Below are 117,469 nucleotides of genomic sequence, written 5' to 3'. Positions count from 1 at the left end.
GTACTATGGTATGTGTTCTGGTCACTATAAATATACCAGCAAGAGTGGTCATCAGATATCTCCTTTACCCCCACCTTTATCTTGGAAGCAGTTAATAGCCCAGCTATCTGCAACACACACGCTTGTGTTCGTGTGTGTGTGTCAGAGAGCGGATGGAGTGAGAGAACAGGCTGTGGACAGACTCAGTTTGATTAATTGTCAGTTTTTAGCTTTGGAAACTGACTCATTTCATTTCACTTCAGGTTTATTTATGTAGCGCCAAATCACAACAAAAGTAATCCCTAGGCATTTTTCACATAGACTAACAGAGACTCACTGAGGCTAATTGGTAGGGATGCATAATAATATCAGCACTCATCAGTAGAAAATGACCAATTACCTGACTGTGCCTCCCACCACATACTGTTTGACCCTGACAGAGGAGCTCCTGTGGTCGGCTGTGATCGGCTGACAGGATACTCCACTCTTTTTTTATTACATGCATTATTTCCACCTTCTGTTCCAGAGTGTAAAGCAGAGATTAAATTCTACATAATTAACTCGAAGAAAACTCTCCTGCTCGACACTTGGAAGGTTCATTAAAGTTTTAAAGCTGAGCTCTTGAACTCTTCCTAAGCTCTTTCTTAATGTTCTGTATGTCTTGATCATTCAGTACAATCTATGACTGCATGCATCATTGTCTCCTCAGCCAGGTGGAGAAAATAAATAAGTGCATACTGGCATCAGCATTGGCAGTCAGCCAAAAATATTATCATATTCTATCAGATATGGTGCATCCCTACTGCCTGCTGTTAGTTTCACTCTTACACTTAGACTGTGGATGGAATTATTTAGACTATGATCACACATATGATGACAGTGTCTTATTCATCTCACCATCCTGCTGTCACAGTGACACATCGCCTGTCTGAAATCCTTCTAATGTAAGAATCCATGTGAAAACATGATTACAAAAAAAACATCTTTCTCTATGAGAAATGGATCTGGAGGGAGTTTTAGAGCTCATATACACTGCTGATGTTTACCTAAACTAACCTGCAGCTCTTCATACTGTTGCTGCTGCTGTTTCCTGTTTAAAACTGATCTCGTCTGCCAACATAAAAGGCATATATATATACACACACTTTTATCACTTTCCTGATTCATGTTTTATGTTTTTTTTATTTTTTTATGTTAGCCTATTTTACTACTTGGACTATTAATCCCTGTTTATGTTTTACTTCATTACTTTTGCTCTTAACATTTACTGTTTTACCAGCTTTATTCTATAGTGACTTTATTTTATTATTTTCTTTTAAATATTTGTATTCAACTTTTATTACCATTTTATTTTATATGGGGATGATTCTTTTTTCTTTTTTTTGGGACATTTTTAACCTCATTGTGGATTCTTGAGAGTTCTGATAGCTTTTCATGAATTCCTCTTTTTAGTGATTTCTTTTCTGTTTGTTTGTTTGTTTTGACTATATAAAGCACTTTGTGTTACATTATGATGTAACACAATATATATTATTATGATCTATGAAAAGTGCTAAACAAATAAAAATTTGATTGATTGATGTTTTAGTCTATATATACTCTTCTAAATGCCAGAAGAGAGGAAAAAAACAAAAAAGGCAAAACTCAACATCATGATGTTATCAAATAGTTTGTTTTGTCTGAGTGAGACTTACTCATTCACTTTATGACAGAGAAAGGCAGGAAGTCCTCATGATTTACAGCAGGAACAACACACTGTTTGTGGTGAATAATCAATCACTTCTTTTATCTGAATAATTCACAACTTGGACTGATGCGTGTTGTGGCAGCTCAGTGTGTGAGTGTGAGTGTGAGTGAGTGAGTATGTAGTATCAGTTTATTGGGCGTGGTCATGAAGCCCTCTGTGTTACAGTGTGATGATGTCATATAAAGGGAATGTTCACTGTTTCGGTTTGTCTACTTCTCACGGATGACATCACATTGTGAAAAGCTTCAGATATATATTTTTAGGTAAGCTGAGATTGGCACTTTTTCCATTAGTACCAACTCTGTCATGATAGCTTGTCAGGAAGGGTGGTGAAAGAAGACCATGAAGAAGTTCTATGGGTCCCACACATCTCCTATTTATAGACATGCTACTCTAATTATGCTGTATTTGAATATTTCTGCATACTGGGTTAGGGATTTTTAAAACTGTTGTTCAGAGGATGTATGGATAACATGTATACTGACAGGAAGAGGATTTCTGAGCAATTTCCAGAGCCAAAAATATTCACAATCCAGTTGCAGAAAAATGCAACTCTTCCAGAAATCTTCAAATATCAAATGTTTCTGATATTAAATCACAGCATGGAGGTTTCTGTGATGTTTCTGAGGCTCTTGGTGTCTTAATGTCATATTTTGTTGTTTGACCATTTTTCTATATTTTTAAGTACTCAAAATAGTTACATTTAGCACCACTTGTGTTAAAATGGTATCAACACAACAACTTATGAGACATAATTGAGCAAATGTATAGCTTACCCACAGTGCTAAGCTGCATGCAAATGAATCTGTAGTCTCACAGCTTTCAGATTATGTATAGCACTTCTACATGGCACTTACTGTTCACCTGCTATCTCCTCCTGAAGTTTCTAGAAGCTCATCAGTCTTGGTGCTGTGTGTTGCAGAGCTCTACAAACATGCCTGAGGTTCGGGAACTTTCTGAAGCTTTGCCGGAGATGCCCATGGACCCCATCACTGGAGTGGGAGTTGTAGCCTCCAGAAACAGGGCACCCACCGGATATGATGTAGTAAGTCCCTGAACATCACGCTAAATACTATTGTTTATAGGGCTGTCAAACAATTAATTTTTTTAATCGAGATTAATCGCGGCATTTCCATAGTTAATTGCGTTTTGAATTGCATGTTTAAAATCCTGTTATTTTCCATTTGAAGGCAGTTTTAAGCCCATAATGTAAAGCATTTCTTACCAGAGTGTCTTAACTGGGAATCAATCACGGCTCTACTGCGACGCCCACACTCCAAAATGGTTCTTTGGTGGAGCTGAGGCTGGCTTGGCTGCACCTGGGTGTTTAGCGTGGAGGTGCTAACTCAAACTCCACGTACTCCGGTGGTAGTTAAACTCCGTTTGACACAGGTTGCATTTTACTTTTGACTTGTCAACTGAACCGTCTGGAAGTGTTTTAAAGTTAAACAAGCCGTTCAAAAGTCCAGTAGCTCTCTTACTTTCCATCACCGCTGTAGGTTTGCTGCAGGAGGCCACTTCAAAGCATAGCGCTACAGCTAGAGGAGCCGTCTACGGGGGAGTAGAAGGGACAAAAAGGCTTGCAAAATTAAAATGCGATTAAAGAAATTAACGCGTTATGGATTGCATTAATCTAATCGCGATTAACGCGTTTACGCTGACAGCCCTAATTGTTTATTTATATACCCTCAAAAGTTTGTGTCAGAACGTTTTACAATTTCTACAGAACATTTGAACTTGCTGGTTAATCTTTAATATCTAATTCTAATCTACACAGAGTCCTGCACTGTGTAGTTGACTCATTTTAATATAGGAATCTTGTAATTCCAGGAGATGGGAATGATTAAGCTGTGTCTGTTTCAGGAGGAGTATGATTGTGATTGTATTTTCACACCATAAACAAATTCAATCCAAAAGAAAATAGGGCTGGGTATTGTCAATGATTTCCTGAATCGATTCAATCCCGATTCGATTCGATTCGATTCGATTCAATAATGATTCACTTTTATGTTCCCAGAGTTTCTGTTTTGTAAGTCAAGACAATAGACAATAGCCAATATTTTTAGCACGCAATCATGTGTGGACACCAAATTCTTGAAGAGTAAAGTTAAATCATGAGTCTGATCCAACACTGGGATCTAGCATGATAGCATCTATGTGTATTTACCCTTAAGACCAGTGGCATTTTAAATCATGTCACTTTGAATTATGTTGTCATCATGTAACCAATGATTTTCAAAAAATGCACATAAAGATTATGGATAAGCATGTCAGTTCAGTTCAAAAAAATCGATTCACAGAATTTTGAATCGATATTGAATTTTTAAATAGAAAATCGATATTAATTGATGGATCGATTTTTTTGGACACACCCCTAAAAGAAAACGTGAATACAAATTAGATGGCCCACCTCTAATCAGCAGTAGAAGATCAGCTGATCAACACACACTGCAGCATTTAACAAGTTGAACCAACTGTGAGGTGAAGTAATAACTCAGTATTCAGTGTGTATCACCTCTAACACTGTGCCTGCTCAGCAGCTTGTACAGTGAAGTGTGACAGTGCAGCAGAGAGGCTGCTCTATACTGCTGGAGACCCACTCCTCACTCTGTAAGAGGCTTTCAGATCAATCAACTCATTCATTAATGTAGTTAACTTTTAAATGAGAAGGCCTGCAGAACAGTAATCTTGTCTTTCTGTTATGGTTCTTATTGAGTTTCAGTGGAATGAGGAGCAGTGAATGGTTTGGCACACAGTAAACTGGTGCAGGAGACTGAAAACAGAGCCTCTTTCTATTCATTTAATCAAAAATCAGTTTTCAATCAATTCTGAATGGTCACCCAAGTATCATGATTGTATAGAGAAGACCAGTGTTGTTGAATCATTGCAGCGAATTGTTACCAACCTGCATCAGGTGTATATATTTGCTGTTTTCCTCCTGCAAACAAATGACTGGAATCATTCACACATCAATTCATAATTATATCATTTTAAACAAATAAACATATGTTTTTGTTATATTTGATTTTATGAAGTTAGGAAACCAAAGTCAAGCCTTACACATCAAAGAATGACCTCAGTCTCTTTCACATAGTGAGCCATACAGTTTATTAATGAATTGTTATCATATCAGTACTCAGTGTTGGCTAAAGTAGTGGTACTGTGATTGGAACAGTATGATGGTGCATCTTCTTCATGAACCTCCAGGTGTCTACTACAACAGACGGTCTAGATGCTGACCTGTGGAAAGACGGCCTTTTCAAATCCAAGGTGACCCGCTACCTGTGCTTCACAAGGGTCTTCTCTAAGGAAAATGTAAGTGAACTCTGAGTTGGTTTAAAATACCTTCTCTATCTGCTCTCTTATCTTTCTCCTCATAATCTCTGCTCTCATTGTGTTCCCTCACAGAGCCATTTAGGTAATGTTCTAGTGGACATGAAGCTGATCGATATAAAGGACACTCTGCCTGTGGGCTTTATCCCAATCCAGGAGACTGTTGACACCCGTAAGTTGTCAAATTTACTATCTTTAAATTATGGTTCGTAAACATCTATATGGGTCAGTAAGATGAACAATTCATAAATCAGTTAAACTAGTTTTAAAAGCAGCATCAGGTTTGTTAAAATGTACATTTAGTATTTTTGTTGCTTTTATATCATTTGAAATGACATTTGCACCATTTTTTACCAAAAGTAAAACTGAATGCTCCTTAAAATGTCAAATGGTGTAACCACAAAATAATGATAAATATTCAATATCTTATCCATCTCAATATTTAGAACAATAGTATTCCATTAGCTTTATTTAATATAAAAGTTATAATGTAAGATCATGCCAAACTAGTTGATATGGTGTTTTATTGATTTTTTACTGTTTTTAAGCAAGTTGAATGATTTGGTACAAAGTATTTATGGTTACACCACTGAGATATTTTTGCCATAATCCTCTAATATATTCTCTCTCAATGGATTAAAAGCAGAAATTTGATATTCCTACGTTTATTTTCTATTTGACTAAACCACATGGACACATAAACATGTCATTGACTCGTATGATTAATGCACAGTGTCTGTGTGTGTCTGTGTGTGTCATACAGAGGAGCAGGCCTTCAGGAAGAGGCGACTCTGCATCAAGTTTATTCCACGGGACTCCACAGAAGCAGCCATCTGTGACATCCGCATCCTGGGGCGCTCCAAGCAGGCCCCCCCCCAGTACACCTTCATAGGGTAAGCAGCTTGGGGATCACAGTTGTAGATTATAAATAATAAATCGGACAAAGTATTAATGAGAAGATACATTTTTGGATGTCCAGCTCTTTCTGCTCATTAATGCCTCTGACTGTTTATCTGTGTTTTTTTTTTACAGAGAGCTTAATAACATGGGAATCTGGTATCGGATGGGGACTGTTCCTCGTGCCCAGGACTCCACCCACACACCCACCACCAACAACACCCACAATGTCAACTCCACATCCAGCTCAGCCGCAGTGCCAGCAGCTCCTATGCCCAAGTACGTCCACTCGTGCACATCTAACTATCTCACATACTGTACATCCTGTATTATACTGACAGGGCTGACACTGGAAAGAGGATGTTCACTGTCCTTGACTACCCTTTCCTCAAGGAAGCTGCTCTATCTTTAGATCACAGTCAAGTAGGAAAAAGTGACGCATCAGCTGGAACACAGAGAAAGCGCATACATTATGTATTATGTTCTGTGTAACTTTGATTTCCTTGTTTCTATGGTGATTCACTAAATTGGTGAATTGGATCAGGTGGAGGACTATGTGAGAGAGGAGGAAAGTCATTACAGTGAGCTTTATCTCTTCTAGTGGAAAATATTGAGGTTGTAATTAAAATGTAGATTTTTAATTTTTTAATTTTACACAGCCCTATAAAGAGGAGAAAAACAGGTTGGCTCAGTCTGTGCTGTGTTCACACCTGTTTCTAAGACATGTTGGAGTCCTGTTGGTGCAGGTTTCATGTGAATCCATGTTAAAGTTCATTTGGTGACGATTGCACAATACAATAATATAATGTATTTTTTCATGAGAGCAAATGCCTGAACAAAGACAGATCCTTTAAAGCCTAAAGACAAATTATAAAGAGACACCACCTTACAGATTCCAGCTGTTTCCTGTCCTCTCTGCTCCTCCTCTAGCTGTAGAACTTTGTTTATGTCACAATAACATAGTAAGGAATAATCTTATCCAGGTTCCCAGTGAACATCAGTGTTTTGTCTCCATCACTTACCAGACTTTGTGTGTGTGTGTGTCTGTGTCTGTGTGTCTGTGTCTGTGTCCGTGTCTGTGTCTCAGGCATATTTCCATGACCCTCCCAGCCAGTTTCAGAGGGAAGAACACCACCAGGCCAGACTACGAGCACCAGAACTCCAACCTGTATGCTATCTCAGGTTAGTAACAGCTTCAACATCGTCTCCCCAGAGTCACATAAAATGTGTTTACAAGTGTGTGTAAACCTGTAGTGTAAAATGCTCCAGTGTCTCCTGTGGGCTCAAGAAGATGAAATAAGGAACAGGAAGTGTGAAGTCAGCGGCTTTTCAGTCATGTGGTGTGTGGGTGTGTGGGTGTGTGTGTGTGTGTGTGTGTGTGTGTATGTGTGTGTGTTCATCCTGAAACCTTTGTTAGAGGATGTTGGGTTTGATAAGCAGCTTATTCTGTTTGGTGTGTTCTGTGATGCATAATATAGTCTTTTTTTGGGGGGAGGGATCTTTTTTGCCTTTTTATGGGCAGTTAGTGGCAGAGAGTGGAACCACGGGCATTGTGGGTATATGGCTAAGCTATGAGGGTGCACCAAAATAGTTTTATAATCCACTTAGTCTGATGTGTGGAACAATAATTCTAGAGTCCCAAGTTCCACCTGGAATGTTTTGGCAGCACACCACTGGTTGTCCTGGTTACCTTGGTTACCCATACCTATTTTGCGTCACTGCTGTCAGAATGACAAATGAGAGACCTGAGCTGGATGATCCTCCCTTGACACTGACTGAGTGCAACATTATTATTAAAATGTGCACCATTATCCCTATATTATCCCTATATTTAAATATAACTGCCCCCCTCCCCTCCTTGAGAGCCTCACCTTTGAGTGAAGCCGTTCATAACACAACACATTTGATTTGTGGTGGGAAACATCTGAACAACCAGTTCTGAGTAATCGGCATTAAACCGTGACTCCAAAACTGAAGCACATATTAAACTGAGCTTCCACACTGTGTCAGAGCAGTGTGGTTATCTGTAAATCATGAATGAAGTATACTGTGGCCGTGTTGTAGTCATGGTTAATCACCACACACTAACTAACATAAAGTAATAACCACTATGACCTCGTCCCTGTGTTCACACCATAAAAGTAGATCATTATTGTTTTTATGTTGTGATTGAATGTTTTTGGGGTTTGCAATAGTTGGATTTATTTTAATGTGAACTGTCCTTTTCAGCGATGGATGGCGTTCCCTTCATGATCTCTGAGAAGTTCGCCTGCGCCTCATCTGATGTAAGTGTCCTCAGCTCAGTCTGACTTGAATCCTCCTGTAGCTCTCTGTTTTAACTCCTCTCTTCAAGCTCTGCATCTATCTTTAATATCATGTGTATGGCTGCAGTGATTAGTGGATTAATCAATTAGTTATCAGCTATTAAAATAACTATTCTGATAATCAAGACATTATTTGGTATCATTTTTTTAACAAAAATTGTCTGATTCCAGCTTCTCAAATGTGAATATTTTCTGGTTTATTTAGTCCTCTGTGACAATAAAACTGGATTGTTGACAAAACAAGACATTTGATGAAAATAGTGATCTAAATGTTATGGATCACACAACGAATCAATGAATCAAACAAGTAATTGACAGGTTCATTGATAATGAAAGTAACGAATAGTTGCAGCAGTAATGTTGATTCAAAGGGATTGGCAGATGGTGTGTACATGTTCAGCATGTGATAGTTTGAAAAGAAATGATTGTGTATATAATCACTGTAATGCTCTGTATGTTCAGCTGCAGCAGGTCGACCTCATGGGAATCACAATCAAGTCCCTGGCTGAGATAGAGAAAGAGGTGAGTGATTCAGAAGTGTGTTTTAAAGTGTTTACTTAGTTACTTTCCTTACTTTATTTACTTACTTTCTTTACTCTCTTTGTTTACTTTCCTTCCTTACTGTCTTTACTTACTGACTTACTTTGTTTTCTTACTTACTTTACTGTGTACTTACTTTCTTTACTTACTTACTTTCTATACTTACTTTCTTTACTTACATATTTACTTTCTTTACTTTGTTTACTAACTTACTTACTTACTTACTTTACTTACTTACTTACTTACTTTACTTACTTACTTACTTTACTTACTTTACTTACTTACTTACTTTACTTACTTACGTACTTTCCTAACTTACTTACTTTCTTAAGATAAAAACCATATATAATGTCTAAAAGGATAGTAAAGTTCTGTTATAAAACACATGAGCAAATAACGTGCAAGTTCAAAATCCAGAGTACTGGTTAAAAGTGCAAGTTAAGTAGCTCAGACTACCTCATTCCAAGCCTGAGTCATTTATTCCATGGAGAGCCACTGTGACCAAAATTGTGAAGAAGGGTGAGCTGAAAGTGAAGCTAACCTGGAAAGACAAACTAGCTCTGATCACAGACTACAGGACTGCTCTCACACACAGAAGCTACAGCACAACTTTCTTTTTCGAAATAAACCAGTCAGCAGTGTTTCCCCTAGAAATTTTTGTAGCAGCGGTGCTGTGTGTCGGTAGCCTAGCAACACTAGGGGGGTCTGGGGGTATGCTCCCCTGGAAGAAAAATTAGAAAAATAATAGGGCTGCAACTAACGATTATTTTGATAATCAATTAATCAGTCCATTATTTTTACGATTAATCGATGAATCTGATAAAAAAAAAAATATATATATATATATATATATATATTTTAAATTTCCACCTAATCATTCAAAAAAAATATATATTTCAAATTGACAATGCAAAAAAGTGCTCAAACAACATGTTGCTTCATGGACGTCCCCGAGTTGTTAAATTGTTGTTGTTGAATGTACATAGAGGAAACACTGAGTCAGTTACCACTTAATGAGTCTGTTCAAAGCTAAATGAACTGAAACTGACATCCACGAATAAGACTGAGGCTGTCCTTGCTGTTTAATCCCAGGAACATTACACACTTGTATAAAGTATAAGGAATTTCTATAATTACAGATTATTTAAGAGATTGTTTATTTTATATTTTAATTTATTTTATTTTATTATCACTTCCCCATTACAAGGCTACTGTTGTGTAAATTTTGAATATCCCCTATGGGGTCATTTGGGTTTATGTAGTCAGTACACACCAGTGAAGAAGATATCTTGTCAGTATGGAAAGCTCTTAGGAAAGAAGAAGTAATGAGTAATACTCTAGCACAGACTAATGAGCCAATCATCAGTAGGAAGAAGCACACAAACCACAGCGTTGCAGTGTTCACCAGCCAGCTGCAGTTATGTAATAGTGGAAGTGCATGAACACACACAAGAGAAGCTTACAACACACTTAAAGATGATCATGAATGGAGACCAGAATAGATGACTAAAGACTCTTTATGTCAGTTCTTCCACTGAGTGAGATCAACAGAACACAGAACACACTGAATGGTTTCATATAATTCATGTTCATCCATGCACTTCTTTTGTTTTTTTAACTAATTTGACTTTAGTATTGATGTGGATGAAAGAACCAAGTTGTACGACACATTAAGTATCTTCTTCTAAAGTTGCTGTTTACAGTCAACAAATAGAAATGTTCCTGTTACTGCACACTATGTCCACCAGAGGGCAGTGTGGTGCTGTTTGATATGTAGCTTACAGATGATGGGATGAATGTTAGATTCAGTAGTGCTTGATTATTTCTGACAGTGTAATAATGTGTGTCTCTCCTCTGTTCAGTATGATTATAGTTTCCGCACAGAGCACAGTGCAGCCGCCCGCCTCCCTCCCAGCCCCACACGAACATCTCTGAGCTCTGAGGCCTGAAGGACTGCAACCCCAACCATACAACACTCCCCCCCATACAACACCCCCCCTCCCCTACGGACACCAGCAGGACAAACCAGTACACAACTACTGAGGACCTGCCCACAAAAAAAGCCATCTCTCCCATTCTCAACTCCAAACTCCACTCTCCACATCGACCTGAACTGAGAAGAAAAAACAAACCCTCTCAACCTCTGGGAGCCGTCGTGGTCTTTCTGTGTTTGTCGTGCTGTTAAAAATGTAAAGGAGGAAGCCTTTATGTTTAACTAAAAGCCTTCAGAGACACAAGTTGAATACAGAGGGATCACATGAGTCTGTTGGAAACCACTACGTGCATCACTCAGCTGGTATTTACAGTGAGAATGACTCATCTATTGTTGGATGAACTTTCTCGCTGAAGGAAATGGAGACATCTATTTCCTTGTTAAAAGAATAATTAAATGTGGTTCCTCTGTGATGCAAATAAGCATGTCCCACATGAAGGACATGTTTGAAACATTAGTGATGGAGAGCAGCTCTCTGAAATGAACTGTTAGTGTGTCTCATGCTGGAAAAAACGATCAGCTTTTTTTTTTCTGGAAACACAAAAGGAAACAATAGGATTTTATTTTGAAGCTTGTCGATGGGGAATGATTGCCCTCTAGGTGTTACTGTAATATAGTGGCGTGACTGTAAGCGCACTTTGTGTTTTTTTGGGAATTTGTTAACCACTCCTTCACTGTCTCTGTATATGAGCCACAACCACTGTTACTGTGTAAACTCACACATATTATGTCTGCCAATAACTCTAATTATGTTTTATATTTTAACAGGGCCGGGTATCAGTTTCCATACTAGAGCCAGTACAACACTTTAATTGTTTGTTGTTTTTTTGGTACAGATACAAGACGATTATTTCACTACTAATATTGTAAAGTGTTTTTATTTAAAGAGCATATTAACACACTTTAACATGTTCAAAAAAATGTCAGCGTGTCGGCTGTTTTCAGTTATTTTAATCAACATAACATCTGCACTGGCAGCATGTGACGGATTCATATGTGAATGTTAGAAATGGGAATAATGATGTAGAACAGGTCAGTAGCTCACACCTCTGTGACAGAAGTAGACAGAGGTGTTGCAACTATTGTTCCTGATCTCTCTTTATATTACAACTCCAGTCAGATGGAAGAGTTTCATATTCCATGTGCACATAGATACTGTGTGTGATATCTGGAAGCATCCTGAACTCTCTCACTCTCTTTTAATAGGTGCAGCACAGACATCCACATTTTCTCTGGAATAAGGCTCAGTCAGTTACAGTCAGTTATAGTTAACTGGCTTCTTTGGTTCCAGTCTATTTAAACACCACATTTTCCTTTTTAGTATTAATTTAGTCAGTGTTCTCTCTAGAGCCCCACTGATATATCAGTCAACTGATATTACAGATATCACTGATATATCTGTATCAGTGTTTAGACTGTCTGATATATGCCGGTTTAGATATAAAGGCAGCATTTTATGTACATTTAATCATTTTTCCTGATTCAAGATTTTTCTTATACTAAAATAACATGCCTCCAATATATACCTTTGTCACAGGTGTTTGGTAACCAGGAGAAAAAAGGGTGTTTATGGACATATTCTGTGTATATAAGATTATCAACCCATATATCAATATTGGAATTTTTATTCCCTAATAATGGTATTGGCTCAAAAATCCAGTATTGGTCAGATCCTAATATTAACACTAGAGCCTGACTGATACTGGATTTTTGAGGATGGGGCCTATAAAATGTTTCCTATATAACCTAAAAAAAATCGGCGCATATTGGACAACATATTCAGCGATACCAATATATCTGTGATAGGTCAATATCAGTTGACTCATACATATCAGTCGGGTTCCAATTAACACAATCTAATGTATAAGAAGATCAGTTAAAATGATCACAAATTTGATTAAAATGAAACGTTCTAATGGAAGAATAAGTGAAGAAGAAGATGAATCTGAGCAGCTATTTGACAGACGTCTTTTATTTTGAAAAGGTGAAGTGGTACGATACCCAGCCCTGCTCTCTCTGCTCTCTTTACTTTAACAGCACTATCTTTACAGTTGTCAGTATTTAGTTACTTTAACACACACCCGAACAAAACCAGTGTTGTCCAGTAAGAGTGCTCTTTTTATGTTTTGAGTTGATGACGTGAAAAAAAGCTTTGTGCCTCCACATGCAGATGTTTCCTCTAGAAATGGCAGGTTTGATTCAGCTCCTTCCTGCGTCTGTTGACTCTTCGTGTGAGCTTTTATTTTTACTTTTTTTTTTTTTTTTTACCTGTGTCATGTGAAGCTCACCACTAAGTCTGAACCACTACAGTCACTTCTAGTCCATAGTCCATAGTTGCTGTTACTTAGCATCAAAAGCACTGCAGAAAAATAGTGACCCCTAATGTTTTTCTCTAATGAGCTAAAATCAACCAATTACGTTTCGACTTTCAAGACCCTCCTTATAAAAAACATACATTTCCAACTCTGCACTGTCCTAATTCACTCCAACATGTCTAATGATAGGCAGTCAGTGTGTTTAATGAGACTGTTCTGTTGCATATATGCAGTATTCTCCCCCCAAAAAAAGGATGTTTGTGAACAAGGTTTTATTCATTTCCACTTGCAAGTGTGTCATTATATTATCAAGTCATTAATGCATGGATTAACTTGGACGTTATATTTTTTTTGTTTGTCTAATTTATTAGTCGTTTCAGTTTTGTGACCATGTCCTCAATGCTATTTGTTTTTTCCTTCAGAAATGTGACACACAGTTGTCATTTTGCACTGTTGACATGTTCGCTTCGGGGTAAAAGATGAGCAGATTGTGTGTGTGTGTGTGTGTGTGTGCGTGAGAGAGAGAGAGAATGGAGCTCAGTGTGTCTGCCTGCTCTTTGACAACTAAACGTATCTTTTTATTTTATTCTTTTCAGCAGAGGTGTTTACTTGGAAGTAGTTTTGCTGAAACACTAACCAATAAGATGTGTGCATTAACGGCGAGTAACAACCCTGCTTTGATATGTCTGTTAGTTTGCATGCTGACGTCAGCTGTCACAGGTTTCAGTATGACACTTATTTTTGTAGGTTATTGATCCAAAGTCACATTTTTTTGTCCCATCAATAGATTTGATTCACTGAGAAATGAACAAAACATCTGTTGCATTTGTATTATAAACGAAGTTTTATTAAACTATGATGAACTAAATGATCTGAAGTGATTTTATTCTGGTGAGAAAGAAAAAATAAATTTTATTTTGGTAAAACAATTATTGATCACAGTGTAACTCAACCTGTCACAATAATTATTGACTTATCGTACAATAACATAATTATCAGCATCATCATGTCTATATATGGACTTATCATATGATACATGGACATTTAACCTCAGTATTGCCACACTTCACATTAGCAGCTAAGAGGCTATTCATGTCACATTATTATACTATTATACTATCATTATATCAGTGGTATAAAATGATAACAATGACAATAATATCGTTTATCGCGATTATTTCTGAGACAATATATCGTCCAACTAAAGTAGTTATTGGGACAGATCTACTGTATGTATAACAACATTGTCTATTATAATCTCAGCCTCCAACAAGGTTTCAGTCTCTCTGTGTCCTATTAAAGCTTCAAAGCTCAGATCACAGTGATCCTCAGAGAGCAGCAGCCAACAAACAGTCTCTTACTGTGGTTTGAAACGGCAGAGAAAACAAACTGTTACTGCTTTGTTTCTCCCGCTCTGTTTCATCTCTCTGTGCTTTTTTTATTTTTATTCTAATTCCTCATGGTTTACTCACAAACACGAGTCAATTAGCTCTCCAGCAAACATGTGGCTTCTCCTGTCAACTGCCACCAAGCCGGCAGCTTTATAGAGCTGACAGACGTGGAGCTGCGTCACTGAGCCGCCACACAGGCAGAGGTGGAAACAGTACAGCTGTTAAGGTTATGTACTTTATCAGTAATTCACAGCACATGGGAAAGAGCTCTGTCTTGGTTCAATATTGAGAAAGTCAACAGTAATATGATGTGTTGACTTCTTTTAATATATTGCCAAAAGCGCTAGACATAAATAATGTAATAGTGGCATAAGTCATATTTTGACCGTTGAACATGTGTAGTTAAATTAACCCAAGAGTTTAGAGATTTTAAAGAGTCATTATGTTCCTTTTTAAAGAATATTTTTCTTTTTGGTAGGATCCAAATCTACTAACAAGTATTGCATGTGTATCAAAGCTGATATATCTGTTGTTGTCCAAAAACGATTTAAAACATGTCAATGAGTCATACTGCTATTACCACTAATCAATCATCCAATCAAACCTCTTATATATACTGTAGAACCTTTCATACAGGTTCATGTACTTCATAGTACTTTACAGTTAGTTGATTGACAAGCTGATAATGACACAGAACAAGTGGCAACATAAAGAAAAGGATTAAAAAACAAATGAAATGATGATATGGATGGAGAGAGAAAGTAATCTTTTCCATAACATAAATATAATTTACTATATTTAGGTTAGGTTAGGTTTTCTTTATTTGTCTCGGGCAGTGCTACATACATACGGCGGCTAACTCAGCTAACTGGCTAACTGTAGTAGTAGTAGCAGTGTGTGCTGAATATATTTATACCTCTACAGCAGCAGGGGCGGGTTTATGCTAATCACCACTAAATCCTGAACACAGAAATCTTGAAACAGTTTGTGAAGCCTAGCTCCACAATTCAAATCTAAATGGTTGAAATGCTTTTTACACCTTTTTTAGAAATACATTTATGATCTATTTAATGTGTTTAGAAGAACATGTTTGAATTCACAATTCTTTAATGAAGTATTTCATGTATTGTACGAGGTTCAGGAAGCAGCCAGTGTCTCTCTTTTACAAGCAGATATCAAAATACCAAACAAATATTCATATTCATTCATTTCAGTGTAAAATGTTAGGTAAGTATTGAGTAAAATCCCACATGCTTTGTTGCTGGTGGTTCTTGGGAGCTGAGAAGAGGGGAGTCTCCTTCTTCCATGTTGCACCTGTTCTGTCCTTGCAGGGGGGCGCATCAGGACACATTAGTGGTCAGATGATGTGTCACCATGTGTTCTGTGTGATCAGATCATAATGTGCCATTAATGTATGTGAAATACACACACTTTATGTGCAATACAATAACTGCATAATGATTCATTACCTGCACCTGTTCTGTTGTGTAGTGTTATATCTATTCTTATTTGATCTTTTATCTGTAATGCACTGTTAGTAGCAGCACTCACAATTTTGTTGTATAGGTGATGACAATAGACACTATCTTATCTTATCTTATTTAACCCTTGTCATTGGAGCACCTGAGACACACGTTAATGACAGGGCCTTAGTCTGGTGTGTGTCTCTGAAAGTGACTTAAGTCAAACCACACACACACACACACACACATACACACATTCAAATGTAACCCCTCAGTCCTCCTCACAGTTGTACCAGCGCCTCCAACAGCACTTGTATGAGTACTAAAGAGACAAATTGTCATTATGTGTAATTAACATGTCAGTGATTACTGTAAGATGAATGTCTGTGCTGGGCTCAGCTGATGATTAATGTTTGTTCATAGATCCACAGGCAGACTGGCCTGAGGGCAACACACACACACACACACACACACACACACACACACACAGGAATGATGAAAGCTGCTGCAGAGGAGCTGGCAGACTTTTAGGAGTCATGTTTTCACTGAAGCAATATTTATTTAGATGCTGATTCTTTGTTTCATAATGCAGAAATGCTGGATTGATCTTCTCTGCAGCTAATCCATTTTAGTGAATATCACCTTGGTTTCATTATTTGTTAGAGTTAAGCCAATAAAAAAAATGTAAATTTTCTGGCAGCAGATTTCAGTTAAATTGAATTAGATGTTTTAACTTCATTTCTTAAACCTGCAGTGCAGAACTTTTGGTCAACTTTCTTTTCATTTGGTCCAATAACATTTGGGAAGTCTAGAAAAGACCTGGTAAGAGGTTTTTATCTTGTTTAAATTACAATATAATTAGCCTTACTTGGCTTACATGGTGATGGTTTGATATATTGAGTACATTTAATCTTGTATTCCTTTCTTTCAGACTTGGACACAGTGTGTTTCCTTCCCCTCCATTTATTATATTCATTGAAATTATCCTTTAAAATGAACTTTCATGTCTTTCTTCCCCTGCATCCTGACTGATGCCCATGATGAAACACTGAGTTAATACTTAAAACATAACATTCATTTCATCTAACATGAGATGTTGTTGCTTTAAAAACAGAATGCAGGAAAGCAGAGCGTAAGTGGAGAAAAACTAAACTTCAAATTCACCTTGACCTCTACAAACAAAGTCTTTGTAATTTTAAATATGAGTTACTCAAAGCTAGACAGCAACACTTTTCTGAAATTATTAATAAGAACATACACTCAACAACACTCATACTCTGTTTGCTACGGTTGATAAGCTTACAACCCCCCCTAAACAGATAGCTCCAGAACTCCTTTCCACAGAAAAATGCAATGAATTTGCTTTTTCAGTGAAAAAATCCAGTCCATAAGGTTAAATATCAACACAAATCAACAAAACAATAAAATGACACAATCCCTCAGACCTCCCAGGAATAACTCAACTGCAATGTCAGAATTTAAAACAGTTGACCAAAAAACCATAGAGGAAACAGTGCAGCATCTAAAACCATCAACATGCTGTCTTGACACAATGCCATCAGATTTCTTTAAAACTATTGTGAACTCTGTCCAAACAGATATGCGACAAGTAATAAATAGCTCACTTAAATCAGGTGTGTTTCCTAAACTCCTAAAAGTAGCTGCCATTAAGCCACTCTTAAAAAAGAGAACGCTGGATGCTTCCATGTTAACCAACTACAGACCTATCTCAAATCTTCCTTTTATAGCCAAGATCGTTGAGAAAGTGGTTTTTAATCAACTCAGCAATTTCTTGAACTCCAGTGGCCTTTTTGACAAATTTCAATCAGGCTTCCGACCTAACCACAGTACAGAAACAGCTCTTATTAGAGTGTTAAATGACATAAGGTTGAACACTGACTCAGGCAAGGTGTCAGTTCTGGTCCTGTTGGATCTCAGTGCTGCATTTGACACTGTGGATCACAGTATACTGTTGAACAGGTTGGAAACTTGGGCAGGACTCAGCGGAACAGTCCTAGACTGGTTCAGGTCCTACTTGGAAGAGCGGAGTTATTTTGTGACCATTGGAAGTTATGAATCTGATCGAGTGGCTATGACATGTGGAGTTCCTCAGGGGTCAGTTCTTGGACCCCTTCTGTTTAGTCTATATATGCTGCCCTTGGGTCAAATTCTGCAGAACTCTAATGTAGACTATCACAGTTATGCAGATGACACACAGATATACCTAGCACTGTCCCCAGATGACTACAGTCCAATACAGTCCTTGTGTCACTGTTTAGAGCAAGTCACTGATTGGATGAACCAACATTTCCTTCAATTAAATCAGGACAAAACTGAGGTCATTGTTTTTGGCAATAAAGAGAAGAGGATTGCTGTCAGTAAACATCTCGAGTCACTCTCTCTAAAAACTAGAGACCAAGTACGAAACCTTGGCGTGCTGATAGACTCAGATTTGACTTTCAGCAGTCATATCAAATCAATCACCAAAACAGCCTTCTATCAGCTTAAGAACATATCCAGAGTGAAGGGTTTTATGTCTCAAACAGACCAGGAGAAGTTGATTCATGCTTTCATCTCAAGTAGACTCGACTACTGTAACGGTCTTCTGACTGGACTCCCACAAAAAAGCATTAAACAGCTGCAGCTCGAGTTTTAACCAGAACAGATCAGAGCACATTACTCCAGTTCTAAAGTCTTTACACTGGCTCCCAGTCAGCTCTAAAGTCTTTACACTGGCTCCCAGTCAGCTCTAAAGTCTTTACACTGGCTCCCAGTCAGTTCTAAAGGCTTTACACTGGCTCCCAGTCAGTTCTAAAGGCTTTACACTGGCTCCCAGTCAGCTCTAAAGTCTTTACACTGGCTCCCAGTCAGTTCTAAAGGCTTTACACTGGCTCCCAGTCAGCTATAGAATAGATTTTAAAGTTCTGCTACTGGTCTACAAATCACTGAATGGTTTAGGTCCAGAATACATAAATGACATGTTAGTAGAATATAAACCCAGTAGAGCTCTGAGATCTACTGACTCAGGTCAGATAGTTGAGCCCAGAGTTCAGACTAAACATGGTGAAGCAGCTTTTAGCTGTTATGCTGCACACAACTGGAACAAACTACCAGCAGAACTGAAATCAGCCCCAACAGTGAACACTTTTAAATCCAGGTTAAAAACATTTCTCTTCTCCTGTGCTTATGATTGAGCTCTTTTAAAGCACTTTACATTTTAATCTTTCATTTGCACTCTATGTCCTTTTAATGATTTTAAAGCTAATTTATTATTTTATGCTGCAATCATTTTATTTATGTCTTTCTATTTTTCTGTACTTTGTTTTTATTATGGGGGGGTGGGGTGTGGGGTTAATTGTATGTTTTAAGTTTCTCAAATTACATGTTTTTCTGTTTTATGTAAAGCACATTGAATTGCCATTGTGTATGAAATGCGCTATATAAATAAAACTGCCTTGCCTTGCCTTGCCTTACAAAAGTCATCTCAAGGCATTTTACTCACAGAGCAGGTCTAGACTATAAACCAACATTCAGTCAAGCTTTATTTAAACTCCAGAATGCACAGATTTGTTTAACTCATTTATAGTGTCATCAAGTAATTACAATCATTCAAAAATCAATCAATCACAGTAATCAGAATATTAATAAAATAATTTAGAAAAGGACAAATAAACAAAAGAAGTTAACAGAACTTTCTCACTTTGTAATGAAATGATTAAGATTGAAACCAGGAAAAAAACAACTCGATTGATCTTTGGCACCAGATCAATCTCAGTGCTGCAGTACTTCTCACAGCAGCAAGGTTTGTAGTCCAGCTGTGGGTTCTCTGTGTGGAATTGGCATTAACTCAATACTAAATGACCTGTAGGTGTGAAATGTTGTGTGTATGTATTTGGGCCCTCTGCTGGTGATATACAGTACTGCTGACCTGTCCAGCATGTACAGCTGTAACTAAAGGATGAGCAGGTAGATGGAATGTATGCATGAACATCTTTAAAGCAGTTAAAATTGATGCTTGAAGGGAAAGTATAAGATGAGCTACTGTGGCTTGATTTTCCACTGCTCAGACACATCACACAAAACATTTATTGAAGAAAAAAACAAGTGTTTACAGGCTGTCAGCTGCTGATGACTTCCTCAGAAACACTTTTACAGCTCGCTTTGACAAAAGCTGCTTGTTAAAATCATAGAAATGATGGAAGTCAGTGTGTGTGGGCCACATTTCATCAAAAGCTTTGACACTCTTTTATCCTCTTGTATACATGTGTGATGTTACATTTACAGGCAGAGAGCAGCATCTGATAGTAAACTTCAAACCTCTTTTCTTTTTCCTCTGTTTTTAAGTGACAGCTGTTGGTAAATTAGAATGAGGTTAACAGGTTTCCACACAAGAATGACACAGTGGGTCATATTTATACATTATCATACTATTCACAAGAAGAAGATGATTTAGGTTTCTGATTGTGATTTGTGAGCTGTTCAAATGTGGTTATCATTTTTGTGAACAGTGCTTTATTAAAATGAATCTAATGTTTTTGAGAAATGTACTTTAACTATGTTGAATATAGTTAGAGTGGATCAGTCTCATAAGATACTATAAAATGAGCATGCACTTCACACACATATAGAGATATAATAAACTGAAGAAAGGAGCAGCATTAAAGGACACATTCAATTTTTCAGGTGTGTTTGTAAAAGAACACTGGTTATCTTCTTGTAATGATTCCTCCTGTTCATACTGACCATTAGAAGATCTCTTCATAATATACTAACAATGGAAGTGATGGAGGACTAAATCCACAGTCCTCCTTCTGTGTAACAATGGATTTAAAAGTTGATGTGAAGCTAATATGAAGCTTCAGTTGCTCTTTTTGTTACTATACTTCCACCACAGCTCAACAGGAAACACTAAGAGGGAATTTGATGGTAAAAAGACTGTAAATGTGTCAGATATCACTTGATATGACTAACTCACACTGATGAAGCTCAATAGAAGCTGTAATACTTTTTAATTCCAGCTGTTTTTATAGTAGAATCATTTATGTAACTGGATGTCTGCTCATTTATACCAAAGCAACAACTAACCATATAACTGGCTCTGTGAGGCCCTCATACATTTAGACCCACAGTTCTGTATTCTCTGTGAACTTCTGGTTTTGACCACAGGGCGTCAGGATTGACCACTGTATGAGGCTGACTTGCAACAGCCTTCAGACTCAGCTTTTTAAAAAGGAAACAAGTGATTTGACTGTATGGCTGCAAATACATAGAGACAGAGCTGAAAAACAAAAACAATCAGTGCTGTAATATGCAACCAAACTGAAACACTATAACGAAATGCCTTTAGTATGTCCAACGATTATTTTAACACCCTAAAAAACCAGAGAGGAAAAACCATAGAGAGCATATGCTGGAAGCCTTTACATTGTATATGGTAAGATGCAATACATGAATCCAAGGACTGACATCACTGTACAGGCTGTATGTATTTTTTCACAGCTGATAGGGCCACTATATGTTATTACAGTCATGTGATCATTTCTCATTCAGGCTTTTTTTTCACAGTTAGTATTTTATTTGAATGCAACCTAGCTATTCTGTGATTTTAAACATGCATATTACAAACACTGTTGACCTTTCAGCTGTTCTGTTTTCACTGTCATGTGTGTTCTCTGTGACATGACAAGGAGACACTGTCATCCAATACAAAGTCAATGGAGAGCTATGGATTGTTTTCCTTTCTGGAGTGAATGGGATTTAATGGTGCTATGCCTCTAAACTAACACAGCTGAGTATTTTACAAAAGCATGTAATAAATATGCTGATCCACTAGAAGTGAACATGTCAGTGTTTGGCGTCATGTGAAAGCATGCATGTATGATTTATACAGAGCTGGTTAAAGCACTGCCACTCATCCTAATTTTCCCCAGTGGTCATTCATGGCATTGCAGTGAAATCCCCTTGCGGCCCAGAAAGCATTTCCCCCATAGACTTCTGACAGAACATCTCAAATAATTATGACTCTTTCTATTCATTTATGATCCATGGAGGTTTTATATTTATAAAACGTTCCACAAGCAATTATAAAAATCCATGATGTCATCACAATGTGAAGTCTATGGGCAGAGCAGGAAGTGGCAGGTGGGGCCAGTGGGGGAAACACTACAGCACATAACATGGAAGTAAACCCAGCAATTCCTATTGGACAGAATGACGATCATTTTTGGCCAAAAGTGGGGAAGGGTTAAAAAAAATGTTTTTTAAAAGAAAACAATTTAACTCTGATTGTTGTAATGTTTACTGTTGCCATGACAGTGCCTAACCACATCACCCACACTCAAGTAATCATTTCTAACCCAAACCATGATCTTCAGACTTTAACCTCAGCGCTGTCACATCATAAAACATCATTATTATTATTTTTTTATTATTTTATTTTTAATGAATGATGTGCTGCTGGTTACAGCTGATAGAGGCACCAGATCAGAAACATTCATGTCTATGTACACAAACACATAGATTTATTTTAATGATTATTTTACGAAATGATGTCGCCCCCTGCTGGTAGGATACTGCACCTTTACACATTTTTTCACGCCCAGTCTAGGCAAAACAGTGACACAATATCCTCCAATGGCTCATCAGGTATAGCTACAACTGCATTATTCTGCTGTTTGATTGGTTCATTGATAAGAATCAATTAGAGGGCTGACTGATTTATTATCAGATTCTCTCTTTTCTATAAATACAAATAGCATTACTGACTTTCAGTTAAATATGTTGATTAGCATTATATTATAATATACATCATGTCCACTTGATTATTCTCTACAAGTTATTAATAAATAATGGCGTGATAATGGCAGACATTTAGAACATGACATCACATCTAGAAAACAATCATCTACATGTTCAGTTTATTGAAAAATAGGTGAAAGAAAATGTATTAAAATAAAAAGTACAGGTTTTAAACGTATGAGCACAGGCCTTTATTTCGAAACTCTAAAAATGAATTTTATTCAAGAATATTATCCAACGCCTCTGAAAACTTCAGTGTAATTGTACGTGGCTGCTTTTTGTTTTTAAGAGAATATTTAATGAATTAACGTATAAAAATGGACATGTATGTTTGCAGTTCTTGACATAAATGCAGATTAAGAATCGTGTTGGAACATCAGGAGGCTTTAATCCAATCAGAGCATTAATATACCTCACAACAGTATTTGTATGGCATTGACTGGAGGACACGCTTGTGCTATAATGCGCCACTTTTGATTTGTCCTCGTCTCCGTTAATTGAAGCTGACCGTCGCGCATCATTCAATATTTAATTTCCCGTTAATAAAAGCTCCTCGCGCTCCTCGTATATCACAATGATTTCTATCTGCCATGTGACTGTGAATGCAGCTGGAACAAAAGAGCCGACAGCTGATGAATATTGCTTTTTATTGCGCGCCTCACAGCTGATATGAGGCCTGCAGCACGAGACATGATCAATCTGTGACGGTTTATTTGAATCGTTCCCGTTTCATATGCGCCCTGTAGAATAATGTGATGTTATATGACGATTAGTGGAGATGTGATTATGGGTAATATTTAATATCAGAATGTGTGTGCCGAATACAGAGAGAAAAAAACACTTTGAATCTAACAGTTATTATGCAGATTTTAAATCAGGATCCACGTGCACTGATTTAATTTTGGGGTCCAGTGAAACTCATTTTATATTGTTCAAAGCCACAGATTCTTCTTCTAAATTCCACACATCAATAGGCCTACAATGAAAAACAAAAACCAAAAGGGTTATTGTGAGAAAATGACTCACAAAACAAAAAAATGAAAATATTTCCATATGAAATCATGTTGATGCTTTTAATTTGTTAATTTTCTCTCTAGGAAAGATGTAGAATATAACCACATCATTTAACACATTACACACAATCTGACACAAAAAAGATCTTTAAAATATTTATATTACTTACATTTTTCATAATTAAAAATGTTGTAGGTTATTATCTGTCAATTTGAAATTTTCCGACCATACGTTTACAATTTTAAAAATCCCTTTCTAGTGATTTTTATTTTTCCACTGTTATATTTTCTTTCTCTCTCTCTCTCTCTCTCTCTCTCTCTTTATATATATATATATATATATATATATATATATATATATATATATATATTAACTTGATTTTTCCTTTTCTTTTCATACGTTCACTCCTTCAGGCCTCTAAAAATCCTTCCACTGAAACAATCTAAAACAGAAGAATCATGTTTTATGAGCTGCTGACTGAAGGTATCATGATGAGACACTGATTCATTCCAAAAATGTCCCAAACAGTAAACAGTTAGTCCTGAGAGCTGAACATAAACTGAACATAAAGAATGATACTGGGTGTAAACATGCATATTAAACCTCCACCATATGAAGCTGTGCAGTGTGGAGCAGCTCTGTGGAGGCGGATCCATCCAGACTGCGGGCAGCATGCAGGGGGAGGGTTCCTGTCTGCTCCCCTCTTTCACACACACACACACACACACACACACACTCGGACTCGCGATGGCACATCAAGTTGAGGACAGCTGGAGCAGTTTCTGTCCACACCTCTGGATTAACACGAGCAGCTGATTCTCTCTTCTCTTCTTTCACTTGTTCACATTGTAACTTTGCGGATCTTACCAACTCTTCCTGCTCCGTCTTCTTTTTTCTTTTTTTTTGCACCGTTCTCTCTCTCTCTCTCTCTCTCTCTCTCTCTCTCCCTCTCTCTCCCTCTCTCTCTCTGTGTGGGGGATTCAGAGGTGAGAAAAAGCCCACAGCAGCAAATCACGCGCTTTATGGAAGTTGCAACAGGTCTGCTGCGCGCGGAGAGGCGCGTGTCCGCCGGGGATCACTCCGCGGCCTGTTTAAAGATGCTGAACGATGGTGCGCGTGAAGCCAGCTGTGTGCAGAGAATGATCGGTGAGTGTACTCTTCTTTAGTTTTAATGCTGCCACAGCTGGAATGTTGTCATCATCACAACTGGACGCTTTTGTCACGTTTTCAGGATGTTAACTTGATTTTTCTGCCTCTGTTTTCCTTCTGTTCATCTGTTCATTTCTTATTTTAATGGCGGAGAGAAATTCAGCAGTCAGTTGAGAATATTCCATTTTTTTAATTATTTAATCTATTCATTTAATATAATCTTACATCATTCCTGGTCTATTATTTTACTATATATATTTTTCTAATGTTAAATTTAAATTGATAAACTGCTGTTATGTTGAGTTCTGCAACTTCATCAATCAGAACACTTATTAAATGAAAACAACAGTCTGTTTTATGTTTAATAGTTTCACGCTGATTCCTCTTTATTTTACTATTTGCTTTTGATTTTTAAAATTCTTTTTAATATCGGTCTAAATAGTAATTCTTATGTAGACTATAAACAGGGATATTAATTATAGGCATAATATTATTATTTCAACTCAATTCTTTTTACATACATTTTTATACATCCAACTGCATCACATCACACATGTCTGTGGAAAGACTAACACAGACTTCCACCCAAGTTTTCTAAGGTGTACAGTATCTCACAAAAGTGAGTACACCCCTCACTTTTTTGCAAATATTTTATTATATCTTTTCATGGGACAACACTATAGAAATGAAACTTTGATATAAATGTACATCTTGTATAGCTTATAGATTTACTGTTGAATTGTATCAAAGTTTCATTTCTATAGTGTTGTCCCATGAAAAGATATAATAAAATATTTGCAAAAATGTGAGGGGTGTACTCACTTTTGTGAGATACTGTAAATTAATATTTAGTCCTATATGAAAATATATAACTTACTGTGTGATGTTACCATGGTGATTGTTGTTCTATTAATTAATTGAGAGGCTATATTATGAGTGCAAATATGTAATAATGTTACATTTTCTATTTATTCCAATGAAGAGCAGAAATAATGAGGAGGACAGAAAGCGGGCAGTGCAGTCAGCTCATATGATTATTAGTGTGTAGACCTTTTCTTCTGATGACACGTTCAAGAGACTAAAGAGAAACAAAACAACACGAGGGACCAATGAGACCCTCACTGAAGGCTTGATGGAATATTATACTTTATATTAAATACGACAGATTATTCATGTTTTCATCCAAAACAAGTTCCAACAAGAGTTCCACTTGTGGTTTTATTTATTCAGGTTTGGACACAGCTACATAATGTAACGTGTTGTCACTGTATTTACAAGTTAGTATAGAATCTTTTATTCTCACATATCATTCACTGAACTAACCATTACAGACTGAACACAGCTATGACAAGAAGGAAGAGAGGAAATATTTTCCATGTAGCTTATTTGGATGAACTGAGCCTTTAATATGCACACTCATCATAATCCTGATCATTAAACTCACACATATCATTATTGCAGGTAAATATTGACTGTGATGTTATTAGACCTACCTGAGGGACAGAAGCAGTGCGTTTCATATTGTTTCTCTTGCTCTCCGTCAGGTGGTGACTGTCTCCAGCAGGCCGTGTGTAAGGGCTGCACGCGGATCATCTCAGACCGCTTCCTGATGCGGGTCAACGACGCGTCCTGGCACGAGGAGTGTCTGCAGTGTGCCGCGTGCCAGCAGCCGCTCACCGCCACCTGCTTCTGCAGAGACTCCAAACTGTACTGTAGGACTGACTACCAGCAGTAAGTCCTTCACTTCTCCTACACACACACACACACACACACACACACGCACACGCGGGCAGAGTGCTTCTTGCAGCGGCCTGCATGTCTGCATGAACGGCCTCTGGAAAAAAAGAAAGAAGAGAAAACAAAACATTTTTAAAGCATTTTTCGTGTAATTCAATCAACTGACCAAAACAATTTAGTTTCATATTGAAACATTTTTTTAGAGCGATTTGAAAAAAACCAAAAAAAACCGTATTGTGTCAAGAAAATGATAAAGAAATATTGTGTAGTAATTGTTCTGGCCCAGTGCTCATCAAAGACAGATATATATTTACATATGACTCCAGACTAATAGTTTCTATTTCATAATTATTTGACAATTTCCATAACTTTAGTAGTTTTAATTTATTAATTTGTAGTAATATAAGACAAGTCAGTCAAAGAATGCTCACATTTTAAATATTGCCTTTTTTATTTATACAAAATCGAAATGTGAATTTGACCCTTTTAATGATTCAATAATGATATATTTGTCATCTTTTTAATGTAGAGTTAAATAAAGGCTTAGTATTCATGATATGGCATATTAATAAAACATAAATATATACCGTAGTGCATTGATATTAATTATATGTTTGAGGAGATTAAAAATGTGTTTTTATAAATAATTTGTCAAACATGAAAATTGTGCAATACTGAAATCTAATCCTGAATACAGGGATTGATTGATTGATTGATTGATGATGGTCAGGTGACTTTTAACCATATAAACACTCAATGGCATCAGTGTGTTGGTTGAGTTATAGTACAAGTGAGAGAGGGGGGTTAAATCATTTTACATTAGGTTTTCATGCATTATGGTATTTAATTCAAACTATAAATGTCATTAAAATGAGCCTGTCAATAACACTATCTATCTATCTATCTATCTATCTATCTATCTATCTATCTATCTATCTGTCTATCTATCTGTCTATCCATCTGTATCTATCCATCTATCTATCTGTCTATCCATCTATCTATCCATCTATCTATCTATCTATCTATCTATCTGTCTATCTATCTGTCTATCCATCTATCTATCCATCTATCTATCCGTCTATCCATCTATCTATCCATCTATCTATCCATCTATCTATCCATCTATCTATCTATCTATCTATCTATCTATCTATCTATCTACAGTGGTATGCCCGGTGACAGGCTAGATATAAGTACACTGTTATATATAAGTACACTGTTGCCCGTATAGTTGGAATAATTTAGTTTATTCCTCTTTTTATGTTCTATTTATACACATCAGTAATCACATTTGACCAGGTATAATGAGATTGATCAATACAATCTTGAGAATATATACACTTTATCTATCAATAATAAATCACATTGTCACAATCATATCATGAGAAGAAGTACAAAATATTTCATTCCAACTTTATTGGCAACAGTGTATTTATATAAGTGAAGCCTAAATATCTCCTTTGTGGGAGTGGCCATGTTGTTAGTGTGATGTCATTACGAGCCAGTGTTGATGATGGACTGTGGGACACGCCCCTCAACCTTTCCACTGCCTGAAGCAGCTTTGAGAGGCTGTCGCTATTGTCAATTATGACATCATATCCTCTTTTTATATTGTTAAATGAAAACAAACTTACCAGAAAAATGAGCACTTGAGAAATCATCAGTGAGACTATTTAATAAGACAGAAACCATGTTTAAAAAAGATGTGTTTGATTTTTTAGTTTAACTTATGTCCCATCCGCTAACATGGAGGGGGTGGGACTTGTGACCTGTATTGCAGCCAGCCACCAGGGGGCAGGTGGTTCACTTTTGGGGAGCTGTCGTGACCAGGGCTGGATTTAGGAGTTGAATAGATCCGGGGCTAAGCTCATATCACCCACAGAAAGGACACTATTGAATAGTAGTAGTGATTTATTTTGGTCCTTATCAACAATTTTCCAAAAAACAGTGCACATAGAAAAAAGTAAATAACAATAATGAATTATATCAAAAGGGGAATAAAACATTAAATTGATATTATATTTGATATTAATCTTCACATTCAGAATGAAGTAACCAGTTTTAATAATAAAAAATAAAGATGATGTGGGTCTTTTGAGAAAACATTGGAGGCTGAACACCCAAAAGCCCCCCCCCCCCCCCCCCCCACACACACACACACACACCCCACCCCCCCAGCTCCGCCCCTGCTCATGACATCCATCTTTATATGCACTACAGTTAATGGGTGTGCAGTATTCTGATATGTGAATGGTGTTTATACAATATGATGGAATTAGATCACCATTATCAAGCAGGCCGTCTGACTGTCAGTCTCATCTCTCTGCTGGGTTTCTCTGTGAGTCTGTCTTAAAGAGCCTTTGTCCAGTTTCACTGCTTTAAACAGTGAAGCGTCCCATCAGTAACACTGCTGCTCTGCTTTAAAGCCCGTGTAAGTATAGAGTATATAGTATAAAGTAAGAATAAATATGTGTTGAGTTTGAGATACCACAGAAAAGTGTGTTGTTAACCACCCTGCCAAATTTGAATGATTAAAAAAATCGCCAAATATATGAAATTAGGCTTCAAAATTGTGTAAAACTGTGGGAGTGCCCGCCAAGTCTGCTGAACCCCCCCCCGCCCCCCCCCCACCTAGTGTCACCTGTCAATCAAAGTCACCACCTCTACCCGAAACATGGATGCTACGTCTGAGAGCTTTCTGCTGCTAACTCAGCTGCTAGCTTGGCAGCCAGCTAACTGGCTAACTGTAGACTGTAGTAGTAGTAGTGTGCGCTAAATGTATTTATACCTCTACAGCAGCAGGAGCAGGTTTATGCTAATCAAATCTTGAAACACAGTTTGTGAAGTCTAGCTCCACAATTCAAATCTAAATGGTTGAAATGCTTTTTACACCTTTTTTAGAAATACATTTATGACCTATTTAATGTGTTTAGAAGAAAAGGTCTGAATTCACTTTACACTGTCTTTAAACAGTGAAGCATCCCATCAGTAACACTGCTGCACTTTCACTCACCCACAACAAGCAACATGTATAGCTTCTATAACATGACACTGCTGAGACAAGACAGCTTACATTTTCAGAGGAAACAGTGAATTTTAAAACCTTTTCAGAGTGAGGATCCATGGTTGAAGTTGCAGCAGTTTTTAAAAAAAATCTGAAAATTTTAAATATTTTTTCCCCACTTCATACAGTATATAACAATTAAATAAAAGCTCTAACAGGATTCAGATTACAACCTGGAAAATTCATATTTGTCTTTTTTTTCTTCTTTTTTGGGGGGTTCCATTGATAGTCCCCATAAAGCATAAAAGCAAGAAATGCACATTAAATAAAATACAATTGAACGTATCAAATAATGAGAACCACTATAATAAAAAGCACAGAGCATTTGCAGTGAGTACAGGCAGGTGTGATATGAGGAGGCCATACTCACCAGCGTCTCGTCTCATCTGGTTTTTAGTCTCGCTCGGGGAACGACTAACAAAGACCTACCAGAGGAGCAAATCCCGTACGGCTCTTAAAGGTGATCATTAAAATATTTAAAAATACTTTAAAGCATAAAAGCAACCTGTAATGTCAGTCTGACCCAGCTGGAGTTTGGTTTAGACTCTGATATAAATAAAAGGAGTTTTTATCATCTGAATGGGAAATGACAGTTTTAAAGTGCTTTATTGTTAAAAAAGATAAACGTGGAGAAGGAGAGAGTTCACTAAGGGCAATAATGTAAAATATGAATTTACATAGAAATCTGCTTTAATTCCAGGAAGACATGAGCTTTACATATATGGCAAACAATACAAATGAATCATGAGATTAGTTTGCCAGTCTTCTGCTAGGCGTGACTCACTTATTGGTTGCAGAAATGCTTTATTAGGAGTTTCAAACAAGGAGGGAGTGTGTATTCCTGAAAGACAAAGCTGTGTTTCAAATGAATGCTCCAGTTGTTAATAGTGGAACTAGCCCGTTAAAAGAGGCAGTGAACGGTCAGAGGAGGATCATTAATGAAATGTGTCTGATGGTGTCTGACTGCTCTCTTATTAAATGTAGATGAGTGTAGATAGAAGTCATGCTCATTATGAAGGAGAAACCATTCAAACTGCTAAAATGCTTTTATTTTCCATTTTTGGACTTCTGTTCACCTCATCCTCAAAATGCCCTAAATCTAATCTTCCAAATGTATTTTTCACTCAGTTGTTAATTTAAAATGTAAAAGACTCCAAAGTTTGATTCAAAAATATTTAGTTTATATTTATTTTTATTGATTGTTGATGTTGTGAGTGTGTAGCTATGAGTGCTGCATTACAGCTATAGCAAACTCATTCACTGTTATCTAGACAACCTCTATAGCACACATGAACAGAGGCTGTAAAATCAGCTACAATATATATGCATTATGGGTAATATTGTGCAAAATATGAGGAAGACTTTTTAAGGTGCTGTTTTGATGGATTGCATTAGATTGCACAGGTGTTATAATAAAGTGTGTGCATGAGTTAATATAAAAGGTATTAGTATGATTAGAAATTAGTACATAATGAATAAATATAACAAACATTCACATATCATTGTTTCTTATCTTGTTAAGTAAACCACTTTATAAATGAAATACAATCAGTAATGCAGTTGTTTGCTCTGCTGATGTGTATGGGTTAGGGTTATGGTTCTCTGTGTCAGTGTGTGTGTGTGTGTGTGTGTGTGTGTGTGTGTGTGTGTGTGTGTGTTTTCTTCAGTTTTCATATACATTTCCATTCTTCACAAACAGACTCAGTGCATTTGTAATTTAAGATTAATGTGAAGATGTGTGTACAACTTTTACCCCCCCCCCCCCCCCCCCCCCCCCCCCCCCCAACGCACACACACACATCACACCCCTCACTTCCCCTGCTGAGTCTCTTGACCCTCCTGGTTCCACACCACAGGCCTCCACTCAAACACAAACAGCCACAGGAAATTCATTAATAAACACCATTAGTAGAAGTCGGTGGCTAAAGGAAGCTTAACTACCGTGCTGGCAGATGAGAATAAAACGCTTTTCATAAACACTCATTTGTTTCCATTTTGGAGGGAAGTGACAAACAGTGTCGTCCTGCTGATAGCGGCAGCGGATCGGATGATGCTACGCGTGACAAACGATGTGGTTTGTAGTTGAGTTGGGAGGACTTGTTGAAGCCTCAGCCTGCTTCTAACTCGTTTGAAATGGTTACAACTGTGATTCATTATGTGTTACAGCAGCTTCACAGGAAGACTGATAGAGGAGATGACAGATACATCACTTCAAATGTCTTTATTTCTCTTTACAGCTGCATTTCAGTGAGCTAGAAAGCATTCATACTTGTACATATATACTGCTTACAAATGCTAAACAGGGTTATTGTGTATATATGTGTGCTGCAGTGTGTAGCGTTCTGGACTCTTTACTGTACTGGCCATCGTCTTATTAAATGTTGTTTTTAATCAAGTGCAGCTCAGGAGCAGCTTCACAGATACTGATGGGAGGATTTCTATCAGGCCTCTGTGTTTTATACAGCAGCTTAAACCTTTCCTCTGCTCTTCTTTAGTTATTCAGGGAGAAAAATATGTATTTATTAGCAATAAAAGAGAGTGAGTCAGGAGTTAAATCAAAGCTCAGCAGGTCATATCTACCACTCTGTAACTTGTAGGTTTATAAGGATGTTTTTACAACCTGGAATCAACCAAATATGTATTAAAAATATTTTTACAAGGACAAATGCAGTTATATATGGTGAGTAAAATTTATTATAAGGTTGCTTTTCAAATCTTATTTATTTTAAATATCCCCAAGTCCCCATTAAAACGGTCTTTTCAGTGCTTCAGTGTTTCATGTAGATCTAACCTCTTGTTATTGGACCGGTTTACTTACTTGTATTTGGCTGAATAGTCTTAATTGTCATCAGTTGTGTGCTTTTTGCTAGTAGACTCGTGCTGATGTCTGTAGGGAGTGAATATGTAAAACTCATCTGAGGAGAGCTGTTCCTCAGATGAGTTTTACATATTCACTCCCTATCATGCTTGTTATTGTCAATTCCATGAAAAAGACCAAAAGCAACAATGTGTTAATGCATCTCTAAATGCTTTCTGACTCTACTCTCTACATATATATTACATCACCATATTCCATAACGGATAAATGGGTTGAACAACTTCAAACTTGACTTAGACTAAGCCAGCTCATTAAAATGTTTCTTGAATCACAGCCAGATATTAATGAAAGGGTTCTCCTTCAATCGGTGTGCCATTAAGGATAGTAACATTCAGTTCAGTAGAGATATTTGTCAGTTTACTAGAAAACACTACAGCATTTTGTTTTATTATCTGAGATCAATTCAAATTTGCTGTACAGCACAGAAATCAAGTGCAAAGATGTGAGATAGGTTACCAAATAGATGTCATCCTGCTAAACTATTTTTTCAATTGGAAAATTATTTTTTATAAATAATGGAAATCCTTAATAAGAGATGCCATGGAGAGAGAGATGGCTCTAGCTGTTACTCTGGTGTATTGGAGTAAAAGGTGCTGCTCTGCCTGTTTGTGAGTGCATCACAGACGTGCCTGACATAAACAGACTGTTTTATCACGTGTGTGTGTGTGTGTGTGTGCTGGGTTTGAATTTGAGGCAGAAATATCCAAACGTTGACCCACGTGCAACTCTACTATCTCATCAAACAGACAGCTGATCTCTGTCCATACAGCTTGTGTTTACTGCATCACTATCATTGTACATGTTGTTCTACAGTATGTGATGTGCAGAAACAGTCACACTAAGCTTCTTCTATGTGTTTTGGGTAAAAAGAAATGATTAGAAACATAGGTCATCATGTCAGACAGTTCAGTGTGTTGACTGGCTGCAGGGTTTCTTCACTGTACACTGAACTATTTTCAACTTTTTTTTTTTGGTGGCACTTGGCCTGCAGGTTTCCATAGAGATTACATTACAACTCGCTGGGGGCCGCTTTTCTCCGCTCTTCGTTGTGTTTGCAGCTAAGTTCTGCTTTATTACAAACATCCTCATTTTAAAACAGCTGACCTGAGTAGACCTGTGCACAACACACATTGTAAATGTGTCACCATTAGATCCTGTCTGATCTGCTGTTAATGAAGTTGCCACTGCTCTGCTGTGTGTGTGTGTGTGTGTGTGTGTGTGTGTGTGTGTGTGTGTGTGTGTGTGTGTGTGTGTGTGTGTGTGTTGCTGTGTGATGCTACAGCCAGATGTGACACACAGCCAGCTGTTTGTTGTCCTCAGCTGGTTGTGTGTCACATCACTACTGATGTTTTTGATATTTCTGTGAAATCCGGGAAACATTCATTAACACCTATGTGAGTCCCATTCATATTTTTTATTATAGTAAAAGAAGCAAAATACATGAAAGTTGGTTTGTGATTTTGTGTGTGTGTGTGTGTGTGTGTGTGTGTGTGTGTGTGTGTGTGTGTGTGTGTGTGTGTGTGTATGTGTGTGTGTGTGCGCGTGTGTGTGTGTGTGTGTGTGTGTGTGTGCGCGTGTGTGTGTGCGTGTGTGTGCGTGTGTGTGTGTGTGCGCGTGTGTGTGTGCGTGTGTGTGCACTCATCCCTACTAATTAAAGATGTGCAATTTTGAGGCTTTTGTGTTCTCTACAGTTTTCATTATGGACCAATCTGTGTGCTGCAGTGTGGGGAAAATCCTGAAACACTGAAAACTTCTCCACTTACAGACTCAAAACAAGGCAAATTGCACTTGGCTGCAGAACTTTACGAGCGCGTTTGTTACCGGCATATCATTAGTGCAAAACGGAGCAGATTGCAGGTGTAAATGCTGCACAGTTGCTGTTAGTGGGTGCACCAGTGGTTCTCAACCTTTTTAAGTGATGTACCCCTGTGAAATATTTTCTCAGCCAAGTACCCCTAACCAACACAAAGCATATTTGGTTGAAAAAAAGAAATAAAAACTGTGTCATTACTGTCTGATTTTGTAACTGTGTAAAATATTGCATTCTCTTGAACTATTTGGAAATAAAAAGATATCAGAATAACTAAAGGGGGAAAAAAATTAACTTAAAATAATTATCAACCTCTTTTAGGATTATGATAAAGATATGTTTTTCAACTGAATTCATGAACTCAATTATTGATAAATGAACATTTCATTTTAAAGGACTTTTTGAATTGATGCTATTTTTTAATTATATATATCTTTAAAAATCTTATGTACCCCCTGGAGTGCCTTCAAGTACCCCCAGGGGTACTAGTACCCCCATTTGAGAACCACTGCACTAGTGGGTCCATTCTTTATGGATCTGGCCCTTAGTTGTGGGTAGGGCTTTATAAAGCTGTTGTGGCAAACACATTAGCAAAAAGTAGCTTATTTACACATCCAGCAGTCACATTCCCTCCACCCAATGAATGTATGTTCAGTATTCATTCTCTTTTTAGCCCTGATTTGGTCTCCACCAATGATCTCTAACTACAGAAGAGAATCTCAGGAATCTGGATACTGAGATTCATTGAAAGACTGAATAGATTTCTGTATGCACACATTTCACACATCTTGCTCCCTGGTTGAAAGTATTGTCTTTAGAAGCATTAGTGTTGTAGTACAGAGTAATGATTGTGCTCCTTGGCCCTCTGTGTACACTATTCATTTTTCATTTTTAAACAAAGAGGTATGTGAGATGTGTCATTGTAAAAATGAGCAGGTTTGTTTTATTAGAAACCAGAGGACTTGGTGTGTTGAGCATTAATCACAGCAGAGACCCCTGCAGGTGAGGATCTTGGAGTAATCCTGGACCTTAAGCACAGCAGGCTGTCCAGGACTCTAAATATGCTCCATCCCCCTGGGAACAAGGGGGCAAAGAAAAGAGGAGGGGAGGGGGGTGTACAAAGTCAACCCCAAAGAAACAACACAGGAACCAGTGGGAGCTCCTTAAAGCGCTGTTCTGTTTGGATACCACAGCTGATCAACGGCCCAGCTCGCCACTAGAAAAACAAGCCTTCGTGAAAACTTTGCAGATTGGGTTTCATCGCCTCTCCAGACTCTTGCCCTGGCAGCCGCAGGTTGTCCTCCTCCCACAGTCTCCAACATCATCTAACTGCAGTGATTTATGCTACTGGTCCTCTGACCCCATCTTGACTTCAAAAAGAGGCAACATGAAACAGTGGGAGGACGTGGAGTACAGGGAGCTGTGGAGGAGTTTTCAGCTCAGTAGTCAGAATACAGCTACTGTCTAAGTCTGCTTACTGACATTCATACTGGATATACATATATAGATATATATACAGATACACCATATATCTGATTGATCCATACATAAAACTTTATTTAACTTGATGCCATTCATAAATATTAACAGGCAATTTTAAAGTCTGTGTAAAGTAAGAATAAATGTTTTTTTCTGAGTTTGACATACCACAGAAAAGTGTGTTGTTAACCACCCTGCCAAATTTGAATGATTAAAAAAATCACCAAATATATGAAATTAGGCTTCAAAGTTGTGTAAAACTCAGCCTCTTTCTCTGCTACCAAACGCTGTGGGAGTGCACGCCGAGTTCACTGAAACCCCCCCCTACCAAGTGTCACCTGTCAATCAAAGACACCACCTCTACCCGAAACATGGACGCTATGTCTGAGAGCTTTCTGCTGCTAACTCAGCTGCTAGCTCGGCTACTAGCTTGGCGGCTAACTGAGCTTACTGGCTAACTGTAGACTGTAGTAGTAGTAGTCTGCGCTGAATGTATTTATACCATTACAGCAGCAGGGTTTATGCTAATCATCGCCGCATTATGTAACGTGGCAGTGATTTTCAGACCCGCCCACTAAATCCTGAACACAGAAATCTTGAAACACAGTTTGTGAAGCCTAGCTCCACAATTCAAATCTAAATGGTTGAAATGCTTTTTACACCTTTTTTTAGAAATACATTTATGACCTATTTAATGTTTTTAGAAGAAAATGTTTGAATTCACTTTACACTGTCTTTAACTGTACAGAACAAAAAGAAATCACATTGAGATTGGGCTTCATTCCACACATGTGTAAGGTTCATGCTGCACAGGGTCAGAATGACACCATAGGTTCATAGATCACATAGAAAATCTTAACTAAAGAATAATAGGAGACCATCTCCTCATAAATCTAGGCACTTTAGCTGTAACTGGGCAGTCATATGTTCCATCAGGTACATGTGTCTGATTGTGCTTTTGCAGAGGGGGTTAGGCTACATCAACAATATATGCATTAGATAGAGCTGATCAGTGCTAAAACAAGGTTCAGGTGCTTTGTCCAATAAGAACAGTAGTGGGTCCAAGAGGATGTCACTTCTTAAGATTCTTTTCCAAAATGTTTGGATTTTGGGGCAATCCCAGAAGATATGAGTATGATCCCCGACTATACCACAGTTTCTCCAACATTTAAGACTTTACTTTTTAATGAGGTAAAAATAACACATGTGGAACATTTGTAATGTTTATTCTGCAAATACAATGGAAACTGAAGAAAAGTTTTAACCAGCAGAATGTCTGATATTCAACTTGAAACTACACCTTCTTATTTTACATTGTGTCAAATCTGCATCATAAAGTTCTGCTGCTTTAATGACTAGCAGCTCCAGTTGGATCTGTACGGTGATTTACAAAGACAAATGGATCTCAATAGACAGTCAAGGTACATCTGTGAAAAGTGAAACAAGCTGATCGTAGTGTGTTTATGTGATGTTCTCATCTTACTGTAGTCAAACTGAAAGATGAGAACATCACTTTTGGCTGCTGAAAGACAGATGTGTGTGAGTGTGTGTGTGTGCATGCACTCACAATATATTTTCTTAAATTTAATCAATACTAAATAACTGAAGGAAATGTGTGTTGCTGGTATTACACAACATACAAAAGTCCATGAAATGTTGTCTCATATATGAACCATTACATTAAGACTTACAAAAAAAGGAAACAACCAACTGAAATAAATAAATTTGAAAAACCAAACATGAAGTTGAAAATAATTGATATGAATGTGGCCCCATAATAAAAACCAAAACACATAAAATGGGCAGTTTCTTAGCTTTCAAGGCTGAAGATACATATGATAACACTTTACCTTTACATACAGTCAGCTTCCTGTTGTTTCACTACACGAGGTCAGGTGTTGGGAGCCATTTAGGAAGTGATATGTGTTTCTTCCCACTGACCTCAGAACAGCTTGGCATTCCTCTACCACACTGAGACACCCTCTAAAAAGTTGAGAGACCTACAAATCATGAAGGGGCCGCAGGCAGTCTTTGATGCATGCTCGTCAGTCTGAGACAATGATAATGAAGCTGCGTTCGGTCATTCAATACGCGCTATTAATCATGAGTTCATACACACATCAGAGCTGTTTGAACACTGCTGAGGAAGAGGAGGAGACACTGGAAGAAGGTGCTGCTGCTCAATATCTACTGTAGTGTGTGTGTGTGTCTGTGTGTTTGTAAGACATGAGTAGAAGGCTTCATCTGAACATTTAAACATTTATTTGTTCACTTTTCTTGATATAAGTCACACTCATTTTCCTCCATTAGTATAATTTACATAGGACATAGGGCAATCAACCTGTCAATCAGGAGGTAGCCACGCCCTAATTCATACCCTGCTTTATCGTCAAATATAAAATCAGGGAGGCCAAAATATCACAAATGAACATCATACTGCATTGAAGAAGGCTTTAAACTAGCGATTGAGACCATAAACGCATTTTGAAAACGTTTACTGAGGTTAGAAATCAAGTGAAAAGTTGGTGAATTCTCCTTTGACTTGTATAGAGACGGAAGTCCTTTTGACACCAAAACGGTCGCCCCCTGGGGGCCTTTTGATAGAATGCAGTTCTAAGTACTTTCGCGTTGGCCTCATTGCAGAGGACCAGAACTCCCTGCCTGGTTGGACTAAATACATGGACATATTGATGAAAGTATTTCGGTTAGAAGGAAATGGATTTCATATTTCACAAGAATGGATACTTGCTGCAGCTGCTGCAGGCTGTAATATTCTCTGACAGTCACATGACCATCTCTCCACGATAGCACCACGGGTACACTTTGCTTTAGAAAGATGCTTTTCATGTCACAGTACAGCTGCTCTGATGGATTCATGTTGTCTAACAGTTCCAGAAATGTATCTGCTGGTTTGTGACAGCAGGATCTGAAGTGCTTTTTACTCTTTGGGAGTGTATTTTGTGAATGACACTCTCAAACAGAGCAGATCAGGTTGTCTATGTATATGATCATTTTAGGGGATTACAGGATTACACTAATGATGAAAATATGTGATGATTGCATGAGGTCCAATGTGTGAGTGCAGACATGAAGCATTGCTTTAGTTATGGTACTGTGTGATGGTACTGCCATCACACTCAGTCACACTGAGCCTTCTGCTCTTCTTGTTTTTTATTAGCAGCCTTAATGATAGCACCTCTTGATTGTACACTCTCATATCTCAGTGATATGTGTCTGTTGGGTTCTACAGTGTAGAGCACTGCTGCCTGGATCTACCAGGGAGCACATTTAGCAGCACAGCCTGTACTGCCAGATACACGTGGTTAGACGATTAAACTTCTAATGTTCATCCTCTCATGCAAGTGTTTCTGACAGAAATGTCTTACTGTAGGAAACAGGTTGGAAGCCCAACATCACCTGCTGTAAAAGGAATCAGTAACCTGACTGTGAGTCACCTATAATGACTCATGCCTCTAGAACTTCTTTTAACCTTTCAAATTTGACTCGTTTTCACATTTAACAGCTGTAAAAACACCTCAAATGTCTTTTATTCTGAAATTTGATTACTTTTCCTAAAGTGACCAAAAATGCACAAAAATGAAAATATTAAGTATTATACTAATAATATTATACTATAAGTAGCTGTAGATCGACTATTGATGCTTTCTAAACACATCTGTGGTTCAACATTTGGTATAAACACTTTTTCTGAGGGGATTATTAGAGCAGGTCAAGAGAATATGAAGAGAATATGAACAGTATATGAGGATTAAGGCTACACACATTTAAAGTCAGTAAACTCCACTAATAATATCAAGCCCAATCTATGATAATTATTGTTATCATTATGCAATACTCCCACTGTTCTTATATTCATGCCAACATGATAGCTGACTGTCATAAACACTTCTATGATGTAAGCTTAGAGCAGAGGTAGGCAAATAGTGGCCCGTGGGCCAAATTCGGCCCTGCAGCAAAAATATTTGGCCCTCTGATGAAAATTCAGATTTTCATAGTTTACATCAAAATTTTCAAATCATTTTTCACAAATCAACAAATAACAAAATAAACACAAGGCTCATGTTAATCCCAGTTATATATAGTTGTTACATCCAACCCTGTGACACAATGAGTTTTTTGATAAATAATCATCAGTAATGTGGATATAATGACTAAGTGGATAAAGGCAGATAATATAAACATTAAGTTAAGATCAGAAAATGACATTTTTACTATAATGCAGCCTTTAAAAGCAGGAAAAGACACGTATTCTATATCACCATATTACCATAGTCAAAATCTAAGAAGACTAAAAAATATCACAATATTGATATAATATCAATGCCTAGTCCGACTGTTGAACCTTTTTGAAAATGGTATCAAAGCATTGGTCCAATGAGAGCTAATGATCTATAATCAGACAGAGGTACTTGTACTCTCCTCTGATCCCAGATGGCATCACTTCTAAAATCTAAGACAAGTTATTTGGTCTCAGAAGTGTTCAGGTTCAGATGTGAAGCCTCACACCAGTCAACAAAATAATTTAAAGCCATGTTCAACTTCATCCTGTTCCAAAAGGAAGAGAAGTCTGTTATCATGACTACATATGCTGTAGAAACAATAACAGAATGCTTTTACATTTCTTCACTAATAAGACTAATTGATGTGACATGACACAGAAGGGGAAATTTCAACCGCAGCAACAATCTGGTATCATGTAGCAGTGTTTTGGGATTGTGTGTACCTCTGCGTTGGTGTTGGTTAGGTCTGAGTAGAAGTCAGTCACCAATAAACATTGTCTGGTCTGTGGCTTTTACCTTTTTTTTATGGCTCATAGTTTTATCTGTGAATACCGCTTTCCAGGCCAGCACCACCTCTGCACGTCATCAATGTCTGAGCACTGGAGGACTGCGGCTCTAAAAGTGTCCCTGACATGAAGGCGTTTATGCAGCAGAATTATGACGGGCCCCGGGGATCAAAGACTGAGCCACAGCAGTAGAGCCAAACCACCGAGCAACTGGGGGTGGGGGTGGGGGGGTTGGTGGAGGCGCAGGGCACAGGGTTGAAGGAGCAGAACTATTGTGTTGCGTAGACCACAACCATCAAATTTCTAGTGAATGGGAGGGGCAGGACAAGCATGTCAGGAGAGTTTGTTAAATTAATTATTTTTATGATCGCTGACGAGCCAGAGAGAAAATAAGAACCAGACCCTCCCTGTCCCTCACAACAACATGAGACACACACACACACACACACACACACACACACACACACACACTCAGACGTCATAGTGTGGACACTGTTTTTATATGTCCCACACTCTACCACCGATTGGTTTGTTTTAGAGTCACATGCCCACCTCAGCTGATCGTCTGGTTTTGTGCATACAGTCCAGTACAGTTTTCTCCTACATTGTGACAAACTGGCACATTTCACACATTGAACTGCTTTATTACAACTTGAGTCTTATTTCTATAGGTCTGGTCATCATTGATGTCAGTTATGATAGCTGAGAGCATGGTGAAAGTCAGGTTGATCGCCCCGAAATGTTAATAATCCTTCATTATATGACAAAATCCATTGTATGAAACCTAATACAGTAAGTATGGAAGGTCAAAGCTGAGGTCTTTAAGATATGAGAGTACTGTGATTGATGTAGCCCCCACTGACACCTCACACTGCTGTGACACTGTAATGTTATTTGTTGCTTTTTGTGTGATGTTCAGGCATAGATGTGTCACTATGTCAGGTGTTTGGGGGGAAAACAGTGTGTCTGCTGTTTCTTATTATATTATTGGCTCAGTGCAATAAGGGGGGGGGGGGGGGGTCTGGTTAGTGGGGGCATCTCAGAGGAGGTGCAGTGTGATATACTGCCCCCACTGTTCATGAAGTGAATTGCATATTATGTATGCATAGCACTGATTTCTAAGAACACACACACTCACACACACACACACACACACACCTAAAGAATGTGAGTGTCCCTTTAACCCTTCCATACTGTTCATATTTTAAACCCTTGCAGTATGTTCCCCTCATAAAAAGTGTCTATACCAAATGTTGAACCACAGATGTGTTTCGAAAGCATCAATAGTCGATCTGACTAATCAATAAATGTGATTAAACCTTGATTCATGTTCACACCAAAAACAGCTCCTATCACACATTATCATGTCCTATTTGACCTAAGACATGAAAATATAACATAGCAATAATGATGGAAATGTATTTTATAACTTTATGGAAGTGTGGGGTTTATTGTATAACCATTAGAGCCATCAGTCTTCACTGCTACATCATAAAAAGAAATCCTTATTAAAACTATGAACTATTCATTTCACTAAAACACATGTCAATAGATACAGAGATCATTTGACCCAGAACAGCCTCAATGGACAAACATTTGTAGCATCTATACAAAAGTATAATATTTAAAATATTTTCATTTATGTACAAAGTTCAGAATAAAAGACATTTGTGGTGTTTTTATAGACTGTCAAACGTCAACACGGGTCAAATTTGACCTAAACAGTATGTAAGGGTTAAAACAATTAGAGCACTGGTCATTTATTCTAAGGACTTAAAGTCTATGTAACGTAAGAATAAATATGTGTTCTGAGTTTGACATACCACAGAAAAGTGTGTTGTTAACCACCCTGCCAAATTGGAATGATTAAAAAAAGTTCCCGTCGAGTTCGCTGAAACCCCGCCCCCTACCAAGTGTCAGCTATCAATCAAAGTCACCACCTCTACCAGAAACATGGACAGTACGTCTGGGAGCTTTCTGCTGCTAACTCAGCTGCTAGCTCGTCGGGTAACTCGGCTGCTAACTCGGTGGCTAGCTCATCAGCTAGCTCGGCAGCTAACTCAGCTAACTGGCTAGCTGTAGACTGTAGTAGTAGTAGTAGTGTGCACTGAATGTATTTATACCTCTACAGCAGCAGGGGCGGGTTTATGCTAATCATGGGATTTTCAGACCCGCCCACTAAATCCTGAACACAGAAATCTTGAAACACAGTTTGTGAAGCCTAGCTCCACAATTCAAATCTAAATGGTTGAAATGCTTTTTAAACATTTTTTAGAAATACATTTATGACCTATTTAATGTGTTTAGAAGAAAATGTTTGAATTCACTTTACACTGTCTTTAAAGGATCACAAGACACAATCCCATAAACAAGCATTGTATCTGAACATCACAGTCTTATCTGGTCAGTTCTGCTTGAAGTTTCTTCCTGTTAAAAGGGAACTTTTGCCTTGAGATGAGACTTTTGTTGTGATTTTTTTTGCCTCTGCTCTGTGAGTTCAGAAACATGGAAGCCAGAAGTCATTTGAAAGAAGACATGATTTTAGTGGTGCAGAAGCTCTCAGGGAGGATGACAGGGTGGAGGGTTGGGTGTAGAAAGTCTGCTTGTATCTCATTCCTACAGTCAAAGTTGTGTTCCTTTAACCATGACCATGATACTTCTCTAACCATAGCCTGGATAACGGATGGTTTTATAAATGGACACACAGTTAGAATGAAAAGGAATCAACATACACATACATGGACATTACATTTTTACATCAGTACTATCATAAGCTTGTCACATAAGCAGGAAGTTGGCTGGTTATAGGGTTATAAAAGCTGGATGTGATTGGATGGAAGTATTCATCTGGCAGCTAAAGCTCAGCTGTAGAATGAGACAGTGATGCTGGCTGAATGAAAGCAAACATCCTAGTTTTTATTTGGATTGAAAAACGTGTTGAAAAGAAAACAAGAATATGAAGATAAAAGTGCTCATAGTATTTCTGTAACAACGTAAGGCTTTGACTTTAACGTTCTTTCTTTATTTTCTTTGCGTTCTTGCTTTCATCTTTTGTTTTCTTCCTGGTTGTTTCTCTCTGCATGAGCTCAGAGAATAGCAGCTCTGAGCTCTGACAAAGATACATGTTTTCCAGTCTTTGGTTGGCTATGTTTCTTTCTCTCTCTCTCTCTTTCTCTGTCACCCCCCTCCCTCTGCTTTCTCCCGTTTAATCGTTTTATCGGTGCTGGAGGCCTCTCCTGGGAATCTGGCTGGCATTTAGCAGGCTGAGACGACACAAGACCCCAAGGGCTCATCCAAAAACCTGCCTGCTCCAAGCTGTCCACATTATTAGCTTCTTGCTCTCAGAGGAGACCTCAGTCATTCACACACAAATACAAACACACACTGTGGTTTTTTTTATTCTCTGTTGTTTCCTTTCCTGTTCTGTGCTCCTTTATATCACCTTTTCTTCTCTCTTTCTCCTATATGTTATATATATATGTGTGTGTGTGATTCTCCCTGGAGAAGGAGGAATGGATAGGAAGTGTGTGTTGTCAGTGTCTATCCACCAGAACTGTAACAGTAATTACTTCATTGATATTCCTTGCCTAATTACATTGCTATGGATCATTTGCATGAATCTTTTCCCCTTTTTTTAATCATGAGGGCAAACAGATGTCTGTAATCTCTACTGCAGCATACACTACGCTCTCTCTGTAGCCAGAACACACAACGTCTGTGACACCACTGTGACAAATCATAGTGGTTTTTAACCTGCTATGAGGGACGGCATCACTGGCCAATCAAGCCTGGATGGTTTTCAAAGACAGATTATCAGTCATGTTAAATGTTTCACTTGAAGTTATGCCCTTATTTTGACAGTCAGTGCCGTGGCCAGTTCTACTGAGAGGAAGAAAAGCATAGATCATACTCTCTGTCTCTTAAACTCACTTTAGTAACACAACCGTTTGGTCTTCACACTGTAATCATATAGAATGGTGTATTTGTGTGTGCAAGAATTTTTGGTTTTCTTTACAAGTTGAGAATTTTTGAGTCAAGTCAGTTTATTTGTAGACACATTAAAAAAATCTAATAATATTGAAAAAGTGCTTTACAGAGAGATTCAATTACAGGAAGACATGAATGATCAAATATAAACACAGACAAGAAAGATATTTAGTACTCAGTGTTTGAGAGTAACTAGTTCCATGTAACAGTGTTAAGTAGTAATTACAAAATGAATGTGATCTGTCACAGTTACTGAGAGATGTAATGTAATCACATGTAATAAGTTACATTACTTTGAAGTAACCTTCCCAACCGTGTATATAAGTAAATTAGTAAAAGCATAGAACATTGTGATAAAATCATGAACACAAACAACACTGTACACACAACAAACATGTTCATTATATTACTGTTTGTTTTCTCTTTCCATTTTCTAGTAACTGACTGCTATTATTAGACTGTAGCACTTTCCATATTTATATATATATACATATATATATATATATATATATATATATATATATATATATATACATATACATATTTTTATATATATAGTATTTGTTATATTTTTGTATGTATTTTTAAGACGTGTAAAAAAAAAGGGGGGGGGGGGGTCAAATCTAATTTATAACCAAAAGATTTCAAATAATGTAAGGGATTGACATCAAAATCAATCAAATCTATAACATAAACCACACAATGGTAATGGTAAGGTAATGTCAATAAGTTAAAACAAAACAACACTTTATAGAATATGTGAAGGTCTATAAGTAAATTAAGCAGACTTGATTAATCACTTTGAAATCTCATGACTCATGATACAATACATAACCAATAAGAATGAGAAGCATGGTTGCCATCACTGCTGCTGTAATCAGGACCTAAATATAGGTGCTGTTTCCCTTTGATATCTTCTCATACATACTTTTCTGCTTGTTTTAGGTAATATTAACAGGGTTATCTCCGTCACGCTGCTCTGCATCAGACAATTGCCAGGAATGTTTAGATATGTGTTATTATTGTTGAATAAAGCTCATGTGTAAATGATTGCAGTAGCAGGTCATAAAGCTGGAGCAGCTACACATGAAAGAGCGTCACACGGCTTGAACAGCAGTGATTCATGTCTGCCAACACCAACTTATTCCACTGCTGTGTCAATAAGAGGCCCTTTGCCCTGAGGTGACTCAGTGGTTACCATGGGAGTCACACCGGCTCTCTCTGGAGGCCTTATTGTTACACACACATACACACTTCAGCACAATGTGATGTAATACACAGCCTGCTGGCTTGGTGTTTGACACTTGTATTGTCTCAGTAGTCACTGGTCATGATGTACATACGTTAGCCTGACTGTGTGCTAAATTAATACAGCTGATCAGTACAATGATGCCATGTAACACAAATGATCTGTCAGTCAAAAATACTAAAGATTTTTAAAGACCGTGTAAAGTGAATTCAGACTTTTTCTTCTAAACACATTAAATAGGTCATAAATGTATTTCTAAAAAAGGTGTAAAAAGCATTTCAACCATTTAGATTTGAATTGTGGAGCTAGGCTTCACAAACTGTGTTTCAAGATTTCTGTGTTCAGGATTTAGTGGGCGGGTCTGAAAAAAGCATAAACCCACTCCTGCTGCTGTAGATGTATAAATACATTCAGCATACAATACAACTACTACAGTCTACAGTTAGCCAGTTAGCCGCCGAGTTAGCCGCAGGAAGCTCTCAGACGTAGCGTCCATGTTTCTGGTAGAAGTGGTGACTTTTATTGACAGGTGACACTTGGTAGGGGGCGTGGTTTCAGCAGACTTGGCGGGCACTCCCACAGCGTTTGGTAGCAGAGAAAGAGGCTGAATTTTACACAACTTTGAAGCCTAATTTCATATATTTGGCAATTTTTTTAATCATTCAAATTTGGCAGGGTGGTTAACAACACACCTTTCTGTGGTATGTCAAACTCAGAACACATATTTATTCTTACTTTACACAGACTTTAAAGTGTGAGTGACTGGCAAGCCAGTGGGCTATCCTATGCTATGCATGTTATCTATCTTAACCCTTTATAGAACACTCATTGAAATACTGTGAAATTCAAAATGTCAACTCTATTTTCATATTACAAAACAAGTTCAATGAAGTGACCATATATGGTTCCTCACTGGTCTAGGGTGAATCATTTAACAAAAAGTAAAAAAAAAAAAAAATGGTTGTATGTACAACCTCACAGAGAGGCATGGAGAGCCTCGTTTGGATGTTTACAGAGATTGCCAAATATAGTTATTCACCTATAATAAAAAATTACACTGTATTTTATGGTTATTTAATACTGTACTGTGAAACCTATTGATAGTGGAAGTAGTAGTAATACTTTATGGCTTAAGAGGAAACTTGTTTCTTCAAGTAAAACAGGGAGTGGACAGCAGCAATACAAAGCTATAATAGTATATAAAATACAATAAAAAAAAAGTGATCTGATGATCTCATTGCCCTCCACCTAAAATCAGCAGAGAGAATTTGTACAAGTAAAATGTTGCACATGAGAGTGAGACATAAGCTGTTCATCTTTATCATGCCTCTCTGAGTTGACAACATTTAGTTGTGTGCTGAGTGTGTCTCAGCTGACAGTCAATGGTGGGCGATGTGCAGCAGTCAAACAGGAAGGTGTGTCTTTGTTTGCAGAGTATATTTGATAAAAGATTGGTATTATCCCTTTAAAGCTGCACTTGGCAACTTTGTTTTGGTGGCAGCAAATGGCAGGAAGAGAGTTACTGTCAGGTGACATCTTGTGCACAGCATGCTCATGTTTACCCAGCCAGCTGTGACAGGATGGCTCATTCCAAAGGATAATAGAAGTGGGGGGGGGGGGGGTCTCATTTTTATTTTATTATGGTGCTTCCATTGGTTAAAATAATAATAATAATAATGATAATACACTTGACACATTTAACTACACACTTGTATGTTAGTGAAAAACATATCAAACACATTCTTCCCAGTGACTAAATGGTAAAATATTAATATTTAAATTAAATAAATAATTTAAAGTCATTATTTTTCTATGAACAAAAAAGTCCAATATTCCAGATTCTATTTTGTGATTATGAATTGTTTCATCCAGTCTTTATTTCTTCTTTCAGGACTTTCACACTCATTCCACTCATAGCTCTTGTTTTCTGAGACTTCCTCATTTCCATCCTTCACTGTCTCAGTTTAGTATTTTATACAGAGGGTCCAAAATATGGGATGTATGACCCTCACATTTTGTGAACTTGTCCCCACAGCAGTTTATAAGAGCCTTGAAATCACTTCTATTTACTAACCAGTACTGTCCTACTTAATGAGTCCAATACATATATTTCATGTTCATATAATAGATACATTTTACTGTTTTTGTTTAACTTTATTTTATTATAAAGCTATGTTCTCAGTCTGGCAGTGATGATGTAATGTATACTTGCATTCATTCTTTAACAGATGAAACTATCCTTGGAGGGTTTTTCAGCAGTTCTCCCTCATATTCCTCTCTACTTATTATTACTGTGTATTTTACATTTTTCTATATGTGTAAATAAACAAACAAACATATATCAGTCATGGTACTCTTAGAGACTGTTTGTGATGACACGAGTCTCCACTTTGAAACCCTCCACCTGTCTGCTCACAGCTGTGGTGCTGCATAGCTGACATATCTGACTGGATTAACAGTGAGTGTACGAGCAGATTTACCAGACAGCCCTAACCCTAACCCTGCAGGCCAAGTTTGACTTCATTACAGTCATGACACAGAGTTTTTGATGCAGTGTTTGATGCAGCCATCAGTCCTACTACACCCTCATCTCCACCCTCATCTCATCTCTGAGCTCACAAATGATGAGGCTGCACTTATTTAAAAACTCTTTTGTTGGCAGTGATGTATATATAAACACAGTAGAAGTCACCTTGTGATAACTGATATGTTAGGACATGTGACCAAGTTTCTTTTCCCTCCACATATTTATCCAGGTTCACAGCAGTTATACTGCAGTGGAAAATTAGGCCCTTTTGGAATATACAAATAATTATCCAATTATGCAATTATAGTCTCTAAGCATCTATAGAGGCCATCTGATCTGGCAAGGTTAAATTCTATGAGCGTGTTGTGCTGCAGGCTGGGTACACTCTGTACCTCCATGAGAAACAATGCACATGATTGTTTCTGAAAAGCACCTCTATTTATGTGAATATACTGCAGCCGATCTGTGCTCCAACTGCTTCTGATGCAAAAAGTAACTTACTTCTCTTCCTTCATTCAACCTGTCAAAGATTTCCTTCAGCTGTAAATGACTGTAAAATGAATGTGTTGTTGCATCCTCGTCATCTCAGAATGCTTATAACAAGAGCTTGTTCATGTGGGAATGTTGGGTCTCTTTCATTTAACCTTCCTGTCGTCCACACGGGTCAAATTGACCCTGTCTGTTTTGACTGTTCCTTCCTTCCTTCCTTCCTTCCTCCCTCCCTCCTTTCCTTCCCTCCTCCCTTCTGTCCTTCCTTCCTCCCTCCCTCCCTCCTTCTCTTTCTTTCCTTCCTTCCTGCCTTCCTTTCTTCCTTCCTCCGTCCTTTCCTTCCCTCCTTCCTTCTATCCTTCCTTCCTCCCTCCCTCCTTCTTTCTAACTTTCCTTCCTTCTTTACTTACTTCCTGTTTTCTTTTCCAACCTTCCTTTCTTTCTTTTTTTCCTTTCTTCCTTCCTTCCTTCTTTCCTTCCTTTCTTCCTTCCTTCCTTCCATCTGTCTTTCCTCTCTTCCTTCCTACCTCCCTCCTTTCCTTCCTACTTCCCTTCCATCCTTCCTTCCTCCCTTCTTTCTTTCCTTCCTTCCTTACATCCCATTCTTCCTTCTTCCCTCCTTTCCTTCCTTCCTTGACTCGAGGACAACAGGAGGGTTCAATTAAAGAGTACAGCTCTATGTTTAAAGTGCCATGAGATGACTTTTGTTGTGATTTGGTGCTTCATAAAGAAAGATTGATTGATTAATTTATTGATTGATTGATAGATAATCAATCAAACTTTATTTATAGATCACCATTCATACAGGTTCATGTAGTTCAAAGTGCTTCACAGTTGATTGACAAGCTGATAATAAGACAGAAGAAGTGAAAAGATGAAAAATAAAGAATAAAAGTGATGAGGGAACAAAAACCAAGAACCAATTACAAAGAGAAAAAAAGAAATATAAAAATGTTTGGAAACATTTAAATTAAGTAAAATTCAAAAAAGAGGAAATAAAAATAAAGAAATAAAAAATAAAAGAGGATAAGAGTGTATTAAAAACTAGGTAAAAACAAATGTAAAATGAAATAAAAGAGATAAAGTTATTAAAGACTAGAACTAGGTTATATACACATACCAATAGCCTGGTTTGAATCATTTAGGACAATCTCTAGTCAGTATAGAAGAAGAAGCTCGACCACAAATCATATGAATGTTCTACAGCTTTCAAACCAGCTCATCTATTAGTGAGCAATGACTGATGATGTAAAGAGTGAGCTGGGTCAGAGGGAGGAGATGAGGGGGAAGAAATCAAGTGTGATGGATGGAATGATAATAATGGAATTTGTTTGTAATGTTTGACATTTGGAGAAGCTCCACAGTAACAGTGTGACAACAGGAAATGTCTCCCATTCACTAATCCACACACCTCAGGGTCAACACTTAATCTATCTACAGTTTTGTCTGTAGAAAATAGTTCTAAATAGAAATTGTCCACAGTTTGGGACATTCAGCTCCATTCATGAAACAATCTGATGTACACACATATAGTTTTTAACTTGTATTAACAAATGAAGAACTTTTGTCAGATTTATCATTGTTTTTTACAATAAAATACTACTACACCTGAGTTAACCTTGCAGCCAATGTGGAAGTCCCTCAAAATGCAATACTGCTGATGGTTGCAGGCTCCAAAAAGTCCCTGGCTCCAACAGACTTCCATTCATGCATTTTCTCAGTGAATCATTATGGTTTCAATCTCTAAATTCAAATTCAGGCCCACTAATAAGGTTGCTGGTGATCATTTTGGATTTGAAGACTTATAGTAGTTTTGATGTGTACCATGTGGTTTTTGATTGACAGCTGTGATTGACAGTTGGCTCACCGACTGCACTCCCTGGCTCCAGGGCTCACACTGAGTTGGCCTATTGTTGCAATATTTGATAACTATACCTGTCGTGTTACTTCATATTAGCCCCAGTATGCAGCGTTACCTCGGGTGCGAAGTAGATGAAGGCAATACCTTTACAAGATCCTGGCTCCCAATGGAAAACATGGTGCTGACCGTAAATAGCAACTCCGGGCTTCAGACTGATTCCAATGAGAAGTCACACCTCATTATGTGCATCTTTATATACAGTCTATGGCGTTAACACAGTGTTGAAGACAAATACAAAGTCTGTCTGCCCATCTTAACCATAAATAAGTTGCATTTTTACTAAACCTAATCAAACCTTTACCACATTAGTGTCAGATGAATAAATGCTTCTACAGTACAGTGTGAGTCTGAACAGCAAGGACCAACCATGTGTTCTGTCAGTTATTGGCAAAATTCCATTCACCTTGATAATAATAATGTGGTGGTGGTCTAAGTCTTTATGGCAGAACTATCAAGACCTCTGCATATAAATCAAGCTTTCTGCATATGCTAGATCCCATAATATCCCTATAGGGGTCCTAGGGATATTTAATGATTTGTGTGAACTGACCCTTTAAAAGTAACCACATTTTCTACGCAGCCCTGAATGACAAAAACAAGATCTGGACAATAAAATAGTGAGAGTATTATCCTTTAAGGAGTGTGGGAGTTTACTGCAGCTGTAGTTTATGAGGCACAGAGCCTGACAGCACAGTGTGGCAGGAAGACATGAACATGCTGCTGAGAATGAGTGCTGTCTGCCTCTGCTCTCTTTTACTGGTTTTCATCATGAAAATGACTGCTGGTTCCTCTGGGCACTGCTCTAATGAACAGGAAGTTGCATTTACTTTTATACTTTTTGGGAACCTGGACACCATGACATACTGTACTGGTAGTGTTAGGGAGTAACTAGTTACAACGAACAGTGTTGCGTAAGTATTGCTCATTATTTAATATTTAACATGTAACTGAATACATATATTGCTGTTTTTAATTCTTTGAAATCAATATTGTTTATATTTAGTTAGAGATGCACCGATCAATCGGCCGCCGATTAAAAAAGCCGGTTTTATATCCAATCGGCCCCAATCGGTGACCGGTCGGTCACTGACGTAATTTCCAGTTCTCGGCGGATCAAACTGACCTGCATGCGCGGTGCATAGCAGCTCAACGCGCCCAGAGCAAAACAGCTAAAAACTAGCAAGACTCAAGAAGAAAACATGTCGCTGATTTGGACTTATTTCACTTTGTGCCAGGACGACCCAAATCCCCGGTCAGTTTCACAACGGGGTACGGGATCATCCCTATGTTCCCCAGGTCCTATGTTCCCCGCTTTGTATGTGACCGGGGAACATAGGGATGATCCCGTCTACAGTTAGCCAGTTAGCTGAGTTAGCCGCCGAATTAGCCGCCGAGTTAGCCGCCGAGCTAACAGCGGAGTTAGCCGCTGAGCTAGCAACCGAGTTAGCCGCGATCGGGGAACATAGGACCCGGGGAACATAGGTACGCTCCCCGGGGTACTAGGGGTACCCAGAGGTACTGGAGGGGGGTAGTCAATAAATTACATTGTACCAGACAACTGCTGGGACGTTTTTGAATGTTGTTTGAATGTAAGTTAGTTATTGACCTGTAAACTGGACTGAATGTTATGGTCAGTGTTGAAAATAAATCTGCTCAGGAGGCACTGTTGAAACTCTCACTCTATTTCTTATTTCTGATGTTTTATTCTTGAAAAGGGGGGTTATGATAGCCACTAGTTGTGGTTTTAATTGCAGTTATATAAGCAAAATGTTGTCTGGGAGAAGGGTACTCAAGCCAAACAAATATAGTGTCTATAATATGATTATAATTATTTCTTAGATAGAAAATCGGTATCAGAAAAAACGGTTTTGGCAAGTCAGACCTCCTTAAAAACCGGAAATCGGTATCGGCCAAGAATTTTGCCATCGGTGCATCTCTATATTTAGTAAATAAATCATGACGTGGATTTATTTGGAGCACACATGAGTCACAGTACCTTTTAAACCCAAGACAGACTTTTGACTTTTTTCATCAAATATATTTATTTTATATTCCAAAATCTAGATGAACTAATGAATAGATTTTCAAATGAGAGATAAATGTTGCTTTATAAGAAATGATCTCTCTTATAAATCATGTCAGTATCCATGAAAAACAGCTGAACTTAGATTTTGGTGCTTAATGGGAACACTTCAAAAGTCATCATATGTAATAAGTTACATTACTTTGATGAAGTCATTGAAATAGTTACATTACTTATTACATTTTAAAAAGAGTAACTAGTAATGTTCACAACCCTGCATATTGGTCATTTGTGTTGTGTATGTAAATGTGTATATTTCCAGTGCGTATACAGAACATGTGTATGTGTTGAAGTGTTTTTGGAGAGGATGAGGATGTTATTGAAATGTTTACTTTGGCACCACTGTAGGAAAATACGCAATTTTAGTCCCCTGACATTTCTATGCTTTTTTTGATTCATTTCTACTGCTTCTTTACTTTGAAACATGATGGCATTTAACATGAAGTGAATCATAAAACATAAAGTGCATGAATTCATATGACCTGTGTGCTACATCACAAAACAACAGCAGGCAAACCTTATAGAGCTCCATGGAAAAAAATACTGATGTAAGTCAGTTATAACTATAAATGATTGTATGTATTATCAGTTCATTCATCATTAACACCACTTGAACAGCAACACAGAGTATCTTAAATCAGGATATGTTGCTCTTTAAAGACCGTGTAAAGTGAATTCAGACATTTTCTTCTAAACACATTAAATAGGTCATAAATGTATTAACATAAACCCGCCCCTGCTGCTGTAGAGGTATAAATACATTCACCAAACACTACTACTACAACAGTCTACAGTTAGCCAGTTAGCGGAGTTAGCCGCTGAGCTAACAGCTAAGTTAGCAGCAGAAAGCTCTTAGACATAGCGTCCATGTTTCTGGTAGAGATGGTGACTTTGATTGACAGGTGACACTTGGTAGGGGCCAGGGTTTCAGCGGACTCGATGGGCACTCCCACAGCGTTTGGGAGCAGAGAAAGAGGCTGATTTTTTTGGCGATATTTTGAATCATTCAAATTTGGCAGGGTGGTTAACAACACACTTTTCTGTGGTATGTCAAACTCAGAACACATATTTATTCTTACTTAGGACAGACTTTAATATTGTCCATTAAAACCCTGTATCCTGTATCTAAAAAGTGAAAAAGTTAAAATACTATAAATCTACTGGGAGCATTGCCTTCCCTAGTCTCACTCTGGCTGTTGCTCAGATGGCAGTCACATTTCATCCAGGCACCACCAAATAAAACATGTTTTAAAGAATGGTTTGGACTCTAACTGCTCTGGTTAGGTCAGAAAACCACAAGCTCACTGTGACCAGCAGGCTCAAACCAGACTTAAAGAGACACTCCAGAGATTTCATTTTTCTACCACTCAGCATGTGAAAGCAGTTCTCATTTGTCAAGTTAAGATAAAATAACCTGGATGATGTCATAGTGATGTCATCAGGGTTATTACAAACTGAGAGATGTAGGAATAAGGCAGGGAAACTGAGACAAAAATGCTGTTAGATTAAATTATAGGAAATGTAGGTTTGAGTAGAGCTCATTGTATCCTAGCAACTGAAAGTCAGGATGTCTCTGCATGTATTTGAACCCTTTACATACTGTTCATTTTCTGACTCATAATTAGTCTTTCACATTCACATTCATAAATTCCCCATCAGTCATTAATAAGAAGAAAAATACATAATCACTATTTTATGATCCAATAGAGTGTTTTAAAGACTATGAAGAATACAACATGAAAACCAGTTTGAATGCTGTTTTTAAAAAAAGAAATAAGGTCAAATGTATATATTTGCATATATAAAAATGTTTAACAGCTGCACAAAAATTTAAAAAAATATTCATTTTATTTGCATTTTTGTATACTGTGGATCACATTAGGTCAAATCCAACCAAAAGAAATGCGTATATCATGTTTTTACAACTCTCAAATGATAAAATGAACAGTATGTAAGTGTTAATATATCTCTTAACTTAACTCCTAATCTAAAGTGTAATACTAAATGATTAGAATAACCCTTTAAAATTATCTAAAATCATGTGATCTCATTAAATACTATAACCTGTGACTGTTTTTGACATTTATTCTAAGTATAAGAAGTCTAGCTTTAAACTTGTCAGCTTTTTTTTTCGTCTGGAAAAAGTTAGTTAGAGGTGCAGCAGTGTGCGAGCTGGCCGCTTATCAGATGATGAAATCAACCAAAATCTCTGAACATTGTGAACAGCTGTTAGACAAGACATTTATGATCAAATGTAGCATTATTGTGCAGCTGCATGGCCTGTTTCTCACTTTCAACTCATCCAGAAATAAAACTTTGTTGCTAGTTTAGGAGAAATATACAGAGCCTATAGAAATGTGATGTTTCTTACTGCCAAAAAAAAAAGCCAAAATAAAGCAGCATTAATGTGAGCTGGTTGAGTAGAGGAATGAAGAGTTCATGTTAATGAAAGTGAATTTAAATCATGTCTGTTCCAAGCAAATGCCTGCTAATCATTTTCTAGACCACAATGAGATGAGGGACATTGAAATAAAATATGGAAATAATGAAGAGGATAAAGGACGCATTAAGAAAAGTCTCCTGGGATTAATCTGGGAGAACAAATCACAATTATGACATTAAACTTCATTCAAACTTGACTTGATTTCTTTTCTCTATTTCTAAGATTAAGGAAAAAATCTGACATTAAAATCAAAATGATGATATTAATATAAATAATGATAATCAAATATGACAATAAACATGACTTCAATTCCACATTTCTGATTTCATTCTCAGAAGAGAAAGATTGATCTCATCAGTAATCTTTCCCACATGGCTCTGATTCATTTCAGTATGAAACAAAGACAAACAGCAGAGGTTGTGAAGGTGGAGCTCGTCTCCTGTGTCTTCTGTCACAGTCAGAGTCAGGTGCCAGTTCAGTGTGAGAGGACTGTAGAGGTTCATGCCAGGTTCATGCTAGGGTTTATACACTGTCCCCCAGCATGAGTGTGTGTGCGCCAAAAGTGTCAACATGAAGGCCCCACAAGTCGTCACAGTGCTCCGTCACACACCTCTGAATTTTATAAGCTGCCGTGCGATGCGTGATTGGTTCCACCAGTTCTGGCGGAGCTGGGATGTCTCAATTCATCCAACATGGAGACACAGTAAGAGACAGTAATTACAACACACACATGCAATGTTTGGAGGAATGTTGGTGTTTATTACTGTTGTCACGTAGCCTTTATTTTCACTTTCTCTATTGTAGATCATGTAGTGTTTTTATAGCATGTCTTCTCTTTTACATACAGTATTGTCAGAAAGTAACCAAATAGAACAGGAAAATAACTAAAGAATTTTTGGTTTATCGCCCCCTGCTGGTGTTTCTGAGAACACTGCAGCGAGCTCGTAGCTTGGGCTCCATCTGCGGAGGCGAACGTCCCATGGTGTCTCACGCGAGTATAAACAAAGCTTAAGAGACAACCTGCACTGCCAGCAGTGATGTATTCTTTCTCATACTAATGTCAGGGCTGAGGATGGGAGGAGGGATCCCCTGGGAAATAAAGTCTGCCTACACCCCCCACCCCCCCTCCTTTCTTTAGTGCTCTTCATATCAGCTCAAAGCCTTGCCTATTTATGAGGGTGTAAGTGGTGTTAAGTCCCTGTGCCTCCAGGATGTTTATTAGTAGCAGGTCCAGGCTGACTGACATGGAGGATGGAAATGAGCGTCTCACCTTTAACCAACACAGATTAATGTTTGACTACATTTATTAAAAAATATCCCTGAATGAAGATTTTTCAACAAGACAATGATGACATAGTGGTAGAAATTGAAGAATTGGATACAATGGGAGAATATGCACTTAAACTGAATATTCAACAATAATATTAGTGTCACTAAGACGATGTTTTTTGTCACAGTAACAGCACGGCTCTGTGGATGTCCATATCCACTTTGGTTCAAACTGAAATATGGATTGCCATGAAATGTGGTTCACAAATTCATATTCTTCTCAAGATGAATTGTACTAATTTTAATGATCCTCTGACTTTTTATCTGACACCATCATCAGGTCAATATTTAGATTTGTTCGACACTCTGGTTTAAGACAGAATACCTGCAAAACATTCCCATCCGCCTCAGCTGCACTTTGTAGTAGCAGTAGTAGTAGTAGTAGCAGTAGTAGTAGTAGTAGTAGCAGTAGTAGTAGCAGTAGTAGTAGTAGTAGCAGTAGTAGTAGTAGTAGTAGTAGTAGCAGTAGCAGTAGTAGTAGTGGTAGTAGTAGTAGTAGCAGTAGTAGTAGTAGTAGTAGCAGTAGTAGTAGCAGTAGCAGTAGCAGCAGTAGTAGTAGTAGTAGTAGCAGTAGCAGTAGTAGTAGCAGTAGTAGTAGCAGTAGCAGTAGTAGTAGTAGTAGTAGTAGCAGCAGTAGTAGTAGTAGTAGTAGCAGTAGCAGTAGTAGTAGCAGTAGTAGCAGTAGTATAATAATAAACTTTATAGAGCATTTTTCAAAATCAAAGTGAGTAGGTGTCTCATAAGGTAGCAAAATACACAAATCATAAAATAATTGCATTATAAAGGAGAATAAATCAAAATTTGATGAGAAAACACATTTTACAATTTAGTGACTAAAAACCATTTCAATGTAGAATAAAGCAAAAATAGATAAAGCATATTTAAAGGAGATAAAGCCATTGAAGGATACCTGACCTGCAGCAAAGATCCCTTGTATGCGTTGAACCAGGGACTGTGTGATTATGCAGCATGTGTGTTAACCACTCAGTTACCAGTACTCAGTACCAAAACACTCAACACCCAATTTAAATTTTTAAAAGTACAACTCTTATTGTTATTGGTTGTTTGTTAGAATGATGATATCAGCATTTCAGGCTGAATAGAGCCCCACAGAGCCGCTAACATGGCTGTAGACTATTGTTATTAAGGAGTAAGGGTTAAAAATGAAATGCATTTATGTCAATGTGAATAAAAGAAATATGATACAGTCTATTCCATTGTCACATATACAGAACAGACATGGGATCATTGTTTCCAGCTCTGCACAGAAAGTCTGGCAGCAGGGCAGACTCGTTGTGGTTTAGTTCAAGAGGCCACCACCCTCTGACACACACACACACACACACACACACCAATTTGTACTTTAAGTTTTACTGCAGGTTCACTTGAAACCCTACATGTGTCAGATTGTTTCTGCAGAGTTCAGTGTGGGTTTTCTTTCTAAATGCAATGCTTTAATGTGTCTGAAAACCCTTCTCATTATTATCAACACAAAGTCATTAATGTCCTTTTCTGCAGGGCTGACATTGTTTTTAATGATCACTGGCTCTGTTTAGTTGCATCATTACAGCATAATCTTTTGTTAACTTTTACTATTCCTTTACACACTTGACATTATGTCAATTGCACTCATTTCATGTGAATAAATTCATTTCTATAGGAAAGTAAGTTTTATGAATTATTATTATTTATGAATAATTTGACTATTTCATTATCTCCTTACATACTGACCAATTCTGTGTACAGCTAGCAGACCTTCACTTGATGAATTGAGAGACCTGATGGGTTTATAATCAGTACTGAGGAGCCAAACCTTGAAGTGCTTTAAAGATGATCAACAGGATTTTAAGTAGCGGAGTAATATGTTAATATTGTTGTGGATATGTATTTTGAGTGATAAAACACTGTTATGGTGATGTTGGTAATGTGATTTTCAAAGCTGAGATTAGTATACTTACGTGGTGGCAAGTGTGAATGAATGATTTGTCTCTGAAGTTAAGGACCAATAATGAAATTATGAAAAATGAAAAATCAGAGGTGGCAAAAGTACTCACATTCTGTACTTGAGTAGAAGTACAGATACTTGTGTAGAAAAGGGCTTTGGTAAAAATAGAAATACTGATTCAACTCCTTTTCTCAAGTAAAAGTAAGAATGTACAGGCTGCGAAAGTTCAAAAGTAAACAGTATACATGAATTTTTACCATCAATAATACACAATATCTCTTTTGATAACTCCACAAAATGGGAAAAAAAGACAAAATAAGATAGTTTTCCTCTTTTGTTAACAACCTGCACAGAAAAAAAAACTGGACACAGTCTAGTTTTGCCGCAAGCCAAATTTCATATATATAAATATTAGTCCTGTCAGTGTTAATGTGTTAATCGCAATGTAATTCAGGACAAAGCATAACACCTTCATTTCTTTTAATCGTGTTAATCTCTCCTCACTAACTCACTCACTGTCACAGACTGCTGTTATAATAGACCTCTGTAAACTGTGCACAGTGCTCAGCATGTGTTCATATGGAGTCTTCCTGCTGCTGTCATATTCCTGCACTATCTGCACATTGTTGGACTTTCCTTCCAGTAGCAGATTTTGATATGAGCAGTCACCCGGGGTCTTAAGGCCCATTTATGCTCAACGTTAAATATGGATCTGGATACAGACAGAGCCTTCTGTCTGTGCTCTGCGTTCATTTCGTCCATATTTCTGCACGTTTCCATAAAGCTTACGGATACGGACCAAACGGAGCAGTACCACCAGGAACCATGGGGGTGCAGTGTTGCTGTCACTACTCCATACGAAGCTCTAGTGAGACACGAAGAAGAAATAACAATGGAGGAACTTTTTGAGGAAAGGTTGTGTGAGTTAGTTAGAAACTTTAAACATATCGTTTTTGTCTTTTATGCCAGAGGAACATTATCAATATCTCCTCCACAGTCGCCATGTTTGTTTTTGAGTTTGTTGTTGTCATAAACTTTTGACTCTGTGCTAACCCAGCGTAAAGGACACATGGAAGTATGCGAGCAGTGACGGTAACATTGTTTGAAAAGGAGGTATACATTTTCGTATGTACGTTGAGCATACATGGGCCTTTACCGGGGGACACGGTGCACACACACCGAAAGAAAAAAAAATTGGTTTTCTATCGTTCATTTGCACGTCATGTTTTCTGTTTATAATGTCACCGAGGTTGAAACAAGTAACCGGCCTGTTTTCACAATGTAAAGTACTGATATTTGTGTTCAAATGTAGGGAGTTAAGGTCAAAAGTAATCAGAAAAAGAAATATTCAAGTAAAGTACAGCTACCTGGAAAATCTACTTAAGTACAGTACTAACCTCCCACCTCTGATGAGTATCTCAGTCTTGGCTGCATTCAGCTTTAAAATGTTTACTTAATATCATTAATATAGTTAACTAGCTTGGTAACAGGACTGAGATCACCAGACAAAAGTGAAATGTACAACTGTGTGTCATCAGCATATTGTGAAATATATTGTGTTTCTTTATGATGAGTTGGATGGCAAACGCAGTTGACAATGGCTGTCAGGAGCAGCTCACAGGCCTGGCAGGGTAGCTAGACCTTGTTAGGAAGCCTCCCCATTGTTGCAGGGTACACCCATACTGTTGAAATAAAGATGCTCACACGATTTCACTAATGGAGATGCGCTCCTCAGTCAGCCTCCCCCAAAACAAAACACGCCTACTGCTCATTGTTCATGAGCTATCCTCTGAACCTAGTGATCAAAACTGGCTCAACACTGAATAAAGCAATTTTATGTTATAAAATCAGTGTTTCTCTACTGCTGTTTGGTGGACGCTGGAAGCTGAGTCACATTGTCACAGTTGGGAACAGTTCTTGAAAACAACTTTAAATCCATGTCCAATTAATAGCATCCTTGATTCAGTTAAAAGATAGAGTTAAAAACAACCAAAATGAAAAGAGTGTATTGTAGGGCCCTATAAAATCTGTTTTATTTTTTTCCCATATTCCATTTTTTCTGTTTTAATTTTTGTGAATCCTGTTTTTTTATTTATTTTACTAACAACAACAGTGTGTTCTTGCAAAACAACAGTTCACCTGACACGTAGAAGTCCTTTGGGAACTGCTGGGCTCTGTACTGAGGGGTTAGTGTCCAGTTTTTGAAGTTTTTTCGCAGCAGACAGAGCCGTGTTCAGCCGCTTCGCATGCTTACATTGTTTTGAAGGGGGATGGGCTCAGTGTGTGGAGGAGGCTTGTTGTGCCATACAGATTTGCTTCCCTCCGTGCAGTTTTCCCTAGACATACGTTCCTCTTCCACACGCAAACAGCATTTCAGTCAAATTATGTCAAATTCCGCGATATTCCGCGTTAAAATGGATTCCGTTTTAATCGGCCAATTCCACGATTCCGTCTGTGATTCTGTGATCGCGGAAATCATAGGGCCCTAGTATTGTAAAAATGTGGATGAAAAGTCAACTTCAGAAAGAGCTTCTGGTGGTGAAACATTTTTACTTATCATACAACAAAATTACATGAGCAAAACATTTTTATTATTGCTTTCAGTTAGTTTAGTTTAGTTTAGTAGGATCCCATTTAGCCATTGCACTGGGCATCAGCTACTCTTCCTGGGGTCCACTATTAACACAATACACAAAACAGTAGTTATATAAACCCACAATATTATAATAAAAATACAACAAAAATGTTAAGACAAATCCTGCATTCTACAGTACAGATTGTTGAATTAAATGAAGTTCATTTTCTAGGCAGTTGAACATGTTCTGAAGCCTCCCCATTGTCAGACTCTGATATACAGCCAAACCAATGCCACTGAGACATGCAAGTCCATGACAATGTTTTTGTTACCCACAGTTTACTTGGTTTACATAAAAACAGCCAGGAGCAGTCAGTGTTCAGGACATTTGGAATAATATTGAATCATACTATTGTTATTGTTATCACTGTGGCTGACTGACAGTTTCTCCAGGACAGGTATGTGCAAAGTTGAGTGAGCAAGAAGAAGAAAAACAGTGTGTGTCCTCACTCACACTTCTTGCATGCTTGGTCAATTAGCACAGTGGTTACAGTACACAGTAGGTAGAGTTTCATGTTGATGCTAACGCTGCAGAGACAGGACTTATCATCAGTATGTATCAGTACTGGAGAAGTTCTTTTTTCAATTCAAACACAGCTTTTAAAGACCTACTGCCTGGTATTTATAGAAAAAGAGAATGCTCTATAAATCTTTTTATTTTGAACTTCTAATAAGACTATACATCAACAGCCAGGCTGCTGTCTGACAGAAATAGTCCCAATATAAAAGCACAAGATGGAACAACAAGCTGTAGATTTTACTGTTTGTACAGTGCTTCTGTTATTCATGTAGTCTCCTTCTCCTCTGAACTAAAGTGATAAACTAAAGGCTGAAATATAAACAACTTTAATGGATTAACATGAATTATTTTAAAGTGAATTCAGACTCAGAACACATATTTATTCTTACTTTACACTTTATTAACAAAGTACATTTACTCAAGTATTTTGAGATACAAGATCATTAGTTTCTGTTATTGGTAAGTATCAATACCTGTATGACGACCAATACTAGTAGTGCTATTGCCTGATACATGATAGTAATCTGTACAATATTGTTATTAGCTAATGTGTATATATCTATATACTGTACATGTCTCTCACCAAGACACCTGCCTTGCTCTTCACTTGTTCTCCTGATACAACAATTCAGTCACTCTCCTGACCATTGTCTGTTCTCCTTGTCTCCTGGTCTCTCCCTGCTCTCTATGGTGCATAACAGGCTGATAATTATATGATTGTGGTCTGTCATATGTGTAGGAATAGACATGAACAGTTTCCTCTGTGTCAGAACCGGAATTGGGATCCATTATTTTCTTATAGTTCAAATTCCACCCTCCCTCCCATTACGTCACTTCTGGTTTAGCTTTTTCAGATGCCAAAGTAAAATTTTCTGACAAAACAACTCCAGAAACCTCAGTAGTGTGTTTATAAGTATAGTTATACTTCTATTTTTATAAGTAACATTGATTCAATGGTGGCTCTAACCAACCTGCTCTTTAACTATCATTTTGAGGTACTTGTATTTTACTTGAGTATTTTCCATTTGATGCTCCTTTATACTTCAACTCCACCACATTTCAGAGAGAAATGGTAGCTATGGTTACTCTTCTGATTAAGATTTTAAGTAAGATTATTAAACACCAAAAAGCACTAAACTTGTGAATCCCAACCAACCCTGTCTCCTATAGATGATTCATCTATGACTGAACTGCCACCGCAAATACATTTGACTAGAAATGTAGTGTGCAGTGTTGCTGAATGACATTTTCTGTCAAAATAATGAGAACATTTGGTTAATTCAAATATTTGACAAATTGCAAAGATGTTGATACTGAAGGTGTGAGGAAGAGACAATGTACCTTCTTTATGTTTGTGTATTTTCTTTGTGTGTTGTTTTTTAAACTAAAATGTGTGATCTTGCAGCTCATTGTCTGCTAGTAGAAACAGCTATATTCAACTTTTTATGATTATGTTTAGACTCTGGCAGCACTTAGTTAAGTTTAGAAAAAGTTCATGGTCTTGATTTAATACAGAAAATAGTCTGCAGTGACTTTAAAGCTCAGCATGTTTATGAACATTTAAGCCTCATCACCATCTTTCACTAACCTGAACAATAACATAACATAATCCAGATAGTGTGTACATTTGCCAATGCAGCATGATTGTAAAAAACAATGAAGTTGTATATGAATATAATTACCAGGAGAAATGGAATCTCAGCATATTTGGTTTGTGACCTTTTATCAAAAAGCAATGTCTATGTATTATTAGCAGATCCTCCAATGAGACATTTCATTTCAATAAGTGATCCAATATTTCATAAAAAAAGATTTAGATTAGAAAAAGATTAGACATATAACGTGAAGAAGAACTTTGTTTTTTTCCTCTTTCTTACCCCATTCATCATTTTGGAACCCTATGTTAGAAAGCACTGGATTAAAACAGTCTAATATGCTGTTTATGTATCACTATTAATAATCTGATAATGTCACAAATAGCTGGCTGGATTAGACACAGGCTAGTCACCAGCTCTCAGTCTGCAGCTGCCCCCACACACACAGACACACACACACACACACACACACACACACACACACACACACACAGAATGACAGTTTAACACAGATGATAAGGATATTTCAGTACGTGTATACCATCACTGCCATAAAGTCCCAGTTCAAACAACCTTGTACACTCAGTCCATGACCCCTCCCTCCCAAAACTAGACTCTACAATGTCTATGTAACTGTGTATACACTGAGCCAGTGTGTTTCTATAGCTATCAACTGCTGCTCATACAAACATGACTGTGTTATTGAGTTATTTCAGGTGCTAACAGAGTCATTTGGACCTGATGTTTTATTTGATTGCTTTACTTGAAATTTCTTAACTTTTACTGAACATCCAAATAACAGAGCAGCAATGTAACAATGCTAAATGCTAACGTAAATCAGTGTGTTTCACAGCAATAGTCATGTAAACCTTGATAACACCAGCTAACATTAGCCACCTGGTCAAGCTAACCTACCAAATAAACCAGGTAAACCTGTAACAGCAAAATCACTGAATGGACTGAATTGAATTTATCAATTCAACTTTTTAGTTTGAAGATATTTTATTGTAATGTTTCTACCTCTTACATTTATTTCAGGTTGTTAAGATAAACAAAAAACATATTAAACTTCATGAATAGTGCCCCACAATACTGTTCATTTCAACAACTAAATTGCCAGCAAACAGATTTAGGCTCAGTTTTTGGTGTTAAGGAGGTACTCAGATTAAAAATATGAATGATCAAAATCAAAACTAGTTACATGTAAGTGTTACGTAATTGAATTAGATAATAAATGTCAGAAAAAATTGTTATTAAATTACAGTTGCTGATGAAAATATTGATTACAAAGGAGGTTACATCTGAAGTCACACCTTTAAGATTTAACATGTTACTGAATACATATATTCCTGTTTTTAATTCTTTGAAAACAATATTTTTTATATTTAGTAAATAAATCATGAGGTGGGTTTATTTGGAGCACACATGGACTTAAATGGAGTCACAGTACTAATTAAACCCACTTTATTCATCAAATATCTTTATTTTATATTCCAAAACCTATATGAACTAATGAATAGATTTTCAAATGAGAGATAAATGTTGCTTTATAAGAAATGATCTCTCTTATAAATCATGTCAGTATCCACGAAAAACAGCTGAACTTAGATTTTGGTGCTTAATGGGAACACTTCCCCTAACAGCTGGAAACATTGGTTAGAACGTTAGAAAAGTCATCACATGTAATAAGTTACATTACTTTGATGAAGTCACTGAAATAGTTACATTACTTATTACATTCTAAATAGAGTAACTAGTAATCTGTAATCTATTACATTTCCAATAATGCAAATCATGTATGTGCAAAGCTTACAAAGCACACATAGAAACAGCAGTTATCCTCAGATAAAGGTATATTGTATATGTTCAGTTTTAGTTGTAGCATCCAGACTGTTCCTCACAATATAACACAGAGGCTCATGAAGTCTGCACGTCACACACACATCATTTCAGTGTGTGGAAAAACAATGTGGAGGTGGGAGAGTCAAAGGAGTGTTGATGTGTGCTGAGCAGCAGTGAGGAGAGCAGGTGAGAGGCTGGGTCCCCGGGGGAGGAGGGGTTAGTGGCCTCAGGGCAGGGTTATTGAAGGCATTGTGTGGTGAAGGACAGCAGTGTGTCAGGAAACAAATGAATTGTGAAAACCAGCTGGAGCAGCAGCCATACAAGCAGCCAGGGAGCCTGAGGTGGTGTCATCAGTTTAGGAAGTAATGATGAGGAGCAGCCGAGTCCAATCTGGGAATATGACCCCATCACAACCCAAACAGGTGCTTATAGGAGGGACATACAGGGGCCAAAACGCCAGTTAGGCCTGAACCACCCAGCAGACTGCAGGTGGTCTGGGAAGACATACTGACTATACAAATGTAACTTGTCATGACAACCATCATTTTTATACTAGATTGACACATTTATGAAATTTAACATTTCGTAACTGTTTCAGCCAGACATTAAAGCTTGGACTGTCACCATATTCCTTACAAGATATGTTTTTATCCCATCATTCCTCACATGGCTCTAAGGATGGCAGCATTAGTTTGTCCGTCTCAACAATTACTGGATGAATTGAAATTCAATTTTGTACAGACATGCTCGTTCCATCATGATGTATGTACATGGCTTTAGTGGTCCTCTGACTTTATAGCTAGTACCATCATGAGACTGAAATGTGTGTGTGTGTGTGTGTGTGTGTGTGTGTGTGTGTGTGTGTGTGTGTGTGTGTGTGTGTGTGTGTGTGCGTGCGTGTGTGTGTTGTTTTTTTTAAAAGTCAGTGTAAAATAAGAATAAATATGTGTTCTGAGTTTGACATGCCACAGAAAAGTGTGTTGTTGCCAAATTTGAATGATTAAAAAAATCTCCAAATATATGAAATTAGGCTTCAAAGTTGTGTACAACTCAGCCTCTTTCTCTGCTCCCAAACGCTGTGGGAGTGCCCGCCAAGTTCGCTGAAACCCTGCCCCCTACCAAGTGTCACCTGTCAATCAAAGTCACCACCTCTACCAGAAACATGGATGCTATGTCTGAGAGCTTCCTGCGGCTAGCTCGGCGGCTAATTCAGCTAACTGGCTAACTGTAGACTGTAGTAGTAGAAGTGTGCACTGAATGTATTTATACCTCTACAGCAGCAGGGGCGGGTTTATGCTAATCATGTGATTTTCAGACCCGCCCACTAAATCCTGAACACAGAAATCTTGAAACACAGTTTGTGAAGCCTAGCTCCACAATTCAAATCTAAATAGTTGAAATGCTTCTTAAATGGGATTTGAAAATGGAGACTGAGGGGCAATCACAGAGGGATTATGGGAAAGAGTTCCAGAGCTTGGGGGCCGTGGTGCTGAAGGAGCGGCCTAGCCAGTGCAGTTGGGAGAGGATGGAGGTGATATGAGCCATGTTTGAGGTATGAGTGAGGATTCTGGATTGTATTGTAGTTTTTGGGTGGATTTTGCCAGGAGTCCAGTAAAAAGGGAGTTGCGGTAATCAATGCCTAACATGATGAATGAATGAACCAGAGTCTGAGCATCTGAGTTTGAGATGAATGGGCGGAGGCGTGCAATGCTGCGGAGGTGGAAGAAAGACGTCTTTGTAATGGATTTAATATGATGATCAAAGGACAGAGTGGAGTCAAACAGGATGCTGAGATTTCTGTACTTCAGTTTGGAGTTGAGTTTGAAAAAGTTACTGTGCCCAGTTGTGCATGAACAACATTTTTAGGAGACAGGATTGTGGACTTGCCATAATAATTACAGAGCATAATAAAAATCATTTACATTGATTTTAATGTTTCCAGAAATTATCAATAGCAGACTCAATTCATCCAGGTATTCCTCCTGGTCCTGATGAGACGCTTACCTGCAGCAATGTATGCTGTGTTTTTGACCTGTTGGATTACTTTATAGTGAGGTCATCATGTTTCCAGATCCCAGTGATTACTTTGGTGCATACTGTGTTATCACAAATGATGGAAATCGTAGACAAAAATATGAAAATAACACCTACACCAGAATTATCCTGCAAATGTACTTCATAAGAATTTCTATTTAGACTTTGTAACTTACATGCTGAACATGCAATGAGTTTCAAACATTGTTCAATGAGAAATATTTCACATGAGGTTTTCTGTGTGCGTGTGTGTGTGTGTGTGTGTGTGTGTGTGTGGTGTGTGTGTGTGTGTGTGTGTGTGTGTGTGTGTGTGTGTGTGTGTGTGTGTGTGTGTTTGTGTGTGTGTGTGTGTGTGTGTGTGTGTGTGTGTGTGTGTGTGTGTGTTTGTGTGTGTGTGTGTGTGTGTGTGTATGTGTGTGTGTGTGTGTGTGGTGTGTGTGTGTGTGTGTGTGTGTGTGTGTGTGTGTGTGTGTGTGTGTGTGTGTGTTTGTGTGTGTGTGTGTGTGTGTGTGTATGTGTGTGTGTGTGTGTGTGTGTGTGTGTGTGTGTGTGTGTGTGTGTGTGTGTGTGTGTGTGTTTGTGTGTGTGTGTGTGTGTGTGTGTGTGTGTGTGTGTGTGTGTGTGTGTGTTTGTGTGTGTGTGTGTGTGTGTGTGTGTGTGTGTGTGTGTGTGTGTGTGTGTGTTTGTGTGTGTGTGTGTGTGTGTGTGTGTGTGTGTGTGTTTGTGTGTGTGTGTGTGTGTGTGTGTGTGTGTGTGTGTGTGTGTGTGTGTGTGTGTGTGTGTGTGTGTGTGTGTGTGTGTGTGTGTCTAACAAAGACAAGATAAAGATTTCAAATGGGCTGCATTTACATAGCACCTCTCTAGTCTTTCACACACACAATACATTCATGGAGGCTGCCATGCAAAGTACCAACCTGCCCCCCCACATACACACACACACACAAACACACTGATTGCACAGCCTTCAGGAGCAATTTGAGTTTCAGTATCTTGCCCAAAGACACTTCAACACATGGACTGGGGGAGCTGGGGATCAATCCACACACACACACACACACACACACTGAGCTCAGCCTTGGAAGACGCAGTGACTTGGCTGGTAACTAATATTACCTAGAAGGGGTAAAAATCCCCCAGACTGAGATAAAGATAAATATGAGAGTATCAGAGCGACTGCAAGTTGAAGCAGGAGCCACAAAGCTTCTCTTCTCTTCTTGAGTTCTTCTCTGCTCTGGTTTGCTTCCAGGTTTTTTTTTTTTGTTTTTTTTTGCTTTGTGGTGCAGTGTCTAGACAGTATGTTAGGTCCCAGTCAATATACACACACACACACACACACACACACACACACACACAGTCAGCAAGTTACAGCATTGTGTTTTGGGGAGTTCCTGATTGTTATTTGTCTCTGTTCGAGCCGTTGTCATGGGAACTACACTCAGAGACTATTGTCTTTCTCTGTCTCTGTCTTGCTTGGTGTGTTTTCTTGCTCTTTCTATGTCTAACAGACAGTAATTCAAAGTATTTCCTGGAAGCAGGCAGACATTAATAGAATATGACACAACAACTTGACAGTCTAACAGCATTCTGAACAAAATAGCTTCAACTAGAGAAGCTGAGCATCAGTTATCTACGGTTTCATTCATCAGTTTGTGCTCTAATCATTCTGTTAGGGCCCACATGTTAAGAACTCCATTAAAGAATACAGAGGGTGATTTCTATTTTCTAACAAATCCTATGAGGGAAAAAAGCAAAGCACTGTTTAACTTCGAATAACATTTAGTGCTCTAGTGAGTGATTTCCTTGTTCTTTAAGTATGAGCACTAGTGTGAGTCAGTACAGAGTCAGTACAGTACTTACATTCTTCAGCAGCACAACATTCTTCTGTACAATAATAATGTAATAATAATTTAAAAAAAAAAAAAATTTATATAGCACTTCTCTTAACCGTTAACCCTTCAGCCTTACAGCTGTGCCAGCAGGTCACACAATATATATCGACTCATTAGATGCACATCTTACCTGAACTCGTTTCCACTCGCTCCACTCATCTCACACTGTCAGGGTGAGCTGAGCTGCTGGACGTGATGGCTTCTTTTCTTTTCTTTTTTTTAGTTACCTTTTTTTGTTTTATCAGATCTACACTAAAGATTCATTTAGATTCTCAAATGGGCACAGACACAAACTAAACCCAATCAATTTGTCTTTTCTCCCGGGAATCTCCCGTAATTTTAACAAGCCCCAACTTTGTTTGTTCATAATAATGAGAAGCGCACAATAACAAAGGTTTTATTTTGAAAGCTCAGACAGGAAGCCACTGCAGCTCCGTTAGTTTGACAGAAGCTGAAACACAGTGAAATGTTTTAACTGTAAATAAAAGTACAGAGTTTCCAGCCTGCGTCAGACGATGCTGAGTTTACTGACTGATTATTAAAAACCAGAATGTGATGTGTGAACTGTCGTCATGGTAACTCACTCAGCTCTAATATCTCTGCACATTTTCTGCTGTGTGTTTCGTTAAGCAGCAGATAAAAGGCTGCTGGGAGAGAAAATTAATTAAGCCGAATGTCCAATAAATGCAGCATGTTTCTAAAGTTAAAAAAATCATTTTAATAATCATGATTTCAATTTTGACCCAAATAATCATGATTATGATTTTTTCCATAATCGAGCAGCCCTAATGTGTATTCATCTGATTCTGCTCAAAAGCCAGCAATATTAATATCACAGTGTCACAGTGTTATATACCACCTGATACATAACTGTCCATGTTTGGGATTCTATATGTTAGACTACTGTCACCAAACAGAGCTAAAGAATCTCCTGTTGATCTCTTGGCTTCTGACATTTGTTCTTTGACTCTCTCTGTGTGGTACTTGGCATCAGATTGTGTTCTGGTTTGTTGCCAAGAGAAGACAATTCCAACTCCAGCTCCCTCTCTGACCTCTGTGTAACACTCTGCAGGCACCTCTGGATACTGTATGTGTGTGTGCAGAGTGAGGAGTGTGTTTGGCACAAGAATGATTGTGGCATAGGTATACATGCTGACACTAATATGCACTAACATACACATAGCTATATATATATGCATGGACACACACATGCTCTTAGGCATCTATATACATGCCAATATACAATAACCTCACACACACACACGCACACACACACACACACACACACAAACGGGCATTATCCTGACAACAAGAATGTGAGTATTCACCCTCCTCACACAGGGTGTCCACCACTGCTCCATCACAGCCAAAATTTAATATCACATAACCTGCCAGCAGCTGCCATGGCAACCTGCCGTCTCCCACTGTGCAATTTTGTGACTGTCCCTGAGCTCTGATGTACAATATCTCCTTCATATATACTTGTATGGCCTGCACACTACAAAGCTTCAGTCTACAATGATCAGGGTTCAGGTGGTTTCAATATGATGCTCATTTTTACTGTTACTGTTCAGATTATACACACATCTGCCAGCTGATTGTCCTGTTGTGTTTCACTACCTCAACTCACCTTTTACACATAAAGTTCAGCTTGCTTTATACTGTAAGTATACTGTTATACTGTAAGTATACTGTTATACTGTAAGTATACTGTTATACCGTAAGTATACTGTATACTGCTAAACTGTAAGTATACTGTATACTGTCATACTGTGAGTATACTGTTATACTGTAAGTATACTGTATATTGTTATACTGTGAGTATACTGTTATACTGTAAGTATACTGTTATACTGTAAGTATACTGTTATACCGTAAGTATACTGTATACTGTTAAACTGTAAGTATACTGTATACTGTCATACTGTGAGTATACTGTTATACTGTAAGTATACTGTATATTGTTATACTGTGAGTATACTGTTATACTGTAAGTATACTGTTATACTGTAAGTATACTGTTATACCGTAAGTATACTGTATACTGTTAAACTGTAAGTATACTGTATACTGTCATACTGTGAGTATACTGTTATACTGTAAGTATACTGTTATACCGTAAGTATACTGTATACTGTTATACTGTGAGTATACTGTATACTGTCATACTGTGAGTATACTGTTAGACTGTGAGTATACTGTTATACTGTGAGTATACTATTATACTGTGAGTATACTGTTATACTGTGAGCATACTGTATACTGTTATACTGTGAGTATACTGTTATACTGTGAGTATACTATTATACTGTGAGTATACTGTTTTACTTTTCATATGGTTCTGGAGCAGATTTTTCAAGTTAGAGAAAATAGGCCTAACCCTGTTTTTTCAACAGTAAGCCTGCATTACAAACTGAAGGCAGGGAGTTAGGAGGACAGAGACATTTACCAGGCAGGGTCTAATCAAAGAGGCAATTAAATTGCATGATGGGAAATATAGGATCCTGTTTTTTGTAGCTGGATATCTCATTCTGCTGCTTTAATTTGAACCTTACTTTCTTTTTGTCTCTTGCAAGCCTCCAAACTTTGTAGGAGAGCAGTATTAAACTAGTGGATTAACCCTTTAAGTACAGAGGTGCTCGACCTTGTAATGCCTTGCATGTTGAGTAAAAAAATTAAATAATCTTAACAGCCAGTGAAAAGACATGAAACTGTGTTATGTGTGGTTGATGTTTAGCTTTTGTTAGGAGTTTCACTGCTGAGTTGTGGAGAAGTTAAAGTTGACATAAAGTACATTTACTGTGAGAACAATCAATGCATGACATAATAAAATTGCTTATTATGCTTATTTTGACATTTTATTTGGCTGCAGTAAGGCTCTTATTTTGAAAAGCAGGACTGAATCAGTTATTTCAGATGGAGGGCAAGGTGAAAAGTAATCCTGAGAGGTAAAAGGCTTTGTTTTACTCAGAGAACAGGCTTAGACTAAGACTTGACTCTTGTGTTGGATTGCATATGAAAGGGACTGAAAACCTCAGATCTTTCATTTATGGATTTATGGCATTACTTGTTTGAATGTGCAAAAGTATGATTATTAATCAACAAATCTGAACACCCGGATTTTTTTGTATTGTTATCAGATAAAATACGTCATATAACAAATATGTAATAATTGTGCAGGACAGATCTCTTCTTTGCATCCAGAAATCAAATTTATGGAGAGATTTAGACGCAGCACAAACATTTCATAGAGATTGATTTAGTGAGATTGATTTCATGGAACGGAGGCTTGTCGATGTGGTTTTCCATATTTTCCAAAGTAGAAGTTTATTGTTGGAGCACCTGGTAACAGCTGAGTGACGCGTTGGCATTTGTTTAAAATATAGAAGATCAAATATAGCCTTTGTTTTAATGAGATTTCAATGACAATATTTCAACATGCACTTGGATCAACGGCCTTCTGGACACATTTCTGATTAATGTGTGTAATGAACACATGTATTGAATTTCAATGATTCATAATTCATGAATCATTTCCATCTCACTTTTTCAAATGAATCCTTATGCCACATGTCTCTGGTATTAAAGTATTTAAGAAAAGCATTATGGGTAAAAACCTTTTTCTCAATGAGTCATTCACATTTTGCAATGTTTATATAAACAGTCATCAGAACAACATGGATCAGTTTGTCTTCTTATGCATCATTGTACTTTAGATTGAACAACAACAGTGATGCTGTCAGTTTATTGTATGTCACACTGTGAGATGAGTCTGATCACATCTGTGTCAGACTGCACAATGTCAGTTTACGGCTGTCAGATAGTGAGATGACTGTGTGGTGATTCACAGAGCTACACTGTGAATACAGCACATCATCAGCTCCATCATCAGTCCTCATTGTTCAAAATGCAGCAAAGTCACACAAACTTATTGGAGTCATGCCTCCATTGTTTTAGTTTGTGTGTTCCATTGACAGGGTTGTGAATGTTACTTTGGAAATGTAATATGTTACAGATTATTTAAAATGTAATAAGTAAAGTAACTATTTCAGTGACTTCATCAAAGTAATGTAACTTATTACATGTGATGACTTTTCTAATGTTCTAACCAATGTTTCCAGCTGTTAGGGGAAGTGTTCCCATTAAGCACCAAAATCTAAGTTCAGCTGTTTTTCATGGATACTGACATGATTTATAAGAGAGATCATTTCTTATAAAGCAACATTTATCTCTCATTTGAAAATCTATTCATTAGTTCATATAGATTTTGGAATATAAAATAAAGATATTTGATGAATAAAGTGGGTTTAATTAGTACTGTGACTCCATTTAAGTCCATGTGTGCTCCAAATAAACCCACCTCATGATTTATTTACTAAATATAAAAAATATTGTTTTCAAAGAATTAAAAACAGCAATATATGTATTCAGTAACATGTTAAATCTTAAAGGTGTGACTTCAGAGGTAACCTCCTTTGTAATCATCATCATTTTCATCAGTAACTGTCATTTAATGACACATTTTTTCTCTAACTGTAACAGATTACACTTACGTTTATTATATCTCACTTTGAGATTGGATTGATGATATTTCACATATTACACCACATTTCTCTATGATCAGTTTTCATCTTAGAGAGCCCAAAACAGCATGGAATAAAGTGTCCTTTAAAGGTGCATTTCACACACACAAAAAAAAAAAAGTTTCTAATTTGTGTAGAAACTAATTTAGGCTAAGATCATGTGCAACAGATCAATGATCGTAATATCAGAATATAATATAAATATATAAAATTAAATATTAAATATGTTAATGAGAAAATGCACTAAGAATACAGAATCAGTCTTCAGCATCAGTGCTGTACAGTGTACACACACAGACACTGCAAGGCGAGGGGGTTTGCTTTTTGTTTTTTGTGGAGTTTTTTTAATATTGCAATTCCATAGGCTTCCCATCGTAATATGGTCCTTTGTTGGTATTTCAGAGGCAGTATTGGTGTTATAAAATCATTGCTGGTCCATATTTTTCTTTGTTATATGCGTCAGAGACTTTTGATAGGCTAAGCGGCAAATTCACCACCCAGGGTCAGTCAGGAAGATTTAGAAGAAAACTGTTAGACGAGGGTGAAACAGGCCTGACTGTAAAGACTGAGATCAACAGAGGGAATATATTTTATATATATATTTCTCAGAGTGTGCTCTGCAGCTCAGAGTCTATTACACTATCCTCACTATCAAACATGATCAAATTGGCCTACTGAAATATGTTTGATTACTTCCATTCACATATGATGCTTCTCATCCCTCAGCAACTTCTTCCTCTTCTTCTTTTTTTTCCCCCACCACTGATAGACTCTTTCAGTGTAAAGTGAACCTCCATAAGGTGAATAAATGAGTCCATCTGATTGATTGCTGAGATCATTTCCCTGCTAACAAACATGTTAAAGTGAATCCCCAGAGAAACTCCAGGCCTTAGTCTGACTTCTTGAGCTTTGGCTGAGCAAACAGCTCATCCCTACTCTCTGAATCCTGCTTTTATTTCCCCCCTGCCTCCTTCACAATAATCTTTTGATTACTCCTACTAATTAAAACTCCCAACAAGCTGCCACCCGAAGCCCGCCACCCACCCAGCCTCCTCCTTTAGGTCACCCAGCTCCCTGAGGAGGGAGAACAAACAAGAGAACAGTACAGGAACACACACAGTCTGTTTTTTACTCCTTCATCCTTTCTCCACTCCTCTTATCCTCTTTAATCCCGTACCTCTTCATGCTTGTTAAGCTGCCGGAGCAGTGTGGAAGCACAGGGCACAGGGCCAGGGGGTCAAGGAGGCTCTTCCAAAGAGCAGCGGTGGTCCACATCCTCACTGAAATGAACTGCTGAGGACTTTTCATGAATCCCCTTGTTGGAGCAAACAAACACTCGCACTGAAAGCTTCATCAAATAAGATATTTAAATAAACACAAATAAATCCTCACTAGTTCAGCTGTATACTCATTTAATGTCAAGACTGAGCAGTTATAGAGGTAATAATGTAAAGTTTGTCCATGAGAAAAAGGCAATAACGTCAAAAGGGTTTATTTTTTACATACTGTTCATATTCAGACTCATAATTCTCTGATTTCACAATCACTGTTTTATTGTCCAGGAGAACGTTTTATAGAATATGAAGAATAATAAGAACATATTTAAATGCTAATTTTTGAATTTGTTTAATATTATATACTCAGATATTTTAATATATATATTATACGCAGATCAAATTTGTACATTTGCACACACACACACATATATATATATGTATATATATATATATGTATCCTGAGAGTTGTGCTTGAAGTCCAAACAGTTTCCAAATGTGAAGGAGATGTATATTTTATTAGTTTTTAGGTTATACAAAATACAATTTGAAATACAGTTTAATATGGTCCAACAGACTCCCATCTCATAACCCTAACCCCATAGCACCATCCCAAATGTACAACATGACACATCATATTAAGTATGATGAACAGTTTATAGACACATTTCTTCTTAAGTGACATAAATTATTGATTGAAGACAACTTGACTTATTCACCTTATTTAGGTACAAACAAAATCAGAGCAGACCTGTTGTACATGTACCAGTCATGTCTGCCTTCACACACAGTGTGTTCTGAATGAATCTGGAGTTTAAATATGTTACTGAAATGAAATAAAACTGGATGTAAATATGAATATACCGCTATATGATGCAGCTCATTCAGTGCTTTCATATGTAACACTCATGATTAATGGGAGAGGAAAGTAGAAAACACAAAGTTCTGATACACAAGATGTTTTCAGTTTTTGGACTTTTTCTCTAATCTTTTTGAACACTTATTTGAACATTTATTGAAATGAAAGCATGTGAGAAGTTTAGAGGGAAAAAGCTGTTAACAACTCATAGACATGTGAAATGTGAGCCGACTACACACTGCTTTTTGGTTTCATCTTTAACAATGTGTTGTATTTTAAAAGCTTGTTATATTATCCATTGTGTCAAATCTGCATCTGAAAAGTAACTAAAGCTGTTAAATAAATGTAGTGGAGTAGACAGTACAATAATTCCCTCTGAGATGTAAAAGTAGCATCACATGGAAATACATCTGAAGTAAAGCGCTTCATTCTTCACATTGAAGGAGAAACTTTAGGTTATTTACATAACCCCGGTTCTCTGAGTAATATGAGTGAGATGTCTCACTATGGGATGCACGCCTCGCTGCAGCCCTCAGAAGCATTTATCTCATTACGCCAATCCTGATTGGCTGGTGAACGTGTCCGTCCGCCACAGGTAGTCCCACCTACCTTAAATAGCTCATGCGGACGGCACCACCCTCATTCAAGATAAGCACCTCTTCTCACTCGCCCAAGCAAGAAGGGTAGTCTGGTGAGACATCTCACTCATATTACTCAGAGAACCGGGGTTATGTAAATAACCTAAAGTTCTCTTTCATAATATTTCGTTCGATGTCTCACTATGGGATATGGTTGCTCCCGTATTGCCAGACAAGCTTATCGAGCGTCCACCAACCCACAGGGAAAAATGTACTCTGTTCCAATCAGGACAGCAAAACCGCGCGTGCCACGCACGGAGCGGAGACGTCCAGCATATAAAAACGGACAAAAGTGAGAGGCGAGGACCAACTCGCTGCAGCACAGATGTCCTGAACAGAAACTCCCCTGAATAAGGCCCAGGATGCGGCCAAGCCCCGAGTCGAGTGTGCCCGCAGACCCGCAGGTGTCTGCAAACCCTGACTCGTATAAGCCAAAGCAATCGCCTCCACGACCCAGTGGGACAGGCGCTGCTTTGTGACAGGTTTCCCCTTATGAGGATTAGCCCAGGAGACAAACAGCTGATCGCTCCTCCTGAAACCCTTAGTCCTGTCCATGTAAGCGCGCACCGCACGGACTGGACATAACGCATGTGACCGCTGCTCTCCAGGTGAGGCAGCAAAGGCCACAAGGTCAATAGGAGAACATGAGCCCACTACCTTAGGCACAAAGGCCGGGTTGGGCTTCAAAATCATCCTCACATCCCCCGGGAAAAGCTGAGTGCATGATGGATGCACCGAAAGCGCATGGATGTCACTAACCCGTTTAGCCGAAGCCAGAGCCAGTAACAACACTGTCTTGAGAGACAGGTGTTTCAAGCCTGCTCCCCCCAGCGGCTCAAAAGGAGGACCCTTGAGCCCCTCCAGAACCACCGCCAGATCCCATGGTGGCACCAGCGGTCTGGACACGGGGAGAAGCCTGCGCGCTCCCTTCATAAAACGGCAAACCAGCGGGTGCTGGCTCGCTGTTTGTTCCCTAAACCCCACGTGACAGGCAGCTATAGCTGCCAAGTACACTTTAACTGTGGAGAAGGCTTTTCGTTTGTCAATCAGGTCCTGTAAGAATGACAATATCACACCCACTGGACACTGAAAAGGAACATGGCCATTTCTGTGACACCAGTCCTCAAACACTCTCCACTTACAGTCATACAGAGACCTAGTGGAAGAGGCTCGAGCACTTTGTATAGTGGAAATCACACGCTGTGGGAGTCCCACAGCTGACAAATTGAACCACTCAGGGGCCAAACCCACAGCGCCAGGCGTTCTGGGTGCGGGTGGAAAACCGCCCCCCCCCCCTGCGATAACAGGTCCCTGCGCAGCGGGAGCTGCCAAGGTTGCGCGCACAGCAACCGATATATCTCCGCCAGCCAATGCATCGCAGGCCAATGCGGAGCTATCAGAATCAGCGCGTGGCCGTGGTCCCTCACTCTGGATAGAGTGGCGGGTATCAGGGCCAAGGGAGGGAACGCGTAAAGAAGCTCGTGCGGCCAGACGTGCGCTAGTGCGTCTATGCCGAGGGGAGCATCCAGGCTGCGCAGAGAGTAAAACAGCGCGCACTGCGCGTTTCCTCTTGACGCGAACAGATCCACCGCGGCCCGACCATAACGGGCCCATATCTGTTCCACAATCTCCGGGTGCAGAGTCCACTCCCCGTATACCGGCGCGCCCCTGGATAACAGGTCCGCGCCCGTGTTCAGAGCTCCCGGGACGTGCGTCGCCCTCAGGGAGAGGAGACGACCGCAGCTCCACAGGATCAGTCTGCGTGCCAGCATGTGCAACTGACGAGAGCGCAACCCCCCTTGGCGGTTGATGTACGCTACCGTCGTGGTATTGTCCGTCCTCACCAGGACATGATGGCCCATGAGAGACGGAAGGAAGTGTTTCAGGGAGAGGAACACCGCTGAAAGTTCCAGAAAATTTATGTGAGACCGCTGGAGGTCCACACTCCAGCGGCCCCTCACTGACCGGCCCTCGTGAATTCCGCCCCACCCTGTCAGGCTGGCGTCCGTAGTGATCACCTTCCTGGACAGGACAGAGCCCATGGGCACCCCGCGGGTCAGAAAAGACGGGGCTCGCCAGTGGCGCAGTGCCCTGACGCACCCCGGCGTAACCAACACTCTCCGTGCGCCATGACGCACGGGATCCAGCCCGCATGAGGCCACCCAGAGCTGGAATTCCCTCATGTGGAGGCGACCGAGACGAACCACGAGAATGGCTGACGCCATCAGTCCGAGTAATCGAAGACACAATCTGAATTGAACAGATTTGCCTGGATGGAAAAGCGCGAGACATGCTCTGAAAGCTCTCACTCGCTCCGCCGAGAGGCGCGCCGTGAAAATCACCGAGTCCAGGGATAATCCCAGAAAGATTATGTCCTGTGTCGGGCACAGCATGCTCTTTTCCGCGTTTATCACAAAACCCAGGTCTAATAGGTGCCGTGTGAGAATACGCGTATGCGCCATGGCCTCCTGCCTCGATTGTGCCAAAAGCAGCCAATCGTCCAGATATGTGGCCAAGCGAATGCCCTGCTGTCTCAGCGGGGCTATCGCCGCTTCCGTGCACCGGACGAACACCCTCGGGCTTAAAGACAGACCGAATGGGAGCACGCGGTACTCGTAGCACGTCCCCTGGAAAGCGAACCTCAGATACTTTCTGTGGGGAGGATATATTGGAATGTGGAAATACGCGTCTTTCAGATCGACAGAAGTGAACCAATCGTTCTGTCGCACCAGGCGCAGCAGGGATGCGTGTGTGAGCATCCTGAACTTGTATTTCCTGAGAAATGTGTTCAGAGCACGTAGATCCAGGATAGGGCGAATACCACTCCCCCCCCGTTTTGGGACCAGAAAGTACCTGGAGTAAAAACCGCTCTGACACTGTGCGGGAGGAACGACACAGATTGCTCCTTTGTTTAACAGTGAGAGGATTTCCTCTTGTAAAACACGAGCTGACTCTCCCTGAGCCTGGGAGTGTATTATGCCGGCGAATCGAGGGGGAACGGCGGCAAACTGCAGCCTGTAACCTCTCGAAATCGTCTTCAACACCCAGGGTGAAGCTGCGAGCGCAGCCCACCTCTCCCACCTGCGGCAGAGAGGTGAGACGCGCTGCAGCTCCTCCACCATGAGAGGTCCCAACCGCGGTGCGGTGGTGCCCTCTCGTGGTGGAAAACTGACATGGCCTCTGGGCAGTGCTGTGCACTTTGGCCCGGGAGGACATTTTATAGTTTTGGCTTTTATGCGCTGCGCCCTCGGCACTCGGCCTGGATGCGACAGCGGGGCACATTTTATTTTCTTTATGAAAACTTGTGTGTGTGTGCGTGCTTGTGGACATGGGAGAGGGGCAACCGCTGAACCCTCTGCCGTCAGATGTCCGTCTCTCCCGGTCTGCTCTGGCACGGTCCGTGGCAGCCGGGAGATGGGGGCGTGGGGGGCCCCGGAGTGCACGCTCGGAAGCCAAACAGGTGGAGCTGGAGAACGGGGAACTTCCAGCTGCATCACCGGTGAAGAGAGGGGCGGTCAGGCCGCTCTCTTCTTCTTCCTGGCCTGGTGGCTGGTAGCTTGCGCGGGCTGTGCCGGCGGAGCTGTAGCTGGGGCCGAGGGCTTCTTGAACCAGCCGGGCCGCCCGGGCACGGGCGGCGGGGCGGGCTGAGGCTTCGGATGTTTCGGTATTTTGAACTGCGAAACCTGGGAGGCAGCCTGCGCGAAGGATTTACGCTGCGCAGGTGGAGAGGGAGCTGGGGGCTTGCGAGGGAGGCAGAGCTTGAGAGCTTCGTCTTCCTTCTTTTTGGCTTCACACCGTTTTTGCATCGATGCTAGGGCGGAACCAAAAATACCCTCCGGGACAATGGGCATGTCCAGGACGTCGTCCTTCTCTCTGTCTGACAGGCTGGCGAGGTTGAGCCACCGCGCTCGCTCCTGCAGAACCATGGTCCCCATCGCTCTTCCCGTGGCCTGGACCGCGCAGCGTTGGACACGGAGACACAGGTCGGTGATGACCGGTATCTCCTCCCACGCAGCTGGGTCCTGAGTTAGCGCAACATCCTCGCACAACTCAGCCTGGTAAGCCGTGAGCAGCGAGAGGACATTGAGCGCTCTGGCCGAGAGCGCCGCCGCCTTGTACGCTTTCTCAGTCAGGGCTGACTGAAAACGGTCGGACTTGGACGGCAGGCTGGGGCTCCGGGAGGACACCGCTGACAGCTGGGGGTGAAGGTGAGCTGCAACAAGTGGCTCCATCGGAGGCATGCGGAGCAGACCCAGGCTCTCCATCGCCTCACAGTCGAGGGACGAGGCCCCGGGAACCGGGCTCCGGCTGCTGTAGGGGCGGTCTCTCCATGAGCGCGCCACCTCCTCCAGCAGCTCCGGGAAGACGGGGAGAAGTTGCTTCGTCGCGCTCTTGGCCAAGGGCAATTTCTTCCCCTCGTAGCGAGATCTGGTGGTCTCAGCTACGACAGCGGGCCAGGGGATGCCCAGCCGGGCAGCAGCGCGTTTGCACACGTCTAGCATGTCCGAGCTGGGGGAGGGAGAAGCTGGTGTGCTACTCTCATCTCCATCCCGAGAGTCGACGGAAGCCGCGGGCTTTGCAGCCCGAGCTGGCGTGATGAAGATGTCATCCTCTTCTTCATCCTCTGATATGAGGAGATCCAAGGCGCCATCATCATCTTCCCCATAGTCCAAATCCAGGACGTCTTCCTCCAGCGGGGGAACCGCGGCTAGCTCGAGCTGGGAGCCCCAGCTGTTGCTAGCCTCCGGTGTCGCCACCGCAGCGACCCCCACCTCCTCTCCGCCCTCGACGGCGGCGCCGTCGGAAGAGAGATAGGGGTCATGTCCAGACAGGCTAGCCTGGCGGGCTAGTCGTCTGCGGAGACTCTTGATTGTGAACACCGCACAGTGTTGACACGAGCCGGGGACCTCGATAGCCGCCCGGGCGTGTTCCAGCCCAAGACAGCACGAGCAGACCTGGTGTGGATCCATGCTCGATATCTTATTCCCGCAGCGACAGAGTCTGGCTCCGGAGTCTCCGTGCCCTCTGGTGTGAGGGGTTTTAGCCTCCATTCCGTGCGAGCTGGTGTGCAGGCAGGGAGCCGAGGCAGTTAGCTGGTGTGCTAACCGTAAAGAAGCCGAGAATTAGCTGGTGTGCTAATGCCCGGTGCTCGAGTAGCCGTGGTGGGGCGTCGAGAGCAGTGCTGACCAAGCCGTGGAGGGCAGGAAAGCACTGAGTTCGATCTGGTGTGACCGACGAAGCAGAAAAATGTCCTAAGCTAGTAGCGCCCAGCGACAGAAGCTAAATAAGATCCGTCTATGGACAGTTAAGCTAGCTAGCCCTGGACGCGAGATATGCTCCGAGTGAGAAGAGGTGTTTGAATGAGGGTGGTGCCGTCCGCATGAGCTATTTAAGGTAGGTGGGACTACCTGTGGCGGACGGACACGTTCACCAGCCAATCAGGATTGGCGTAATGAGATAAATGCTTCTGAGGGCTGCAGCGAGGCGTGCATCCCATAGTGAGACATCGAACGAAATATTATGAAAGAGAACACATATTTTTGTGTGGAGGCGGACTTTAAATGTTTCATCTTGCAGCATATGTGTAGTTTGCACTTCTGATGAAAATGCTCTGGTCATCTTGTGTGCAGTGGTCTGTGTCATATTAAATAATGTGGATCACTTCCAGCTAGGATTGATGGGGTCTTCATAGACCTACTCCTGTGTCACATCTGGTCTTCAGGGTTATACACATATTTTGAGTGTGATTATTTGCTTAAAACTAAACTTTCATGCTGCTTTTAGCATTTTTCATAGTTATTTTAAACCATCAGTCATTGATGTTTTGTGTTATTTTGTCATTGTGCTGCATATTCTCAGTGTTTTTATTTTATTTATTATTATTATTATTTTCTTAGTCCTCTGATTGGCTTAAGAACAGAGAAGATGGAATATTTGAGATATTAGATTTAAACTAGATATAACACACAATAGCTTGGCATTAATACTCTATTTTTTTCTTTGAGGTTAGAAGAAATGAGGCTCATGTGTCGGCCATGTGATGCTGAGTCCTGATGATTATTTAACCAACCAGGAGGTCTACAGGTGGAGTAAATGTAGCTAATCAGTTTTGGGGAGGGGACGTCTGTGGATCAGGACTTAGTCATCCATTGCAGGGTTCAATTCCAAACTTCAGTCTTTTAGTAAGGCACATGTTACTCCAGATGCTGAGAGCAGAGCCTTGCATGCACACATTAGTGTTGTGCACCAGGTATTATCACACTGTGGGGACAAAAAGCAAGTCCCCATGTTGTAAACAGTCACACTTTTAAATACTTTTAATTCTTTTTTCCAATTGAAAAGTGTGAAGATCTGAAAAGTGAGTCTCATGAATGATGAATCTTAAGAGACTCATAATGAAAACTGGTTGGAATAGATTGAAAACTCACAAATATAAATGGGTCAATGATGTTTTTGTGTGTGCAATGTGGTTTAGTCAAATTTAAAGGGTTAAAATGTGAAAATAAACTTAATAACTTGCACACATTCTTTTTTTGTGGACGTAGCATCACATTTCTTGAGAATCATGTCAATCAGGAAACATTAACATGTTTTAAATGAAGTCATTATTAGTATAAGTCCACTTAAATACACTGTAGCTGCTAAAATATTGAATATTTATCATTGTTTTGTGGTTACACCATTTGACATTTTCAGGAGCATTCAGTCTTACTTTTGGTAAAAAAAATGGTGCAAATGTCATTTAAATGATATAAAAGCAACAAAAATTCTAAATTTACATTTTAACAAACCTGATGCTGCTTTTAAAACTTTTTTTAACAGATTATTTGAATTAATCATCGAGCTAACACTTATTTGTCACTGATCTATATGTAGAAAGGATGGAGAACTGCTAAGCAGCAACATATATACGATTATAAAACTAATATTTACATATACATTTCAGTTCATTTAGTTGCAGAGAGAGAGAGAGCTGTTGAATAGAGGACTGCAGTGACACTGTGAGTGAGGAGGAGGAGGAGGAGGAGGAGGAGGAGGAGGAGGAGGAGTGCAGCTGTCCAAACACTGAGCCTTTCTCTACCTGCCCTACAGCCTATTCTCCCTCTGTCCTGCCCTGCTTTAACCCTGTTCCCAGACTCACCACTCTGTCTGCCTGTCTAACACTCCCAGCAGTCTACACAACTTACTCAGTCATAATGACTGATTACAGCACATTTTACCAAGCTTATCTAGTTAGTAGACTGACCTTTTTACCAATGATAAGTTGTTAGTGGTCATTAACAAGACCAGGTTAAACATAGTACATGGCTGGACTGTGTAAACAGCACTAGAGGACTTTTAATTTGAAGAATGGATACAGGAAGTGGTGACACATGGTGACATCATCTCATGTCAAAGCTCCACTAACACTTTTTATCACAAACAATAACCTCACTGACAGAGAGATGCAATAAATAATGTTATTCAGTGTGTAATGTAGCTATAATAAAAATCCAAACTGTTATGAAGCTCAATAAAATACAATAGAATAGACTGATATGTTTGTGTTCATGTAAATGTGGTGATAGCTACATATAGAGCCTAGAGACAGCACTGCTGTTCTGTCCAGTAAAAACACAAAGCTTCACTTTACATTCAAACAAACTAATGTGGCAGCTACAACTGTTACAAAATGCTACCATGACAACATAGCCACTGTTAAATCATCAAACTGCACCGATCACTTCATCAGATGATGTTTCCCCAGAATGATGACTGATATTGACCATCCAATCATCTCAGGAGAAACTGAGATGATCTCATCCAGCCAGCAGTTCTGAAACATCTCTGAAAATGTCCACATATTGGGAATTTAAATGATTACTTGCTCACCTGAAAAAAATAATAAAAGTGACATTTTAACAGTTCTACATATAAACTAATGGTGTAACTTTAGCACTCAGTCAGTCACTGACTCAATCACTCAGTCAGTGACATTTGTATTTGTATGGCTGGCTCTGCTGTTGTTCTGGATTCTACAAGTGTTCCTGGAGCTTTGACTGTTTTAGCCATCTGAACTAACAGCTAATTGTGACATTGCACAGGTACTAGCCAGGTTACCATGAATCATGGAATGGATATTCATTCCCTCTCGAATCATCAAAAGCTAATACAAATTAGCTGATGGTCCCAATCAGATAAAACCTTCACATTTTTTGATCCTTTAGTCAAACTACATTTTTAATTACAAGTTCTTTTACTGTCTTTTTGGAAAGTGCAGTCATATTCTATCAGTTACAGAGCATGAAATTTGACCAATGTCCAATCCAAGACAAGGAGGTACAGAAAAGAAAGGATCTCTCTCTCACACACACACACACACACACAGTTAACGCTTCCAAAAACTCCCTCGACAAACACTTCCATCTTTTGTTCCCCCTATATATTCTCTCTCTCCTTGGCTTCTCACATCTTTCTCTCTCCCTCTCTCTGCCTGGGATATTTTCTCACTTTCTCTCCTAACTGTCAGAAGAAGAATGTTTCTATAGAGATCAGTGCTGGCTGTGACTGTGGCTTCTTCTTGAGTTCCAGTCTTGGCTTTGCTTATTGGTTGCACTCCCTTTCTTCAGCTTTAGGTCATCATAGTAAAACTATAGCGCTAATCCACACAACAAAACATCACACACACACACACACACACACACACACACACACACACACACACACACACACACACACACACACAGAGTGCAGTTGAAGAAAGATGCATTTAGGCAATCCCTCTATTTTCAGAGAGAAAGGACACAGCACCTGCAGGATTTCTGGCTCTGTGCAACTTCTTCTACTGCAAGACAAGAGAAAGGCTATGCAGTGGTGGAGTTAGTGGGATTAAATCCACTCTAATAATCTGATCATAATCAATGTAAGAGGATGTAATAAGGGGTGGGGGTCGGGGGGGAGGGGTTCTCCATAAGTAACCTCTCCTTCTGAGAACTGGTCACTGGGACAAAGAGTCGGACTGTTCTCCAGTAGGCCTCTCCTGTTTTATAATATTACATTATTAGATCATAATTTGATGTATTAACACTGTGAATTTCAGTGATATAGTTAGAGATATCTATCTAACAATGTATCATATATCATAAACGTTTTTTTATGTTATGTACAATCTTCATCTGAAAAATAGCTAGTAACAATAACTGTAGTGGAGTTAATATGTACAATGTTTTAACTTTAAATGAAGTGGAGTGGAAGTATAAAATAACATTAAATGGAAATAATCTAGTAAAGTACTTTAGTACTGTACTTGAGACTGCCTTTCTTCTTATTCTTATATCTTATTCTTCCAATTATTCTCTTCTTTTTATCCCTTTTATTTACATTCTTTCTATTTTTGCTATACACTTTGCTGCTGTAACTCTGTACCAAAGGATCATCTACTGTATCTATCTATCTATCCATCTATCCATCTATCCATCTATCCATCTATCCATCCATCCATCCATCCATCCATCCATCCATCCATCCATATGAAGACCAATTGGAACTGCAGACATTGTGATTAGGTAGCATCAATTTAAACAGTGGTTTATAATGGTATGCCTGATCTTTACTCCACTTTAGCCATATTTTATCTGCCATGCACAAATATTGTAGAAATCGGGAATCTTTAAAAACGTTGGCAGTGAATTCCATCCAGGGTCTTGCAGCATATCGAGGTTCTTGTGTGGTTTGTTTTTGCGAGACAGGGATGACTGGTGCCAATTTGAGTAAAACGAGTTTGGATTTACAACAAGAGTTAATTAGCTCCTGCTGATGCTTTTCTCCTTTTGTTTCACTGCCAAGATTTTCATTCACAATTCTTTAAAAGCTCTTTGAAACCTAAAAATGTTTATTCTCACCACTTCTTTCCAAGTTCATCATACAGACATTTTACATGTGTTTTTATTTGATGTCTCCTCTGATTGCAGTTCAGTGCAACATTTTAATTCATCTCCTAACATATGAAGAAGATTCATTTTATGCCCTTTGACGGTGCTTTCCGTAACATTTGGAAAAGACTTGTGGCTCATTTGATGACATCTTTGACAAACTCAAGATGCCCCCCCCCCCCCCCCATTAATCTTCTTATCAAAGTGGACCACTCAGAACGTATTGGTTAAGTAATATTCCCTCATCTAATAGCACCCAGGTTCTTTTTTTTTAAAAGATCACATATTGCCTCATTAGGTGGTTGTGGGGAGCGGTTGGAAAATGTCCCTGCTCTTTCCGTGTGATTCAGTCCTTTGAGCGGGCCTCCTGTGGGCCCATTACAACATCAAAAAGCCTTTCACGTTCACAGAGAGCTTGAAAGGGTTAAAAATAAGTGCTAAGTAATAGCTCATTCATTTAGCCTGAAACACATCTGGCTTCTTTTCTGGTGTCTGGTTTTGCTGTGTGGAGATGAAGTTACAGCATTTACAGTAATGACACACTGTACAGTCTATGCTGTGTAAAAAGTGTTTTTCCTCTCAGTGTTCCTGCCATTTCACTCCTCCCTCACTTGTGTTGTCATCAGTATTTTCTACTGAGCTGTTTCAGACCTCCAGAATAGAAGTTCAGGGGGCTTTTAATGAGAAAAGTCTGGGAAAATAACAGACAAGTGGGTCTTTAAGTGCCAAGAAGAATAAAGGTGTAACGATAACAACAATTATAGCAATGCACCAAGGACCTGGATTGAACCAATGGTCTAAATACTGATCATATGTACTAATCAACCTCAGTCAGCCCAGTGAAACGCAAATGTGTTGTAGAAATCAATGAGCTTTTGTGTTACATGAAAGTGCGCTGCAGTAAAGTCAGGAGAGGATGTCATCCTTTAATAAGTAACTTCATGTGAGAGTGAAACTGTGAGTGGTGTGGGAACTTTGAAAGAAAACCCCCAATGAAACCACAGAAAGTTAGTTGTATTGTTTAAATGAAACAACCAATAAAGTTAACAGGTTTTGGGCTCATCCCTATGTTCCCTCTCAGCCCTATGTTCCCACAGCCTTATGTTCCCACAACTCTATGTTCCCACAACTCTATGTCCCTACAGCCCTATGTTCCCTCAGCCCTATGTTATCACAGCTCTATGTTCCCACAGCCCTATGCTCCTACAACTCTATGTTCCCACAGCTCTATGTTCCTACAGCCCTATGTTCCCTCAGCCCTATGTTATCACAGCTCTATGTTCCCACAGCCCTATGCTCCTACAACTCTATGTTCCCACAGCTCTATGTTCCTATAGCTCTATGTTCCCACAGCTCTATGTTCCTCCCATCAAAATTAGGCTCTATGTTCCTTCAGCCTTCAAACCAGTCTCACAGCAAAATGTAATTTGGTCTTATGTTCCCTCAGGCCTACATTCCCACAGCATAAGTATGGCCATTCCATACTGCACATAATGTGTTGTAAGCTGAATAAACGTAGAGCTGTGGGAACATAGACACGCTCCCAGGTTTTCTAGTGTGGCTAATGATGCTACCATGCTTTGAGTGAGCAGTAATGGGCACTATCTGAAGCCTCCATTATGGAAAATAACAGAATAGAATGTGAGGGGACTGGCCAGCCTGATAAATGATCACTGAAGCAAAATATAAATGAAATTACATATGATATGGTTATTTAACACTTTGCCATCTTCAAGGACAGTGGACTTCAAATGTGCAATGAGTTGGGGTTGGTTTATATACTTGGTTAAAGGTGAAGTTCCTTTTTTGCCTTGTTTGAAAAGCAGCATCTACACATTGTGTTTTTTCTAAGAAGAAACATGAGACACAATAAGCCTCAAGCAAGAAGTAATTTACATGACATTATTACTTATTTTTATCTTTATCTATGATTTGTTCTTATTATGTTAGTACCCATTGATTTCTGGGATTCACCAGTGTTTTCTCATTTTTGCTCTTCTCTTAGGTAGGGGTAGATTTTACATGTTTAAGTGGTCGAGAGCACTTGAAAGAAACATACGTTTTAAATTTGAGGAACATAAAAAACAAATAAATGTCATTTAATCAAAGTTAGATTATGTTTCAGACTAATTATAATTATAATCAAAATAAAATTATAATAACTGGATTATTAAATTTGTGGGCTAAATAAATACTACTGGTTAATTGAACCCAACTAGGATAAGTTTAAGTCTATTTAACAGTTAGTTCTTTTTTTGGTGGCATCTCTCTGATTCTTAGACTTGTACCAGATTATTTGCACTTATATAGGGTTCAGGGGGCATGACCTACACTAGTAGCAAACAATCCCACCCCCAATTTAATATTAAGTGGGATTCATCATTCAGGACATCTGGGTGGTTAAGAATGTTTGGTACACCTGAAGTTGACTTCATGTCTAAAAAAATATAAGAAATGTTTAGAAGAATGTTGCTGAATCAGACACAGTGTTAGTCATGTATTTATGTGATGATTTGCTGAATTCCAGTCTGTAGTCAAATACCATCTGTGGTTTGTATGTGACAAAGTTCTTTAAAGGTAAAAACATGAACTGTGTGTGTACAGCAGTGCCTGCATGGGTGATGTCATACTATACAATACCTGGCTAGTCATTGGTTGAAATAATAATATCAAGTAATTCTATGATAGTGTGATGACAACCCTGATGGATACAGTGTGTGTGTGCTGCTCTGGGTTCAGTCTAGCTATGGCAGAAATTATAAGGCATTAATAACTCTCTCCTGTGTCTCCTCAGGTTGTTTGCCACCAAATGCAGTGGCTGTCTGGAGAAGATAGCGCCCACAGAGTTTGTAATGCGAGCTGTGGGGAGCGTTTACCACCTCAGCTGCTTCTCCTGCTGCGTCTGTGAGCGTCAGCTGTGCAAAGGAGACGAGTTTGTCCTGAAAGAAGGTCAGCTGCTGTGCAAGAGTGACTACGAGAAGGAGCGGGACCTGCTCAGCACAGTCAGCCCAGACAACTCTGACTCAGGTACTGTTTCATTCAGTTTTCAGAGGATCAGTCAAGCTAAAACCTCAGTAAATAAAACTGAAAGAATTGTGTGTTTCTCTCTGTTGGGTAACAGATAAGAGTGAGGATGAGGATCTGGATGTGAATGCAGAGAAGTGTCCTGCTGGTCAGGGGAAAGGCAGTGATGACAGCAAAGACCCTCGCCGGCCCAAACGGCCACGTACAATCCTCACCACCCAGCAGAGGAGGGCTTTCAAGGCCTCATTTGAGGTCTCCTCCAAACCCTGCAGAAAGGTGCACAGAGAAGCTTTCAATAGGAGTGTGTTTCCAGGCATACATGAAATAGTAATATCTGCCTAATATAATCTGTATTAACTGGAAAAAGTTGACCCCATGATATTCTGCTGCTTGCTTACCCTGGACCAGGAGCTTTTAAAGTCTGATATTGTAAGCCCCCCAGGTAAAACTGTTCTCCCTGCTTTGGGGGGTGTTGCTATGGAGTCAGTAACTTAGCTGTGGACTACAACTTCAGATCTGATTTTGTATGGATAATTAGCTATAAGCAGTTCCTGTTTGCATTGTACCCATAGATGTACAGACAACTACTGCTGGATTACTTTGATACTGAAGAAAACTTCTATTCCGATTTGACCGTGTTATGACTCTAAGAGGAGTTTTGACTCTCCCTATGCGACCCCCTTTAACTCCATTGTGCCCCCTACTGTATGTGGAAGCTCAGAGTTATGGACTTCTCCCAAACATCACCTCAAAAAGATCAATGGTCCATATCATCAACTCATTTCCAGCTAAATCTGACAGTACTGAGATACTGTAGTTCAAGGGTTACATACAGCACAATGTGATCTCAGGTGGAGCAGACCAGAAAACAGCCTGAGATGTCTTAAGAAAAAAATGAGTGCAAGTTTTTACAGATTATTTTACACATAAATTGCTGATTTTGTACAATGTTCAATGTATGAAAGGTTTAAATATGACCACAATATGTATTCATTGTTTTTGTCAGGGTGAAAAACCCTCTGAAGCAGCAGAATAAATGCTATTACATTCATGCATTTTTAATACTGTGCAAAATTATCTAATGGGCCAGATTGGACCACTTGGGGGGCCAGTTGTGGCCATGGGCTTTATGTTTGACATCCCTGCTGTAGACTCATCAACCAGCAAATATAACTTGGTAATAGAAAGACATGCAAGCTGACTGCTACAGCATATCAGAGATTTGAACTCCTTCATAACAAGTCACAAGTCTTTTAAAGCAGAACGCACAGACATCATTTAGCATTTCTCTGAGATCTGTTAAACATAAGTGGAAATCACAGAAAAAAACTCCTTCTTGTTGCTTGACATCTTAGTTCATATTCATCGATTGCTATTAGTGCTATCAATACGTGATTACTTTACTAAGACTCTTATATTCCTGGAGCCTTGACAATCCCCTTTATACATTCATATATAGATATTTGTGATGTATAGAAAACCCCTGGACATAAAGACAAACGTTTATATTCACATTGTAATTAATTCATTTTTTTATTTTGTCATAGGTCTCCTTGAGCATGTATACTAGTCACATGCAAATTATGGCATTCATGAAACTTATCCTAAAAAAACAAAAACAAAATGTGACATGCCAGCAAATGAACAAAAACACCATAGTGTTCACAGGGTTCTTTACATGAGGTCCCCACATACTGTTAATGTATGAAAAGAGCTAATAAGTGTGACTGTGCTTGTGCTGTGACCTCCAGGTGAGAGAGACGCTGGCAGCAGAGACGGGCCTCAGCGTACGTGTGGTCCAGGTCTGGTTCCAAAACCAGAGAGCAAAGGTCAGTGCAACACTACACAACAAACTGATTATACATAATGCTGCATTCACATGTGGGATGGAAGGTAACAATGGTAACGCTTCTCGCATTAATGAGCATTCATGTCATCATATAGCTGCCAGCTAACTGTGCTTACTGTAAAAACACTGTAACGTTGAAACATAGAAGATGAAGGATTGACTCATTTGGACGCTGAAGCTTCATATTAGCTTCACATCAACTTTTAGATCCATTGTTACACAGAAGGAGGACTGTGGATTTAGTCCTCCATCACTTCCATTGTTAGTACATTATGAAGAGATCTTCTAATGGTCAGTATGAACAGGAGGAATCATTACAACAAGAAAAACATGATTCAATGTTCATTTGGGCTCCTGACTGTTGTTTCAAGACACACTTAAGATAGTGTACTGATAGTGTTGCCTCATTTAGTGAGTGTCAATAAAAAAATGGCAAACTTTCACCTTTACAATAAATGCACAAGAAGTTCTCAAACACTTCCCATCAAAAGAATGTTACCTTGAACTTGAGCAACAAGTTGTTTTATAGTGTCCTGGTCTTGATTAGGACTTGGATGTTTGACTGTGTTTACCAGTTAGAAACAGCTGATTGGGGTAACGCCCACATGACGCAAGCGCAGAATAAAGACCAGGTGAAGCATGAGCACACATGTGATTCTGTTTATGAAATTCCTGGAATGTCATGGAATCATAAGATGTTTATTCATTTTAGTTGCTTTGGAAACAAACCAGAGTTTAATTTAACCAGACTAAGAAAGTGCAGATAGATAGATCTCATAAATCAGGCATTAGATCTACATAATAGTTAGTACTATACTGTGTGTGTTGGATGGATGCCACACACACAGCTGGATTCATATGGCTTAATGCTCCTGACCCGATGCTGAGATTCAAATGGTCAAATCAGTTTATTCCTCTTTCTCTTCCCCATGTTTAGAAGAGTGCTCTGAGCTCTTATTGCTCCATTTCATTAGCGTAGTCTGAATTCAGCATAATGTAATGAACGTAGGACTCATAGAATACTCAAATTCCTTAAAGTTTAGACAATATGTTTTACTTTATCTCTCAGGTATGAGTTGATGACCAGAGAGAATATCAGAACACAGCATCACAACTCACATGTATGTTAGTGATTTAGAATTCTGAATAGAATTTAGAGGATGTTTCCAAGTCAGCTCTTTCATATCTTTGTGATTTATTGTTTTGCCTGTCAGTAAGACATCATGCTGTTTACTGTGTTGTTTTATTTACAGATGAAGAAGTTAGCTCGCAGACAGCAGCAACAGCAGGAGCAGCACAACAGCCAAAGGCTAGGCCAAGGTGAGGATTTATCGTGTGTGTGTGTGTGTGTGTGTGTGTGTGTGTGTGTGTGTGTGTGTGTGTGTGTATGTGTGTGTGTGTGTGTGCGTGTGTGCGTGTGTGTGTGTGTGCCTGAGTAGCTGCTCTCTCTCTCTCTCTAAGGTTACAAAAGGGAAAGCACTCTTGATATCCAATCTAATGTAATCTGTCCGCTATGGTTGTAATTACTGCAATTACTGAGATAGGTACGTATATGAATTACAGTATTTGGAGACAGCTTGAAATATAAAATTTATTATAAGAACAATAAACAGAGCAGAATCACTGTGTAAACACTTCCAGTTTAGTAGGCTTCGACATTATTATATATTCTGAAGCCAGAGTGACATCTCTGCTGGTAAATCAGAGTTTTTTTCCAACAGCAGGGCTATAAAGTGTGGGCCGCAGCCATCATTCTCTGCAGCACAGCTCCTCATGGCTAGCAGGCTTATTGCCACTGTGGTCTCACAGCGGATATGAGCAGACAGTTTAGATAAGTGGCTCAGTGCTTTGGCAAGCACTGCCTCTATCTGTTCAGGGACTTCCAGCATGTCAATATTGGCATAGCAGCAGGGTTTATTATAGTGGAAGCTGCTGCTGTTAACCAAATGAGATGAGCAAACCAGCAAATGGTTGTTGTTTGAAGTTGATGTTAGGATGAGATGAAGCCTCCTGGATGACTGCTGAGATATCCTGGAGATCAAACAGCCAGTCAGACAATGTATGTATATACTTTGATGAGAAACTGTTTGTCGTTGAGCGCTCATAGCTTATAGAAAGACATGGATGTACTCTACTGTCTGTTTCTGAAGAGATGTTTAAATCCTAGGGCTCCACAGCCAGAGAATGTAATATTTCATACAATACTGAAAATACACACTTTACACAGTTTGGGTAAATGATAAATGGATAGCACTTTTTCTAGTCTCTTTTTTGACCACTCAAAGCACTTTCAAACACATTGATACACTGATGACAGGAGCTACCACACAAGGCCAACCTGCTCATCAGGAGGAGACTAACATTCACACACATTCACACATCTTTTGTGCAGCCATCAGGAGCAGGGTTTGGAGTTTTTTAACCTGTAACCCAGTTCGGTTATAGCGACCCAGTTAACCCTTTTCATTTCAGTTACGTTTGGATAAAATCCAAATGTAAATGTAAAGGGATGGTACTGAGGGAAAAACAAGAAAAATGCTACTGTGCTGTAAAATGACGCAATTCTAACTCCTCTGTCTTTTTTATCTATGTGAAACTATGACATTTGCTGCTAAAGAACTAGCAGTGTTGAGATGGAACCCATTAGTACATCACACCAGGAAGACAAATATATATGCAGGGAGCTTTAGCATTAGCCCACTGCCTCCTGGTGCTATGCTAAGTACATATGTAACCTCTGTATTCAGAGTTTGCACCACAAACATAATCTTTTCCTCAGTCAGCGATCTGGAAGTAGCCATTAGCAACAGCAGCTAGAAGCCATGATTGGATGGAAACACTGAGTCAGTAAGGGTTGGTTGGGTTGTAGTTTATGAGTAGAGGAAGACAATGATATGATCACTACAGTCTCCTCTCTCTGTTTCCAATGTGTGTTGCAGAGGTGATATCAGGCTGCATGGAGGGCCTGCTCAGCTCATACTCAGGGCCGCTACCTCCAAGCCAGCAGCAGTTGGTGACCATGGAGCACAATGGCTACAACACAGACCCCTTCCAACAGGGCCTCACCCCACCACAGATGCCTGGAGACCACATGAACCCCTATGGTGAGAATCACACTGTACCTGGATCTTTACAGCACCTAACCCCACTGTGAGGAGAGTGTGAATCGGGACATGGGAGCAGAGAAGCTGTATTGTTTTCCTCATTTGTTACTCATTTTTACTAACTAATCATGACATTACTCACATTTAACCAAAATTAAAATAGATTTAAAAAAAAAATCTATTTCACTTTTATCAGTAGCCTTTAATGATAACATGACTTCACACAAAAATACATGTGTTCTTAATAACTCCGCACTATGATCGATCACTTTGAATTAGTAATCCTTCAATTCAGAGAAATAGAAATTATAGTTAGAGTTAAATAGTAGCCATACGGTATGTATGTGTATTTGACTAGTCTTTTGGGATGTTTGCTGTCAGTAGGCTAAGCTTCATTCCATTTCATATTGATGCATGTCTACCGCAACCTGAATCCAAATTCCATTATCTCTGTTAACAAAGGGTGTTTGTTTTTATTTTATACTTCCAAATATATATTTATCATCTTCCTTAACCCTTTATAGGCATCATTAGACTCATAGACTCATTGAAATACTTTCAAATTCAAAATGTCAACCTTAGAGAGTTATTGGGGAATATTACTGACTTTTTTGCTTTTGTGACTTTTTTTCCCAAAATCTTTCATTTTAATGTTGCAAATCAAGGTCAATATAATGACCATATATGGCTCCTTCTTGGTCTAGGGTAAAACATTTACCAAAAAGTCTATGTATAAAAAATCCACATGGTTCTACAACCTCACAGAGAGGCATGAGGAGGTTTATGGAAGTTTACAAATGTAGTTATTCACCCAATAAAGGGTTAAAACAGAGTCTTCCTCAATCAATCAAGCCACATCTTCCAATAAGGCACTCCAATGTTTCCATCATTTAATCGCTGCATTTGTCATTTTCACATATTTTATCAAAGTGGACTTAACATTGTCCACTGGATTCAGCCTTCACTATTACATAATCATGTAATAGTCACATCATCAATATTTATGCACATGTCACGTTTAATTGTTGCTCTTGTCACTTTCATATATTTAACACTTCATTTCTATATCCACATTACATTCCACTTTTCTTTCCTAGTTCATTCAATACTTCATTTCAAGTTTTATATCCTATTTTAAATCTGTAATTATTTCATTTTCAATATTATATTTTAAAATTTCAATTAAATGTTTTAATATTACTTTTTATTTCGTTATTATTAATAATATCACCTTACTTTTGTCTATTATCAATCCTTTGTCTTGCTTCTTTTTTTTGGAAAGTGGACAACAAGATACATTCTTTGTATGATTCCATTGGCTAATAAACCATATTCTAATTGAATGTCATGCTGACATAAAACCCCCAAACCAGAAATCATAAAGATACAAGGGTCCAGGACTGTGTTGCCTATGCATGCAATGGTTGGTCTATTCAAACCTAAACCTAACCCTAACCAAAGCCCTTCAGGCCTTCCTCCTAGACTGTAGTACTGCCTTAGATTATCAGCAGTATTATAATCTCTGAAAGTCATTTTGGTTATTGTTTCCATTATAAAAGCAAAAGCAAACAAAACGCTTCATATATACTGGGCCTTCAAATGACTCTCTTTAACAAGGTGGCTTGTGTCCATGAAATGAAGAAATTAAAACTTTGTCATAGAGCTACATCAAATATATGGTTGGGAAGGTCTCATATGTCCGTGGGAAGGCTCTACATGGCTCCTGCTATGAAATACTGAAATACTGAAATACTGAAATACTGAAATACTGCTCCAGGCATGAAACCAACTGTTAACGAGAGCTCTTGACCTCAGCTATCATGTGAATATACTCAACAACTGGGGTTTAAAATCTGTTTACACAAATGCGTGTAGAATCTGTGTAAACTCCTAAAAGCCTTGAAGTTAGTCACAGTGGATTATCCTTACTTGACCAGGCTCACATTAGCTTTTCTCATTTTAGTGTCAATTTCCCAACCCTAGGTGAAACACGGCATACCCTAACCATAATAACTCTCCTCCCCCTCCAACCCCACTCTCATTTTATTGGCAGTGATGGGAATTACCCAATAAGGCATGATGGCTGATTAAAAATGGATGACCCATCAAGTTGTCATCATTTAGACCCTGTGAGCCCAATAAAGCCAGTGACACCCCAGAGAGCAGTGCTACACATTCCTGCAATTAAACATTTGGACTCAGTGAGAACATTGTGCCTGTACAAACACAATATTACATGTTTGATGTCTATCTCTGTAGAAAATAACTGTCACCGTGACGCCGACAGCTACAATTAGAGAGAAACTGTTCCAAATGGTTTCCATTATCAAAACCAACCTCGTTAATGTTATTGTCACATCAAAGTTATTACTATTCAATTTTTCCAGTTGCTGCTTGGTTTTATTCTTCACAGAGAGTTGTTGCTATTAGAGTTTCTCCCTATGTGCTGTGACAAGAAAGGTAACACTTTAATTCATAGTGTTGCTTTGTTGTATGAATCAGCAATCCTAGCTACATAACAGAAAAAAACAGAAGCAAGGACAAACAGTAGCACTGACCTAATAACAGGACTCACTTTTTATTCTTTGACTGTGTGTAAAAATTATGATTTTATATCACAGACCGTGATGAAATAAAGGCATTATAGTTAAAAAAAATGTTTTTAAAAGACTGGTATAGGATTATAGTGTAGGGCAGCTGCTCTGCTGGTGAGATGGATTGTACTGTAACTGGACAGAAGCATGAAAAATATATTTCTCATAGTTGTAGGTAAAGTGTATCGAAGAAAAAATTCAGTAATTATGTTGATAAGAAAAAGCATGAACTACAAGCACAACCACCCTACTACTGAATGTACTCTATGACCACAGTCTATAAGGGTCAATGAGGTGTTTTGTGTTCATATGGTTTAGTCAAATTTAAAGGGTTAAAATGTGAAAATAAACATATGAATAACTAAAATTCTTTTTTTGTGGACCCAGCATCACATTTCTGCTTTTAATCCATTTAAAGAGAATATATTAGAGGATTATGGCAAAAATGTCTAAGTGGTGTAACCATAAAAACTTTGTACCAAATAATTCAACTTGCTTAAAAACAGTAAATAGTCAATAAAACACCATATCAACTACTTTGGCATGATCTTACATTATAACTTTTATATTAAATAAAGATAATGGAATACTATTGTTCTAAATATTACATTTCATCTGGAGAATCATGGAGATCAGGAAACAGTTACATGTTTTAAATGAAGTCATTATTAGTATAAGTCCACTTAAAATAGGTGATAAAATATGTAATATTTATCATTCTTTTCTGGTTACACCATTTGACATTTTCAGAATCATTCAGTCTTACTTTTGGTAATACAATTATTTCAAATGACATAAAAGCAACACAAATACTAAATGTACATTTTAACAAACCTGATGCAACTTAATAAAATGATAATATGTCATAGCTGGTGTCTGTCAGCTTGTTGTAAAGTTATTCTTCCCACTATCGACAAAAAGTCGTAAGTTATAAGTTTGGGCAAAAATATACTTCTTCAGAACAGCTGCAGCTGATTTCAATGTAGCTTGTAGGTACATTTTGATCAATAAGAACAATGTATAATGATATCACTGCAGTTGTCTACAGGGCTCTGAGTTTTGGTTCTGACTTCCCACTATCCTCTCTGTTCATACCAGGTGACTCCATTTTCCACGACATTGACAGCGACACATCTCTGACAAGTCTAAGTGACTGCTTCATGTCCAATCCAGATGTTGGCTCCTTGCACAGTCGGGCGGGGAACCCCATCGACCGCCTCTACTCCATGCAGACTTCCTACTTTGCCTCCTGAGACCCCAAAATCACTGTCAACACCACCTCCAAGGCCATGAACAGTGAGCTCACAACAGTTCAGAAGCAAGACGCACAGACCACAGAGTTGTCCTGCAAGACAGAAACCAGAAAACAGGGAAATGTACGTACCTGCAGAGAATCCACCAAATATACCTGACTGACCTCCACCAGCCAAAGCAAAGGGAAGCATGAATTTGACTACACAGACACCCCACTTTCTGAATCTGGTATTAATGCTGTAGATTGTGATTGTGGATTGCCAGTATTTGTACAGATATCACAGCAGAAGTTTTATTAGCAGTGTACAAAGTGAGAAGAAGGTGAGATGAAACTGTTTGACAGAAACATTAGGCTATGTGTTTCTCAGGAGGCAACAGTTTAAAATGCATTGATAATATTGTCTGTTGTTTTTAATGGGACAATTAGGCAAATATAGTTTTTAGTGATGTAATTTTAGTCAACTACCAAGCCTCTCTGCTGTAAAAAAAAAAAACAAAAAAAAAAAAACAACAACATTGTATTGGCTGTTGAGTGTATATAATGTAATATAAGTAGTTATTGTCCCTCAGAAACATCCAAACATCTAATTCTGCATGTTAGGATCAGCAATTTATTTATTTCTCAAAAGCATGCTGGTATACAATAAATCAAAAAGTATATATTTAAAAAAACAATATAATACCATTTTGGAGTACAAGAAACAAGCACTTCCCAACTCATTGATTGATTCTGTTATTTATCATTGTATTTGTGTTGTCTTAATGAGTCTGTAAATTAGTATCACTTTGCTATTTATTTTTCCGTTGAGTTCATCTGGACTTTGTCAAGAGTATGTTTTAGATTTGATAACTTACCAAAGGTGTTGGTACTTAATATTAAAATAATGCATTCTTTTGAGTTCTTGTCTTTTATTGCTTTTAAATGAAAAATTATTAACAAACATGGAGGGAAAATTCAACTAATGCGCCAAATCACAACAAAAGACATTTCAAGGCACCTTACACATACAAGACATAAGACAGAAATGAACTGAAAGTTACTCAATTTCAGCGGTCAAAAAACCACGTGGCTAAAAAACCAAAAGAGCGACTGTCACTTCCAGCTCTTCACACATACAGTATATACCAGCTGATACTAGCTGATCTGCAATTAGTTAGCAACACAATCAGCTGGCTGATTAAGTCTGACCCTCCCTCTGACAATCAGCTGATTGTCAAAATACCTGACAGATGAGGAGTGTCCACGCTACACATCACATTATAATTTAACTAAAATACAATGACTGGGAATCTCCTGATTTAGTCTTTTTTTAAACATAATTCATCAAATGATCAAATGATAGTTTTGGCTCCAACATCCCGGTCCCTAATTGTCATGGAAACTCTCATGACAATTACAACAAAAGTATATATAACACAGCCAATAGGGGTTAACACTTTTTTCTTTAAATAATGACAATAAGGTATCATAGGGATAAGGAAAAACATTCCCTATGAGTTACATCACACTACACCCCGAGGTGTGATTGGTTCTCAGCAGGTGTGAATACAATCTGAACAGCGTGTCCACACTCTGAAGAAGAAAATCCACCCAGCAGGTTGAAAGGTCACCTAACTGCGCTTCTTTCTGCTGCCTTAAGTAAGCATGGTAAAAGCTACAATTTGGAGCAGTGACTTTAAGTCTTCCTTCACAAAAACTGAATGATCATCATCCATGCAATTGCTTTTCTTGACCTGGGACACAGTCCACCAGTCCACCTAGCTATTTTGCATAGTGAGATACTATCATAGGCAGCATTTACACATGGTATTAACATGTGATCTGTATGTGGTGACATTATCTGGATAATGTCATTTGATCAATGGGTCTTTGCATTTACACCTGGTATTTAAATGTGTTCTCGTTTTCTCAGCTGTGCACACATTGTGATTGGATCTCAATATGCAAATTAGCTATAGGCGTAGCTGTCAGACATTTCAACAAATATATCGCATCCCAGGTCAAGGAAACTGCTCAGACAAATGGCACTTTTTTTTGCTTTTTTACAAGGGAAGACTAGAAGTCTAGTTACACTACTACTAGTACTACTTACTGAGATGATTTTTTCTTATAAATGTTGTTGCCCTGTACGCATTGCATTTACACCTGGCTGAGATCTGATCACAATGCAAGCCTGGCTACCTCCAGATGTGTGTCATTAATGTGAATTTGACATGACATGAATGTCTGTGTCAGTATTTTGTAGAAATCCACCTAATACTAGTTCAGAAATGTCTGAACTCAAAATGTCTACTGAGATCAAAAGTCAAGGGATTACCAAGGCGATTAGGATTCAACTGTGCAAAACATTGTGTTGAAAGTTGCTCCTAAAATGACACAAACATAAATTTGCAGAAGACAAGGAAGCTCCAAAGACTGCTAGGCTAAAGCTGGTGCACTGGGGAAATAAAAGATGAATAAAAGATGAGCTTGTTTGTATGCCCTCAGCTTAGTTATCTAACCTGTGGACAGTGTAGACAGCAGCACTTGATCACTCACACAGTCTGGGGACTAAGACATCACAACTGTTTATTGCCATCGTTTTTTTAATTTTTTTTTATGTCTGTCTGTTTTCACAAGAGCCTAAAGTACTGTGGGTCCAAGGCCCACTTGTTAGACCATTGCACATACATCCTTAAGATGTAACCTTTCCAACATGTGCCACCATCAGACAATCCACTTGAGCACCACTTTGGTCATGAAAAATAACCCCAAAAATTCATGACGTCTCCATTAAACTTCCTGTGGATCTTTATGGACTTTATTCAGTAAATACTAATCATTTTGATGTGACCCTTCCTCTAACTCTGCCATCTGACTCAAATCCTTGTTTGTACATAAGAAGTAGCAAAATCACATGTACAATGAAATTAGCTTGTCACATTCATGTTTCTCCAATGAAGAGCCATTTTCCTGTAGGTTGAAAGTCTGAGATTGACGGGCAGGATGAGCAAGTTGAGCCTGGCAAAGACAAAACTACACTGAAACCTTTGCCTACGTTATATTCTTGAGCTCTGGGTAGTGACCAAAATAAAGAGATTGTGCATTTGAGCGACTATGCCCCCCTTTTTGACCAAAAAAAGCAGCATTTCAACCACAGGAACATCCCTAAGCACTAAATACATTTTGAGGAGCATAATACCTCAACCTGCATATCCACTCCACTGGATGGTCTAAATGAAGTTCCAGGGAGATTGTTTTATCCTCAAAAAGTCCCTGCTGGGGGATAGCACTTTCCAAAAGTACAGGAACTTTAGGGGCAGGATTTGCAAGGATAACCATCACTTAACCGTCATTGGTCAAACACACACAGCATCGCTGCTTCAACTTGGGTAAGTGTTTTATTATTGATTTAATACCAAATGAGGATAGGACATTTCTCTTTGTTTGATGATGTTTAAAGTAAAGTTAAACTTTGTTGTCTGCTTCCTGACACATTTTAAAAACAGAAACAGCACGAGTGAGCCACCAGAAAGAGAGTCTATGTGGGCCCCATAAGGGTTAAATTTGGGCTGCTTGTCCATGGTGGCCCTACCTGTGTTTGCCCATATGGGCTTTACGTGGGTTCTGATCATGTTTCAGGTGGGGCCCAACTGGGTGAGACCCTTGTAGGCCCCATATGTTTGCCCATATATGGTCTAAGTGGGAACAGAATGGACCTTAAATGTGGTCCATTTAGCCAGCCCACATGAGCTTTGCATGTGGGACCAGACCTGGACTGGGACAAAAATTTGGCCCTGGACTTTTTGGTCCAGACCGGCTCACTACAATCTGTGCGCAGAGACTGTGCCAACTCGCCCTGTTGATGTACATATAAACACACAAGCCCTAATAATATAGGTAGAAATGATCAAAAATTGTGAAAGTAGCAGATCTATATGCTCAAACCAAATCACATTGCAACATGTGAGTTGTAAACTTGCAGATTTGCAATTATGTGGCATCCTTTGATGAAAATAGTGGTTAATAAAAGCAACTAATCAATTCATCAGGATAGTATATGAATATGGTTATTGTTTTCCAATACTTTAGATAACTAGATTTAGGCCTAGTTGTAACACACCACACTATGCAGAGTTTGCTATTTATTATGTCAAGTAAAGTTCATAGACTGAACATTTCTGATTTTTTTTTGCTCTTAGCAGCGTCTGTCGCGAGAGCTTTTCTTTTCTTTTCTCTCTGTTTTTCAGCTCCGCCTTTTCGTTTTTTACCCGCATTCTCCATTTTGTAATTCTTTGTTTTTCGTGTGCTGGTGTGTTGTTGTTTCTCTCCCTCTCTCTCTCATCATGACTGCTTGGTTGTCGTTAAAGGTGATTGGACGAGGGGGGGTCTAGAACATGTGTGGGTGGGATTCCTGGGCCTCTGTAGCCTATCATAGGGCCATTTAGCCAGGTATTCTTTAGACAGACATACCAGTGGGCCTCTGCTGTGTCTGCAGGCTGCAGTGTAGCTCTGTGGGCCGGGCCATGTCTCTGCCCCTGGGCCGGGAGAGTTACCATCACAAGGCACAGCAAAAAATAAATAAACAAATAAAAAATTATTGATCGGCCCACCGGGAAAAATCCCGGTACTCCCAATGGCCAATCCATCCCTGTGTGAGACCCATGTTTCTGAAACAATATGGGGCCCATACAATTTGCCCTGTTTATGCCCATGCCCACTTAGCCCACTTACATCAATTATGGGGTTCAAACAGTCAGCCCACGTGTACTTCACATGTGGAGCCCATGCTACTGAAACCATGTGGGACCTGAAACATTTGCCCAGTTCAAGCCCATGCCCACTCAGTATTCACGTAGCCTGCATTTAACCCATGTGGGCCCACATGGACATGCTGGCAGGGCATGATCTGTCCAGTGTTTAACAGAATCTAATATGTGTGTTCTTGTCATACAAAGTGTAGCTCAGCTATTGTGATTGCTGCTTGGGACAGATTAGCAACAGAATCCTCAGACCTCAAGTCAAATCATCCTGAGCATTTTTGTCAGAAATCCTGAGGGAAACTTTTGAGTTGTATGCAATAAAATAAGCAAAACAAAAGGAGAGTAAAGAGTAGGGGGAAATGGAAGAGATGAATGATAAAGGAAGTCAAGAGGGTGCAAAGATTGAGGAGGAAAGAGGCGAGAAATTCACAGAAATCAGCAGGTGCGTTTTGCCTGAGGTGTGTAATGCTGTGAGGTGTTAGACAACACCTGGCCAGCTCCTCCATCATCCTGACAGCAGATCAGCACAACATTCACGCTGCACCTCATTCCTCCCAAACCTACACTGAGATTGATCTTGATAAAGCAGCTGCTTATCTCAGACCTGGTTGCTCTTTTGCTTTTCATCTACCACACAAGTACCCTGAAAACATGGTACTGCCCATTACTCATCAGTCCCTTCTCCTTTCTCTTGCTCACATTTTTATCACCTCAAGGCAACATATAGATTGTCAATCTGACCCTAACTGAACCTACAGTGAGCCTCAACAATGTAGTAGGCTTAATCTTGCCTTTTCAACTGAAACCTTCATCTGGTGAACAAATACAGAAGGCTAGCACACTGCCAAACAAGAAAGTCTAAAGCAGCAGTCACACCAGTAAATGACAGCTGGGAACTTGCTAATAAAGTGACAAATCGCAGAGCTAGATACACTTCACTCCATACTGTACTATTTGCTAGCACTGGTCAGTCACAGTAGATCCAGAGCTTCTCTCTATTTTCTCTTCCTGCTGTTCTGTTTACTTCCTCGTTGTATCTTCACCATTGCACTCTTTTCAGTTAAAAGTTGTTGAAGAGTGAAAATAAAGCTTGTTAGCTTAGCTTGGTCACCAATGAGAAATTAACTTCACCCAGTTTATTCCTATGATCAACTCCAATCTCATAACTGTTAGCAATCCATGGCTCGTTTGTGGAACAATTTTACTCTGATAGAGGAGGTGAAATAAACACTGCTGATAACCTACGATAACTTCACCTTTCCTCAAAGGTCAGCACTGTCAAGGTAAGTTTAATTAATTGAACAAAAAAAAACCTTTTTTACTTACTTAATAAACTTTCTAAATTTCATTCACCCCTGCCACTGCCATTGCAATGTCCTTCATATGCTGTGATATTTTGCCATTCTAAATCCTGGTGTGACCAGGCCTTGATGCCTGAATAAATCTATAGTCCAAGTAGTATGGACACGTCTCCCATCAAACCATACCTACCTCACTCCTTTTTGCACTCAGAGCTAGAGAATATGACTATTTGTATGGACTTGCTCACAGCTAATCCATACAAGTGTTCTTCAAATTAATGCAACATGTGATTGGTCCACTGCCACAGCAGTTACAACCTGTCTTTGTTGGTGAAGTCGTGGTGAATTAGAGTTAGCGCGCTCAGCAGTTCAGCAGCCAAGATGCCACCTAAACTTTCTAAAGTGTGTCTACACTACACACCTGTTACACCAGATTAAAGACAGAGCACTAAATGTAGAATGGGTTACTGAATGAAGTTCTCAGTTGGTATCAGTATTACTTTAAGGGTACTGGTATCGTTATTTATTGAACGATAACCAGCCCTACGTATGATCAGTCATTTTAGGAAGCTTTCAAAACCTTTCATGGTGTCACATGTGACAGTGCACCAATGCCAAAGATTTTCTATGTAGGCAGTAGTATATTGATAGCTTACACTACTACAAGTATAACAAGTTTGCGTCATGTTTTTCCAGACGCTGTTAAGATTAGTGTTTGTGGTGACGCATGATGAAAGAAACTTACTTGTGTTTCTAATATTTTGTCCTTCTTTTATGTCCATTTATATGCAATATTAGAGAAGATAAAACGTTTGTAATACAATAATGCAATGTATTGCATTCCAAAAAGTGATGTCAACAACAACTTTAAAACTTGAGTATCACACAACTAGGATGTATTACAGTACAATGTATTGAATTACTTATGTTAGTATGCAATGCAAAGGGGCCAGCTCCTCTAATACAACTACTGACATTGATAAATGAGTCTGCTGAGGTCTAATAGCAGCAACCTCAAACTCTGCTTTTCAGTCATTTGGAGCATTTTTGTGAATGAAACTTGCCCACAAATGGAGTAGAACATATTAGCCTCATATGGAGATTTTAAAGGTGTTGATTATTCTAATGATCAGATCTTATGAACATTCACCTTATGAACTGGTGACGTTCATCAGGCTGAAACAAGTGATTGACAGTACTAGTACAACAAAGTTTTTCCAGTTAAGAGAATTTGTTGAATCTGATAAAATGTTCTTGAATGATGCAAACTGTGTTACAATGCATATATGATATGCAGAAAAAGGAAGGAATGTTGCATATTTCCTAATCAGGACATATTCAGAGATACAAGTGAAAATCAGCAGTATTTGTGGGAAGTGTAGAAATTGAAGGGTTTGATATCTTTAAACCTTTTTTTGTATTTCTGATTAACCGTTTTCTTTGAGTGAGGGTCATTGTTCGCTACAGTTCTATGGGCTCACATACGTTTTTCAACATGTGAAATGTGTCCTGTGGTTGTATATCAGCCTCTGGAAACCTGTGAAAAAAACATAGATGAGTTTGTAAATGAGTTTTGCGCCTTACTGGTACAGAAGAAAGCAGGTCCATGCTCACACACACATTTTACTCATAACTCAATGTAAATATTCCAGGTCATGCACAGTTTTCTGCTTTTTATTTGTTCTCAGATGTTTATGAAGGCATTTCTTTGTGGAACTACAGCAGATATAACATTGGATGCACATTATATTGGGATATTTTCACACACTCAAAGGCCTTATACAGAAATCATAACTTAAAAAATGAACAAAATTGCAAAATCTTTCTGTGTCTTATTTGAGCCTATAAAATATTCTTATTAGACTGTAACCAATACCTTTCTGTGACAATGACTTTACTGCTTATGTTAATCAAAGTTGGAGCTTCTGAGATTGAACTTTTCTCTTTACCTAAGTCTAATTATCTTAACTCTGAAGTCCTGATCCTTATGTTTCCTCACACACCCTTAAGACATTTTATCCTTAAACAAATAGAACATACACCCACAGACACCTGAGATATACCCTAGAAAGACCAATCAGCTGCACAGCAAACAGGTTCTTCAAACAGCTCAGATTTTAATCCAATATTCTCTGCAGTGATTTGCATTTTAAAGTTTATACATAGCAGATGCACACTTTTTCTAGGTCACTACACAGCACTTGTAGTTCACCTACCCCTCAACTTCATGACTGACAGACGGCAACAATATTTACCCTCCACGCAACAAATCCCTTCCTCCTCTTTGTATGAGCCGTGAGTGAAAATGAGTGGAATAACTCCATTTGTTCCGCTCAGTCAAGCTGCTGGGTGAAAGACAAACAGCCGTCTCTTTGCCAAACAATTGATCATAAAAAAAAGAGATGCGTATTCACGGCAGCACACAAAGACGCCTCATGGTTTGAGTTCAGTCAGCTGGAAGATACAGAGCGAGACAGATGTCAGTGGCTTTCTGCACGATGAAACCTGTCGCCCAACAACGTTTGGCCTCAGTGTTACCGGCAAACACTTCCCAGGTGATTCAGAGGCCAAGGTGAGAGAACAAGTTGAGCTTACTCTGCCTTTATATAATAATGAGGGGACATAATGATTCAAACATTTCTTAAAATTTGTATACCATCCCTACATAACATTTCTACTTTTATTCAGATTGTGATTGTTCTTATCAAGTTTGGTTGTGCTGTATGCTGAGATGATGTTTGTTATGTCACTGTTTATTTATCTATTTATGGATGTTGTGTTAGTTGTTTTTTGAACTGTCACTGCAAACCAAATTTCCCCTCAAGGGACAATAAAGCTCTGAACTGAACTGAACATATATCAAAAAGTGCTTTACAGGCACTGCTGCCTTTATTTACTTGGGATTTCTAAGATCTTCCAGAAGGTAATTGCTTTTAATGTTCTCCAGCTGTGAGTAGCTCCTCTGCTTATTTTGTGTACTGCATTGTAGGACAATGGTGTTCAAACCACAGTCACAAACCAAGCAAATAAGTAAGTGATGATATTATAAAGTACTTTTTTTCCTACACTGTATTATACTATTCTACTATATTACTATACTACTATATAAGCTAAATATAAATATCAACTTACCATTATTTATTGGACAGGAAGTGAAGACAAGGTTTAAGGTAGATGTCAGTCAGTTATATATATTTTCCTTGAAGTTCAATTTGGCCTTTTTAAAACATTTTTAATGCTGCTTAGAATTAAATGTAATACTTGTTTTTGTGATCATATCAGCCAAAGAATGAATGTATGATGGAAAACCAATAGGGATCATTTGAACATTTGAGTTATTTATTATGTGACATATTTTAGTATTTTCCATTTGTATTATAATGACATAATTAACTACATTGATGCAATCTTGAGCCAGATAAGCAGCAGCAAATGGATGGATGGATTAACTAATTAAAGCTCTATTAAGTTCTTGTCTACAGTGTGTGGATGAGCCTCTAAGCTACTGTAGCTGCAGTGGTGACTGAAACTCTATAAAAAAAGGTTGAAACAGCTTCCTGCAGCACTGCATCCACTGTCACACCAGTCTCACTAACCCTAACCCTAACCCTAACCCTCACTAACCCTAACCCATCTCCTGACATCCCACAAACACATTCAAACAAAAACTACAACTAATACTACAGTCAGAAGTGACAGAAGTCAGTGCTTTCCTGAAAATGTCAAGACCTGCAGTCACCATATGGACCAATGGGAAAGCTACTGCAGGATGTAGATAATTGATACCAAGAATAAACTCTGCTCTTTTTGTTGGCAGCCACGGTATCACGGGCTCCTTCAGAGAAATGGAGGTAATGTTGAAATACAGAATGCATCATTATATCACTGTATAACATGTTGTTTGTTTGAGCTCCACTGTGTGTCGAAGTAGAACGTGACATCTAAAAATTTAAACGTGGATAGAGGTTTTTTTTCACTTGTCAACTATACTCAATAGCTAAGACATTACAGTCAGTCAGTTACCTAAACAGCTGCTCTGGATTTACTCATTAGTCTTTTAGTAAAGGTCCAGTCAGATCTTACTTATGTGTTGTAGTTGTGATTTTTACTCGTTCGAACAACATAAAAATATAATTTAAATTAATATATCAATCATTGTACTTGAAGGCAATAAAGAAGACTTCATAAAAAAGCACATTGTCTTTATTTCACGGTGGGGGGGTGATGGGTCCATTAGAAATAATGGTAGTATAATGTGTCTCTGACTGCTCTTCCATCTTGTGTGTCATCAGGGTGGTCAGGATCATTAACAGGATCATATTCTAGTTATGAAGGACATCAGTCTCCTCTAATTGTGAAATAGTTGTGGAGGATCACACTCACTACAATAATGTCACATGCACTTTCTGAGGTGACCCTGAGCCTATAAGGCACTGGAACTGGGCCTTGAGCATTCTGTAGTGTTGACTCATGAATAAGTAAGTAAAAGAGTCTCAACAAGTGCCGTTTACTTAGTAGGCAAATAGATCAGAATCAGAATCAAATTTATTGTCATTATACAACAAAACAAAATTAGAGGCAATGCTTAAAATGCCCATGAAAATAAACATAAACCGCATTCAGTCCATTCACACATAAAATTTCACAGTTGAACAATAATACTAATAATAATAATAATAATAATAATAACAATAATAACTTTATTTTGTATAGTATAGTATTTTGTAATAACAAGAAACACAGACAAAAACACACATTTAGCCGGCAAAAGCCTGCAGGAACAAGTGCCTTTTCAACAATGATTTAAAAGAGTCCAGAGTTGGTGCTAGGTGAATGTCCTGAGGGAGCGAGTTCCAAAGTGTAGGAGCTACCACACTGAAGGGCCTGCTCCCAAAGGTTTGCCTTCTGGTGCAGGGAATGGACAGGAGGCCCAAGTCAGCAGAGCGCAGGTCTCGTGAAGGGCGGTGAACATGGAGGAGGTCCGTTAAGTACCGGAGTGAAAGGGTATGAAGAGATTTATAGGTGAGGAGGAGAAGTTTAAAAGTGATGCGGAACTTAACTGGAAGCCAGTGCAGCTGTTTGACTGTGGGGGTGATGTGCTGCCAGGATTTGGTTCCAGTGAGAGTTGAGTTTTGGACATGTTGGAGCCTGTCCAACGATTTATTGGGGACCACATACAAGATGGCATTACAATAGTCCAGACGTGAGGTGATGAATGCATGTATGAGAGTCTCAGCAACTGAGTCAGAGAGCGAAGGACGGATGTTCCTTAGGTGGAAGAAGGCGGATTTTGTGACAGATTTAAAGTGTGTGTCATATATGAGAGTGTGGAGTCCAATATAACACCCAGATTGTGAACCTCAAGAGGACAGCGAGATGCAGGAGCCATCAACTAGGAGGACAAGATCTCCTACTTTGCAGAGCAGAGTCTTGGGAGCGACAACCATGAGTTCAGTTGTCTGACTGTTGAGTTTGAGTAGGTTGGTGGTCATCCAGACTTTTATTTCAAAGTAGTAGTGTAATAATATAAATAATAAATAAATAATAAATAAATGAATATTGTAACCCTAACCCTCAGGAAGTGTAGTCGCTGCTGGGCCTTCTTAATGATAGCCGAGATGTTTGCAGAGCAGGAGAGATCAGCAGAGATGAGGGTGTCAAGATATTTGAATGTGTGGGTCCTCTCCACACAGTCACCGTTGATGTAGAGGGGGGCGAGTTCAGCTCTGTTCTTCCTGAATAGCAAAACGTAGCTTCAGTAACAACATTGTATGGTGTACTATGTAGTAGCCATCTTGAATTTCTCTAAAACTGCGTATCACAGTATTTACATCACAACAGTGACACCTAGTGGTATAATGTACCAAACGATATTTAGGAACACAACACATCCCAGTGGTCACTTCCATCATGGCTCGTGTCCTGCAGTGAGCCAAATGATTGTATTGCTGCAGGACTGGCTCAGGATCAGGGGTCACTAAAAACAAACATACATACATACTGTACATACATACATACATACACTCATACATACACACATACATACATACATACATACATACATACTGCACATACATACATACATACACACACACACACATACATACATACATACTGTACATACATACATACACTCATACATACACTCATACATACATACATACATACTGTACATACATACATACACTCATACATACATACATATATACTGCACATACATACATACATACACACACACACACACACACACATACATACATACTGTACATACATACATACACTCATACATACACTCATACATACATACATACATACTGCACATACATACTGCACATACATACACACACACACACACACACACATACATACATACATACATACATACATACAGACATACATACACTCATACATTTTTTAAACAAACATACAAGACTATGTTGCAGTGAAAAACATGTGAAATTCAAATGTTAAACATGACTGAAGGCAGCTTTTCCTCTTCACACCTAGATTTGATCTTTAACAGGAATGCTAATTCTCACACATGCCACATTCTTGGTGCTGTCATGTAAATATGAGATAATTGTAAGTGTGTATTGCAGGTGTCCCCCAGGGCTCTGCTCTGGGCCCACTGCACTAAGCTGTTAGACAGCTTCTGACAACGCACTGTTTCTCTGCGTCTTATCACCGTGGTAATCTGACATCACAGGTGTGAGTGAAAAGACCCGCCACTCCAACAACATGCAGCTCTTTACCCTGAGGACAGCTGTGTCTGCCATTGGTTGACCCTGAGCCCTGAGTCAGGAGCAAGGGCACAGGATGTAGCAGGTTCAAGGCGCCAGAAAAACACAAATAGAAAGAATATTTACATTTCATTCCAATCAAAAAGATCATTGTCACACAAATCAAATACATACAGTGTACATCACAACCAGTAAAACTGTTTCAATGCTGTGTGTACTGTCCTTTTAACTCGTAATTGTGGGTAATTTAACAAAAAAAGCTTGTATCTAGTTCCATAACCCGCTAGTTAGCTGCTTTGTGTTTGGAATTATACCCTCACACTGTGGTGCAAGCAAGCTTTTGTTGCTCTGTACATACACACACACACACACACACACACACACAAACTAACAGACACAGGAACGTTTGGGCCCCTGCACTTCTGAAATGAATCCAACCCCCCCGGTCAGGAGTAGACATTTCGTTCTCCACAGATTTAGAAACAAACTCACTTTCCCCCTCAGCTGTGTAACCTGTTGCCCTCAGTCACATTATTACCATACCTATCCTCACCTCAGAGAGAGAAACACTCTGTCCTAATTGAGTCTGCGTCTGAGGCAGATGAATGGCTCCCAGAGGGCAGGTAGTCGTCCCCCCCACCCTCCCTCTTCTTTGAAACCAGTGCTGCCACTCTTCTTTCTTGTCAGTCTCTTTTTTACCTCTTTTGAAGTGTACATATAATGGAGCACTTTAAAAAGGCCCTGACTGCATTCTATAAAACTGACAGGAACATGAAGCACCAGCAAGTGTCAAATAATTACCACCATTTATCACTGTATTGTATCTGCTATGGAAATATGAGAACAATGTGGTGTAAACTGCTTAATTCTAGATGTTTATTTGATTTGATTTGGTTTGTATCACTTTTAAAGAATGAATTTGCCCCTAGAGGGATCAATAAACTTACCCTACTCTACCTACCCACTTATTACATTTTTTGTTAAATATTTTTTTATATTAGTTATATTATTATTAATAATAATATTGATAATGATAATGATAATGATAATAATAATAATGATAAACTGTATTTATAGAGCACATTTCATAGAAGGCATATAGCTCAAAGTGCTAAGAGAAAAAAATTGAAATGAAAGAACAGCAAATAGTAGTAAATATAGGCAATTAAAAAGAAAAAAATAAATTAAAATGACATTAATTTAAAGCCAGATTAAATAGATATGTTTTCAGCTGTCGTTTAAAAATGTTCACTGAGCTCACTCTTACATCTTTGGGTAGACTATTCCATCATTTTGGAGCAGAATTAAAGAATGCTGTGCTTCCAATTTTCTTATGGGCAAAATTGTGCATATTTAAAAACCCAGCTGTGGATGATCTGAGATCACGTGAGGGTATAGAATGACAGTGTCTGTGATATGAATTATATTATTAGTTTTTTTTTTTGTAATATTTGTATTATATTATTATATTAATAAGTGTATTAGTAAACACTTTTTTTTAACCAGATACACATTAGATATTATAATTCTGAGGAGAGATTCTACTTTCATAATTAAACAAAACTAGGTCAAAACCTAGAACTATATGGCTGAACTGTGTGTGAAATACTAGAGGACTTTTAATTTACACAATGGATAAACAATAATAAACAATGAATGCAGAAAGTAGCAACACCAAGCTGGAAGTGTTCCAGGCTGAGTGAAGCCAGTTTGACGTTGGGCCTTTCTTAATACCAAGTATGCCATGTTTTGACTTGCATACAATCATTCTGCAGTTGGAACAGCAGCAGCTACGCTTTAACACAACTACCCGATTGTATTGTGACAATAATCTCAACTCAACGCTCCACTACCACTTTTTATTTTATTTTTATTAGGGAGGCCATTCACATTCCAGACATTTATAGGACATACATCACATTTACAAAAATACATAATAATATAGTATTGACCCAAATATTTGCATTAAGCCTTATCTAAATAAAAATGTGTCTTCTTTGATTGCTCTCCCTTTCATTTTACTTTGAGTAGCTAACTGAACATTTGAAAAAAAAATTTCACACATACTTATTAGTCCTTGAAAATACGCTTCTTATATCACAGTCTCTGCAGTAGTCCACCGGAGATGACAATGTCCATTAAAGGTGCAGTGTGCAATATAGCGGCAACTAGTGGAACGGACTTGAAATGGAATATAATATTCAAAAGTATGTTTTTAAAAATGTACCACCTGAAAATATGAATCTTTGTGCATTCATTACCTTGGAACTAGTCCTTTATATCTACAGAGGGAGCGGGCCCTCTTCCAGAGAGCCTAGCCATGTTTCTACAGTAGCCCAGAATGGACAAACCAAACACTGGCTCTAAAGAGGGCCTTTACATTTTTTGTGAGTTTCACAACCACTGCAGGTTCTCCTACACACAAGAAGAGGTTTATTGTATTCAGTTTGTTGCAATCTGCACTTGAACCTACACACTGCACATTTAAAGCAGGTCAGATCTCCTTGTTATGATGTACTAGAAAATGTTAATCTTTCCATTGTGTAGATTTCCTAAATCATTTTCAACCAGTCTTGTAATGATGGAACATCTGGTTGCAACCACTTCTTGGGTCATTCTGATCCTTCTCATAGCTCATACTGATCTCTGTCAAAGCTCATCATTTACTTGCTGTTATTTGTGGAGCATCAATTGACACATCAGCTGTTTACATCACCTGATCAAGTCTAACCAATAGACGGTGACACAGCTTCATATTGCAGCCGTCTTTTTAAATGTTCTCCTTCTCTGCTCAGGTGCTTTCTTGATACTGTTTTTCGCGACCCACCACCTCCCCATCACCACCTAGTGTTCAGATTCCTCAATGCAACGCTTCAACCTCATCAGCTGATCAGTCTCAGCAGAAAAAAGGGGAGTTTTTCCTTGCCACTGTTGCCAAGTGCTTGCTCATGTGGGAATGTTGGGTTAGGGTTAGGGTTAGGCTTTCTAAATTAATCACTGAATACAGTATAGTCCTGCTCCATGCAAAAAGTGCCTTAAGATGACTTTTGTTGTGATTTGTGATTTGGCCTGAGATTGATTGATGGAAGTCATCAGCCTCCACTACCAGTGTCTGGACTCCATGGGGGAATCTATCATGCTGCTACTCAGGACTGACGTCCTTCAATTCAAAATTTCTCCCTGCAGAGTCCAAGCACCAAAGACTTTAACAATACCTAATCATTAATATCATCTGCATAATAAACATTATTTTACTTCATTCTCTGGTCTCTCCTGATTGAAATATTGTTATTCATTTGTCGGCCTTAGTCTGAATATTCTAAGTTACATTACCCATATACATTGTCACATTGTCAAATGGAATAGTGATTTGAAATACTATTTCCAAGCATTTATACATTTCCCACCAGTATGAAGTCATTCTTGGGCAGTAACACTTTTTTTATCACAAAAATAATCTCATTGACAAGAGATGCAATAAATTATGATATACCTTTTTCCCCATGTCATGTATGGTCTATGTGTCTAATTTTGTGAGGTCAACAGGGCTGGCAAGAGTGTGGTCAGCTAGCCAAGCAGTTCATGAATGAGGCACCAGTCAGAGTGAAGCATGATGCTTTTGTGCAGATCAGTTAATGCTACAGAGACTTCAGTGTTCTGTCTGCACTAACAGAGTCATAAACATCCCACAGAAAGATTTTTCTAAGCAATCATATCACCATGTTCCACGTTGTTCATGTTTTTGAATCATTTTTGCAATCCACTTCTAATTTTTACAACACAGTCCTTCAAGTTCCTGTATCTAAGACAGTATTCTAAAAAGAGTTTGTTCCTATGTGCTCCTTCATTCAATCTTATACTGTATTCACAAAACTTACAGAATCTGAAATAGTTCATCAGTTCATTGAAGAAAAGAGATCTCGACCTCCACTGACTGCTCACTCAACTCTGAAGATGTGAAATCATCCGTCATATTTTTCCATTGTATCCAAAGTCTGATTGTTTCTCATCCAAGACATAGTTTTGATCCTGTTTGCTGTTTGAAAACCATACAATAAAACTCTCCATCTCCACAGTAGATCCGCTTAAATCCAGATGAACTGGTTCTCAGTATGAGTGACTGGCTCAGATGAATATTACAGCTGTTGTGTTTGTGTTATATTTGTGTTCTGATTATTATTAAATATTTTTATTTCATCTCTGTAATGTAATATTGAGACTAAAATGTTTGCATGTAACACCTTATCAAACAAAAAGAATGATCTGGTTTCATTGCTCTGTACGTATTTAAACACATTAAGCTCACTGCTGTTTTTTTCTCATCTAAACATAAAAACAATATTATTCAAATTGTGTGCTGTCTTTTTTCACAATGTTTCCTATTGTGTCTTCAGATACACCTCTAACATAAAAAGAAATAAGCAGTTTACCTAAAGTCACCAACTTGCCACTGCCACCCTGTGGATAGGACGGTGTATTTCACTTCATTTTAAAGTAAATCTTAATAGTGAAATCTGTTCATTACATAATAATCTGTGGTCGGTCAAACAGCACGCTCCCATGAGAACACATAGACATTATAACTACATGGTCCAAGGTCAGTACATTAAGACCATAGAGAATATAAAATGTTACAGTACATGTTTCACTATTGGAGATTTGTATTATCAGCTGCCTCCATACAGTGATCAACAGTGTATCCCAAAGCTACGAAGAAATGTAGTCAAACTAGTAGCGTTGCTAGAATAGGGATCCATGAGAGTAAGTTATCGATTAATCAGATTTATACCTGATCTTCTTTTCCCTATTTCATCTTTGTTCAATTACTTGAACCTTGCATACTGTTCAGGTCAAATATGACCCGTCTTGACATTTGGCAGCTGTAAATGAATAGTTAATACTTTTAATAAGGATTTATTTTTATAAGCAGTGAAGACTGATGGCTCTAATGGTTATACAATAAACCCCACACTTCCATAAAGTTATAAAATACATTTCCATCATTATTGCTATGTTATATTTTCATGGTTTTTGGTGTAAAAGCTAAAAAATACACTCTCTCTGCTCTCTGAATCAAGGTTTAATCACATTTGTTGATCAGTCAGATCCACTATTGATGCTTTCTAAACAGACATATGGTTCAAAATTTGGTATAGACACTTCTTATGAGGAGATTCTTAGACCGGGTTCAATTTGACCCAGAACATAATGCTAGAGTGTAGATTATGAACAGTATGGAAGGGTTATTCTGGAGTTGAGTATATTACATGACTACTATCTTTCTATAGTGTGAGAATCAGCATCCCTAATGTAGAGTTGCTGGGTTAGGGTTAGGGTTAGGGTCCATGACACTGACAAACACTGAACATGCTATAATCACCTTAACATTCTACACATAGTGGCATTGAATCCAGGTACTTGCTCTTGGTTGACAGTTGTCTCAGCCTGTCAGTCAGCTGTCTTGGTTGCAGCCTGACTGTCTTTCCTCAGTTCCAACCAGACTTTTCTCAACAGAGTATTTTCTGACTCCAGTAACTGACAATGAGCAACATGAGCGCTGAACCAAATACAAGCTTCAAAGCACTACTGTAAGTAATATTACTGATGGCCATGTTCCACCTCTGGAGACCAGTAACATTGTGGCTTCTCATAACAGAAAACACCAAAATAACAGCATTTGATTGGAAGGATTTTTTCCCCCTTCGTACTTAATGAGCTAAATTGTCTGTGAACCGTGTATAAGGATGTTATTTCATAAAGCGTACACTTCCAAAGCAAATATTGCTGTGCTATATGAACCTAATATTTTAGTATAGAGCTCATGGCCAGTCAGCAGGACCTATTGCACAGTCTGTCGTTGCTTGAGGCCCCTGTGGCCGTGTTGTGGCCTGAAACATGAGTGCTTTCCCCGACTTGTGACGCTGATTTGTTTATTGTTTTATAAAGAGCTCTTTCTCTCCCTCTGCTGAGATCATTTAAAGCTATGGAATCATTTTTAAGCTTGAACTTGCACTGAAACCTTAAGCTCCCACTGCCAGACATTATTCATTAATAACAGCAGGCACTTGATGACATCAGCAGCACACTGGGAAAAGAGTCCTGTCATAAACATTAAAGATGGCTGACACCTGTCTGCAGTTACATTAGCAGCTTGCTACAGTGCCAGGAGTAAATATACAAGAGGCTTGTCCTTCTGTGACCTCCTGCTTCAGGTGAGTCTGAAAGACATTTGTCACCAGCTGGAACTGACATGCAGACTGCTGGTTTATACCATGTGAGCTGAAATGATGTATTTCATGTATTCCTTAGCAACCAGGTACACATTAAGAGCTAAAATACTCAAATATGAGAATACCCAAATACCCACTAATGATGCATTAGTGGACCTA

General features: G+C 38.8%; 2 protein-coding genes across 2 annotated transcripts in view; both read left to right on the top strand.

Moving 5' to 3' along the window:
• The window catches only part of mvb12ba (multivesicular body subunit 12Ba), a 12,495-nt gene extending 1,699 nt beyond the window's left edge, over positions 1 to 10,796 (top strand). Inside the window, exons 2-10 of the mRNA XM_053340181.1 lie at positions 2,649 to 2,771; positions 4,934 to 5,041; positions 5,135 to 5,231; positions 5,823 to 5,952; positions 6,092 to 6,235; positions 7,044 to 7,138; positions 8,186 to 8,241; positions 8,743 to 8,802; positions 10,683 to 10,796. Of these exons, the coding sequence (XP_053196156.1) occupies positions 2,661 to 2,771; positions 4,934 to 5,041; positions 5,135 to 5,231; positions 5,823 to 5,952; positions 6,092 to 6,235; positions 7,044 to 7,138; positions 8,186 to 8,241; positions 8,743 to 8,802; positions 10,683 to 10,769 (888 nt within the window). The 5' untranslated portion in view covers positions 2,649 to 2,660 and the 3' untranslated portion in view covers positions 10,770 to 10,796. The remainder of the gene's footprint in view (positions 1 to 2,648; positions 2,772 to 4,933; positions 5,042 to 5,134; positions 5,232 to 5,822; positions 5,953 to 6,091; positions 6,236 to 7,043; positions 7,139 to 8,185; positions 8,242 to 8,742; positions 8,803 to 10,682) is intronic.
• A 14,020-nt stretch (positions 10,797 to 24,816) lies between these two features.
• LOC128380378 (LIM homeobox transcription factor 1-beta-like) lies at positions 24,817 to 98,295 on the top strand. Its single transcript, XM_053340180.1, has 8 exons — positions 24,817 to 24,940; positions 26,488 to 26,674; positions 89,266 to 89,498; positions 89,593 to 89,771; positions 91,247 to 91,324; positions 92,598 to 92,664; positions 94,284 to 94,448; positions 98,141 to 98,295. The coding sequence occupies exons 1-8, from the start codon at positions 24,817 to 24,819 to the stop codon at positions 98,293 to 98,295; spliced, it is 1,188 nt and encodes a 395-aa protein (XP_053196155.1).
• The last annotated feature ends 19,174 nt before the right edge of the window (positions 98,296 to 117,469 follow it).

This window comes from Scomber japonicus, chromosome 19, assembly GCF_027409825.1.
Source record: "Scomber japonicus isolate fScoJap1 chromosome 19, fScoJap1.pri, whole genome shotgun sequence".
NCBI classification, from domain to species: domain Eukaryota; kingdom Metazoa; phylum Chordata; class Actinopteri; order Scombriformes; family Scombridae; genus Scomber; species Scomber japonicus.
This window is presented reverse-complemented; position numbering and strand designations above follow the sequence as displayed.

What these genes read in the sequence shown, in the direction of transcription:
- LOC128380378 (XM_053340180.1), top strand. Translation starts at nt 24,817, where the DNA reads ATGGAAGTTGCAACAGGTCTGCTGCGCGCGGAGAGGCGCGTGTCCGCC. An exon ending in TGTAGGACTGACTACCAGCA is followed by an intron (nt 26,675 to 89,265) that starts GTAAGTCCTTCA and finishes GTGTCTCCTCAG; the next exon opens with GTTGTTTGCCACCAAATGCA. An exon ending in CCTCCAAACCCTGCAGAAAG is followed by an intron (nt 89,772 to 91,246) that starts GTGCACAGAGAA and finishes TGTGACCTCCAG; the next exon opens with GTGAGAGAGACGCTGGCAGC.